Genomic DNA, 144,179 nt, shown 5'->3' on the forward strand with positions numbered 1-144,179 from the left:
CACCATTGGATTGAGGAGGTTCGAGAAAGTAAGAATCACCTTTTATTTCGTCCAAATTCAACATCCGAGGACAAATCTAGAGTCGTTTGAAGGTCGAGGGTGGTGACTTGTCCCGACAGCGATCTGCAATTTTGGAGCATTTTTGGTCAAATCCATCATCGCCATTGCGCTCAGAAGGCCCAAAAACCCCAAGATTTATTGTCAATTTGTCGAAATCGGCCTCCGTCACCCCGAGTTGAAAAAATCTCCCCTCCCAGCCTGTCGTACGAACTTGCAGGTACAGGTCTGAAATTTTTTTATTTTATTTTTATTTTCTGTTTTTTAATTTTTCGAAAAATTAAAAAATAAAAAAAAAATTTAGGGGAGGTGTTTTTATTGTTTTAGTTTTTTTTTAAAAACCGAAAAAAAATTTTGGGGGTTTTTTTTTTGGTCCGCAGGTGTACCTGTGGGTACCGCAGGCCACCTGCGGCCCCGTAGGCACTGCGGGTAACCGCAGGATACCTGCAGCCCCGCAGTGTACCTGCGGGCCCCTCCCCTTGTGGGGGGGGTATGATTTTTTAAACTTTTTTTTTTAATTTTTTTTAATAAATAAAAAAAATCACTTTTCTTTTTTTTTTTTTTAAATAAGTTTTTTAATAAAAAAATAAACTTTTTTCAATAAAGTTTTTTTTCTTTAACAAATTTTTATTAAAGTTTTTTTTAATATCATTTTTTTGAAAAAAAATGACTATCGCTTTTTCTTGCATTTTTTTTCTTTATTTTTTAATAGAGTTTTTTCATGGGCATAATAAGTTGTTTTTATTTAGATTTTTAAAATCTCTTAAAAACACAAACATCATTTAATAAGTCAAATTGGGAACACTTTTTTTCTTGTCACTTCACACATGTCTTGCAGTGCTTCCAACCGACAGTCAAGGGGGGGGAGGGGGGGGGGGGGGTGATTTGCTCCTTTATATCTCTTGGCCACATCCCAATCGGAGGCGTCCTTTTCTGCAATATTCTACAGGGCTTTTTGGTGGCATCATCTTCATGTTTCCAGATTTGCACTATCATGTTGTATGCTCTTGCATGAGCAATGTTGTACTCGCACTATCATAAAGTGCCACACCTCTTTGTATCTTGTCATTGTTGACATATTTGATGTAATCCTCTTGTACACGTAGATTAGGAATATCTTGTGAGACTTGGTGCATGGCTCGAGTTAAGACTTAGATTGTACACATCTGTGCATGGCTCCCGTGAGACTTGGATTGTACCGGTATTTCTGCTATTTCTGAGTATCCAGATGATGCTCACATTAGGTTGTCTCCATGCCTGATCTTCCTTTTGTTACAGCAAGTGATTCATCATCATCAACTTGGTACCGGGTTTTGTCACACTTTGACATTATTGGTGCAGCATTGGCTCTCTTTCTTCCTTATGGGGAGGTATTTTGGTCATCATCATTGGACCATCTTTGCAAGACATTTGACATTGAGGGGGGGCTTCATGGTCTCTTCTTCTCTCTTATGGGGGGGACATAGTTTGTTCTTCTCATTCATCATTGAAAGCATTATGTGTTTTCGTCATCTCTCTTTTGGGGGAAGGTTTTTTCCCATTGGGTTTTTCTCTCTTTCCCCACTTTGTGAGAGATTTCATTGCATTGGTTTTCATGCATTTGCATTTGTACATGGGTACCTAACATGGCCTAGTAGCCGGGACCCATCTTGCATTGCTTAGTTGCATTGTAGACTTAAGTGCATTCCCCTAAGTTGCACTTAAGGGGGGGTGTTGGTGTAAATAATTATTCATCATGGATATTATTACACTTTACTTAAGTTTACTTAGGTACATGCATTTCATAGTAGTTTGGGTATGAGACACTTGGGTGTTTGTGCCACATTGGAATAGTGTGTGTAGGAGAATTTCCACCTTTTATGGTGTTGATCTTGTTGTTACACTCCACATTCAGTGGGTGATCCACCTCATGTGGAATATTATATTGTTTCTCCTACCTACCCACACCTATTTCCTACCTGCCCTTGTTTCTTATTGAGCCACATGTCATGTTTGTGTGCTCACATATCCATATAGCCTTGCCTATATAAGCAGGCTCATATTCATTGTATGTAACAAATGCTTAATGATCCAGTTGATCATATTTTTCATCTTGATAGAATACAGTTTATTTCTATCATCTATTTTGTTCTCTCTTATTTGTGCTTTTCATTGCCTCTTGATCTTGGCAAAATCTCACAAGAAGAATTATCTGCATTCCTTCACATTTGATGATATGGTCTTGTAGAATTGGATATAATGTTTATTCTCTATGTACACTACACTCCTATCTTTTCACATCCTTAGTGTTGTAGTTGGTATGGTTGGTTATTGCAATTGGTTGATAGTCTGGTTGTCTATCAGAATTGGTCCAAAAAATGCTCCACATTTTTCCTCATTTATGTTTCAAGTGTTGTGGCTTGGAGGAAATTTTTATAATGTATATGTTGTGTTAGTCCAATTTTTAGGAGCTAATATTGTCATCAAGCAGTGATAATGGTTTTTTGTGTTTGACTGAATCTCTAGAATGAAGTGTTTAGTATCAAGTTTTGTTGTGCCTATATGATCTTGATATGGAAAGATAAAGGAAGAATTTGAGAATGTTTTTGGTTGTTCAAGGAACATCCTAGTATGGTCCACATGATGCTAGATCTTTTTTTTTATGGTGCATTGTGATTGGAATGTGTGTTTCAAGGTAACAGCTATGGTCTGACCAACAAGAATTTCTCTTCAACATACGACAAATCATTGGGTGTCTTTGCTTGCATTGAAGAATGCAACCTTGGCATGTGAGGATTCACATCGGGGTTGTTCATCTGGAAGATATGTTTTGGGCCAAATAGTGATGTGTTGTTTGGTGTATATACACATTACCTTATTGCCAACCTTAGAGGATGTGTGATAAGATGTGAATTGTTCAATAAAATACATAGAAAGAAGTGATATGATATTTTTAGGTCCTCTCGATCTACTGAATTGGACTTCTTTCACCACAATTAGGTTTTGGTGGCCATCTTGATAGGACCTATGCTTCTCCTTTATTCTATCCAACCTAATTGATGTTTTCAATGAAGAAGATGGTATACATAAAATATCAAATTGATGTTAATGGTGTGGATGAGTGTGTTTGCTACACTTCACGAGGGCTTCACTTAATGAAATTGGGTTATAACACGTGCATTCATGGCATACTAAAGAATCCCCCTGTGTTAAAAAAATATTGCCCTAAAATCCTTTTTTGTCATCCCCTCCCAATACACAAGCTCATAGCCCGAATTAAAAACCCCCCTATTTTCACCAATAGGCAATGTATTGTACCCTCATTTTTTAGATTTTAAACCCCCCAATATGAATGCATGTGATATAATAGTACCTAGCCAGTGAAGTCGTGCTACACTTACATGATTATATTATTTGCAAAAGTCAATGATGTGAGGTTGTGATAGAGAAAATGTCTGGTGATTGTTGTGAATTTGGTTGCTTGAGATGGATATTCAAGGATAGCTTCATACTTGGAGATTTCCAAAGGTAGTGTTTTTGAGGGCCTATTCATTCCTGACTCATATATTCATGTACCTTGTCTGGGGACAATGAGTCTTCTTTGCATTTTTTGTATTTTTCCTTGGGGTAATGCATCTCATCCTACAAGTCCTTCGTATCTTGCCCTTGGATAGTGCATCTCAGCCTGCAAGTCCTTTAGGGAGCCGTGTGCTTCCTTGGCAATGAGCCTCAAACAATATTGCAGTCATTTCATATATTGTGAGTTGACCCTCACTATGGTTTTTCCTTTCTTATGCATGGTGATTAATTATTTTATCCTCCATTGGTGTTGATAAGAATAAGGTTATATTGGCTATGGATTATGAAATAAAGTTTAAACATTTGGTCTAGGCCGATTCACCCCCCACCCCTCCCTCTCTCAGTCCCAGAGTAATTTCAACACCACTCTATTAATTTTGGGTCGTTTTATTAAAATGATCGAAATTTTGTAATTCTTGTTTGGTATAAAACTTGTTTCCTAGTATGGATAGTAATTCATTTATTATAGTTAGCTATAATTTGTCAGGAGTATTTGAATCAAATTTGGTTTACACAAGATTGTTCTCATTGATTGAATTAATAGGCAACACAGTACTACAAACCTAGCAAGTGTCAATTGCATTGATTATATTATTGATTGTTTAGAAATCTTAATTTATTATTCTAGTTTAATGTTTTAATTTTGTAGGATGTGTTGATTGCCTATTTTGTCTATATTGTATGCAAAAGTAAATGTTTTTGTTATTTAGTTTATTTTAGATGCTTTGGAAATTTTTTAATCCAATAAAATGAATTTGAATAAATTTATTTATGGCCTTTTGTACTACTAATGAACCAAACAAAGTAATTAAATCAATCAAAATAAGAATCAAATAGTTAACTAAGTTCAAAAGATTACTCTTTTAACTTAATAAATCAACAAAGTAATTAAAATTGATCAATGAATGTGAGTTTTAATTAATCTAAATAAAAGAAATCTTATTTTTGTGTTTTTCATATTTTTAAAAGAAATGCAATCAATTACCTATGAACTGGAAACTAACTTGTATATCAAATTCCTTTGAAAACTTACATCCAATTAACAATTAAAAAACCCAAGTTATTTTTCCTTTCAAATAAAAAAACCAAAATACTAACAATTTTTTTATAAGTTTAAACATAATTGAAATATAATAGTAAAGATATTGTCTTTTATTCTTTTTCACACAACTTTCAACAATCAACCAGCAAAACACAAAAATAAGAGAAGATGTTTTGGGATCAATTGCTAACCTCAAATCAAAGACGCAAGCAATAAAAGATTTTTATTTTTTATTCTATTTTATTTTAGTTCTTCCTTTGAATTTTTCTATTTGATTGCATTTTTTTTTTTTGGCATAAATCTTAACACTTCTTTTTTATAATAAAGTTGAAGCTTTTAATTCAATGTTTTCTAAGTGCTTTAGAAACTAGAGAAGCTATTAACTGTATTTGTATATCTTTAGAAGAAAAATTAATGGAATTCTTTTTCTAATCTAAACAATAATAAAATATTTTTAAAATTCTATATTTAAGTTTCCTAAAATATAAATCTAATCTAATCTAACATTTCATACCTTTCACAAACAAGCAATCTAATTGATCAAAGAAACTTATTTTTAAATAAAACAAATCTAAGCTGGTATTGACATGGTATGATAGTTAAGTTGGGGTTTTGTTGTTCTTATCATTAAGGTTCAAACCCCACCAACATGGTGTTACTTTTTAATGTTTAAATGGGGTGAGTTCCCTCATTTGTGACCTCGCCAATTCATAACTCTAGATCAAAAGCATTTACCCCAATAAAAAAACAAATCCAAACTAAAACATCCATACTTAGTATTAGATTTATCTAATATATGAAGCAAATTTAATTATTGATGATAGTTCCTCAAGAAAGATTTCCTTCACCTTCCTTCAAGTTGTAGAATTCTCCAATAATGAAAGGATTGGAATAAAATTGAAAAAAAAATTAAAATTAAAAATCAAAACTTGAGAAGCATGCTTAGGATTTGAATTTAATTGTCTTACTTTTAAAATTAATTAATTGGTATGTGAATCTAGATTGAATAGGATATATTCATATGGTTGTTTCTCATTGAATCTACTTTTTCTTATCTTGTTAAAAAGGAATTTAATGTAACTAATAAGCATAATATATGCTAATTTGTTTGCATTATGTTTTGTTGTATTGTTTGATTGTGTACACCATTTTTAGTGAGTTAAGGTATTGATGTGTGTTTTAATCTTGAATTCATCTTTGTGTTAATCTAAAGAATTAATAAATGAATATTAGTGAAAAGATAATCAATGAATCATATGGTTTGTAACATGAATAAAAAGATTTATATATTTCTTATTCTTCAATCTAATTCACTTTAATGAGAATGATTGAAAATAATAAACCATATTGCACCTTATCTCTTGTGATAGTCTTATGTTGTTATATGTGTTCAATTGCTACATTGTGGTGTATCCCACAATAATAGATAAAATTGTTACATCTCTCTACTTATGCATGTGCCTCTGCATTGTGCTTCAACTTTAGACAGTGTGCTAGATTGGATTATTATCTCTCTTGTCATATTGAAATGATGTAGTGTTTCTCTTTTGTGTACTATTTGTGTCTCTTTCACATGTATATTGGTGTTTTTGCTAATTTTGTTGTGGTGATGACAACACTTGTTGTGGGTGTATGTATGTGTTCAAATACTATCAATGTTTTAATTTATTTAATGCAAAAAAATTGTTTGTTGTATTTTATTTGTTAATGTTTGATATTGAAATTGGACATTGTAATCAGATATATTAGAGAGTGAAGCCAATAGGATAGGTAGGAGCAATACTAGGGTTAACAATGATAGTGGTCATATAATTAGCCAGGTGGAAATTAAGAGAGGAGGGGTGAGAGTATACACAATTTAATGCAGACAAGATTGAAGGGTCTTATCAAACTACCTGCCTTAATATCCTATCCACAATACTATATGGGAACCAAATTTGAAACTTATCTTTATTTCAACCTTCATATATATATTCATATTATAAAATTTCTCAAGAACAATAATGTCTATAAAGGATTTCAACAAGAGACAAAATTCATAAAATTTACAATGTTTTAAGGCACTTCATACCTACAAGCCTTTGAATCTTCAAGTGATTGCACCTTCTTGGCTTCACTCTTTTGAAATTTGATAGTTTTCTTAGGAACCCAAATGAAGCACACAAATATGCTCTTTCATTTCCTTCAACTTGACCTTTGAAATTACTTTAAAAATAGTAAATAAAGTAAAGTTTTTGCTTTCTATAAAATTGTTGCACCATATAGAATGATTTGTTGATGTATTTTTCTTTGGTAAATGAATAAAATACTAAACCAAGCTGTGCTCCTTTGGTAATTGTAGAGTCAATAATTGTATTTCCAAAGTTCACTAGTTTTTTCCTCTGTTTTGGCACCCAAATTGAAAGAATAAGATAAGAATGAAATGCCAAAGCTTACTTTTTTTATGAAAGCTTGTAATAAACCACAAGATTCTTTTAAAGCCCAACCTACATGAAAAATGCAAAACATGAACATGAAAAGAAAATTATTTTACTTGGTGATGTAGCTTGCTTGTGAGCTCAAATGCTCCTGCATTAGACACACCAAGTAAGAAGTTTGTGAGCATAGCTCATAAATTAAGTTGAGTAGTAGGATTACCCTTTCAAATTAAAACAACTTGCAACATTATTCTATGTTGTGATATGTACTTGTTAATTTTCTTTCTTTTTCCTCTTTGATCAACATTTACTTAGAACTCTTCCTATCTTTCTTTGCCAACTCTATTCTTCTCTTTTTTCTTCATTTGTAGACCTTTTTCTACCATATCCTGACCACGTCCTCCAAAATACTTCCATCTTTTATCTTTCCCTCATAGATTTGAACCCACCGTTAACCATCCACCTCCACCAAGTTTCACTCTCATCTTCTCCTTTTGTGAGAATTAACTCGCCATCCTTGTCCTCCTCCAAACATCTTCTTCCCAATTTTTACTCACCATTACATATGCATACATATTTGTATCAACATTATGGAAGATTAAATCTTTCCATTACCTCATCTTTCTCACACTCTTCTACACTTGCAAACACTTTATATTGAACAGCTGCAACAACACTACTCTTTGCCTCAATATTAGTATCATTGTTACCCACCATTTGTTCATCTTTTATATATGTAACTTAATATCAACTTCACAAATTTATGAAAAATAACAAATTACCTCTATGATCTCTTCCTTCTCTTATATTGATGATGCTACAACTATTGTATATGCAACCCCCTTATCCTGCACCATTATGCCTTCAAAAAGACATATTTTAACTACATCTTCAAGTTTACCTGACACTTCTCCTTCAAAGAATTTGTCTATTTTTCTTATCTCCTCTTTTAGCAGGAGATTATTCTCATTTTCACCAATTTCTTTGTCAAATACAGGACATTTTTTTTGGATTCTTTCATCTTCAAATTCTTCCTCATTTCCTAAAAAAATCGTCAACATTACCATTCTCCATCTTCCATCTTTCCTTTTGTAGACATCTCAAGTACAATCTCTATAGCATCCTCCTCATCTTCTTTTCTTTGTGCGACCAATTTATTCTTCTCCATTAACCTTTCAACTTCAACCTAAGTTGCCAATCCCAATTCAAGCTCAAGTTCGGGTTCGTAGGTTCAACCAATTTTTTTTTCAGTATTTTGGGTTCATTTTGTGTTTGTTAGTATAGAAACATATAAAAATAAAAAATATATACATATGTAGCAGCAGTTAAGTTCAAAATACTGCATTGTGCTAATAGTCAAATAACATAGCAAAATACACCATCATATATTAAAGTTTTAGTTCAAATAATATAGCAAAATAGTAAAACCACCATATTAATGTTTTAGTTCAAAAATAATAATGTCAAACTACAACAATCAGCCATTGCTGATCAAATATCATATGGGTCATCAAAAATATCATCATCATCCTCCATAAGAAACAATCAAATCTTCAACTCTCCTTGAGCAATGGCAAACAAAAAAAGATGTTCAATAATGGAGCAAAGAATTTATGTTTTTAATTCTATTGTGCAAAAATGAAGTAGGCTTTATCTTTGTAGTGCTTTAAGAGATCAAATGAAGGTTGGGGGGGTCCGATTTTCCGTTTTGGCATTAAAAAAAAATTAAAAAAAGTTAACAAAATCAACTTTTCCACCAAATTCTTGACTAGTTTTGCAAAAATACTCCAAAATTCCTCTCGGGTTCTTCTGGGTTTGCCAGGGATGAACCCATAGTGTTTGGGAAGGACCATGTCCAAACCCAACGAGAACCAAACCCGAACTAGGACCTGGAGGGAACCGGACTGGGACTCGGGGGTTCCTAAGGAAGAACCCTATAACTTAGTGTTAGTGTAGGTTTTTAGTTTTCTAGTTGGGTTTTTTATTTTCCCTTTTCCTAGGTTTTTCCTACACTTTAATTAAGTTTGCTTAGGTTAATAAAGCATGTTTACTTAAGACAAATGGGTATTGAGGTGTCACCATACTATGAGGAGGTGCATTTACTATGTTTAGACCATCATGGTGGTCTCTCCTCATTAACTAGTATTGCCATCTTCACCCCTTGCTTGAGTCTATATAAACATGCTACCTTGCTTGTATTTTCATATGGTTGGAGATAGTAATTTGATGCTATTTTTCCTTGGAGCACTTCATATCAGTTTTCTCTCGGTATCACTGTTATATGGTTCATTTTATTTTTCATTTACAGTTTATTTGATCTATCTCTTTCAATTCAACTCTAGGTTGTAATGTGTTTCTCAGATTTTAACATGGTATCAGAATCTGTTTTGGAAGATTAGATAGTTTTAGTGATCTTGTAAAATTTTGGTTTTTTTTCTCTTGTGTTGTGTACGATCTGGAGAACAGTATGGGTTTATGAAGATCCGATAATCCTTGTCATTACATGTTTGTATTTCTCTTGATCTAGGTGATTGCAACATTCTGGAGGATTCTAGGAGCATTTCTTTTTTTTCCATTGTGTCTAGGAGTCTTGAGAAAGTCAAGATTGATTTTTCGTTTCACTAAAATCGGAGATCATTTGTTGCAGCCTTGAAACGAGGGTTTGTAGCTCAAATCTAGAAGACGGCTTTCAAATGAGGCATTTTGAGGCCAAATAAGCATTTCCATTGTGTCTGGAAGGTTCCAAAACCCCCATTTCATATAAAAATTGTCCATATTTGGACACCAGAGGCTTTGGCAAAAATTTATTTTCTGGAGGGGCATTTTTCTTTTCACAACATTATTTTTCATTAATTTTATGGTGTATTCTTGTTGCTTGCAACCTTAAATGGTTGTCCCATGGCCCTACTATGGCCCAAGGATCATTTTGTCAAGATTATTGACCGTTTTTTGTTGATATAAGGCACCAAAATATGTTGTTTTTGTTTAGGCATGAATACTGAAGCTTTTATTTCTCCTCTTTTCACATGTCAAAGACAAAGAGTGAGACTCGAGTTGGAAGGAGGTCAATTCCCCCTTACAAATCACATCATTGGATTCCATATTTCACCCCGATTCCAACGAGTGGCTGAAGGCCATCTTTGTTATTGACAAAGTGCATTTTTTTATTATTTAAAGTGTTGATATATCAAAATAGGCCATTTAATGGAAATTTGTTTTAGCTGTAACTTTTGATCGGTAGCTCAGATTTGAGTGTCGTTTTTTGCAAAAGTGCATATTTTTTCATTTCCCATCTAATGGTCCTATTATTTTTATTATTATAAAGGCACTAAATTATAAAGTGACAATTTTTTTATTTTTTTTTGGGGGGAAGGGGGGTCTTTTTGATTGAGTGGAAAGGGGGAGGTGTCTAATGTGTTGAATTGATCTTTTCTCTCTCTTTTCGCACAACAAACAATATCAATTTCTGCATTAAAATGGATCAAACTACAGTACCAATACTCACACCCTATAACTACTATGAGTGGAAGTCAAAAATGACAATCTATCTTAAGAAGTTGGGGTTGTTTAGAGTAACTATGGGTCTTGAAACTGAACCATCACTACTTGCAGAAAAGCCAAAATGGTTTAACAAATGTGATGAAGCTTATGGTACTCTATGCATGTTTGTATCTCCTGATCTTTTTTTTCATGTTGAATCTACTACAACTCCAAATGATGTATGGACAACTTTAGAAGGGTTGTTTGGTAAACAAGATGAATTAAGGGGACACCAATTGGACAATGAGCTAATAGGGTTAAATTTATGTAATTTTTATATAACTCAAGACTTTTTCATAAGCTAATAGGGTTAAATCCATGTAATTTTCATACAATTCAAGACTTCTTCATAAAACTAAAGGCTATAAGATTGCAATTGAAGGCATGTGGGATAGACAAGAAAGATTCACAATTGATTCTATGCATTCTTTCCAAACTTGGTCCAAACTATTCAATTTTTGTTTCTACATTATATGCCACAAAAAGTGCCTTAGGAACCAACTATAAAAATGTCTTCTCTTGATGATTTTGCAAATGAACTCACAAAAGAACAAGATAAGTTGATTCAAATGGGCACAATTAAGCCCTCTAAATCTCATGCCTTGGCTGCAAATTAAGGTACAAAAGATCAAAAAGGGTCTTCTAAGCAAGAAAATAAACAAAAGAACCAAGGAGAAAAGAAACAAGAACTGAAGTCGGCTACACTAAAAGCTGCCAATGATGCAGCTTCTTCAAAAGGTGATAAGCCCAAGAAACAGAAAACTAAGTGTTCTTATTGTAAGAAGAATGGTCATAATGAACATCAATGTTTGAAGAAGCAAATTGATCACTTGTCTCATCTTCTTGAAAAGAACAACATCAAGGTGTCTGATTATGTCATATCAAGTTCATCTCAGGAATCTTCAAAGGACACAAGTAAGGGGAAAGCAGAGGGCAAGACCCTAGTTGTTGTTGTTTCACAACCTAATTCCTAGATTATTGACTCAGGTGCTTCGCACCACATGGCTTCATCGAAAGATAGTTTTTCCTCCTTGGAATCATGTTTTATGCCATCTATTCTATTGGGTGATGACACTCTTGCTGAAGTGCATTTGAGAGGGTCTGTTGACGTGGGCGAAGGAACATTTTAAGATGTCCTTTGTGTTTCATCTTTGTCAACTAATCTCCTATCTATCTATCAGATCACTCACACTGGCTCTGGAAAGCGGATTGAGTTCACTCCACAGTCGTAATCAGTGAGATGCACAATGGGTCTACAATTATATTGGGAAAAGAAGATCATCAGTCCAAACTGTATCACTTTTCTCACTTCATTCCTAATTATCCTTCACTTGCATTGCTCACTCACTCTAATGAGGTGAGTCATTTGTGGCATCAGCGGTTTGGCCACTTGAACTACCACTACTTGCAGCAGCTCAGACAAAATGACATGGTTATAGGGTTGCCTTCTATTAGATTTTCTGATGGAGTTTGTCAAGGATGCATTCTTGGCAAGCATCCTGAAGAAAAATTTGATAAAGGCAAAGCATGGAGAGCCACACAACTTTTGGAGCTAGTACACAGTGATTTGGTGGAACCATTTCCACATCCTTCTTTCAGCAAGGCCAAATATGTCTTGACATTCATTGATGATCTTTCCCGATAAACCTTTGTATATTTTCTCAAACAAAAGTCGGAGTTCATTGAGTCTTTTCAAGAATTCAAGGCCTTTGCCAAGAAACAATTAGGGAAAACCATCAATGTTGTACACACCGATAATGAGGGGGAATAGGTCAACCAAAGATTTGAGCAGTTCTGTATCTCAGAAGGCTTTGATCTTCAACACACAGTTCCCTACACTCCACAACAAAATGGAGTTGCGGAACGTAAGAATCAGTTCTTGAAAGAAATGGCTAATTGTATGATTCACTCCAAATCATTGGCACCTCAATATTGGGTAGAGGCCATCAATTGTGCATGTTATATCCAGAATCGGGTTCCTCATTGAGCTGCAAAGGGGGTAACTCCTTTTCAAGATTGGACCGGTCGAAAACTCATAGTCAAACACTTCCGAGTGTTTGGGTCTCCTACATGGGCCCACATTCCAGCAGAGAAACGTAAGGCTATGGATCCGTAGAGAAAGCCTTGCATAATTGTTGGGTATCTAGATAGTGTCAAAGGCTACAAGCTTCTCCATCCTACCACACATGAGCTTTTCATTGAGAGGAGTGTTCGTTTTGAGGAGGATACTTCCAGTTCTTCTTCTACCACTTCTTCATCCTTCATTCCTATGGAGACATTGCAACTTCATGATGATAGTTCTTTCGAGGATTTTAATCCTACCAATCCCTTTGAGGAGTCTTCTTCCTCCACCTCAAATGATAATGATGAGAATTCATCCTCCTCCTCTCTTAGTCATAATTCAGAGGGTGATGATTCTCCTCCAGATTATCCTCATTCTCCAGCTACTGGGCCTCTTTGGACTCATCAGACATTAGAGTCAACAGGTGATTGGGTCGGTGATCCTTTAAATGAAAGAAGAACACGGTCACAATTTGAGCATGCTCCACATCTCTTCTTTGCTATAGCTTCAAATCCACAGTCCTTTCGAGAAGCTTTAGGTGTCCCTAAGTGAGATGCCGCTATGCAAGAGGAGTTCAATTCCTTGGAAAGGAACCATACTTGGGATTTAGTCCCTCTTCTTAAGGGAAGGAAACTTGTTCATTGCAAGTGGATCTACTGAGCAAAATTTGCTACAAATGGGTCAGTTGATAAGTATGAGGCTCGCTTGGTCACCAAAGGATTCTCCCAAGTTCTTGGGATTGAATACTCTGAGACTTTTGCGCCAATTGCCAAGATGAATTCCATTTGACTTGTTCTTGCTATTGCTACAACTCATCGCTAGGAAGTTCATCAAATGGATGTGAAGAGTGTTTCTCTTCACGATGACCTTCAAGAGGAGATATATATGTAGCAGTCACAGGGATTCATCCAGGATCCTTCACTTGTTTTCTGCCTTCGAAAGTCTCTCTATGGCCTTAAACAAGCCCCTCGAGCCTGGTGTGCCAAGATAGACTCCTTCTTTCTATCAGTTGGGTTCACTCGATGCCATTATGATCCGAACGTCTACATTTTGCAGCAGGATGATACTCTCACCTTCCTTGTTCTCTATGTTGATGACTTGTTGATCACAGGAAGTCACTCATCCTGCATCAAGGCAGTCAAAACTGCCCTTCATGATCATTTCTTGATGTCTGACTTAGGCCTACTCCACTACTTCTTAGGGATTAAGATCACTCAGTCGCCTTCTGGGATCTTCATTGGACAACCTAAGTACGCTCTTGATATGCTCTCGAGATTTCGCATGGTTGAGTGTAAGCCTACACCGACTCCATTTATGTCAAGGGTCAAACTTGAGGCTTCTTGTTCTTCACCCTTGGTGGATGCTACCTTGTATCACCAATTGGTGGGAAGCCTCATATATTTGACTCACATGAGGCCTGATATTTCATATGTTGTGGGCCTAGTCTCCAGGTTCATGCAGGAGCCACATGAGCTGCATTGGAAGGCAACTAAGAGGATTCTTCACTATGTACAGGGCACTCATAGTTATAGGATTCACTATGCAATGGGTGTGGATATTGACTTGGTGGTATACATAGATTCAGATTGGGCAAGCAATTCTCAGGAGCGCAAGTCTACTTCAGGGTATTGCTTCTCTCTTGGTTCTGGTCTAGTTTCTTGGTTGAGCAAGAAGCAGTCTGCTATTGCTCTTTCCTCCACTAAGGTTGAGTATCAAGGGGCAGTTAATGCTTCTACTGAGGCCATTTAGCTTTAGAACACTCACTGAGTTTGGCATTTCCTTTCGAAAGCCTACAATCATCTTTTGTGACAACCAGAGTGCCATTCAGATTTCTTGCAACCCGGTCCATCATCAGCGGACCAAGCACATTGAGATTCACATGCACTACATTTGGGAGTTGATTCATGAGTAGGTTCTTGATCTTCAGTACTGTCAGACATCAGATCACACTACAGACATCTTCACCAAGCCCTTCACCGAGAGCAAGTTCATTCATTTGAGAGTTTTGCTTCGGGTGCGGCAGGTGTCCTCTTTTGGGGGGACTTCTTAATTCCTTCTTTCTTTCTCTCTCTTTTTTTTTGTGTGTGTGTTTATGGGGGACAGGGATGAGAGGGGAAGTGAGGGGGCAGGAGGGAGGGGAGGCATACTCTCTTTTGTTCAGGGGGAAATACCATGTACATGGGTACCTCATCAAGGTTCATTTGTTGAGACCCATATTTTCACCCACCTAAGCTACACTTAAGGGGGGGTGTTAGTGTAGGTTTTTACTTTCCTAGTTGGGTTTATTATTTTCCCTTTTCCTAGGTTTTCCTACACTTTAATTAAGCTTGCTTGGGTTAAGAAAGCATGTTTACTTAAGACAAGTGGGTATTGAAGTGTCACCATGCTATGAGGAGGTGCATTTACTATGTTTCGACCATCATGGTGGTCTCTCTTCATTGGCTGGTATTGCCACCTCCACCCCTCACTTGAGTCTATATAAACATGCTACCTTGCTTGTATTTTCATATGGTTGGAGATAGTAATTTGATGCTATTTTGCCTCGAAGCACTTCACATCAATTTTCTCTTGGTATCACTGTTATGTTGTTCATTTTATTTTGCATTTACAGTTTATTTGATCTATCTCTTTCAATTCGATTATGGGTTGTAATCTGTTTCTCATATTTTAACACTTAGACTTCAAATTTCATTGTCATCTTTCTCAACTTCATCATCAAAATTGGGAACATTACTATCCATGATTTGGTCTGCGAACACTCTTCATCCGCTTCACGTTATCCACTTCATTCGCCTGTTATCGCTGCAACCTATGCCTCATTATCTTCTCCACTTGTGTGGGCTACCTCCACATGCTTATCCTTCCATTTAATGAAATTTTAATCCCTACCAAAGGGATGCAACACATATTTTTTTATCTTCTTTTGTCTGTCCTCTTTCAAGAGAATTCTCTTCTTCTCTATTCTCTCTACCTCACAAGAGAGATTCACTTATTCACACTCATTCCAATCTCCATCTCCCTCCTCAATATAACAATCTATCCTCTTTGTGTGCCATTCAACTTCATACTTCTCATCTACTATCCAACCACCCACACATGATTCCTTCACATACTATTTCTCATCAATTTCAGCTCCTTTGTTTTGCCCACCCTCAAAGGCATCTATCCTTGCTTCAATTTTCTTCAATTCTTCAATTCTTCATCAAGCCTCTCCAATTCTTCATGAAGCCTTCTATTTTCCACTTCTTTCAAATACCCTTCCTAAAACAAAATTCTTACATGTCTTCTAATGACCCATCTTGTCCTCTTCTTCGAAGACATCTCACTTCTTGTTGCAATCTTCACAAACACTTTTTAGATGCCTTGCAATCTACAAGGTCTATTTACTCCAAGGCTTCCTCACACTGACTTATCCTCTACCCAATAAAGACTCTGGAAGATGCACCTCTTTAGGACCTCTTCCACCCACTTCTTCTTGGTGGAAAAAGTCTATACACCTTCTACCCAACTTTATCTCTACTGGAGGATAACAACAAACTCACACTACACCCACAATTCTTGGTGGTAGACTACCTTTGTTCAATGCTCTGTCTACATGCTCAGGATCTGCTCTGATACCACTTAATGCAGTCAAGACTAGGGGTTCTTATCAAACTACCCAATCTTGTAGCCTTAATATCCACCCAAAATACTATATAGAAACAAAATCTGAAACTTATCTTTATTTCAACCTTCATATATACATTCATACAGTGAAATTCCTCAAGAATAATAGCATCTATGACGAATTTCAACAAGAGACAAAATTCAAAAAATTTAAAATGATTTTAGGCACTTTATCCCTACAAGTCTTCGAATCTTCAAGCCTTCACACCTTCTTGGCCTCATTCCTCTTTTGAAATATGATGGTTTTCTTCATCATACAACTCTCATGGCTGTTTTTGACACCTCCAACACACCTGCAAACATCTTCTTTCTCTTCTTCTATCTTTCTCCTCTAAGCAAGCTAATTGCATACACTCTTAAGTAATTCTTTGGAGCAACCTACAAGTTTTTTCTCCAACCTTGCTGTTGTTGATTCCTACCTCTTAGCATGATTAAATGCTACATTTTATAGAGGTTTTAACCCTTGTGAGGAACCCAAAAGAAGCACTCGAATATGCTCTTTCATTTCCTTCAACTTGACCTTTGAAATTCCTTCAAAAACATTAAATAACGTTTTTGCTTCCAAAATGTTGCTATACCATATACAATGCCTTGCTGATGTATTTTGCTTTGGAAAATGAATAAAATACTAAACCAAGTTGTGCCCCTGTGGTAATTAAATAGTCATTAATTGTTTTTCCAAAATTCACTATTTTTTCCCTCCATTTTGGCACCAAAATTGAAAGAATGAAACAAGAATGAAATACTGAAGGTTACTTTCTTTATGAAAACTTGTAACACTCCACAAGATTCTCTTGAAGCCCAACCTACACCAAAAATGCAAAACATGAACAATTACTTTTTTTTGGTGATGTAGGATAGCTTGTGAGCCCAAATGCTCCTACATCACAATTAGAAGGATTCATCAAAGATCCAAGCTTTTGTAAACTAATTGTACCATTAGAATACAAAAAATGTCATCAATTAATTAAAACATACAAATTAAACATTCCTTAATTTTTTCTCAAATTCATAGGCATTCCCATTGAACCTTTGGGTACAATGCTAATTATATCAAACTTCTTATCATCTATTGGAAGAATACAAAAATAACAGCAATTAGAAATCTCCAATTTTTAAAGCAGAACTTGGATGGAAGAAAAAGTCAATGGGACTTTCTCTCTATATCTTGGGAGTTAACGCCTTTTCCAAACTTGCATTGGGTTACAAGAAACTGACATCTTGGGTACTCACCATAGAGCATGACAATGTCTTTGTATCTATTACACTGGAGTCGCATGTACAATGATATCTCCTCGATCACTTTCCAGAACTTAAAAAGTGTGATCTATAATCCGGGATTCCAAGCTTATGGGGACATAACACGTCTAAAGTCAATTATATTATTGTGAGCTCCAGAACTCTATTTTGTCTTTTGGTCACTGACATGTAAAGCCCCTGCAAACGAACACATTTATCAATAGCTATTTGCAGTGATCATGAAACCGGAACACCTCAATTTTGATTTGCTAATTAATGGGAAGAGACGCACTGTGGTAGTATGAATAGTTGCACCAGTGGTCATGCCTATGGTTTGATTTGGAACGAGCTCAAAATTGAAGTTCTGCAGTAGGATTGATAATGCAACCAGTGATTCCAGCAATGCAAACTGATCGCCTACACACTTACGTGGTCCACCACTGAAGGGTATGAACCTAACAAACAAACAAAGAAAGCAAACTCTTACATGCTGTATAATGACATCAATAAAACAGTAGATACAAAACTGGAGATTTAAGTGATATTCCTAAATGCACACTTGTACAAAATGCCAAAACATAAACAGGCAGACGTTATTCTTTATAATAATGATGTCTAACCCACCTATTCACAGCAGAAATGTTTACCTGAAGTCTGTGTTTGTCTCATTTGGCACGGGACCATTCAAATCAAACCTCTCAGGTATGAACTCATCAGCCATATCCCATACCTGTGAATCCAAATCGAACAGTATCTAAACTTTAGTGCCCAGAATATATCTGAAAAAAATATATAGAAGAGATGAGATATATACATGTCAGGTGAGAGACCTCTAATGGCATTCATGCATATTGGACTCATATCATTTTCCACCACACATCCCTAGCTATCACACTATTGGAAAATTATGTACATCACATGGTGATACTGAAAAATAGGTGTAATTTGCAAGATCATTGAACTATCGGCAACAACCTCTTTCATATGATCCACAGATTATATAAAGAAATTGTACTGTCAAAACAAAGTTATTACACCAGAGGCATTTTATAGTGGCAGCATTGCACAGAGGATCATGTTGTGACATGTTTTTGATTAATTAAGCAAGGAAGAGCCCTGAACTCATTACATAAAGTTCACCAAATACATAGCAGATCATGTTGTGATCATGTAAATAAAAATAAAAACACGGTCCACATATATTTTTTAAAAGCTAAAACTATAAAATAAGTTAAATAACTTAATTCTTAGTAAATAAACTAACTCTTGACTGCATAAAATTAGCTTATAACAATGTATATAAAATAAAATAATTCTTAAATAGTTCTCAAGTAAAATAAAATAACTTTAAGCTCAATATATTAACTCAAGCTTATCTCTCTAGACATTTTTAAGACAGATGCATTTGAATTATCTATACTAGTTTGTATTCCAATTGTAACTCTGGTTGTTTCATGCCTTATAATACTACATTATACTCAAGTAATAGATTAAGTAGTGGTGCCATTGTTAGGTCAGAATACAGATGAGCATTTAGTATTTGTCATTTGCCCAAAATTTTAGACTGGAAAACATGTCAACACAAAATACATTATTCAGGGATGTGTTAAAATCTTTCAGTTTTGGGGTTGATTGGAGAGTTTGAAGAAAATATGATGGCGAATATGCAATGCATTATGCATCAATAAATGGAGCAATTAGTAAAATTACAAGGCAACACACAAAAATTGCATAAAATAAGGTATGGAACAATACCATTGGTGAATGATGGATGTTGTAAACAGAAATCATTATATCCTGACCAACATCCACCTTATAACCTCCAGGCAAAATATCAGCCTCCTGAGCCCGTCTAATTAAAACCTGTATTTTCACATTGAAGTATGTGGTTTGGCCAAGCTATGGATTATTACTGATAAACATAATTTCAAAACACAAATAGTATTATATTCATCAAATGCATGAAAAGGCCTTACTCAGCAGAGTCTTCACATACAGGTGGGTGTGGATAAAGTCGCATTGACTCATTTATGCAACGGGTCAGATACTTCAGCTCCTTCATATCTGAAACTTGTGGATTCCTTCCTTGCAGTACTCTATCAACCTCCTCTTGTGCTTTCTTCAGTGAAGTAGGGTTCTGGATGTATGAAATAGCAATATGTCATATTTAAAAATACTACTTGAAACTAGTTGTTCAGAACTTCAATATAAACGAAGTCAGACACAAATTCCTGATAAAATATACAATGTTCTTTATTGCTTTCAAAATTGAAGAATAGTCCTACCTAACCAAAATATCTTATTATTACATAACATCCTTCTATAACATGTCAAATATTTCATCCTTGCTCTTTATTTGTTCTGGTACTTATTATCTTCTTGAATCGTACAGAGCATCTGCACTACAATTCTGTTGTAAAGGGAACGGTACCTTAATGAGCATTAACCCCACTTCTATTTTATAAGTCATAGGATCTCCTCTTGAGCTCCTTCATCTATGAGATTAGCTTTCTTGATTTATTGCAAACTAGTCTCTTTGCTCTGGGAAAATTACAAAAGTGCCTGCAACTTGCTTTCTATGTCATCTTATGACTCCAAATGCTGCTTCTCATTATAACTGTTTAATTTGGATGGGACTTGGTGGTTTTTGAAGCATTCTACAGAAGGAGCAAGCCAGGTAAGAGATCAGAAAAAAAAAATGTTCCAGCTTCATCTTATTAAATACTTGTGTATTCAGCTGATCTGGTCTTCATTTCTAGGAAACTGAACATCTCATTAAAAATTCAAGATTCATGAGCAGATCTAGCCTATTCAATTGCTTAAAAGTACAGTTATTAAAGGACTGTTAATGTATGATTTTTTCTGAGAAAAGACTATTGTTTATTGCATTATATTGTTTGACAATTTGACTAGAAAATACAATTCAAAAATGTCACTTGTCTTTTGGTGAGAACTTGTCAACCAAAACCAGTTTTACATGTATGTGTTGTGAGGTATTCACACATTGCCCCATCGCAAATAGGGACCCCCACTTTTTTCCTGCTTTCTAGGTAGTGTTTGAGTCTTTTTCTATTAGCCTTTTCATTTGAAGGGGAATATAAGGTCAGGAGGCCAGGAGTCAGGTGAATAGCCTTGTGTGAAATGTGAAGTGAGTAAGTTTATAAGGTTTAGATGGCATGTCAGTCAATCAGGAGCTCAGCTGAAGAGTCTGAGAGGTTGCTAGTAGCGACAATCCAAGAGTTCAAGGTTGTAGGTAAGCTCTAATTGTTTTAGTTTTCTTTAGTCGAAGTTGTTTCCAAGAGTCTTCATCTCACAAGCTTGAAGGGAGAGAATGAATCAAGATGATATGCAAATGAGCAATTTTAAGATGTCAAATCACCTTAGTCTCCAAGCCTCAAAAGCACACTTCATGTTGAGTGATAGATGAGCGAATTTTTCCCTTGAGTGCATTGTTTGAGAATAGGTGTAAGTATGAGTTTGAGCGTTTGAATGAATTATTCCAAGGATTGAATTCTTGTGCAATGTAATGATTGATAAGCTCATTTGTAATCTGCCTCATCTCTAAGTCTTCTCTAGTTTTTTTTTTAACTTCATGACTAGACAACTTGAAGTGAATTTCATGAATGAGGAGATTGGAGCGAATTTCACTATTCAAGCATTCATGAACGAGATTGGCAATAAAGGAATGAAGTGAAGGAAATTTGGAATCACTCACTTCATGTTCAAGCATTCACAAGCGAACTTCAGGAGTTAGCATCTTAGAGCAAACTTCATGAGTTGCCATCTTGGAGCGAACTTCATGAGTTAGACTTTTGGAGCGAACTTCATGTTTGAGAAATTTGGAGCGAACTTCTTCATGTTGAAAGTGGAAGAGCGAGGGAAATTCAAAAAGCACCTACTTCATGATCAAACACTCAAGAGAAAACTTCATGAGTTCAACATTTGAAGCAAATTTCATACTTCATGAGTTGCAAGTTTGGAGCGAACTTCATGACTTCACCTTTTGGAGTGAATTTTATCAATGAACATGTTTTCCACATACGGGTAAACGATTAAATGCAGAAAGTAAATGCACAAAACATAATGGAAATATATTAAATAACCAGTCTCTATATTAATTCAACAGTCCATGTACATCAAGTGCTTATGTACATCAAGTGCTTATAACAGTAAAGTGCACATCTATGATTGAAGTCCTCAAGAGCATATTTTCAGAAGAGTTAATCAAAATTAGAAGATCATCATCATCGCTGAAGCTGGATAATGTTGAGCATCAAGAAATATTCCTCCATGATGATCTATCAAGCCTACAAGTGCAAAGGTGGAATCCTAGTTACCACTCACCAATCAAAGGAGTTCCACATCAGCTCGTCCTAATTCAATGAACCTGACTCACCAATGATGGCACAAACTTCAAGGCAACTACCCTTATCATTTATTGGTCATGCCAAAGAGTTGTAATCATTTCATTGGCTGAATTGAGTTTGTTGTAACAAACCCTAATTAGGGTTTTCATTGTAAAATCTTGGCCATCGATCTCAAATTTGATCTGAGCCATCAAATTGTATTGAGAGCACTATAAAAGGCTCAAGTCTCTCATTTGTGAAGGTTAATAGTTAATAGTACTAGAATAGTTAGCTAATAGTTAATAGCAATAGAAGAATAGATAGTTTTGAAGAATAGAATAGTAATTAAAGTAGAGTAGGAGGAGAAGGCAGAAATTGTTGCCTAAGTTGTAAATGAACTCCATTTTCATTGAAGTTATGGTGAAGTGTGTTGTTTCTTTACAATGTGCATGGTTTCTTGTTGGATCTTCATGTTAGATGATAAATAAAATAGATTGAATGGAGGAATTTGTTGAATGTATTCATGTGGAATCCGCCTAGTCCATACCACCAGCCTCTTACTGATTGTAAGCGTGCCTTGTGTGCTCAATTGGAATGATATGAGCTTAACTTCAAATCATTCTACATTCATTGCTTATGCATTAACTTGAATGGTGATCGATGTTTGATGGTATTGATTCGAATATCTTTGAAATATCCTTAGAAGATTGCACTGAGCTTGTGCCAAATTGTTCAAGTTGATGGTGAGACCTCGCTCAGTAGGATTCCATCTAATCATTCGCTCATCTTCCTACATTCTTCGGATTAGAATAGACTCTCTCAACCCCTCATCTTTTGCCATTTTTTTCAAACTCCAGCTAGTTTAGGATCAAAAGCATCACCATATTGTAACATCAGATGATCTAAGTTCCAGCAAATCAAGCATTCAGGCATTCAAATGTAAGCCCCCCTGTGATTCCAGCGTAATCACATCAAACCAATGAGCTTATCCACACGTAGTGCCCCTACATTCATGAACCTTGGAGTCTTCTCAAGTGATCCTTAAGCTAATCTTCAGCATTTGAGAGATTTTGTTCAAGAGAGGATAAGATACTCTTGGGTATTTTATTCTGTGTTCGCATGTGCATAAAAAACACATCAACGGTATGGATTACTAGATTTTCGTTTAGTCTCATAACATTGAAAAGTATTGTAATGCTATAAATTGGACTTCAGCATATTATTTCATCTTAATTGGTACTTGTAAAATGTTCATTGCAATAAATAGCTTGTTTTAATGATTGCATGCTAATGGCAGCTGTCGGTAGAAGTTGTTTTGAAAGATTGAAAACTAAGACTACCCAATTGAGTTCCTTCCAGTGGAGAAAACAAAATCCATTTCATTTGTACTTGGATTGTGATCATACCCTTGTATTGAATTTTGTTTATTTATTTATTCAAAAAAGAAAAGAATTACTAGTTGTTTTGGAACTCCTCGCATCTTCTTTCAAAGATGATAATTTTTAATTTGATTTTATGGCATTCAGCATAAAGGAATGAAGAAAACAACACAACGGACTTGATTACATTGATACAATATTTTACACTAACAACCATTTACCTCTAACTTGCCACAAATAGGTCATGGATTCAACTTTTCTAAGGTCATGGATACAAGTTCAAGTGGGCTACAAAGTGTCAAGCACAAGACATCATAAAATAATGTTTAGTCAATACTAAGGGTATTGGCTACTAGCTAGTAATCGGTAGCTTTCTTCCTAAGGATTGTGATTCTAAACAACATTATTTGAATACTTCCATATATCTGAGCTAATATGACCATTGACAGGTTCTTTTAGACAACCTGCAAGACATTTAAAACAGATTTTGGAACTCAATAAAAGGTTCATATACCTTTTGGTCCTAATTGATTCAAATATCCCCATAGAGAACAAACAAATACTAAGGTTGAGTATCTAAAACTCTTCTATAAAAAAAGATGATAATATTATATGGATTTTATCATTCTTGCGTGAATATAAAAATGCAGATATAAAATTGGACATTTCAAAATGAAAATCTTTTGAATTTAACGTTCTCAAGGAGACTTAATAAAACAATTAGAGCTTGTCTGCTGCCAATTCTTTATATTTCATTTATTTTATGAATGTCAAATATTGTTTTACTTCTCTTTGCACAATCTAGTTGATTATGTTAACTGTAAAACAAACTTAACATGCATATCATGCACCACCTTGAGAACTACAAATCTAATTTTTGAGACAATTCAGCCAAACGTTAAAATTATTCACTGTGCATGTAACACTAAATACAAGTGAACTTTCCTTGGTGCTGTGGCATTATGCAAAAGCATTCTTCATACTCAGGAAATCCAAAATTTCTAAATTACTTTTTGATTTGGAATTTTGAGTTTCAGATCCTAGGGTTTACAACAGTAATTTTGACACTTCTGCAAACTTGTGTGCTTTTTATTTCTAGATTTCAATTTTATTATTCCAGTCAAGGGTTTAGATACTAAATGTGCAAGTTGCAAAAATTAAAGAAAGTATTACTGGGGTCATAACAATGATATCAAGGACATTTTATTGGCCTTGTAGGTAGCCATCAATGATGGCTTCATATTCAGTTACACATAGAAGAGATGGCTTGATGTTGGAAATTGCGTTGTTAGAGGAAGAAGTTCTAAGAGATCCCTTGGGATATTTAGATTGAACTATAAAGTCAATGAAATAAATCGTGCAGACATTGATGTTGAACAGATGGAACAAGAATATGACAGTAGTGAAGAACAAGACAGTTGGCAAAGACCCTAAATTTGTGGAAGGGGGATCGTACATCATAATCATGAGCAAATCCATCTTGCAAAAAACTGTAACAAAAGAGGGGTCCATCTATTTGATTCAGTGAACCATTTTTTTTATAATAAAATTCAACGGCTAACGGAGAGCAATCCAATTCCTAATCCAACAGATATAGAGAGGGTTATTGAGATGAAGGTTTGTATAATAAGTTTTTTTCCCATAGTTTCCAATTAACCTTGTGGAGAATAACCAGACATTGTACCTTGGGAGGCCAGAATTTGATTGGGTAGCTGTTGTCACCTTTTCACACATCGCCCCATTGCAGATGGGGACCTGTTGTGGCCATTGACACATCGCCCCATCAAGATAGGGACCCCTTCTTGTTTAGGTCCTAGCCTCTTAGTCTAGTCTCTCCCTCTCGCAGGCAAAATGAGAGAGTTTTTAGGGTCTAGATTTCATGTGAGTCAGTCATGAGTTCAACAGAAAAAGTCTAAAGAATTGCTATATAGCAACACTCTAAGTGCTCGAGGCTAAAGGCGAAAGCTTCAATTGCTTCTTGTGAGGAACGAAATTGTTCCAAGAACCTCATCTTACAAGTTTGAATGGAGAGAATGAAACAAGGTGATGAACAAACACTTAGTACTCAATTTCAATCTACTTCATCTCCAAGCCCCTAGGAGCGAACTTCATGTTCAACCTTACGAGAGAGAACTTCAAGAATTGAGCTAGGGGAGCGAAATTCACGTTTGGAAATATGATAGCGAATGTTCCCCTAAAAGCCTTGTTTGAGTGTGAGTTTGAGCAAAACCTAAGGAATGAATCAATATGCAACAAAATGATTGAAGGTGAGCTCGTTTGAAATCTACTTTATTTCCAAGCCCTCAAGAGGTTTTACTTCATGTTTGAGCATGAGTGAGCGAACTTCATGAATTCAAGGGGTAGAGTGAACTTCATGTTTAGGCCTAGGAGAGCGAATTTGTTTCATTTGCTTACATCAAGAGCAAATAATAGATCATTTCCTTGAAGCTAATTTGATGCCTCAACATGTTTAGGAGAGAATGATTTCCAATTTGGGATAATCAAAAGCAAGTTTACTTCATGTTTGAGGGGAGACAAGCGAACTTCACAAATTAGAGGAGATGAGCGAACTTCACAATTTGAGGAGGATGAGCGAATTTCACCTTTAGCAACATAGGAGCGAACTTCACAAACCAAGGAGTGGTTTTAAGAGCAAGATCGAAGGCGAAGTTCAAGAGTTGCTTCATGTGATGGATGATAGGATCTAACTTCATGTGCTTGGTGAGATGAGCGAACTTCAAGAATCAAACCACATGAGCGAACTTCAAGAATCAAACCACATGAGCGAACTTCACAAAATGGACTACATGATCGAACTTCACAAAATGGACTACATGAGCGAACTTCATGTTTGGAGCTACATGAGCGAATTTCATATTTTGAGGATTAGTGAACTTCAAGAACGAAGGTATATGAGCAGACTTCAAGATTCAAGGGAGATGAGCGAATTTTCTTAATGTTTTAATGCACTAATCAAAAGATTAATTAAACATTGTTTTGGCGCCCCCTAAGCTAAATTCAAAATTCAAATTTAAAGGGATAAGTCAGACAGCTTGAAGGGATTTATTAATTTAATTTTATTGCACCAAGTCGACCTATATGGGAAAAGACACAACCTTTCTTTAATCACCTATAAGAAGAAGTTCAAACATCCATTTCAAACATCAATCAAATCAAACTCTTCTCTCTAATCAAGGAGCAGATCAGCGAATTTTAGCAGCAAGATAGCAAATTCAATCATCCTCATTAGTGAATTTACCCCAAAGGAGCAGCGATTTCATCCTCACAAGGGCAAATTTAAGCTGATATTTCATCCTTCAATAGTAAAGAATAAAAGCGAATTTAGGAAGACAGCGAATCCTAGGACATCAACAGTCATATCATTGATCAAATTTTGAGTTCAAATATCAGAAATCAGAAGTAAGTGCATTATTTGGACTGATACGAAATCAGGTACAGGTCTGATTAAGGTCTGAAAGTGATTTTGTTGAGGCAAAAATAGATCTGAAAGTATGGAACCAGTGTTTCTTTTCCTATTACAATTGGAGACTCTATTAAAGTATGCCCTTCCATTCATGTGGCTAAGGATGCTGAGAAAGAATTAGCACTCCATTCACTCAAGTCATTCACTCCTAGAGATCGCTTCGATCCATACGATAATGTAAAAGGAATTTTGGGGAAGAAGTATGGACACCAATGGCAGCTGGAGGACTATTGGATGAACGTTCAAGATGATGTGGAAGTGAAGAAGAAGATGTATTCCAAGCTACCTCTCAATTTCATCAGGAAATGTAAGTTGTTTCAAGTTTCTGATCAAGTTCAAGATAGTGGCAAATATCTCCAATCAGCCTACACCAAAGAAAATAAAGAGATCAACTTCAAGTGGGTTGATATGGAGGTTGTTGATTTGAAGGAATTGATGAAACCAGTTTTGGAATACACCTGCATATGGATAGACATACAGCACCAAAAGTTAAAAGAGTAGAACATAGCAATGACATTCCACTAAGAAGAACTGAGCAGATGGTGAAGAAGAAGCAAGCACAAGTGGGAGTGCTCCTCAACCATCTCACTGAAAAGGTTCAAAGAGAAAGGAAGATCGTGGAGAAAAGGAGCCATCAAGGAAGAAGCATAAATCAAGTTCAAGTCATCCTTCCTCCAGGCGTGAAAAAGAGTTAAATCAAGAGGAAAGACATGAAGAACAAAGAGTGGAGAAGGAATTAAGTCAAGGAGCGAACGAATCAATGGAATCCACAGTTCACAATGACAAAGGCAAAGAAAAATCATCACAAGGGCAAGAAGATCTCACTCATCACACCCAAGAGATCAAAGGAGATGAAGAAGAAGAAAATGATGAAACTACTTCACCACCTAGAGATGAGCAAATGCGTAAGGAAACACAAATTCAAGAAGGAAGATCCTCCATTCATGAATGGCTTAAGGAAAGACTAGCCCAAGAAGTGATGGTAGTTGATGAAGAACCAACATACAACATAGCGAGCCTTCTAAGCCAAACTCAAGAAGTCATCGAGAAGAGGAAAGCTACAAAGATGTCCAAGGTGATTAGAGATGAATCAGGATCAAGGAAGTTGCAAATAGCTACTCCAAGGGTTAACTAGTATGAAGGTGAAATCACACTAGATGAGTATGATATGGAGACCATTGATTTGGGTCCACTCACCTCCGAGCAAGCTATAGGGGATGCTACAAATTCATTGAAGGCAGTTAATGATATGTTGAGAGCTGAAATAGAAAAGAATATAAAATTAGAAAAGGAGATAAGTGCATGGAGGAACTATGTACAGCAATTTAAAGAACCATTGAGACATCAAAGTCCAGCAGCTACACAGCCTCCTTTGCTTCCTCCGGAATCAGTTGATCATATAGAAAAGATGAGGAATTCGGCACAATTGATGGATACATGGATAGAAAATTCATATACAAGAGTTAGTGAGTTCATGAAGGGCATAATGAAGACGCTTGACACAGTCATAAGAGTCCTTGGAAGAACTCATGTTCTCATCAGTGTTCCACGGGCGTTGGGGACGGGGGGACGGGGGGACGAGGGGGACGCGTTTCCAGGACGGGGGGACCAAGGGCCTAAATTTGGGGACGGTGGGGGGACGGCGGCGGGGGGGGTGGCGGGGTGGTGGTGCTCATATATATACATATAGTACTTGAAAAACTAGTTTTGAAAAGATGTATAACAGTATAACAGTATAAGAATTAGATTTCAAATGAAACTATAGGAAATACCAAGATTACTTAGATTAGTGATACGTAACTAATTGCTAAAAGTAAATAAAATTTGACAAATGAAATTGTCAAATTGGAGATTTCTCATTTCTATCATATGAATATCGAAAAAGGAAAACGAAAAATATGAATATCTGATGCCATTGCAAAGTCTATAATAATAAAGATGATTACATGATTCATCATTACAATGAGTAGCCAAATACAAATACGTGTAGCAATAGCATTACAAAAGAGACGAGTCAAATACAAAATGACAAAACTGAAAAGTGAAACTGAAAACTCAAACTATAGCTAATGGAGGCCTCTAATCATCTGCGAACTCCTCCTCACTGGAACTGCTGGACTCCTGAGGATCAAGGTCCCTCAAGCTCACACCAACTAGCCCTGCATCTGAAGTGGTAGGATCATCCTCATCAATCTGTGAAGGCTCCTCTGGCTCTACATCCCATCTTGCCGCTGGACTCTCCTTGTACATAAGTGTCTTGCGGTCAATGAGACGCAAAGCACTGTGTACAGCCACAAGCTTCTCTGCTCTCTTAAAGGTAAGTTTGTTCCTCTTAAGAGAGTGGATGAAGCTATATATAGACCAGTTCCTCTCAGCAGCTGAAGAACTGGAAACCTGGGATAGCAGACGGATGGCTAGAGTGGTGGTCAAAGATTTCGGGCCATGACAAGTCCACCACAAAAGTGGGTCCTCCTGTGCCATAGTGTCTATATCCATCTTTGCCGCATCTGAATAACCTCTAAGAGTGGCAAATCTTCCCCACTCAGTGCGCATTGTGCCGGCATCTCTGGAATCAAACATCTTCTCTATGCACCTAAAGAAACCCACCTTCACCTCATCATCCTCAATCGGTGTCATTCTACCCGGTCTAGCCTTGTACCACTTAGGATTCAAGGCAAAGGCAGCCATATGCAAAGGAGTGTTCAACTTGTCCCATCTACTCTGAATGATAGGCCGGATTTGCTCATTGTAGAATGCTAGAGAGGGGTCCTTCACTCGCACAGCAGCCCTCATCTGGTCAAGCATAGAGTCAATGCACTCATACACCTCTCCAAGGTTAGGTGCATCCCCATCCCCATATCTGATCACCTGGAATACTGGAGAAATGATGGAGACAATGTATTTCGCATCAGTCCAAAACACATCACTCTTCACTATCTCCTTCACCCTTCTCCCCTGCTCTGTCTTGGCCTCAGCCCACCTATTCCACTCATTAGTCATAACCATGAGTTGCAATGCCTCTTGCAACTCAATCATTCTCTCCAAGAGAATGAAATAGGATGCATATCTAGTCTCAACTGGTTTCAAGAACTCCTTCTTCACGAAGGTCCTAAAGAGTGCATGTGAAGTGTGGTGGTTGCAGATAAACATCTGCACATCTCTCGCATCGGTGACCACTCCTCTAATCCAGTCAATCTTCCCCATGTCCTTGAGTGCATTGTTCATGGCATGCACACAACATGGGGTCCACCAAATGTGTCTATAGGCTGCCTCAACGAGTCTCCCTGCTGCTCTACACACATAGGCTGCATCTGTCACTACTTGGACCACATTTTGTGGCCCAACCTCCTCAATAGCCTCCCTGAGGACCTGAAACTGGAAATCAGCATCTTTACGATGCCCTGTACAATCAACTACTCTAAGGAAGTATGGGCCCTCTGCACATGTGACCATGACGTTGATGAGTGGACGATGGCTAATGTTCGTCCACCCATCCATAACTATGCTGCACCCCGATGCCGCCCAACATGCCTTCATCTTCTCCATCAAAATATTGATCTTGGAATAGCTTTTATCCAAGATCGAGGTCCTCATTTTCATCTCCCCTGGTGGCACATAAGATGCTCCTCCCTTGGCCACCATATCCATCATCTTCCTATAATAAGGAGACCGTGTAACATGAAATGGAATGCCATTGGCAAAGAAGAAATTGCCAATGGATTCATCTATCTCATCTCTCAGCTGCACATTAAACATATCAGCAATGGGGTTGCTCTGTGGTGTATGCAACCTACGTTTCCCAGCCCTGGCAGCAGTAGAAGTGGAAGTAGATGGAGATCCAAACATCATTCCTCTCGCCTGCGAAGCATGAGAAGTATGTGGCACTGGCACATTCTGGCTGTCGTGAAGTGATGCCCTAGCAGACAAAGTAGTAGGCATTGAAATATTTGTGTCATCTGGAACCCCCCAAAGCCTGTTAAACTCAATTCTGTACTGTATATTTTTGGGTTCCTCCAAAAACTTACAATGTTTCATGCCTTTTCCTCTCCAAAACAGAAAGTTTGCATTCACCCTGCTAATGCTACCGAACCATTCTCTGTCACAAATATTGCGCTTCCACTTCCTTGTTCCCCCACTTGAATGTGATGCAGTGCCTTGTACTGATATTTGTGAAGCAAACTGTTTTAGAGGAGACTTAGGATCAAAATGACCCCTAGCATATGCTGCCAACAACTCTGAAGGGCAACCTGTACTAGCTGCTGCACTTGCCATAGAACTAGATTGGGCTCCAAGATCAGCCCCATGGTCACCCCCCTCATTTTCAGGTTCATATTCTGAATCATTCTCACTATGAGAATGGATTTCCATGTTATCTTCACTCGTGCCTTGGGAGCTCATTGTGAAATTTTCAAATTGACACTGCATTTCACAAAATAAAAATAAAAATAAAAATAAAATCAGCCTTGTTTAACAATATATTTTTAAATTTTTTTCCTATTCATCTCAAAATGAGATTTGATGTTGAATCTTGAGGGCACCCTCAAGATTCAACATCAAATCTCATTTTGAGTCTTGAGATGAATAGGGAAAAAAAAACCAAAAATGACATAGAACAATGAAAATCAGAAAGTAAAACAAAAATAAAACAAGAAGAAGTTGTAAAACCCTACCTTGTGCTTGAAAAATCTCTCCAAAATGTAGAAGAATCTTCTTCTTCCTCTTCTTCTTGCTTCTTCTAGCTCCTATCACGCTTGTAGTCACTTTTCTCACCCCTTCAATCAATCTTCTTCAAGTATTTCCTCCTCTTCAAGCTGCTGGAAAAAAAATCAGTTTTGCAAAATGAGAGTGAAATCCAAAATAAACATGCTTTTGTGTTGTTTTGGGGGGTAGGGTGGGGCCCACGTCCAATTAGGGTTACCCCTTAACCCCCCCCAAAAAGCACATGTTATAAAAAAACTTAAAAAAATAAACAAAACTGTCTTTTTCGCGTGGGAACGCAGGAGACGCCTAGGCGTCTCCCCGTCCCTCGAGAGACGCCTGGACGTCTCTTGAGGGACGGGGAGACGCCCAGGCGTCTCCCACGGAGACACCCAGACGTCCCCCAGGAGACGCCCAGACGTCTCCACGTCTCCCTGGGAGACGCGGAGACGCAGAGACGTCTCCACGTCCCAGCGGCGTTTGGGTGGCAGTGGCGGGACGGCGGGGTACGTCGCGTCCCCGTCCCCGCATCCCCGAGACGTCTCTGACGGGGGGACGCACCCAAAAAGGGGGGGGACGCGTCCCCGTGGTTCACTGGTTCTCATAGAGGCCTTTAAAGCATTTGCTCATGCTAGAGATGTCATCATTCCCATATTGCAAGTAATAAGGAAAACACCCATTTTTCTACAATGGAGTAGTCTACTTCGCACAAAGAAGATCATATTTGAGGAGATTGGAAACAGATGCAGTCTAGTTCAAGATGATATGCATCGTACTCATGATAAAATAGTAGAAGTAGCACAAATCGTCTTGGAGAGAAAGATTGATCCTGGAACAATTATAGAGGCTAGAGAGTTGGCAGAAAGGATAAGAGTTATCTTCCACGAGATTGATGGAATGATCACCAAAGGACAGTTGGATGATATGCTTGAGCTCATGGTATTAACCAGCAAGACTCAAGAACTCGAACCTGAATGGGAGAATGCCATTGTCAAAGCCTTCGATGAAGTCATGCACATGGAGGAACAGTTGAAGTCTCTACCTGAGATCCCGATGACTGAGATAGAGAGCATAGTGACCAGATTCATTGAATATGCCAAAAGGGAAGGGGAGGAAGGAAACAAGATTCTAGAAGACAGTTTGTTATGATCCTACTTGGCAATTCATTTTCTCATTGGAGGATGCTTCCTCAATTTCTATGTCAGCACATGCTATTTTCTCATCGGTTGATTCCATGATAATGTTTATCTAGATAGGGTTTCATTTGTATCAGACCCTAATTAGGGTTTAGGTGGCAAAATCTTGGCCCTTGATCTTCATTTGATCTCGGCCCTTCATTGTATTTGGGAGTAGTATATAAGCTCCACTCATTTTATTTGTAAGAGGTTAATAGTAAGTTGATTAGAAAATTGGTAAGCTAGAGAGAGATTAGATATTAGAGGTAGAATTCAAGAGTGATAAGAGGAGAACTTGAAGAATTGTTGTTGTCTGGCTTTTGGATTAATAAAACATTGAAGTCATGGTGTTTCTATTCGATCTTTGAAGCTTATTGCATGGTTTTTTCATCTTCTCAAGTCAATCTTTGATTATTACTTTGAGTACTTAGATTGAATGATGGAATCTTGTACTTGATGAATTGTGAAACTTGTAATCCATACCACTAGCCTCTTATTGATTGTAAGTGCGCCTTGTGTGGTCAACTGGAATCATTGAAAGTGCTTAAGCTCAATTGTTGCTCAATCATGGTTATGCATCCAAGTGATGGTGTCTATGCTTAGTAACAATTTGAAGATCTCTAAACTTCCTTAGAAGATTGCACTAGTTTTGGTGGAGTTGTTCTTGTATGGTGATGCTAAGACTAGTAGAGTTTCACTTCTGTCATTCTTCATCCATTCATTCCTAAGATAGCTTAGAACCTCTCAACCCTCATCTTTTGCTATTTTTTTTTGGTAAACATCTTGTAGTAGTAGAAAAGAACTTCACCGCATAATATCCGCAAAGTACTTCAAGAGTCTCCTCTCAAGTTAAAAAGGCCCCTTGATGGAACAGCAATCACAACGACCACTCGTGCTTATCCACACGTCAAGACCTGACACTTATAAACCTTGGAGTTGTCTCAAGTGATCCTCAAGCCAATCTTTAGCATTTGAGAAGCTTTATTCAAGAGAGGATAAGATACATTTGAGTATTTTATTCTGTGTTCGCATGTGCATAAAAAACACATCAACAGAATTGGCACTAGGAGGGCCCGCTTCACCAAAGTAAGAAGATTTCTTTCAAATCATGATATGGAATGGTACTGCCTGAAGAATAACTCATCTTAGGTGAACAACAAGATATTATCTCACAGTTGAATACTCTCGCTTGGAGAAACCAAAGAAGTCATGCTGAATTCCGACAAGTGAGAGCCGTAATTGATAAAGAGGAGCAGTTAGGAAATTTGCCTCCAGTTATCATTGTTCCTAGAGCAAGCAATACCGAGAATCTACCTGCTACCAATCAACAAAGGAGAAATTGAATCAGATCAAGAGTTTGTGCACTAGATATGAAACATTATGGTGCTACGTACTCCTGTTAGAAGAGGCAAAACTGCTAGAGAAGGCAAATTTAAGCAACCAGGCTTAAGAGATGAAAGAGATATCATAGCCAGTTTGAACATCCTTGCTTGGGAAGTGAAAACAAGTGCACCACAATACATTGGAATTACTTTTGTATTGGACGAAGAAAAGGAGATAGCAGATAGAATTGAAGCTCAAGTTGAAAGAGATTTGCTCACCCAAAGACTACAAGACAGAGTTGCTCCCAGATAAGTCATTCAGAGCAAGTTTACTTGAAGGAGTCGTCATTTTCAATGGCATTGCCACATTGAGGTTTGGAGGAAGTTATACAACCAAACTTGGAATTAGGCAACGTGCAAGAAGACATCCTCTTGGGATTGAACGACCTAGCTAGAAATGTCAGAAGTGAAGAAGAATACACAAGAATCCGAATCTTGCTAGACCGAGAAGAAGAAAAGGCTGAAAGAATCCGAAGAGTTGCTACAAGAGCACTTTTTAATCAAGAAAATCCACAATAAGTTTGAAAGGACAATCACTTCACGCTGGAGCGCATAGGGTCTTTCTGCCCGAGAAGCATCAAAGGATATTAAGATCAACCCCAGGAGAGAAGGAGCTAACTGAATTGCAGTTCACTTCAAGATCAAAACTCGCAAAGAAAGGAGAGACATCAAGAGAACCTGTATTGAGAATACAAGACCAAACTAGTTCATCCAATCAAGTTAATTCATCTCAAACTCCATCACTCCAGGACCAAGTCCAGGCCGCAATTCAAATAAGCATTCAAACAATTACACAGTCAACAGGACAAGCAAGTTCGACTTTGGCAAGCTCTCATTCAACTTCATCAAGCTCTCAATCCACATCGCAAACAAGTTCCAAGTCAGCTTCCCAGTCAAGTTCACAAAGCACAAGAAGTAAAATGGCTCATTTGAGACCACCTCCTCCTCCTCTTGCTCATGTGCTTAATGGCCCTACATGGATGATCAATAATGCATCCCCGCTGGAATTTGCAGTATATCATGAAATGCCCAAAAATCCAATGAATTTATGCCCTAAGTTCAATGCGAATGACTTCAATTGGACAGCAAAAGATCACATCAAGATGTTTGAAGACCTCCTACGCAACAAGCAAATTGAATATGGAGATGTAGCTTGTAGATTATTCCCATACTCACTAGGAGAGGAGGCATACTTCTGGTTCATTCATCTACCTACAGGATCAATAAGAACATGGGATGCGATGAAAGACACATTCATTGCAAAGTTTGGCATTCCAACCACTCCTGTTGAGCTACACAGATAATTCATGGATATCAAAAGAAGAGAACATGAGCCTATTGCTGCCTTCAATAACCGGTTCCATGGAGCTTACACGATGTTGCGAGCTCCTTACCTCATCGCGGATGCAAGAGAAATATATTATGGTGCCTTAGATCATTTGACTTCCATGTTCGTGAGAGCTTACCCCACTCCAAACAATTTGAATGCAGCATATACAAAGGCTATTGAAGTAAGCAAGAATATGGGTCAAAACATCACGGGACCATTGCTTCACATGGGACCTCCTACGACACCTAATCAAATTCAAGGTATAAGTCAGGCTTTGATTCATCAAACTCCAATCTTGAATGCAATCCCGCAAGCAGCATATCCCAACATGCAGCCATCCAACCAATTGGTACTTCATCCAAGAGTCGCGCTTTCTCAAGCTCCAACGTCGCATCCAATCTACCTACAGAATGCAACAACATCTACAAGAACGCAAGAAGAAAAGGAAGAAATGAAGGAACTAATTGAGCAAGTCAAGAGGTTGTCGACAGAAGTAACATACCTAAGAAATCAAAATAATCAATTGCAGAGCATGCAAAGGAGTAATCACAGCTATCAAGGAAATAATCAGAACTATCAAGGAAGTAACAATCAAGGATTCAGGAGTAATAAACAAGTTCAAAGAAGAACATGGAAGACAAAGCCTAATAATGGAAATGTAGTTTCACCACTAGATAATCCACCTAGCTCACAAAATCAAGAAAGTCCTCCGGCTGACAAGGTGTTCCTAGCAGAAGCAGCATTGTCCAGTTGGTGTAGATTACACAATACAAACCAACACTCCGAGCTCCAATGCCCTGAATTCAAAATAGTTGCTAACATATTTCAACAAGAGATGCGCAACACGGAAGCACCTGAAAATCCTCCTACAACGGGCTATGAAATGGTTCTTGCAACGCGATATGATCAAGCATTAATTGTTGAAAGCTACAAGCCTACCTCTGCATGCTCAGATGATCAATACGCCAAAGTTCCAATGGTGCCACCAGGTTCTCAATTTCCACCTTCTTCTACAAATGGACCTGTTGAAGAATCAGACTACATTTTTCCCCCCCTCAACAACAACGTTCTAGTTGAAGGCATAAAGGAAGTGCAAACACTACAACAATCATCAAGGAGCCAAAGACCGAAAGTATACCAAAGGAATCATAGAAACCAAGAGCCGTTAACAACATCGATTCCTCCGAACAATTTATCTACCCCACCAGATCCGAATGCTAGCAATATCCCAAGTTATCTGCAAGATGCGTTAGAATATACACAAAGGAACATCCCTTCTCCTCCAAAGGACGAATTGAAGAAACTCAGCTTGTATGTGCTTGAAGAATTCAAGAAGGTCAAAGTCAGCTTGTTGTTATTTGAGTTGATGAAGGTACCTGAGATCAAGGAAACATTGGTCAACAGTTTAAGTGATGCCATGACAGTAAGGCCGAGCAACCAAAATACTTCCAATGCCTCAAGAGGAACAACCAACACTCCTCAAGCTAATATAAATGTGATCCAAGAAGTAGTCGAAGAAGAACAGCAAGCTAGCAATGAATGCATGGTCCAGATTTCATCCTTCTTGCCGAAGAAAGAAGATATAACAAGAAGACCCCGGAAAACCCTAAAGGTAGAAGAAAACCTTACTTCGAGTTAGATTGTTCCAAGGAAAGAGACTGCCATCAAAAAGGATTCAACTAAAGGAAAAACATCAAAACAAGAAAACATTGTTGAAGGCGAGAGTTCAAAAGGAAACAACGATGCTGACAAGAATGAAGCGAGTCCACAAGAGCAGAAAGATAAATCTACAATTCTATGTCAAGGAAAGGATGAGCCAGCCCTGTTTCCGCTTTCAATAAGAATTTTTGGGAAACTCTTACACAATTGTTTGTATGACTCAAGAGCTTCCAGCAATGTGATGCCCTTAGCTATTTGTCAGAAGCTAGGTATAACTCCTATACCTACTAGAAAAAAGTGACTCAACTAGACAAAACAGAAGTTCCAGTAGTAGGAGAGCTCAACAATATTCATATGCAATTAGCAGCCGACCCAAGAGTTCAGCACTTCATTGATATATCAGTAGTAGAGATACCTGATACCTACAGCATGTTGTTAAGTAGGGATTGGTCACGCAAGTTGAATGGTTGTGTTTCAACAGATTTTTCTCACATTTGGCTACCATGGAGAGGAGTTCCCAACCAGATCAAAATTGACAGTACTCCAAGATTGAGGCTGATGATAACGAAATATGGTGGGGATAATGAAATCCTATTCCTCGAGTCAGATCTAGGAACCTATAAACCCAAGGTTGAAGAAGTCCTAATGCTACAAGGTCTTGAAGGAGAAGGCAATTCACAAGAGATCATAGAGTCAACTGAGGCTATTGTTGAAAGTGATCGTGACTCAGATAATGAAGGAATGTGTTGTCCTCATTTTTGTTTTCAAAAATATGGACTATTACATAGAATTTTTTGTCAAAAAATGAAAATTTTACTTTATGGTCAATATAATGAGGCAATCCCAGTTGAGAAACATAGCAACATGAAGGAGTTCAAAGTCAGATAGTAAGGAGGTTACATGCTACTTGAGGGGTGTGTTTCACAACCAAAGGTTGTCAGGAAGAAGTCAAGATGTTCGAGATCAAAGCAAGCATCACACAAGGATTGTGCAACAAGGTCAAGGGATGGAACTCAACAAGGTGCACATGACATTACAACATCAAAGTATTCAAATGAAGATCAAGGGATCTCTATAAAAGGAATAGACCTTTCATTTGTAAAGGTTAATAGTTAATAGTTAGAGAATAGACAATAGTTAGTGAATAATTGTTAGATAGCAGTTAGCAGTAGAGTAGGAGGTGTTGTGAGGTATTCACACATCGCCCTATTGCAAATGGGGACCCCCACTTTTTCACTTTCTAGGTTAATTGTCTTAGCTTAAGTTGGTTGTTGTCGAGTCTTTACTATTAACCTTTTGTTTGTAGTTACTCAAGAGCTGATCAAGTATCTGTTGACGTGTTTTTTATGACAGCGTCTAACATAGAATAAAGTTGCCTAACGGTCACTTCACTCTCTCTTGGTCAAAGTACGATTGCATGCTAAGATTGCAAGAAGTTCAAACAATCGACTCCAAGGTTCCTTCAATGCGTGGACGTGACTCAGTTGGCTGATGTGATTGCTGGTAATCCAAGGGGCCTTACGTGTGCATCGTTCTTTCACTTCTTTGTTGTGGCTGGAACTCCATCATCAGATATGGTAATTCTGCGATGCTATTGCTTCGAATGGACTAAAATGAACTGAAAGTAAAAGGGAAAGGGTTTAGAAGGATCTAAATCTACTCCTAAAGGCAGTGATAACAATGGATAGTGCTTTGGTGGACAAATTCCAAATAAACCAAGCTCCGCTTCGCCAAGATAAACTACAACTTCGCAGGAACCGGTGCAATCTTATGAGGATGTTGGAGGATTTTCATATCGAGAAAAGTGCATCTGAATACCCAACACGGCGCAATCCAAACGACTATTCACAATTGAACTTAGCACAAATTTGGGGGTTCAGGCTAACTTTACACTGCAACTTACAATCAGCAAGATGCAAAAAGTATGAACCATGGAAATTCATCAAACACCATTACATTCTCCATTGGAATCAAAGCGCTAAACTAATTCTAATCTAAGTGAGGAAGGTGAAAACATGCAAGCTTTAAAAAAATAACTTAAGTGGACACCATCAAAGAACAATGTTTCACTGTTATTATCTTAAATCTTATCGCAACAATTTCATACAAAGCTCCCTCCTCCCTTACAAATGGGGGGGGGTCACCCCTTTATATAGGCCTCAAGCCATGATTACATGCAAAACCCTAATTAGGGTTTGCCCAAAATATTCTCCACACATGATGCAACAAGGCGGGAATCTCCAATTAATAAACCATCATGCCCATATACAATTAATTCAAAAGTACCCAAAATAGCATCCATTGCGCATTAAGTGCACCACCTCCTTCAAATTCGTCCAACATGCATTGAATATTCATCCATGCAAAAATCACCCCACTATGTCATAAATGATCCATCATTTCCACATGCGGCGGCTGCATGCAAAAGGAATCTGCCATAAATTCAACATGCAATGACCAGGTCGCCATTTGGTCAAATATTCCGATAATGAATGCGCCACTCTATTGCCATGTGTTCAATAGATCCTCGCCATGCAAGTGGACCCCACCGTTGTATATCCGCTCCTGCACATCTGGAATTGTTGGGGAGGGAAAATTCGACCCAAGAAGAGTTTTCTTGAAGTCTCTTCAACTTTCCTTGCTCAGAGAAGGTTTTTCATCAATTCTGCACATTTCCTATTTTTTAGGAAAATTTCCAAATTAGGGTTCCACAGTCCAGGAGAGAGAAAATTCTCCTACGAATCCAAATCTATTAAAAGTTTTGAAATTTGGATGTGATTTGACGCCCGGGAATGGATTTTTAAAAACTTTTCTTGGGGGAAATTTCTTGTTTAGTTCATCCCTGATTCCTTCCTTGCCTTAGAAATTTTATCTTCAATTCATCCTTAGATATGATTTCTTCTTGTGGAGGAATTCTCCTTTGGAAATAAATTTGTTCCTTACCTTGAGGAAGGAAATTCTTCATGCCTTAGCCAATTTTCATGATTTCCAAGAGCTATGTCTTGAAGGAAGAAATTTCAAACACTTAGTCAATTTTTCACCTTTCCTGGAATTCTGTCATGAAGGAATTTCTGACACTTAGCCAAATTTTCACCTTTCTTGGAATTTCTTCTTCTTGGGCGCAATTCTTCCCCGATGAAGGAATTCATCTCTTTGTGCATTGTTCATTCTAGCGCCCTCCACAAGGCTGGGGCGAAAATTCCTCCTGAGGAAGGAATTCATTGTTTTGTGAATTGTCCATGTCTTCTTTTCAACATCCCTATTTTTTAGGGATCCTCCTAAAATTTAGGAGCTAGGTTCATTGGATGGAGAACTCTGCCACGATTCCAAATCTATAACAATTTCCTCATTCCGGCGAGATTCGATGTCTGAAAATAGCAAATTCAAAAATTTGCCCGAGGGGAATTTTATTTTCTATTCCTCGACTCCTTGGATTCCGTGCCTTAGGCAAAATTTCAACTTTTAGCTTGGGCGGAATTTTCACCATGCCAAGGATTCATGGTTTTCATCTATCCTTGCCTAACTCATTTTGGCGCCCAACTGCATCCTTGGGCGCAATTTTCACTATGCCATGGATTCATGGAATTTTCCACCTCTCCTTGGCTTCTCCATTTCAGCGACTAACTCCAAACTTGGGCGCCTTTTTGCTTTGTCCATGGACTCGCGGATTTTTCCACCTCTCCTTGGCTTCTCCAATTTGGCGCCTGACTGCACATTTGGGCAGATTTTTGCTTATGCCATGGATTCATGGATTTTCCTTCTCTCCATGGAAATCCCATTTTGGCACCCAATTCCACATTTGGGCAGATTTTCGCTCTGTCCATGGACTCGCGGATTTTTCCACCTGTGAATGCCTTTTCCATTTTGGCACCCCAGTCCAGTCTTGGGCGCATTTTCACTTTGTCCATGGACTCGCGGATTTTTCCACCTGTGAATGCCTTTTCCATTTTGGCGCCCCAGTCTAGTCTTAGGCGCATTTTCACTTTGTCCATGGACTCGCGGATTTTTCCACCTGTGAATGCCTTTTCCATTTTGGCGCCCCAGTCCAGTCTTGGGCACATTTTCACCATGTCTTTTTCCTTTCTTATACTTTAAGTTATATTTCATATATATTGTCAGGATGTTTGAAAGTGGTTTCGAATCATAATGCAAATTCTGGATTTTGGAAGATCTTCCAAATTTCCAGACTTGGTCAAATTTCAGGCCATTTTCGGATCAGGATGACATTGGTGGATTGATGTGAATTTCTGGACTTGTATGATTTTGCATGCTTTCCTCTTCTGGAATAGGAGTTCCAAACAACCATTTTTTGATCCAACTTGTCTGCCTTCTGACTCTTCCGGATTTAGAAATGGTCTTCAGGAACGTTCAGTCTTCAGAGATATTCAGCTTTCAACGTTTTCCTGTGAAGAACCTGCCAAAAATAGATTTTTCGAAATAGAAAGTGTTTCAAAATGTCAAGGTTTGGGCAAAATAGGTCAAAAAAGCACTTACTAAAAATAGAAATTACTAAAAATAGTAAGTTTGATTTTTGGCAAAATGGCGACATTCCGGGACTCGGAAAAATCCCTAAAAAATAGGGACTTTCTAAAAATAGAAAGTTGCTCCGTTTGGGCTCAAATTTTACTGGGAGGTCCCTTGAAGGGTCTTGATTCCAGTCGTATGTTCAGCTTTCTCGAAACCCTAACAGGAACCCCTAAAATCTAGGATAAAAAGGCAAAAACCCTAAAAAAAGGACAAAACAAGCCCTCAACTTCACCAAACTCGCTCAAACGAAAAGCAGATTAAACCCAAATGACCCTTGGACACCTGCAAAGCAAAGAGACTGACAAGACTGATGCGAAAAGACCACAAAAACGCAAGCCAAAAAACCGGGAGGGCCTAAAAAAAAAGGGGGTCCCCATTTGCAATGGGGCGATGTGTGAAAACGTCACAACAGTATCTTTCCTGGAGATGAAGTAAGGTTCGACACTCCCTTTGCCTAGCAAGACATAAGCACTTCCAATTCTCCCAGCACTACCAGTGGGTGCCCAAACTTGACCACACCCATTTCCATTCCACCTCTCCATCATTCATCCCTCCCATTTTCCTTTACCTTAACCTCCACTACCACTTCCATCTCCTTCCACATCCCTTATCCCTTCATCTTCTTTCATCACCTACCCTTTTACCTCACCCTCACCCTCACCTACCTAGCCCTCCTCCCATCCCAACATACTCATCCACTACCCTTCCATCCTACATTCTAACTTACTCCTAACTCACCTACCTATCCTCATCTACTACCTTTATTCCCCTAAACTCACCTATGCATATGAGCGATTCGCCAACTTCGTGTATGAAAGAATGTGAGCGACTTCATGTTAAAGCATATGAAAGCAATCTACCAACTTCGGTTATTAAAGGAGAAGAGCAATAAGATTAATTTCAAGTTTCAAGGTATGAGAGCGATGCAATACTCACTTCGTGGACTAAGGATTAGGAGCGATTGAACAACTTCATGTATCAAGACAAGTGAGCGATGCTCTTGCTTCAAAGTTCCAAGGGAAATGGGCGATGCACTTAATTCATCAACTTCATCACAGGCTGTGATCAATGAGATTTACTTCATGTATCGAAGGATGTGAGCGATATAATTTGCTTTGTGAGTTAAGAGAGAGGAGCGATAATATTAACTTCATGTTTGAAAGGATATAAGCGATAAACTTGCTTCATGAATTAAGAGATGTAAGCGGTTTTCAACTTCGAGAATTGAGACATAAGAGCGATGTATCAACTTCATGCTCTAAAACAAATGAGCGATATAATTTGCTTCACGTATTGAATGATGTGAGCAATAATTTAAACTCGTGAATTAAGGAGTTTGAGCAATGAGATAGCTTCATGAGTTGAGCAAGGAGAGCGAAATTGTTATTTCATGAGCTTAGGTTTTCAAGCGAACTTCACAAGTTGATGGATAAGAGTGAGATTCAACATCTTCATGACTTGAGCCTTTGGAGCGAAGTTATACTTCATGCATTGAGAGATAAAAGTGAAGTTTGAACCTCATGAATTACCTCTTTGAAGCGAAGTTTGCAACTTCATGTTTAAAGGATTAAGAGCAAACTTCATGTCTAGAGGGAATGGAGTGGATTTCACACAAAAATAATGAACGTCATGAGTTCAAGAAGGAGAACGAATTGCATCTTCATGCTCAAATAAGCAAATATCAACTTCATCAATTAAGCTTCATAAGTGAATTTTAACTTCATGTTTGAGATAAGCGAACTTCATGTAGAGGCCTTTAAGGGCGAATTCTCTTTGTATGATCTTATTAAGCTTACATATTAAGTGTATTTGATGCTTGCTTGTTTGTTTTGCAGGAAATGAAGAAGGAAATAAAGGGATCAAACAAGAAGCATTCACTTGCGTGAAGACATGATCTACAACATCAACAACACGAAAGAAAGTCACAAGAGAAGGAATTCCGAAGGAGAGATGCAAAGATGACATCAAAAGTTCATTCTAAGAACTTCAAGGGCAAATAGTTTCAGAAGAGTTAATCAAAGTTAAAAGATTGTCGTCATCATCGCTAAAGCTAGATAATGTTGAGTATCAAGAGATATTCTTTCATGATAAATCAACTCAAGTATACAAAGTGCAAGAGTGAAGTGGCATCCCAGATGGCATTCCAATCATCATTCCTCCAATCAATGAAGTCCACATCAACACATCCAAGTTCAATATACCAGACTCACCTAGTGATGGCACAAACTCCGAGACACCTACCCCTAATTCCTATTGGTCCACATTTTATGAATGTAATTTTCTCATTGGCTGAACTGAGTTTGTTGTAACAAACCCTAATTAGGGTTTTCATTGTAAAATCTCAGCCATTGATCTCAAAATTGATCTGAGCCGTTGAATTGTATTGAGAGCACTATATAAGGCTCAGGCTCTTCATTTGTAAAGACTAATGGTTAATAGCTAATAGCTAATAGTTGGTTAATAGTGAATAATTAGTTAATAGCTAATAGTAAGTAGAATAGAATAATAGAAGAATAGCAATTAGATTAGAGTAGATTAAGAGGCAATAATTGTTGGTATGACTTGTAAATGAGATACTCTTTTCATTGAAGTTATGGTGAAATTTGTTATTTCAACAAGCCTCATGGTTCTACTTCTCAATTTATTTCCAAGTTGATTAGATTGAATGCAGGAAGTTGTTGAATGTATTCATGTAGAATCCGTCTAATCCATACCACTAGCCTCTTACTGATTGTGAGCATGCCTTGTGTGGTCAAATGGATTGATATGAGCTTAACTTCGAATCGTTCTACATTCATTGCTTATGCATTAACTTGAATGGTAATCGATGTTTGATGGTATTGATTCGAATATCTTTGAGATATCCTTAGAAGATTGCACTGAGCTTGTGTCAAATTGTTCAAGTTGATGGTGAGACCTAGCTCAGTAGGATTCCACTCATTTATTCATCTATCTTCCTACATTCATAAGATTAGAATAGACTCTCTCAAACCCTACCTCTTTTGCTCTTTTTTATCTTCCCAATTAAGTAGATAGGACTTAAGTTCCAGCAAATCAAGCATTCAGGCATTCAAATGTAAGTCCCCTTGTGATTGCAGCATAATCACATCAAACCAACTAAGCTTATCCACACATAGTGACCCTACATACGGAAACTTGGAGTCTTTCTTGGATGAACCTTAAGCAAATCTTCAGCATCCAAAAGATTATGATCAAGAGAGGATAAGATACTTATGGTATTTTATTCTGTGTTCGCATGTGCGTAAAAAAATAGATCAACAGGAGGAGGAAGCTAGAGATTGTTGCCAAAACTTGCAGAAAAAAATATTTGATTGCAACCAAACAACAAGCTCCAAATTGAAAAACTGATCTATTATTTGCCAAGGAATAACCCCAAGAGTGGTCATACTAACAATGCTCCAATATTTTCTTAAAATCTCTCTCCAATCCATTTGTAAATGAACCAATGGAATCACAAGATGGCTGGTAAGGAATAGATTAGCACTACCAATTCTAAAATTTAGATCCTTATCTCTACAAAATTCGCTCCAACAATCTCCAATAAACAAAATCATTTCTTGTTGAGAATCCTAAGCATGGATACCCAACCAAGCTTGGTTTCCAACGTTCCTAGAAAGGTGCACAATGTAGCTCTAAGTTCCATCCAAATAAAAGTGCATATCATAGAATTTTGTAACTTCTGTGTTAATCCCTTCAGTCTATCCCTGAAAGCATCTACAACTGAAGTGCAAGGAGTAAATGTAATCTTCAAAATCAATCCCAAAGAAAGATTAGTATGATATACAACATCGATCAATCCAAAGGATGGATTGTCAAGCATGTAGATGTCATATTTATGTCTTCTTTTCTCCTAAGCTATGTAAACTAAAAGCTTAGAGCCGCCTTTCCTTGCTGCTGTTCTGAAACTTCCAGCATGCTCAAGAATAATGTTTGGAAACCTTTCAAAATATGAAATGTAGAGTTCTCCAAAAATCAATATATCCCATGAAGAAACTATGTCTCCAACTATATAAGGCATGCATTACTACTCATCAACTCAAACAAAGTCTGAAATGCCCGACTTGTTGGCCAGCTCCAAAACTCAAGATCAAACCTCATGCAAGAATGAAGCAACTCAAAGTGAATACCAATATGGAAATAACTCTCAACTGAAATCATTTATTTGCATATGAAAGATAACACCTCTTATTATCAACTCACTCCAAATGCAATCTCCATTTGTCTCCTTGTTTGCATATCTCATATCTGGTGGTCTCCCAAGAGAGTAACCAATCATCTCATAATGTGAACCTAGATCAACAGTAGGCTGAAAACCAAACTCCAACTCAGATATTGAATCTTCTCCCAGATCCCACACCTTGCTAATTTCACCAAGTGTAATTCTAGAACCAAGTGATGTTCCATCTTCCCACTCAAAAAGTGGATTGTCATATGTATTCTCTACACCCATCTCAACCATGGGTTATCATTGAACACCACAAATTGATCCTTCCAATCATGTTTATGCAAATCAAGAGAACTACTACTATGATGAATACAAAAATCAGAATTGTTATACCTATCATCGATGACTCCAAGGCTGTCCCAAATCTCTTGTGCATCCTCATTATCATTTTCACCAGTATATTGTGGATCCAAATCATCAAAGTTCCTAGACTTTTGCTCAAAGTCAGCCCCATGCAAACATAAATCAGAACTTGTTTCAAGATCTTCATCACAATCATTAATGTTGTCCTCCATAAAAGCATAATGCTCAAAAATCAGAACATCATCACAATCAAAATACAATTCTTGTGTCGAATCCTTATCATACTTAGGTATCAACACACCCAAATCCCATGTGTTGATAGGCTCATTGCTTTGTTCCGAGAAAAAGTATTTACTATATTAATGGTTGACTTCCTGATTAAGTCACTCTCCACATCATTGGTGATGTAGTCTTCAAAAACATAACACTTCATAGGTTTGGTTTGAGAATCAAACCGAAAGTCATTTGAATTCTCTTCGCTAGAGTGTGAAAAGAATCCATCATCCAAAGCTGATTTGAAGCCACCAAGTCCTTCATCAAAAAAATTGTTTTCACCATACTCTTCCTCCACAAGGATATAAGTGGTCTCATCACAAGAAACATTATGGAAGTCATTAGCCTTAGTGGCATCGCCAGATAAATTTGAAATTGGATTCAATGCTGCTAGTATGTCCTTTTCTTTTTGCACGACCTCAACCACAGTAGTTGCATGCATGTCCAAAGAGTCACCATGAGCCTCTGTCACAAAGTCTTGTGTCAAAACACCATCTCCATCATTTGCCTTTGGCTCTAACCCCTTATTTTCAGACTCTTCCTTTTGTTTGGATTTTATCACTGTTTTTTGTTAACTTTAGTGATCAGATTGCAGAGAACAATGTGAATGCAAGAATACAAAAGAGACAAGACACAACACATACCTTGGGAAAACCTCCCTCTTGGGGGAAAAACCCAGCAACAAATCAGATCTAGATCCTTTTATTAATTGTAGAATACAATGGCAATAAAGATCAGATTACTTATCTGATATAACTGTCAACCTAGGGCAGAATTAGAGTTACAGTCCTAACCCAGCTAGAGCACAATGTAACAGCAGAAGATAGCAGACTTATCTCTTTCTTATATAAGAATATCATCAGCATACAGCTTCCAGCTCTTCGTAGTTCTTCACTGAAGATTGCAGACCTAATGGTGTTTGTAGACCTTCAAGAGGAACTCGCCATCCTCTTCAATGTATTCACTGTCCAAGATCGCATGTATGGCAAATGCTGATGGCAGAAGTAATTCGCTGATTCCTTGTCAGAATTCGCATTGACCTTTTATTGCAGAGCACAGGGTCTTCACATTGATTGTCTAATATTCGGATTGCTTGATTGCGTTTACGACTAGTGATATGCTTGTGCATATATACAAGAGGTGAGCCCTATCTTGGGTCGGCCCAATCCATCCTTGGGGCCAACACTATATTATTAGTTCCACACGCCACCATAAGCATGGGACCTAAACAATATAGTTTCCACGTTACAAGAGCCCACACTACATAGAGATGTGCTAAAATAAGATATAGGACCACACGTTTGGAGAAGGGATGCGTCCTTTTAATAATACAATCATTTGGGCCCAGCCCATCATAAATGATCAATACATAAGACTATACGCCACAAAATGTGTGTGCTGGAGATAGGTCCACACGTTGGACCTAGAGATGCGCCCCTTTACATGTTAGGCCCAGCCCTTAATGGTTTTACACATTACATATAAATACAATAGATAGGGCCCTGCCCTATAAGGATTCGGATGATGCCTTAAGGCAATCCGAATCCTATTTATTTTCCTATCCTAGTTACACAAAAAACCAACATTTTTAAGTACTCTTTAATGTCAGGGTCCTTCATTAGATAAAAGATCTCTTGCATTAACTCAAAAATAGACTTCTCAGTTGTAGACATGAATCTGAAACGAAGCCACTAAAAACTAATAACAAGTAATCACTACCTAATTGGCTGGCAGAAATAAGTTGTGCTATGATACCACTATAATGACCACCCCCGATTTTTTTAAAGTGTCTATTGCAAATTGTTTAAATTAAGTAGTTTGTTGTTGTTTACATTTCCAGTTTGCATACAAGTTAAGATGATCAATGAATAGCATGATCAAAACAAATAAATAGCGAAGCTGTCCATGTTAGGACATCAATTAAATTTCAAAGGATGAATTCATACATTACAAATCATTTTCTAATCAATTGACAGACCTAGTACAATCTTCAAAACACAAATAGAAAGCTCGGAATCAGTCCCAACGTACAACCAGCAACACAAGTGTCAAGGGCGATTGGTTTGAACTTTGAACAAACTTCTGGTCTTCAAATACCTTAGAATCTACACCATCTCTTACTTTCACCAACAATAATCAACACCCAAGAGAAAAGGAATTTAACCAACCATATGCAAAAAAATTCAGATCTGTCATAACCAAAAAGCCCTGGGTGAATAGTATGGCCTCTCGTAGAGGGGCAATCAGCTTAGAAAATCAGACCTTCACTGAATATGATGACTGATAGCTCAAAATGAAGCGCCCAGCTGATAGGAATGCATTTAATACATACCCAGAATGATTGGAGCCTTCGATAGGGAATTATGAGCAGAAAATTAGTTTCCAATACCTCTGAAAAAAGCTAGTTCAAATTCATTGAAAAAGTCACCAGCTTTCATAGAAATCCTTTAAACTACTCCAAATTTATTTCACACACCCCAACCAGAATTGGAAACCCAAATTAGAAAACCTTGAAAATTTTCATTATTCCAAAACCCAAAATCTCTACACAGGCCAAGAATCACTGAAACTTCAATCTCTGATGCAATGAACAGCTAGGGTGGGTCTTTCACCACCAAAACTAGTGTTCCAGTTGAGGATTTTCATCCTCTAACCAGCAGATTCAACTTTCTGGAAACAATCCAACAGCATAATGTTATGTTGTCCAAGCAAGAATACCAAAATGAGAGCTCAAAACATGTATATATAGGCCATCCTTCAATTTGGAACCTTTTCCCTCCAACACCAAAACTTCAAATCCCTAGAAAAGTTCCAGCTTTTTATGAGCTCACAAAATAAAGCATTTTAATTTACTTTTGTCTCCATAAATCCCTTAGATGTCCCCTTAGGCATAAAATCTAAATACATTTCCTTCAAATAGATGGCCCCTCTTTAAAAACAACATTGTGTTACTAGGCCAAGGGGGGGATATTTTAAAAAGCACTTTATAAGACAGTGAATGAAATAAAAATACAACACTTCTGAAAACAATAAAAAATTCACCAAGTCCAACTAAAGCCCATTGCACTGAACTAAGGAAGGAATTGAGACCATGGCCAAGTGTTAAAAATAGCACTTACTAAAAATAGCCTTTTCCTAAAAATAGAAAAAGCTGCCCAAACCCTGAAACTGAAGATGTTGCATATTGCAGTTGAGAGGAGACTGAAGTTATGACCAGCTGCCAAAAATAGTGGTTACTATAAATAGTAACTGCTAAAAATAGTAAGTCTGCCAAAACTCCCCACTGACCAATCAAAGTCCAAACTAACACTTACTAAAAATAGTAAGTCTCAGACAAGATGTCCAAAATCACTCCGGAAAGTATCATTCATCTTTATTAATCCATCTGCACACACTGGCAACATCAAAATACCCTTCTGATCCTGCTGACACCACCCTAGAAAGACAACATCAAATGCACTACAAGATAATCGGAAAATGGGGACATGACAAACATATACCATCTTTACATAGACTCTTCCAACTTAATAAGGATTTACATATTGAGTTTCCTATAAGCCAACTTACGCTAACTGAGGGCTTTTCAACCCTGTAAGGAATTTCTTGCGCTTCCATCAATTATTACCACATCCTTGTTATTTTAATGAATGTCTAGAAGTTTTTGATTTGTTGGCACTAGAAATTCAGCCGATTGAACTCTCACCAAGGAGAAAGATGAATATCAACACATAATTGCAAGATGGACAAAAGAAGCAACTCATTGCCATGTTACAAGAGCACAACAATACTTTAGTTTGGGATTATCAATACATAATGGGAGTCGGTGCAATTCAGGATTTACTAATTCCTCAAAAGAAAAAAAATGTTTGTAGTTTTCTTGGTCATGAAAGTATTATTGGAGACTTATCTAAGATTTTAGCAAAAATTGCAGCCCCGTTATTTATGCCACTCTCAAAGGAAGCTGAGTTTAAGAGGATGCTTGCATTCAAATCAACATTCAAAAAATTCTTAAAGAAAAGTTGATTAGAACACCGATTATCCCATGGACTTGATTGGAAGTTGTCATTCCACATGTATATTGATGCTTCAAACAGTAAATTGGGTGCAGTAGTTGGCCAAAAAGTAAGTTTATCTATGCCATTTATATCATTACAAAAAATCTTTCCAGTGCTGAACTTAAATACATAGCTAGAAAAATGTTATAATGCATGCAATTAATAGGTTTTGTCACTGAATCAGAAGTTGTCTTGCCTTTATATGTACTGAATCTACTGATTTTTTTGCTATTAAATATCTCATAAGCTTATTTTAAATGGTAGTATAGCTTATTGATTGCTTTTGTTGCAAAAAATTGATATAACCATACTTATTTTAAATGGTATTATAATTCATTGGTTGCTTTTATTGCAAAAGTTTGATATAACCATACTTGATTAGTTTGGCTGAGAGAATGTCGTAGCAAATTTTCCATTCAAGATATAGTTAGAAGAATAAGAAGCACCTAGGGAAAACATCCTAACAAAGATAGTACCATTGTATCGGAAATATTGGGGACATTAGTTACTAGAAACTATGTGGGCATATAGAATAACATGGAAGAGAAGTACAGGCTTCAACTATATGAACTTGTGTATGGAATGAATGTTGAACTTTCAATTGAATTTGAAGTCTAAAAACTATGAACTCTGTTAGAGAAAGGCATGGATTTGTCTTGAGGCTTGGAAACAACACACTGAGCAAACAAATGCCTCAGATGAGATCTACAAGTTAATTTTTCTTCTTACAGAGGTTATTCAAATGCTCCTGACCATGGCATGATGCTTTTATCAAGGATAAGCAATTTCAACCAGGTGATTAGGCCCTATTATATGATTCATGATATAAATATTTCAATGGTAAGCTCCTAATCAGGTAGCTAGACCCAAGAGATTGGAACTGTGTTTGATAAAGGGGTAGTCATGTTGTGTACTGTCAATGATGTCAGATGTTCAATAATGTTAAGTGGCCATCACCTAAAATTTCATCACAAACCATTGTCAATGGAGTTCACTCACTAAAAACCCAAAAGGACATCATGTTAATTGATGGTATCACTTTGTCTTCATCAAATTCATAGTTGTTGAGCAAATATTTATTAAAAGAAAGAACTTTAAAAAATAATAATAAACTTGGTCTGATAACAATTCTCACAGATGAAGGAAAATAAAAACTTGGTCTGATAACCAGTCTTTGGCAGATCAAGACACAAAATTTTAGAACTTTATCCCTTTCCAGATCTCAATTTCCTGTTTTTGACCTAGTGTTTCTACTATAGGATTGGCATCAATCATAGAAGCTACAGTTGGGCTCACAACATCCTATCATGCAAATTCAGTACTGAAATTAAGCTTAACAACTTGATTTAGCTTGATCAAAAACAATCGTTTATTAAGCTTTGAAAAACCAACTTTGTTAAGCATGATTTGGCTCAGTAGCGTGTGTTCTTTCCATGTGAGTTCCAATTTATGATTCCTTCATTTTGAAATTATCGTTGTTCTATATTCTTCCGAACAATTTTCAAATCACTAAACATAATTGAGGTTTTTATTTCTAGTAAAATATGTGACAACATACCTGACTCAGAAGATATATTGTCCATGTTAAAACAGAACCCGTGGTCTCATGGCCAGCAACTAGCATTGATAAGAGATCATCCCGGAGCTGTACACTTGAGACCTGCAACATAATAATTCTTAATTTCCCATCATAATCAGCGAAGATGAGGAAGGAAGAGAAAGGAGATACCAAGACCAAATTCAAGACAAGAGAACACAATAGTGTTATTCATAGAACAACATGCACGAACAATCTAGTGATTCAACACCTCAAAAGATGTGAGCAACAGTGATAGTGTAGATTAACATTTGCTCTCGTTAAGATTCAAGCTATAATATTCATTTTAAACTCAGAAACAGATGTACAACTCGCCCTGCTCATCATCAAGTTCGTTGTTTCTATTTCAATTTTTTTCTCTCAAGTACAAATCCAACAAAATTTGTTTGCATTATACTAGCAAAAGAACTCAAATTGAAAAGAAAATAATTTTTCTCCCTATTGTTTTCTTGTACATATAAAATGCTCATTTTTGGGGAGATCTTAAATAAATAATATATATCTATGAGAGGTTATTTGTGGGATGTTTACTTGAAAATAATTCATCATGATTTTTGTTCTTTTTATTCCCAATCTTTTTCACCCAAACTGAACTCAGAACTAACCTCTTCTCGACTTGCCAGCAAGAACCGTAGAATACTTGGGTCTGACTGATTCACATATTCTTCTCCATCTAGTTTCTCCCCCTCAGCTTCTACAATTGCTTTGCATTTCACTATTAGTTCTTCAACACATTCTCTGATTATACTAACTGCTTTTGCTGCTTTTATTTGTCTAGGAATTATTTTACATAAGAGATCAATCTGCAAAGATGAGAAAACAAAAAAAAAATGAATTAAAGATCAGAAGAACATGCTAACAAAAAATCAATCATCTTACAATAAAATGTGAGATTAATGATCATTTATACAAAATAACAGACTCTATCTAGAAAAACTTCACATAAATGAAGGTAAGTAATTTATGCAGAATGAGAAAATAATTTTTATGCAAATACTAGAATTGAAGCATGATAATTTTGGGTGTCCCTTTATGCAATCTTGACTTTACAAGCACATGAAGTGCAACTAAGAAACTCAATCATGCGAACTTGGCTACTCAGATCTCAAGACATGCTTAGATGTTCAAAGCAATGACAATTACTACTGCCCAGATCATAGAGAGCCTCCCACAATGAAATAGATGATACACTTTTTCCATTGCATTCATTCAACAGTACCAATTTACAAATATCTAGCATTGCTTAGTGGCAGTCACAAATCCAATCATTGTTTAATATGTATAATCAATCTTTGCAACCACAATACAAATTCCCACCCATTTTCCATGTATAGAAGTAAATGGTGAATGTCACAGCACTATCCTGTAATGTCACTTGTGTAATGCCCCCTTCTTTCAATGAGCCATTTACCTAGATAATTAACCTATTCAATTCACGTAGGCTAAGTCAAGTATTTTAAGAGAATAATTGATTAAATAAATTTTAAATAATCCTAAGCTTCTCGACTCGACTCGACTTGAGATTATTTATATTTACTTGATTAAATGTTGAACCTTGTTTATTTAATAAAGTGACTTTATTTTATGTTTCGGAAAATTACAAAGTAGGTCACTTTAGAGTGGGAAAATGAAATAAAAGAAAATTAAATTAAATAATTCTTTCAAAGATGGATATAAAAGAGGTTGAGAGACAAAACAATTCATTCTTGACGTATTATTTTCTTGGAGAGATTTGAGTGCTTCTACTTTTAGTTTAGCAACCCTAGGATGACAACACTTGGGCTTCTTGGCTGATTGAATGAAAACCCAGTTCAGCCAGCCTTGGTGGTGTCGTGTCCCTGTCAATAAATGGAATTGCAACCAATTAAGTAGGGTCATGTTGGTGTCTATTTTATCATCTACCAAACATTAGGATAGGATACCCGAAGGCATTCTATCCTCTCCTGAAAAATCACTACTGATTCTAAGGTATATATGTGCGAACAAGCGACTTTAGTGGAATAGCTTCTTGGGTAGTGTATGTTGGAATTTCAAGGGGGACTTACGTTGACAAGTATCTTGAACTTAGATGGATTTAGCAATTTTAGGCTCTTCTTCTTTTTTTGGGATTTTCTGGGATTTAGACTTTCAAAAGAAAGGGAAAAAGAGATAGGGTTTGAGAAAGTTAATCTAAACCTACGAACTCTGGAGACGGTATCAATTCGGTGCTCTCGAGAAACCAAACCTTGCTTCGCCACACTAGGGACAACTACACAAGGCTGGTGCAATCTTCAATGGGTTGTGCTTATGATCGAGATGTTGGGATGCACAGGGGATGGGCTCAAACTAACTTTGCACGGTAGAATGGAAATCATCCATTTACCAATAGTATGAGCGGAGATACACCATCAATTGATACTTATCAAATCCTTCATTCAAATTAACGACGATGAAAGCAAATCTAGATTAATTTTAACTAAGTGTTGAGGCAATTGAAACCATGCAAATCATTCAAATAATAGAGATTACAAAGCAGCGCACATGCAATATATTATCTGGAAATGACCTTAAGCTACAATACATCAAAAACCTCACACTCTCCAAATGAGAGGAGGTAGCCTTATATAGTTCTCAAAAAATAAATGAATGGCCGAGATCAAACAACGATCAAGGGCCAAGATTGAAAGTCCTAAACCCTAATTAGGGTTTCCCGAAATACTATTAGTTCAAACAAATGAAAGAGTGACAAGTGGCAGAGCTGCTAATTTTACTGAGGTGAGTGGCCACTTTCTTCTTTCAGAGATTCAACGTATCTGGACACAATGAGCTTGACCTCCTCCATGGTGACACTTGGCAAACCGCCAATCTGGAAGTCGATGAGGTCCACATCATCGACACATGTGGCAAGGATGCCTTCCCACTCCACTGCTTGGGTGAGGAAGTTGTCATCGATGGAGAGGAAGTTTGCAATCTTTGAAAGATCGCCTTTGTCAATCATCCCTGAATCCCTGAAGAAGCTCGCCTGAAACCTAGCTCTCAGGTTCTCTGTTTGTAAATGCTTCTCCCTTAGGCTTTCCTTCTTCCAAATCTCTGATGCCACATGGAATACCTTGCCTAGGATCTTTCTAACACTTGCCTCTGTCTCAAAACACTTGGTCTCGGATTTCTTGAGAACCTCAATCCGAGTGACCAGAGTATAGTACCACGTGCCGAAGTCGTACCTGTCTCTTGTCTGTATGATGCCTGCATCCACTAAGCTCCTCTTTGACATGCCTCGGATAACCTTCAGATGAGGGAGTATTTCATTCTGAATTTCATCCACTTCTTCCCAATTGGATGCTAGATCCTGGATACGATCAATCAACAAAGCAGTTGCCTCGTGTGTCGATACCAAGTTTTCCACCAGGGTGTCAGCATGCACCGAAACATCTGAAATCCATTCCTTTTCGTGAGTGTACGAGCCCTTCATATCATCATAGTCCTTCATTGATCCCTGTTGAAGAGGCTGTGGTGGAGTAGCTAGGACTTCACGGTTGAGCAGGTTGGTAAGATGGAGAACATACTTCTTCCACTGTTGGTTCTCTTCTTCCACTTTCTTCCTCTTTTCCTTTTCATGAGCCAGCCTCGTCTTTAGAACGTTGCAGGAGTCATCAAAATATTGGATCTCTTGGTCTTGGGTAGGCTTACCCATCTCTATGGTGGTAACCTTGTAATCATCTACGATGACATTGTCCCTAGTCTTCCCTTCTTTGGGCATCGCTATCTGGACTGTCCTGAATCCGGTACTGTCTCTCTGAATCAAGGAAAACTTCATGGCGGGTTTGAGCAATTTAGCTATAGCGGGTTCATTCACCTTCTCCAGGAATGCTGCGGTGACCTCCTCGGTTGAGTGGGCCTCCTTGGGAACCTTGGCCTTTATCCTTGCTCTCAGCCAATCTGGAATGGTCGATTGTTCTACAGTGTTCCGATCAAACCCATCATCTACCTCTCCTGGGTTCATTGGTATGCCATCCAAGAAGATTGTAGGTGCTTCAATTTGCTCCCTGTTTGGACTTCGGAAGACCTTTTCCACTACTTCCTCAACTGGCTGGGAAAGCACTCTTACTTCATCATCAATCACACAGATGTTCATCTCTTGCTCCCCAGTTGCACTCTAATTAGGCGCAATGGAAGCAGCACTAAGGATGGAGTGACTTTCGCTAGATTCTCTTCTCTCACCTACAACCCTTTTCCCTGTGACCTTTGTGGAGCTTCCAACCAACTCCTTCCTCTTTCGAGACCCAACACTTTCTGGATTTCGAACATTGCCGGCGGAGGTACAAGGATTGACGGACAAAGTATCATCTACTCCCATTAATTCATAAGTCAAAGTCACACCTTTGGCCTTCAACTATTTTGTCTTTTCAGACGCCCACCACCTTGAGTACTCAACCACCGACCTCATGAGGTCTGCTAGATCTGATTTCTCTCCCTCTGTCCAATCTATTAAGACTAAGGGTTCATTATTCATCTTTTCAAAACCCAGTTGCTGAAGTTCTAGGCTTTCTTCTACCTGATCGGCAACTCTGAATACTTTTGTTGCTCTCACCATACTCAAAGGAATTCTTGACCAAAATCTCTTCCTGATCTCGAAGCTATTGGCTGCATTAGCCTTGTAGTCTTCTAGATCCAGTCTATGCTCAAACGTTGTCCCTTCGATCTTCTTTATCCTATGGAATGGATCGAAATCCTTTCTTGCCTTGTATTGATAGAAGGGATACCAAGCTAGCTCCTTCTCAGCGGTGGCTGCAGCCTGTGATGATGCACATGTTTCCAGCCCATTACCAATTGTAAGTGAGGACATCCCTGCCTTCTTCTGTTTATCGCTTTGAATCACTATATACGCCTCCAATTGTCTCACAGCCTCGAGCAACACCACTCGGTTGGTAGGGTAAGCTGGAAGCTTGTATGGAGGCCCGGAGAATCCCTGAATTCAGAGGTAAGTGAATTTTGGATATTGTATGTACCTGTTGGTGTCTGTTTTATCATCTACCAAACATTAGGATAGGATACCCGAAGGTATTCTATCCTCTCCTGAAAAATCACTACTGATTCCAAGGTCTATATGTGCGAACAAGCGACTTTAGTGGAATAGCTTCTTGGGTAGTGTATGCTGAAATTTCAAGGGGGACTTACGTTTGACAAGTATCTTGAACTGCTGGACTTAGATGGATTTAGCAATTTTAGGCTCTTCTTTTTTTGGGGGGAATTTTCTGGGATTTAGACTTTCAAAAGAAAGGGAAAAGGGGATAGAGTTCAGGAAGGCTAATTTAATCCTACGAATTCTGGAGACGGTATCAACTGAGTGCTCTCGAAAAACCAAACCTTGCTTTGCCACACTAGGGACAACTACACAAGGCCGGTGCAATCTTCAATGGGTTGTGCTTATGATCAAGATGTTGGGATGCACAGGGGATGGGCTCAGACTAACTTTGCACGGTAAGATGGAAATCATCCATTTACCAAAAGTATGAGCGGAGACACACCATCAATCGACACTTATCAAATCCTTCATTCAAATTAACAACAATGAAAGCAAATCTAGATAAATTTTAACTAAGTGTTGAGGCAATTGAAACCTGCAAATCATTCAAATAATAGAGATTAAAAGCAGCGCACATGCAATATATTATCTAGAAATGACCTTAAGCAACAATACATCAAAAAAACCTCACCCATTTCAAATGAGGAGGCAACCTTATATAGTTTCTCAAAAATAAATGAATGGCCGAGATCAAACAGTGATCAAGGGCCAAGATTGAAAGTCCTAAACCCTAATTAGGGTTTCCTGAAATACTATCAGTTCAAGCAAATGAAAGTGACAAGTGGCGCAGCTGCTAATTTTACTGAGGTGAGTGGCCACTTTCCTCTTTTAGAGATTCAACGTATCTGGACACAATTAGCTTGACCTCCTCCATGGTGACACTTGGCAAACCTCCAATCTGGAAATCGATGAGGTCTACATCGTCGGTGCATGTGGCAAGGATGCCTTCCCACTCCACTGCTTGGGTGAGGAAGTTGTCATCGATGGAGAGGAAGTTTGCAATCTTTGAAAGATCACCTTTGTCAATCATCCCTGAATCTCGGAAGAAGCTCGCCTGAATCTTGGCTCTCAGGTTCTCTGCTTGTAAATGCTTCTCCCTTAGGCTTTCCTTCTTCCAGATCTCTAACGCCACACGGAAAACCTTGCCCAGGATCTCTCTAACACTTGCCTCTGTCTCAAAACACTTGGTCTCGGATTTCTTCAGAACCTCAATCTGAGTGACCAGAGCATAGTACCACGTGCCGAAGTCGTACCTGTCTTCTGTCTGTATGATGCCTGCATCCACTAAGCTCCTCTTTGACATGCCTTGGATAACCTTCAGGTGAGGGAGTATTTCATTCTGAATTTCATCCACTTCTTCCCAATTGGATGCTAGATCCTGGATACAATCAATCAACAAAAAAGTTGCCTCATGTGCCGATACTAAGTTTTCTACCAGGGTGTCAGCACGTACCGAAGCGTCTGAAATCCACTCCTTTTCTTGAGTGTACGATCCCATCATATCATCATAGTCCTTCATTGATCCTTGCTGAAGAGGCTGTGGTGGAGTAGCTGGGACTTCATGGTTGAGCGGGCTGGTAAGATGGAGAACATACTTCTTCCACTGTTGGTTCTCTTCTTCCACTTTCTTCCTCTTTTCCTTTTCATGAGCCAACCTCGTCTTTAGAACGTTGCAGGAGTCATCAAAATATTGGATCTCTTGGTCCTGGGTAGGCTTACCCATCTCTATAATGGTAACCTTGTAATCATTTGCAGTGACATTGTCCCTAGTCTTCCCTTCTTTGGGCACCGCTATCTGGACTGTCCTGAATCCGGCACTGTCTCTCTGAATCAGGGAAAACTTCCTGGCTGGTTTGGGCGGTTTAGCTATAGCGGGTTCATTCACCTTCTCCAAGAATGCTGCGGTGACCTCCTCGGTTGAGTGGGCCTCCTTGGGAACCTTGGCCTTTATCCTTGCTCTCAGCCAATCCGGAATGGTTGATTGTTCTACAGTGTTCTAATCAAACTCATCATCTGCCTCTCCTGGGTTCGCTGGTATGCCATCCAAGAAGATTGTAGGGGCTTCAATCTGCCCCCTGTCTGGAGTTCGGAAGATCTTCTCCACCACTTCCTCAACTGGTTGGGAAAGCACTCTTACTTCATCATCAATCACACAGATGTTCATCTCTTGCTCCCCAATTGTACTCTGATCAGGCGCAATGGAAGCAGCACTTAGGATGGAGTGAATTTCGTTGGATTCTCTTCTCTCACCTACAGCCCTTTTCCTTGTGACCTTTGTGGAGCTTCCACCCAACTCCTTCCTCTTTCGAGACCCAACACTTTCTGGATTCCGAGCATCACCGATGGAGATACAAGGATTGACGAACAGAGTATCATCTACTCCCATTAATTCATAAGTTAAAGTCACACCTTTGGCCTTCAACTGTTTTGTCTTTTCAGACACCCACCACCTTGAGTACTCAACCACCAACCTCATGAGGTCGGCTAGATCTGATTTCTCTCCCTCTGTCCAATCTATCAAGACTAAGGGTTCATTCTTCATCTTTTCAAAACCTGGCTGCTGAAGTTCTAGGCTTTCTTCTACCTGATCGGCAACTCTAAATACTTCCATTGCTCTCACCATACTCAAAGGAATTCTTGACCAGAACCTCTTCCGGATCTCGAAACTATCAGCTGCATTAGCCCAGTAGTCTTCTAGATCCAGTCTGTGCTCAAACGTTGTCCCTTCGATCTTTTTTATCCTATGGAATGGATCGAAATCCTTTCTTGCCTTGTATTGATAGAAGGGATACCAGGCCAGTTCTTTCTCAGCGGTGGCTGCAGCCTGGGATGATGGACATGTTTCCAGCCCATTACCAATTGTAAGTGAGGACGTCCCTGCCTTCTTCTGCTTATCCCTTTGAATCACTATATACTCCTCCAATTGTCTCACAACCTCGAGAAACACCACTCGGTTGGTAGGGTAAGCTGGAAGCTTGTATGGAGGCCCAGAGAATCCCTGAATTCGGAGGTAAGTGAACTTTGGATATTGGAGGTAACAACACCCGAACCGACCGATGAAGTCCATAGACTCTTGAGAGAGCCTCTGGTGCAAGCCACCTTGAAGGGTCCGGGTAATGTGCATCAGGAAGGTATCATTCACCCTTTTGAAATGGAACTTCTCCTCCATGTGCAGCTGCGGATAGCAATCATATACTGGAAATTGGTTCTCCTTGTTCCCAACTTCTCCTCTACAAGTGAGACCTCTATACCTGTAGGTCCTGGCCAAAGAATAAAACAAGTAAGAACTCATGAAGAAAGTCCTATTCGCCTCCAGATTCCTTAGCTGGCTATCTAGGTTGTCGCTAATCATCCGGGCCCAGTCTATCATTTTTACTCCATTGATTATTTCATTAATGAAATAATACATCCAGGGTTCGAATGGAGCTCCCTGAGGATTTCCTATTATTCTATTGAGCAGGACAATCATGTCCCCAATGTCCTCCTTGAAGTATGCTCGCACTAGGTTCTTTCTCTGGAGTTTGGAGGCGCCCTTCCTCAGCTTGTCTAGCCAGGAATGGTTAACTATGGCATCATATTCCTCCAGGTGGTCGTGGTATAGACTGTCAGCTTCGTCCTTTGTCATATATACTGCGTTGTGGTACTCGGGGATCCTGAAGGCCTCTCTAATGGCCTCATCGCTGACATTCGCCAACACTCTTCCATCAGGTGCAACAATATCCTTACTAATGGGGTTGTAGTGTTTGGCACATTCAACTACTAGTTCATTGCACTGCATGGTGGGGAGGAAGCCAGCAGCGTGCACGATACCACTCTTCATCATTTTTCGCACAATGGTGGTAGGCACAAGGTTGTCCAGACCAAACATTCGCTTCTTAAACTCCCTCAGATTGATGTGTCCGAGGTTGGTGTCCTGATGTTCTTCCACTTTAAAGTCATCCTCGACTCTGGAGGAGCATCTTTGTCTACCTGGAATTTCATAATGTATAAGGCTTGCAGGCAAACAATGGAAATTTTAAAGTTAGAAAGGATTTGCAAAGTTTTGAAAATAACAGGGCTGCGAAATGGCCAAGTGTTGGAAAATTTTCCATTTTTTATTCTCATACTTCGCCATAAAAATCGAATTTTCACCTTAAAACCCTCAGTCTTAAGGTTGGTTGTGGTTACCACCAAGTGTCAAAACTTTCAAAAAAAATTCATACTCAGCCAAAAAAAAAATGATTTTCTTCCTCCAAAATTTTTCGAAAAAAAATCACTTATTAAATTCTGGAAAATATTCAGAAAATTCACAATTTTAATTTCACCTCTGACTTGGATAGGAGTAAGGCTAGAATTTTCTCCAAAATATTCAGAAAATTCAGAAAAGCTTGGATGATTCTTCTTCGTACTAGTTGCCTTTCTCCAGAAATCTGTAAACCTTCTGCCAAAAAATATTATCCCACTTCCAGCAATATCTAGAATTTTCTCCAGATGATCTTCAAACTGACATACTTTACTAAGCTCTCCTTAGTAATTTTGAACTTCTTGGTGTAATAATGAAGTTGATAATGAAGTATTTGTAGACAAGGTTAAATCTTCAAGCAAAACCCCTAAAATCATCCAATTCATACTTCTAATTCTTAAAAAAAACTTTCCATTTTGATTTAAGTTTGAAGATATTCATCAATCCTCCAATATTCCCTTTCAAAAAAAACTTTCCATTTTGAATTAAGTTTGAAGATATTCATCAATTCTCCAATATTCCCTTTCAAAAACTTTCCATTTTGAATTAATATCTCAATAATTTTCCAATATTCCTTCAATATTCTTTTCCTCAAAAAAACTTTCCACTTTGGATTTATTTTGAAGATATTCAATAATCCCTAGATATTTTCTTCATTTTGCTTTTAATTTTGAAATCTCTGTGGATTTTGTGACATCATGTTGACTTTGTTTGACCTTCCATGTGTAGGTGGACTTTTTCGAATTTTATCTCCATCTTGAAATTTTGGCGAACTTTGGATACCTCTCCAAGGTATGGCGGACTTCAGACTTGGCTCTTCTATGGCTTTCTTACTCTGGACGGACTTTGGTGGCCTCTCCCCTTGTGAAGATCTTGGGCAGACTTTGAACACATCTCCAGTATGGCCTAGGGCAGAGTTTAGACATTTATCCCACATGACTTCTCTAGCCTATGGCGGACTTTAGACTTCTCTCCCACCTTGGGCGGACTTTGGTGACCTCTCTCCAGGACCCTCCTAGCCTATGGTGGACTTTGGAGGTTGCTCCCAACACTTGGCAAGCTTGGGCGGACTTTGTTGTTAGCTCCCACATGACCTCCAAATGCATGGCGGACTTTGGCTAAGGCACCTTCATGGCCCTTATTATTGATGTTATTTGGCTAAGGCACTGGGGCGGACTTTGAAGTTAGCTCCCACATGTCCCCTTTAGCCTTGGCGGACTTTAGACTTGGCACCTACATGACCCCTTTAGGCTTGGCGGACTTTAGACTTGGCACCCACATGACCCCTTTAGCCTTGGCGGACTTTGAGGTGTGCTCCTTCATGGCCTCCATCAAGGTGAAAATTTGGCTAAGGCATTGGGGGGGACTTTGAAGGTCCCTCTTCATGACTCTCCTAAGGCATGGCGGACTTTGGCCTTAGCTCCCACATGACCTCTCTAGCCCTTGGGCGGACTTTAGGCATCCCTCCTCTTGCTTGGGTGGACTTTGGTGGTGCTGGCCATCATGGCCTCTTCAACACATGGCGGACTTCTGGCTTGGCACCCATGTGATCCCCAAAGGCATGGTGGGCTTTGAGGTGAGCACCCATGTGACCTCCCAAAACATGGCGGACTTCAGGGTGAGCACCCACACAACCTTCTAAGGCATGGCAGACTTCAGGCAAGGCTCCTTCATGGCCTCTCTTGCATCGTGGAGGGGTTTGAACCTGCAAAAATACTTCAAAACCCTTGTTAGCCAGACTTAGAATAATTTTCAGAGAAATTTCAAAATTTCACAGTTTAGTCTAATTTAATTGGATTAACTTGAAATTTGAAATCCATGCCTAGGTGGATCATTTGAAGCAGCAAAAAGCCTAAAATCTAGGGATTTAGCTTTTTAGGTCGAAACTTGGAATTTTCGAGTTCCGGTCGAAGCTGGTCAGTGGTGCAAGTGTAAACCCTAGGTTTGCATCCCGAAAAAGCAAAAAAAGCCTAAAATCTAGGGATTTAGCTTTTTTAGGTCAAAACTTGGAATTTTCGAGTACCAGTTGAAGCTGGTCAGTGGTGCAAGTGTAAACCCTAGGTTTGCATCTCGAAAAAGCAAAAAAAAACCTAAAATCTAGGGATTTAGCTTTTTTAGGTCAAAACTTGGTTTTTTTGAGTTCCGGTTGAAGCTGATCAATGGTGCAAGTGTAAACCCTAGGTTTGCATCCCGAAAAAGCAAAAAGCAGACATCCCTAAAAAATAGGGAAAACTTTCTAAAAATAGCCATACCGGGGATTGGGCTGAAAATGCCGAAAACAAAACTTCCTAAAAAATAGGAAAAAGCAAAAAAGCAAACTTTCTAAAAATAGAAAGTTGTCCAAATTCGTCCAAATCGATTGCGATCTTCGTCCTTTGGCCTTTCTAAGCACTCTGGTGGTGTTCACATTTCGGAATCACATAACTTGCAAAAACTAACTTTCAATCGTCGGGGCCTGAAATGCTCTGAACTGGACAAGGCTTGGTGAAACTGCAGCAAAAGGTCACAGGACGCTAACAAAACCCTAGAAAGCAGGAAAATCAGAGGGTCCCCAGTAGCAATGGGGCGATGTGTGGAAAAAGGTCACAATAGTACCAACACCCGAACCGACCAATGAAGTCCATAGACCCCTGAGAGAGCCTCTGGTGCAAGCCACCTTGAAGTGTCCGGGTGATGTGCATCAAGAAGGTATCATTCACTCTTTTAAAATGGAATTTCTCCTCCATGTGTAGCTGGGGATAGCAATCGTACACTGGAAACTAGTTCTCCTTGTTCCCAACTTCTCCTCTGCAAGTGAGACCTCTGTATCTGTAGGTCCTGGCCAATGAATAAAACAAATAAGAACTCGTGAAGAAAGTCCTATTCATCTCCAGGTTCCTCAGTTGGCTGTCTAGGTTGTCACTGATCATCCAGGCCTAGTCTATCATCCTTACTCCATTGATTATTTCATTAATGAAATAATACATCCAGGGTTCGAATGGAGCTCCCTGAGGATTTCCTATTATTCTATTGAGTAGGACAATCATATCCCCAGTGTCCTCCTTGAAGTATGCTCGCACTAGGCTCTTTCTCTGGAGTTTGGAGGCGCCCTTCCTCGGCTTGTCTAGCCAGGAATGGTTAACTATGGCATCATATTCCTCTAGGTGTTCCTAGTACAGACTGTCAGCTTCGTCCTTTGTCATATACACTGTGTTGTGGTACTCTGGAATCCTTAAGGCCTCTCTGATGGCCTCATCGCTAACATTAGCCAACACTCTTCCATCAGGTGCAACAATGTCCATACTGATGGCGTTGTAGTGTTTGGCACATTCGACTACTAGTTCATTGCATTGCATGGTGGGGAGGAAGCCAGCAGCATGCACGATACCACTCTTCATCATCTTTCGCAATGGTGGTAGGCACAAGGTTGTCCAGACCAAACATTCGCTTCTTAAATTCCCTCAAATTGATGTGTCCAAGGTTGGTGTCGCTAAAGTTCTTCCACTTTGAAGTCATCCTCGACTCTGGAGGAGCATCTTTGTCTACCTGGAATTTCATAATGTCTAGGACCTACAGGCAAACAATGGAAATTTTAAAGTTAGAAAATGATTTGCAAAGTTTTGAAAATAACGAGGCTGCGAAATGGCTAAGTGTTGGAAAATTTTCCATTTTTTTTTATTCTCATACTTAGTCATAAAAATCGAATTTTCACCTTAAAACCTTTAGTCTTAAGGCTGGTTGTGGTTACCACCAAGTGTCAAAACTTTCAAAAAATTCATACTTAGCCCAAAAAAATGATTCCTCCAAAATTTTCGAAAAAAATCATTTATTAAATTCTGGAAAATATTCAGAAAATTCACAATTTTAATTTCACCTCTGACTTGGATAGAAGTAAGGCTAGAATTTTCTCCAAAATATTCACAAAATTCAAAAAAGTTTGGATGATTCTTCCTCGTACTAGTTGCCTTTCTCTAGAAATCTGTAAACCTTCTGCCAAAAAATATTATCCCACTTCTAGCAATATCTAGAATTTTCTCCAGATGATCTTCAAACTAACATACTTTACTAAGCTCTCCTTAGTAACTTTGAACTTCTTGGTGTAATAATGAAGTTGATAATGAAGTATTTGTAGACAAGGTTAAATCTTCAAGCAAAACCCCTAAAATCATCCAACTCATACTTCTAATTAAAAAAAACTTTCCATTTTGATTTAAGTTTGAAGATATTCATCAATTCTCCAATATTCCCTTTCAAAAAAAAAAAACCTTTCCATTTTGAATTAATATCTCAAGAATCTTCCAATATTCTTCCAATATTCCCTTTTTCCAAAAAAAAACTTTCCATTTTGGATTTATTTTGAGGATTTTTTAAATAATCCTTAGATATTTTCTTCATTTTGGATTTAATTTTGAAATCTCAGTGGATTTTGTGACATCACTGGCATCTTTGTTTGACTTTTCAATGCGTAGGTGGACTTTTAATGAGTTGTTTTCATCTTGGTGGACGGATTTTGAGCATAGCACCTTCATGGCCTCTCTAGGTGTGGCGGACTTTAGGCTAGGCTCCCACCTTGGCGGACTTTAAACCCATCCCCTGGACTTCAAGCAACATCCCTCTTGGGCAGATTTTGGAGAGCTCTCCACCTTGGGCGGACTTTGGTGTTAGCTCCCCGTGACCCCTCTAGCCTTGGCGGACTTTGGCCTTTGCTCCTTCATGGCCTCCTAAGGTGTGGCGGACTTTAAGGATAGCTCCTCCATCACTTGGGTAGACTTTAGGCATCCCTCCTCCTGCTTGGGCGGACTATGGTGGTGTCCCCTACATGGCTCCCTAACCTATGGCGGACTTTGGTGGAGGCTCCTTCATGGTCTCATAGCCTTTGGCAGACTTCTAGCACCTCTCCTCATGGTTCTCTAACCTTGGGCGGACTTTGGAGAGTGCTCCCACATGGCTTCCCAACCTTGGCGGACTTTGGTGGTGCCTCCTACATGACCTCCAAGACAGTGGCAGACTTTAGTGAGTGCTCCCACATGGCTCTCTTACCTTGGGCGGACTTTGGAGAGTGCTCCCACATAGCTCCCAATGCATACATGGCGGACTTTGACACATCCCCTCATGGGCGGAATTTAGAGTGTTGGCCATCATGGCCTCTTCAACACATGGCAGACTTCTGGATAGCCTCATTCGTACCTACAAAAACCCTTCGTTAGCCAGACTTAGAAGATTTTTTTAGAAAAATTTCAAAATTTCACAGCTTAATCAAATTTAACTGGATTAACTTGAAATTTGAAATCCATGCTTAGGTGGATTGTCTGAAGCAGCAAAAAGCCTAAAATCTAGGGATTTAGCTTTTTTAGGTCAAACTTGGAATTTTCGAGTTCCTGTCGAAGCTGGTCAGTGGTGCAAGTGTAAACCCTAGGTTTGCATCCCGAAAAAGCAAAAAGCCTAAAATCTAGGGATTTAGCTTTTTTAGGTCAAAACTTGGAATTTTCGAGTTCTGGTTGAAGCTAGTCAGTGGTGCAAGTGTAAACCCTAGGTTTGCATCCCGAAAAAGCAAAAAGCCTAAAATCTAGGGATTTAGCTTTTTTAGGTCAAAACTTGGAATTTTCGAGTTCTGGTCGAAGCTGGTTAGTGGTGCAAGTGTAAACCCTAGGTTTGCATCCCGAAAAAGCAAAAAGCAGACATCCCTAAAAAATAGGAAAAATTTTCTAAAAATAGCCATACCGGGGATTGGGCTGAAAATGCCAAAAATGAAACTTCCTAAAAAATAGGAAAAAACAAAAAAGCAAACTTTCTAAAAAGTCCAAATTCGTCCAAATCAATTGCGATCTTCATCCTTTGGCCTCTCTAAGCACTCTGGTGGTGTTCACACTTCGGAATCACATAACTTGCAAAAACTAACTTTCAATTGTCAGGGCCTGAAATGCTCTGAACTGGACAAGGCTTGGTGAAACTGCAGCAAAAGGTCACAAGGCACTAACGAAACCCTAGAAAGCAGGAAAAAACAGAGGGTCCCCATTTGCAATGGGGCGATGTGTGAAAAAGGTCACAACAGGTCACAACCACAAAACTCAGAGGTGAGCAGGGCCAACTAGCAAAGAAAAAAAGGGTAACAAAATAAATATAAAATATAATTGCAAAGGACATGTGCCGACCTGAAGTAAAGGGAACTATATTTGGCCGACCAAAGATAAGAAAAAATAAAATAATAATTGTTATTTGAACAAGGGCTGACTAGATTAAGATATCAATGGTACATAGAGCCCATTAATTTAAAGAAGGCCGACTAGAATTATTAATTGGCCCACCCAAAACTCCTAAATAAACAGTGGTTTATATTGAAAAGGCAAAGAACATGTTGTGTTGTAAACACACACACCCCATTGCAAATGGGGACCCCGTTTTTTGCTTGATAGTTTAGTGTTTTGCTTTGTTTAGTTTAGGTTTGGCAATGATTTCATAGTCTCTAGCTTTAGAATAAGAAGGGTTTCATTTTGTGAAGTCTAGGAGTGAGTCAAGGAATGAACTTGTAGAAGAAAAGTCTTGTGTAAGCATGGGAAACAAGGATGAAAGTTATGAAATTGTGATTTTGAAAAATGATAACTTGAAACTTGGAAGAAATGAAAGATGAGAATGAAAGAGAAATTCCAAAACTTGAGGAGAAAATTACAAGGAAAACTCGTTGTCAAGGTCGAATTTCTGACCTTGACAGGAAAGGGAAATAAGAAAAAATTCTAAGAATGACTTCAAAATCCTTGGACAAAATGCAAATCTGCTCAAAATCCATCTCAAGGGTGAAATTCCATGGAAAATCCATGTTTTAAAATTGAATTTTCTCAAAATTCCTTTACTAAGTCAAGTTTCCCTTTCAAAATCTGGAATTGAGATGGAGATTATTTGAAAATTCCAAAGTTGAAATAGGGATTTATTCATGGGATAAGAGCAAAACCAAGGAAAAATAATGGAAAAATGAAAGAAAAACAATGGAAAAATCGTGGAAAAATGAAGGAGAAATCCAATACAAAATTAAGAAAAATGAAGGAAAAATGATAAGCGTGGATGAGCAGAAGGAAAATTCAAGAAATTCCATGTCAACTCCCAAGTTTGCATGGAAAAAATGGAAAAGACAGTGTTAAGTCTCAAATTCTTTTTGAATTCCTTGCAAAAATCCATAACAAGGCAAAATCCACGAAATTTTTTATGGATTTGGATTTTTCCATGCATTCACAAAATCCACGAAATTTTCTAGGCATTTGGATAAGAGAAAACAATTAGAGTTTTGGAGGGAAATAAGAGAAAATTCACAAGCCTATCCAACCCACCCTCCTTGACAAGTGTGAAGGAATTACAAGAAAGCGTATGAAGGAGAAATCATTTTCATTTTGTAATCCAATACAAAATCAATTTAAGTCAGGGCAGAAATAAAGTGAACTCACAGCAAAAGAGAAAACTAATTCCAAAGAAAGAGGCAAGTATGAACCAAAAAAAAAATTCAGATTCAAGTCAAGTGCTCAGAAGTAGCAGAAGACAAGCGAATTCAAGGAAGAGGAGCAAGTGAACTGTTGTGACCATTTCACACATCACCCCATCAGGATGGGGATCCCCTCTTCTTTTCTTGGTTTTGCTTTCTCTTAGCTAGGTTTTTTCTTTGCTTGCTAGGTGTTTTGAGTGAGTTAGTGGTTGCCTGGGCTGGGTAAGTTAGGGTTTCCTTCCCAGAGCTCACCTAGGGTTTCTTTCAAAGCTAAATTTGACCTAGGCTTGGGAAAGTCATGTGTTGTCTACCTTGAACCCTAATGTTATCTTAGAAGGATCTTGCCTCTTAGGAGATAGAAAATGGATAAATTGTGCAAAAAGGGTTGAAGGTTGTAAGTCAGGATAGGTCAGGGTTGTTGGTTTGTGAGTCAAAGTCTTGTCTTTTGTCGAGTCGGGGTTGATTGAATAGAGCCAATGACAGAGAAGATTCAGGAGGCGATTTAAGGCATGATAGGTCAAAAAGGAAAGAATTTGAACCAAAGAACAGGATTTCGCTCCTGACCCTTCCAAAGGGTCCAGAGCAAAATTTCACCAAGGACCCAAGATTTCACCTGAGTTAAAGAATTGTTGAGTGAATTGGCAAGGATATGGAAGGATATGCATCAAGGGATGAGTCTGGGGTAAAGTCAAGTCAATTTAGCGGAAATTATGCCAAGAATATGAATTTCACTCTTGACCCTTCCAAAGGGTCGAGAGCGAATTCCTCTACAAGACAATCCACCTTGACCCAAAGTATGAGCTAACCCATTCCTAGGCTTGAATGAAGGTAAAAACACTTGTTTGAATAAGGAAATGTGAAAAATGAAGTCAAGACCATGGCCTAAGGGTGGATTTCGCTCCTGACCCTTCCAAAGGGTCCAAAGCGAAATTCATGTAAAACCCTATTTTTCATAAAACCTTGAGCTATATGAGCAAATTTGCATGATCATGATGGAAGAAAGCCTAACAAAGTGTGTCCAAGACATGAAAAGGAGAAAAGAGGTGAAAGATTAGCTCAAAACTAGGATTTCGCTCCTGACCCTTCCAAAGGGTCTAGAGCGAAGTCCTCATTTGACCCTCAATTTTGGCCTAAGGCATTGAAAATGAAGATTTTGGAGCCAAGTGGATGGCAAATGGACTTGGATGTGGAAAAAGGAGAGCAAATTTGATCAAATTTTGAAGATGGATTGGATGAAAGAGGTAGGAAATCAAGCAAAACTAGAATTTCACTCTTGACCCTTCCAAAGGGTCCAGAGCGAAATTCTTAGAAGAGACCTTTTTCCTCCTTGTTTGCACTAAAAGTCTTGTTCCTTGGACATGGTGAGGGTAAATGATGTGTCGTTGCCTTTTGAAGTGATAGAATGTGAAAGAGTGAAGGATTTTTGACCAAGACAAGAATTTCACTCCTGGCCCTTCCAAAGGGTCCAAAGCGAAATTCATATTTGCTCTATTTTGCTCTTTAACTTGACCAAGTTTGGAACTTCTAAGGCATGGTTTGGAGGACTTGGATGCATATTTGCCTTGGAGAGGAGGTTTGAGGCGATGAAATGATGGAATCAACCTGGAAGGAGAATTTCGCTCCTGACCCTTCCAAAGGGTCCAGAGCGAAATCCTCAATTTGACCTTCTTTTTTGCCTTAAGCCCTAGGTTGACCTTGTCTTGAGCTAGTTTGATGGTGGATTGCCTTGATTATGGTGAAAGGAGCTTGAAATTGATCAAGTTTGAGGGAGAATTGGATGAATGAAGTGGAAAATCAACAAAGAATGAGGATTTCGCTCCTGACCCTTCCAAAGGGTCTAGAGCGAAAATCCCCATAACTCTCATTTTCTTCCTTGTTTTGGCCAAGTTTTTGGTTTCTAAGGCATGTTGGAAGGTGGATTGATATGTTCTTGCCTTGGGAAGTGATTGAAAGCATTAAAAGGTGAAGATTTTGCCTAGAATATGAATTTCGCTCCTGACCCTTCCAAAGGGTCCAGAGCGAAATTCTTCATAAACCTCATTTACTTCCTTGCTTAGGCTACAAACCTTGTTCCTTGGGCGAAGAGTGATGTATTTTTGCCTTGCAAAGAAGATTGGAGTTGAAAAGATGAAGAGTCAAGCCTAGAATGTGGATTTCGCTCCTGACCCTTCCAAAGGTCCAGAGCGAAATTCCCCAAAACCTCTCTTTTCTCTCATTTTATGCCAAGACAAGTGTGGGTTAGGGTGAATTAGGATTGGAGATGTCCTTAGGCATGACTTTGAGTTGCTAGTAATCAACAAATGTGAAGGAATTGAGCAAAAACTAGGATTTCGCTCCTGACCCTTCCAAAGGGTCCAGAGCGAAATTCCTAACACCTATTTCCCCTTCAAAACAAGTCAAACTTTTGGTTTTTATGGCCTAGATAGGAATGGAGTAACGTTTCCTTGACCTTTGAGGTGAATTGAAGTGGAAGAATGAAGAAATGAGCTCAAGAGCGAGGATTTCACTCCTGACCCTTCCAAAGGGTCCAGAGCGAAAAAACCTAAAACCTATTCTTTCTTCTAAATTTGTGTCAAGACAAACCTTGATCAAGGTGAGATAAGTTTGGAGAGGCCCCTAGGATTGCCCTTGAATGGATTATGGTCACCAAAAATAAAGATTTTAAGATAGGACAAGGATTTCGCTCCTGACCCTTCCAAAGGGTCCAAAGCGAAATCCTAAATAGGTCCTGTCCCTGGCCATGATTTTGAGCGAATTTCCCCTTTCAGGCCTTTTGGGGGTCAAGCAGATGTTGTCAGGTGGAGAGATGGATCCAAATGAGAGAGTCAAGGAAGAACAAAGTGAGAAGAATGGAGCTAAGTAAGAGAAAACAAGCGAGGAAAGAATTTCACTCCTGAACCTTCCAAAGGGTCTAGAGCAAAATTCACAAAATATCATTTTTCCTTCAAGTTTGTGTTAAGCCAAAACATTGATCAGGGTGAATTGCTCTTAAAGATTGCCATAAGCATGCATTTGAATAGGTTATGAGTTCAAGAAGTAAGGATTTTGAGCTAAGGGATGAATTTCACTCCTGACCCTTCCAAAGGGTCCAGAGCGAAATTCTCAAGATCACCTAATTCACTCATGATGGTTGATAAAAAATGAATCCCTAGGCTTTGGAAGAGCTAAGACTAGCATACGCTTACCTTGAGGAGCGATTCAGAGTGAAGAAGTGATACAACTTGGGCCTAATCATAGAAATCGCTCCTGACCCTTCCAAAGAGTCCAGGGCGAAGTCCTTAGTGATCCTCATTTTTCACCTTGGTTGAAGGAAACGCTCATAATGGCAAAAAAAAAACATTAGAAGAAGGATCAAGATGATGGAATAATGATAAAAAATGGAGAAAAGTGGCAAACACTGAAGAAACATCAATATCTCCTAGGCTTGTCTATGCCTCTTCAAGAAATTCACAAATTAAGCCACTCAAGACACATTTTTCCTCTCATGAGTTGCTAATCAAACCTCATTTGGGTAAATAATGCAAATCTCTCTTAATTCCATATAAAGGGAAGAAGGTTTGTGAAGCTTTAATCATTTATTCATTTGTGTTTTTCCTAAAGAGAATTTTAGGAGCAGAAGTAGAAGAGCAGATTGCAATAAGAAGGTGAATTTCTGATTCATAAAGGCTGATTAAGGGCTGGATCAACAAAGACGAACCTGAAGTGCAGATCAAAGACTTTTCAAACCCTTGGAATACCACTTGGAAGGAGGGCGAATCCAGCAGAAATCTCTATTTATTATCCCTCTTTTCATATTGATAAGTAGAATTCGAAGGTACCAAATGGCGACCCCCAAGGCGAGTGGATCTGCTACCCGGCAGGCTCTCATCAAAGAAGATCAAAAGAATGACGATTTGGAGACAAGGATCGTGTACAAATGGAGCAATATTGGAGACACCAACTTAGGGAACTTCAATGTGAAGCTTTAATCATTTATTCATTTGTGTTTTTCCTAAAGCGAATTTTAGGAGCAGATTGCAATAAGAAGGTAAATTTCTGATTCATAAAGGCTGATTAAGGGCTGGATCAACAAAGACAAACCTGAAGTGCAGATCAAAGACTTTTCAAACCCTTGGAATACCACTTGGAAGGAGGGTGAATCCAGCAGAAATCTCTATTTTTTATCCCTCTTTTCAAATTGATAAGTAGAATTCGAAGGTAGCAAATGGCGACCCCCAAGGCGAGTGGATCCGCTACCCGGCAGGCTCTCATCAAAGAAGATCAAAAGAATGACGATTTGGAGACAAGGATCGTGTCCAAATGGAGCAATATTGGAGACACCAACTTAGGGAACTTCAATGTGAAGAAGTTTCGAGAAGCACCCTACATTGGCAAGCCATCACCCATAGCCAAGAAGATAATTGAGAGTGGCATCATCAAGGCCGCAGGCTTCCCTCCCGTAGTCAAATGTCATGAGCTGATGATCGAATGTGCCAGGCACTATGATTCACATTCAAGGACAATCGTAGCCGAGGATGGAACTATCCTAGCCTATCTTTCAGAAGAAGCTATAAGTGAAACTTTTCATCTCCCGGAGCCGAGAGATATGATCTACAAGAGCTTGGAAGGAGCTAAGTCTATCTATGAAGATGATCCTGATACCTGTCTGAACTTCATCAATAAGAATTGCTTACTCAAGAGTAGGCCTCGCTTGAACAAGATACCTAATACGCCACACAAAATTGATTTCCAAGAGGAATTCAGAGACTTGATAACCATGCTCAATCGGGTTATAGGTGCCTCTCAGGCCTTCTTCTTCGACAAGTGGATGTTCTTCTTTATTCAAGTGATCGTCCAAGGAAAAGGAATGTTCAATTGGGCCAAAATTATTAGCAATAACCTAGATGTGCAGTTGAGGAGGTTAGACCCTACTAAGTCATTCCACATGAGTTCATATGTTATATATTCTTTAGTCAGAAGTTTTGAGTATGCAGGGCTACCACATAGAGGAGTTTTTGGGAGAGGGACAGGAGAGATAAGAGCATGTGATTCTTATGCTCAACTGCATCATCCACCTAAGAATGACTACAAGCTAGTCAATGACACCTTCACAATGTATATCACTAGGACATTGCAAGGAGGGATTCACCAACAACTGTCTCTGGAAGCACGAAAGCTCGTGAAGAAACATGGTGCATGGTTCATTCAATTTCCAAAATTCACCTACATCAGGGTCCATGGATGTCCTTCACCTCCCTATATGTTGCCAAGGTATCCTACAGACAGAATAATATTATTTGAAGTGACTAGACAGTCAGTAGCTTATGCTAAAGCATCAAGACATAAGCATGGAAATGGTATCCCCGTACCTATTTTATTGGGAAATTCAATTGAAGTGTGTCCTAATTCTCAAGCAGCCGAAGATGCAGAAAAGGAATTATCTCTGTATTCATTCACATCCTTTGCCTCAAGAGAGAATTTTGATCCTCATGGTCATATGGAAGAGACAGTTGGGAAGAAGTACAGACATGAGTTTCAAGTAGAGGACTTTTGGATGAATGTTCAAGATGATGTGGAGGTGAAAAGAAAGATGCATTCTAGATTACCCTTGGATCTTATCAGGAAATGTAAAGTTTATAGAGTAGCCGATCAAGCACAAGACAATGGTAGATATCTCCAATCATCCTATGAGAAAGAAGATAAAGAAGTGAAGATAGATTGGAATGAGCAAGAAGTTGCAGACCTGAGAGCATTGATGGACCCAGTTTTAAATTGCACTCGCAGATGGGTGGACTTACAACATAAAAAATTGAAGGAGCAGAATATAGCCATGGCATTCACCCTAGAAGCAAAAACAGAAGAAGGAGAAGCAAGTGTGAGTGAAAATACTTCTCATTCCAAGGGGTCGAAGAGAAAAGGCCTTGAGAAGAGAAAACCCTCCAAGAAGAAACAAAAGGTGAATCTTGATCGTCCACCGAGTACTTCTTCTAGACATGAAAAGGAGATAAGTCAAGGAGAGGATCAAAGAGAGATAGTGTATGAAGTTGATGAGTCTATGGAATCCATGGTGCAGAATGATAAACAAGGCAAAGGACGAACACCTCAGCACTCATCAAGTCAATCTCTTCCTCTCCAGGTTGGTGCTAATGAACAACAAGAAGAAAAGAATGATGATGAAGCAACATCTCCTTTCAGAGACGAGAGACCTCTGCCTAAGGAAATACAGGTAAGGGAAAGAAAGTCTTCCATTCGAGATTGGCTAAAAGAAAGACTGACAAGGGTAGTTGTAGTTGAAGAGGAAGAACAAGTATTTGATTTGGAAAGTCTCATAGGAAACTCCCAAGAAGAAATCGAAAAGAGAAAGGCTACAAAGATGTCAAAGGTAATTAGAGATGATGCAGGATCCAAGAAGATACAGGTAGCCACACCAGTAGTGGACAAGTATGAGGATGAGATTATGGCAGAGGAATATGATTTAGAAACATTTGATCTTGGTCCACTTACCTCTGAGCAGGCTATGGAAGAAGCAACTGATTCAGTGAGAGCACTTAATGATAAACTCAAGGAAGAAATGGAAAAGAATAAGAGGCTGGAAAAGGAGGTTAGCACTTGGAGGAATTATTTTAGCCACCTCAACCAACCATTAAGGCGACAGGATCCAGCAGTATCACCCTTGCATTCACTTCCTCTTGAGTCGATAAATGAGGTAGAAAAGATGAAGAACTTAGCCCAACTCATGAGTTCATGGATTGATGAATCCTACAAGGTAGCCATTGAATTTGTAACAAGAATGATGAAGATAGTCCATAGAGCTATCCAAGTCCTTGAGATCATTCATAATCTATTGATAACTGTAGATGCCTTCACTCACACTAGAGATATTGTCATCCCTATATTACAGGTAATAAGGACATCTAGACAAGTTTTAGCACAAGAAAAGATAATAAATGGAGGAACCCATAATCTTCTACAATGGTCAACTTTACTCCAAATGAAGGAAGTTATATTCAAAGACATCAATAGTAGATGCAGTCGAGTTGAGGGCACTATCCATCCTATTCAGGATAAGGTGTTCGATGTATTATGTACAATCCTTGATAGAAGGATAGAGATCGAAACAGATGTGGATGTCCAAGAATTGGAAGACAGGATCAAGATTTTTTTTGCAAAGAGAAGAACATGATCACAGAAAAGCAGAGAGATCAGATGTATGCTACTATGTTCCTAATCGAGAAAACAAAAGAACTAGAGCATGGATGGGAGATGACCCTTCTTGTAGCCTTTGATCAGGTCCTTCACTTGGAAGAGCGGATAAAGAACCTGCATGAGATTCCCATTGCTGAGATCAAGAGGATTACGTCTAGATTCATTGAATATGCCAGAAAAGAACATAGAAAAGGGAACAAAATTCTAGATGAAAAGTTGTTAAGAAATGATGTGGCAATTCAATTCCTATTGGGCTATGTTTCCTCGTTATTTGTGTCAATTTCTATTGGCTATGGAATGATGATGCTTATCTGATTAGGGTGATTTTTGTGGCAAACCCTAATTAGGGGTTAGGTGTCAAGATCTCAGCCTTTGATCTTCTTTAGATCCAGGTCGTTCATTGTATTTAAGAGTGCTATATAAGCCCTCACTCAATTCATTCTAAAGAGTTAAGAGTTAGAGAAAAAAGAGAGAAAAAGATTAAGATTGTTAGCAACAGAGAAAGTAGTGAAGAGAGAAAGTTGAACAATTGTTATTTTATTTTGCTATGAGATCAATGAAATATTGAAGTTATGGTGTTTTATTGCAATCCTTGTGGCTATCTTCATGGTTGTTTATCTTCTTGAATCACTCTTAGTAGAGATAGTACTTAAATTTTAGAATTAGATTGAAGGACGAATGTTGTATTTGATCTTTGGTAAAACTCATAGTCCAAGCCACTAGCTCCTTACTGATTGTAAGCACGCCTTGTGTGGTCAACTGGAGGTATTAAGATTGTTTAAGAGTTCAATCATTGTTGGAGATATTGATATGTATTTTATTGATAGTATCTATTCCATTGATGATTCGAAAATCATTGAATCCCCTCAGAAGATCGCACCAATTCCAATAGAGTTGTAATCTTTTGGCAATACTGAAATTGGTAGAGTTTTACCAAGGCCACTCCTCATTTAGTCATTCTTAGGCTTAGTTTAGCATCGCCTCCTTATCCCCCTTATCTTTTGCCTTTTTTGAAATATCAGTTAAAGTTAGGAGAATTCACTTTCCTCATTGAAAAGTAGTTGCAAGAACAAGCTTTCTTAGAAAGTACGTAAGGCCCCTTGTAAAACAGCAAACACAACGACCACTGGTGCTTATCCACGAGTAGAGAACCTACATAACAGAACCTTGGAGTTGCTCCGATTGAACCTTCTGCGAAATCTTCAGCATTCGAGGAGCTTTATTCAAGAGAGGATAAGATACCTCTGGGTATTTTATTCTGTGTTTGGTCGTGTACAAAAAACGCATCAACACGAACCCACAGCAGAAGGGAAGGCGAATTCCAGAGAATGAGGCGAGTTTGAACAAGGGAAATCAGATTTCCAAATCAAGTAAAATGAAGAAGGAAATGTGTGGTTGACAACTAAGATTCTTATGACTTGACATTGAAAGTGGAGGAAGCAATTTTGAAGAAAATGCAAGTAATTGACCCACAGATCTGAATAGTTTCCTTCTCCATCTGATCATTTCCAGATTTAAAACCTCATTTCCAGAAAATCCTCAAGATTTGAAAGTCTTGTTTCCAGATTTTAGAAGGGTTTAAAAGGGGTTTATGAAGCAATTTGTGAAGGAAAACAAGTTATTTGTATACAAATCTGAACAATTTCCCTTGCAATTTGAACATTTGTCCACAATTAAAATTTCATTTCCAGAATTTCTATGATATTGCAAACCTGAAGCTTCATTTTCCAAGTGAAAAATGCCATTTCCAGATTGAGGAAGGGTTTTGTCGAGCAATTTTTATGAATTGGTGATGATATTGTTGATGTTGTTTCACAAGTTAATATTAAAGATTGATTATCATGAATTTTCTTTTAAACTTCTTCAGCATGAATTAAGAATCCAAGATATTGAACCCTCAATCTTCTTGCATTTTATTTACATGGAATTTCATTCATTAATTATAATCTAAGATATTTTCTCCCTTTTGTAGGAATGATTGCATGGAAGATGATAGTGAACGATGGAATAGGATGAAAGACAACAACATAAAGGAGCTCAAAGACAAGGAAATCAAGAAGAAGGATTGCCTTGAATGATGGACTCAACAATGCGACGGAAGACAAGATCAACACTTCAAGAAGATGACAAAGAAGCTGATTACAAAATGGAGTATACAACAACGACAAGAAGATCAAGGCCAAGGATTTCCAAGTAAGATAGCGAAAGGTAAAAATCAAGATATTCAAGGAGATGAAATGCAAAACATCACAAAGGATTTCAAAGATGAAGATGAAATGCAAAAGGAATAATCAAGATAGTTTTAGAAGAGTAAATCAAAGTTAGAAATGCAAAGACTTCTTTATGATGATATAGAAGTGGGGTTGAAACATGTAAAAGCTAAGGTGGTGCTTGTTGTCCTTTTATGACACCCTTAGTCCATCAGTGAGAACCGATCAGAGATATGTTCCATGGACCAGCGCGGCCCCAATTGATCAAGGAGAGAAGAATCATGAAGTGTGAAGTATTGCCTTGTCCGAAGGAAGTTCCTCCCTTGGCCTTTTCTTCTTCCCCGGAACTCTGGAACCCCGAGGTTCCAAAGTTCTTTTCTTTTTGCCCCCTCTTTTCCCTTCTCCAGAACTCCGGAACCCCCAGGTTCCGAAGTTCTTTGCCCTTGTCTCTTTCTTTCTTCCTTTTCCGGAACCTCAAGGTTCCGAAGTTATTTGCCTTAGCCACTTTCTTTCCTGCTCCGGAACCCCGAGGTTCCGAAGTTCTTCTCCCTTTCCCTTCCCTTCTTCGTAACTCTGGAACCTCGAGGTTCCGAAGTTCCCTTCTCTAGCTTAGCCCTTCCTTCAAAACTCCGAGGTTCCGAAGTTCCTTTGAGCAGTTCTTTGGAACTCCGGAACCCCGAGGTTCCGAAGTTCCCTTCCCTTGCCTTTCTTCAGGACTCCGGAACCCCGAGGTTCCGAAGTTCCCTCCTAGCCCTTCTTCCTTCTTCTCTCCGAAACTCCGGAACCCCGAGGTTCCTTGCTGCCCTCCTTTCTCCTATCCCAGAACTCCAAAACCCCGAGGTTCCGAAGTTCTTCCCTTGTCTTCCCACTTCGGGAGTCCGAACTTCCGAAGTTTCCAGACTTCCTTCCGACTGGCGACACTTCCAGATGGCGTGATCAGCACTCAAGGCTTTTAATGCTCCGACAGTTTTGGTGACTTGTGCACTTTCTTTTGCGGAGCCACGAGGGTGCATTAAATGTTTTTGGTAGGATTTCCATCAAGGAGGTACGGGGCCATGCTTGGTGACTTATGTCATATCTGACTTTGGAAGGTTAGTCAATCCACCTTCTCAGGATTGCTCTTTGTGGGTATGGCTAGGTTGCTTGCATGCACTTCCCTGCACTTCCAGACTAACATGCAGGGGTCATGATCACCTTTGTAACCTTTTTCTATATAGGGCTGTTAAGCCTCATTGTAAGGGGTTCTCTCCCTGCTGGCTTGAGCTTTCTTATGCTTTTCTCTTCTCTTAAAGACTTGTAATATTTTTGCATTTTTGCAACTATAAGTTTGGCCTTTGGCCTTTGAATGAATTGAAACTACCATTCTTGCCTTACTTTAACTTATGCATGTTGTGTATGTGCTCTTACCTCCATTATAAGTGTATGTTTGTGGTTTTCTTTCACATGTATGATGTGTTAACTTGTTTTCTAAGTGTGACTTGTGGGAATCCTTCTCCTCTCTTGACACTTAGAAAATCCTAACCTCCACATGCGTTTGGGTCACTCGTGCAATTGAAGTTTGTGCGTCTCTTAGGCATTTCAATTGATTCCTTGTGCCATTTCGAGTGGGGAGAGGAACAATCTCTTCTTGGTGCATCACATCCTTCTACTTCCAGCATTCTCTCTTCCCTTTACCTCTGCAAGTTGTTTAGGTAGGCTTAGGAATTAGTTTTAGAGAGTTGAGTTGGTTCAACACCTGCACCTATTTGAAGAAGGAAGTCGGCCTTCTCCGGAGATTCAACCCCTTGTGCAGGGTCCCACACTTCGGGGTTGTTTCCATGTTTCACAAGGTTGCTGAGTTGATTGCTTAGCAAGGGTGCAAGATTTTGTGATAACAGTGTCTATTCATCTCCACCAATGACAAGTTAAGGATCAACATGTTCAGATTCATCAAACAAAAGTCCTACAAAGAAGGAAATAGACATGTGGAATTACATTTAATATGATTTTACAACTCATTTTTCATCGGTCCTTTCCCTGAAAGGACATTCAAAGAATTGTAATTTTCTCATTGGTTGTGTCAACGCATGTTTTATGACACACCGAACACAGAATAAAGATGTCCAAAAGACACTCTATCCTCTCTTGAATAAAATCATCGCATATGCTAAGATTGCAAAGAAAATCATATGGTGATTCCAAGGCTTACATTGCAAAATAGCGACTTTAATGTTGAATATAGCTCCTTGGGTGATGTATGCTAGTAATCCAAGGGGGACTTGTGAATTTCAATTGTAATGAAAACTTTCTGCTTTGTTTTTGGGATTTCCTCAATTTAGACTTTAAAAAAAAAAGGGTTTAGAAATTCTATAATACTACTACGAATTTAAGAGATGGTAAAGATTAGGTGAAACCAATAACCACACTCTGCTTCGCCACACTAAGGATAACTACGCAAAGTAGGTGCAATCTTCAAGGGTTGTGCTAAATATTTTCATATTGTGAATAATACCATCAAATGAACAATATTTATCCAAAGTAGAAGTTAAATCATCCACAAAATAAGCTCAAGTTAACTTTACACAATGAACAAAAATCATTTGTTCAAAATAAGTATGAGCCACAATTTCACCAATCTATGCTATCTAATCTTTCATTCATCTAGCAACTTTGTAAAGCAAATCTATTCTAAGTTGAAGAAAACATGAAACCATGCAACCATGTGATAACAATAAGGATTCAAAGCAAATGCAAATGAACTTTTATTGTCAAGATAGCTCTTAGCAACAATCTCATAAATCTCTCCACACAATAAAATGAGAGAAGAGGAGCTTATATAGAGTTTCGAAAACAAATGAAAAGCCGAGATCAATCAAAGATCAACAGTCAAGATTAAGACACAACTACCCTAATTAGGGTTTCCCATAATAACAACAAGAACAAATGCATGGACAAGTGGCGCGAGGAGCTATCTTCTAGGAAGGTGCATCCTTATCCTCTTGAGAGGCAGCATGTTCGATGAACCTGGACACAATTAGGATGACCTTTTCCATCGTGACATGTGACAGCATGTTCACCCTAAATTCCATTCCGTCCAAGTCATCTGCATGTGGCAAAAGCATTCTCCCATTCCAACTCCTATTTCCGGAAGGCATCCCAGATGGACAAGAAATTCAATGCCTTAGTCAAATTTTGTTTTAGGATTGGTCCGTTGATGGCAAAGAAATTCTCCTAAGTTTTGAGCTTTAGATTTTCCACCTGCATATCATTTTCTTGAACAGTCTCTTTCCCAAGTATATCAACTACAAGGAAAATCTTATTCTGAATTTCGCTAATTCTCTCCTCGACTTTGATACCATCAGCCTTCGCCTTTTCTAGGAATTTGTTTCATGCAACCAATGCCCAATACCATGTGTTGAAATCATATGCAGCCCCTGCTGCAATTATCTTTCCATCAATCAATTCCTGCTTAGCAATTCCTTTCAACACCCTTAGGCACGAGATTATTCTATCCTGAATATCATGAAGGTCCTCCCATGTTTCTACCATGTTTGCAATTTTGGAGAGCAAAGAAGAAGTCTGTCCATACATCAACATTAACTTTTCCACAAATGTTGCAACTTCTTCACTGTTGCTTGCCATCCATTCTTTGGCCTCTTTGGTTGTCACCTTCCCATCTTCGGAATCTCCAATTGCTTCCTGCGAGAGATTCAAAAGTGGAGGAACCACTGTATCACTTTGATCAAGAGGCTTGGTCAAGTGTTGAACATACTTCTTCAAGCGCTCAATTTCCTTCTTGTATTCTCTTTTCTTCCCTATTTCCTTTTCCAGTCTTGCCTTGATGGAATTGACTGAATTGTCTAGGTCCTCAACTTCTTGACCCTTGGTGGTTGGACCTAAGTTGATATTGGTGATTTCATACTCGTAAGGAGTAATGTCTTCCTTTGCCTTATCAACTTTCGGCACAGCAATCAGAACTGAATGGCAGCCCGTTTCATCCCTTTGAATTGTGGAAAACCTTTTGGCTGTCTTCTTTACTCTCACCTCCTCTAATCTGACCAAGAAATCGGTTGTGTCATCTTCTTCCTAAACTTCTATAGGCGCTTTTATTTTCAATCTTTCTTTTAACCAATTAGGAATTGTAGATTGTTTAATACCTTTTTCTTCCTGATTACTTTCTTCACACGGATTATCCTCGACCCCACAAAGAACAGAAATCATTCCCTCTTGGGAATCCCTCGTCTAGGATTTCCATCTCATCACTATCTGACTCAAGTATTTATGTGTTTGAAGGAGAAGGGGGCTCTTGATCCCCCTGCTAGATTGATTCTATATTTCCTTCATGGATTGGAGAAGGAATCTTCTTCTCAGCCATTGGTTCATCCTCAAGAATTAATACATCGTTCAAACTTCTTGATGTGGCGGAATGGGATGGCTCTGATCTCTGTTTCTTTTTAGCAATCCCCTCATTTACAACTTTCTTCCCTTTGGATCTCGCAAAACCTTCAACTATTTCTTTTCTTTTTCTTGAATCAATACTTTCAAGTGGCCCAGCACTTTGAGATGCTCCTTAATTAGAAGAATATGACTCCATTACACCCATCGAATTGAAAGTGATAGTCATACTTCTTCGTTTCAGCTCTTGCACTTGCTGATCAACCCACCATTGTGAATATTTGACAACTAGCCGCATCAAGGTGGCTAAATCTACAAGTTCTGATTCCGACCATCTCACATGAGGAAGAGGCTTATTCTCATTAAAGCGTGGCTGAGTGTACTCTCCATCATCCTCTAGCTGATCAGGCACATGGAAAAGCTCGATTGTTCTGATCAAACTTACAAGTAATATGGACCATAGTCTTTTCCTGACATCAAATTTGTCCAAAGAATTTGCCCAAAAGTCCTCAAGATCCACTCTATACCTGTACTTCTCTCCATTTACCAATCCAATGTGATTGTGAGGGTCAAAATTAGCCCTAGATCAGTAGAAAACGAATGGATACCACTGCATCTCCAGCCTTGCACTTTCAGCTGCCTATGTTGATGGGCAGGATTCAACCATTTTTCCAATAAAGAATGGAAAGGAAATGGCAGTCTTGTGTTTTGCTCTTTGGAAGCCCTCATATGTTTCCAATTGCCTAATAATTTCAAGCAATATCATTCAGTTGGTGGGATAAATCGGAATCGGTAAGGACATCCGGTAAATCCCTGGACTCTCACATATGTGAATCTCGGATACTGGATAATCCAGGATCCAACTTGCTTATCAAGTCCTTGGCTTCCTGAGTGAGCCTTTGATGAGTTCCCCCCTGCATTATCCTAGTGATGTACATCAAAAATGCATCATTCACTTGCTTGAAGTGGGATTTTTCATGAAGCTGCAGTTGTGGGTAACAGTCATAAGGTTTGAATTAATTCTCGCTATTACCTACTACACCTTTGCAAATCAGTCTTGTGTATCTGTAGTTTCTTGCTAGTAGGTAAATAATGTAGGAGCTCATGTAAAAGGACCTTGTCCTTTCCAAATTTCTCAGTTGTTCATGTAGATTGTCGCTAATTATCCAAGACCAATTGAACATTTTGACCCCCGAAGTGATCTCGTCAATAAAGTAATACATCCAGGCCTCAAAAGGCGCACCCTGAGGGCTGCCCATTACTCTATTTAGTAGCAAAATAATATCCCCGTAATCTTCCTTGAAATCAGCGCGAAGCAACCTCTTTGGCACTTTTTTGAGGGTGGTTCTTGGCTTCTCCAGCCACATCTTATTGACAGTTGTTGTGCAAGGCTCAAGCTGGTCCTCATAAATTCTTGTGGTTTCTTCCTTAGCTTTGAATGAGGTTCGGTTGTAATTTGGAATCCCGAATGCCTCCTGGATGGCCAACTCTCCAAGATAAGCCAACACTCTCCCGTCCGGCGCAATGATCTAGTTAATAATAAATGGTGGATAACTAGGGCAGGGACAATAAAGGGGAATGAACTCAAGAAAAATTTGACACTACAAGAATAAATCCTAACAAGAGTAATTACAGATTTCAAATAGTCTTTGGTCTTGTCTTCAAATGGTTCTTTGCATCCTCTACAACTACGTTAGCAAGGACCAACAAGCCGACATCCACATTTTCATTTCATTTGTATACCCAAGACTTTGTTACTCACAACTTTGGTCTATCACTACTTCAAAACTTTCTACAACATCCCCTCAACATCATGAGTTTTCTTAAGTTCCTCTATTATAGGATCTAATTTAGCATCCCATACCTTGTTCACTACTAAGTAACTTCTGGTTCATATACCTTATAATATGACCAGCTAAATAAGGGTATTCTAACTTACACAGCAATTTACTCAATTGCCTTCAATTATTCCTACATGACCTCAAAACTTTTTAGCAATGTAATCTCTCTCTATCACAAAGGTTCTTTCTTCAACTTTTCATAGGCCTCAACAAGTTTAGAATCTAATGTAGATGCACAATCTACATCAAACATAATTTATGTCATTGGATTGTGCAAATACCTATAGGCATTTCCTTTGAACCTTCCCCTAGACATTTGTCATTTTATTTTCAATTGCCATCTTTTGCTTGGTAAGCTCTCAATATTCTCGAAATGCCATGGTAGACCAAATTTCTACTCCTACAATACTTTCCTCATTTTCGAATCTTCGTGGATTGAGACATAAAGTGTCTTCTAATACTCATTACTGTTGTAGGATCCATCTAAACTTGATGACCAAATAATTCAACAATTTTTTGCATTGAAAAAGAATCAATTATAGGAGCTTATTTTGTTTTCCTTGTTGTAATAAACAAACCTAATTGTGAATTGGCATGTCAAAACACTTCATCTAAAGATTCAAGGATCTTCTCAATTTTCACAACTCCATCCTTTTTTTCTTTCTTGGGGTTCACTTGTGATCATTTTGATGTTTCTTCCCCTCATCTATGTGCTTTACTTGCTCCTTATTCTCTAGCTGCATTAAATTTGTCTTTTGTGGATTTCTAATCACCTTGAAAAAAAACATGTTGTGACCACCACTTCCTTTCACAAAAACTGAATGTTAGGTCTCAATCCTTTTCTACGTCATAGAGAAAGAGTGTTGTGTTGACATTTGTGTCACACAAAGAAATGTGTCCAAGACAAAGAAAAACATTGTGTCAAAATCCTAAGTCTGAAAATGTGTCTTGCAATGTCTTTGTTAATCCTTAGTCAAAACCTATTGTGTGGATAAGGAAAAATCATAAAACCAATATGTGAAGATTTGGTCTTCAATTTTAAGGGTCTTGCGTGGTCTTATAATCCAAATTAATCCAAACTCATACATTTTGTGTTTGGTGGAACTCTTCATCCATGTCCAATTGAGTCTTCACATACATGTGTTAGTAAAGTCCAACTCCTTAGTTTGTCCACACATTGACCCATTCTATGCTCTCATTGTTGTTGTCATGGACATCAATCAATTCACCATTTTGACCTAAACCCATATGCTTTTCTTGGCCAACATATACATGCTTCTTCCCATTGCTTCCAAAAGATTGTTTTGCGATCTATGTTATGTGTTGCAGTCCCCTCTTTGTGCCTGTTGTTGGGGATGCTAGTATTGTTGCAAATGATACAGATATGACTCCGACATCAAAGATTGTAACAAATGCAGGGAATTGTGCTCTTGATTGTGACACAAATGATCTTCAAAATTATCTTCTTTCCTTTAAAGCTTGGGCTTGGTCTTATATGCTTTGATCTCCACATGTGTATGCAAGCATCATTTGCTTGATTCACTTCTTGTCTTTAATACTATTTCAATTCAAGATTGTGAAGATGAGGATGCTAGACGCAACACTCAATGCCAATGTGTGATTGTTGTTGTTGTGGAGATGCTCAAAGTTCAGTATTTATCTTGAAGTTAATAAAGTGTGCATTCCCTCATGATGATAAGTTTTGTGATCCTTGGTGTTTTTACACATGTTTTATTAAGTTGAAACCTACAAGGGTGGCTTAACTAAAGCTTCATTAAGTTGAAAACCCAAATGGATGGCCTAGTGGAGACTCATTCTGAAAAGATACAAGGGCATCATTGAGTTTTGTGCACTTTTGATCATTACTGATACAAAGTTGTATACTTTGGTACTTCCCAGTTGAGTGGTCATATGTTGTCTGCTCCTTCCTCCACCAAAGTGGATGTTGTCAGCCTTCTCCTTTCTCATCTGCCAGGGGGGGAATTTGTGTCAAATTCGAGTGAAGATTTCAAAGATAGGGGGTTGCTATAAGGGATGCATCAAACATGACAATTGGCATTGATGCTCATGATTGTGATTACGATGCAAATGATCATCTTCAAGATGATTTTCTTTCCTTCTAAGATTAGGTTTGATGTTGTATACTCAACTCTCCGGATGAGTGTGCAAGACTTTACTGTGCTAAATTCTTGTTTCTTGCTAATCTAGTTCGGCATTGTGTGTTAACAGATGCAAGATGCAGCACTTGGTGTTATTGTTGTCTGCATTTGAAGTTGGTGATTTGTGCATGGCCTTGTTATGATCAGTTTTTTGATACTTTATGCTTTTGCACATGTTTCATTATGTTGAAAACTGCACGGACTGCTTAACTAAAACTTTCCTTTGAGTTGAAAATCCAAAAAGGTATTGTTAGAGGAGACTTGTGATGAAAATCTGACAAGGCATCATTGAGTTTTGTGCACTAGTGATCACTGCTCATTCGGAGTTGTGAGTTTTGGTACTTCCCATTTAGGGGGATATATCTTCTCTACTCTTTCTTCAACTAGAGGGAATGTTGCTGGCCTACTCTCTCATCTGCTAATGGAGAATCATGTGTGTATGCTAGATTCAAGTAGCGACTTCAGAGCAGAGTTGATATGGAGGAGAGTTGATTCTGTGGAGAGGACTTGGAGTGTTCTCTTCAAAGTTGCATCGTGTTGCATATCAATTCTGGATGCTTCTTTGTATACCACCACTTGACCGCATGCGTTTCAGGAAGAAGAACGTAGTAATTGGATTCATCGTGTGCCAAAGAGGCCTCTATGTGGAACAAACGTCTGGATCAACTTTGTTACCTCTATCCCCATTGGAAACCCTTTTCCTGTTTTTTCTCATCCATTTCCATCAATTTGTTAGTGGGGGCCATCATTCACTGAGCTACACTGAACCTCTTTTTTTGATCTACCACCTGGACCAATGGTTGCAGTCAAGATTGTAATAGATGTTAAAGTTATGAAGCAGCTAGTCATTCAATATGAATTTCTGTTTCACTAAAGCCTCCAATGGACTGTATCAAAGTGTAGAAAAAAAAATGAATAAATCGAAAGAGAAAAATGTAAAGTCAATCTCTGAAACGACTAAATTAAAATAGATTATCTAATTGACTTAATTATTTTGATAGAACGGATGCAGAAATCAATTTCTTAAATCTGTGACATGTAACAGATTCCAGATTTATTTATCACACTGTGCATGCTATAAAGTTTTGATAAATTTTAAGACTGCAATATATAGATCAGAGAAGCATGTTTCTTCCACCATTGCCAGGTCTCTGTTTTGCTTGGATAACTAACCAGATCACATTTCAATCATAGCAATCTCCAGTTGTGAACAACATGAGGAAGAAGCTAAGTACAATTGGAGTAGTGTCATCCTTTCATATGAAATTGGATTGATGATAAGCAGATGTAGCAAGTTAGAACATAGAGAATTCACTGCCATTGAAAAGATTAAAGGCTCAGCCTATAGCAAGAAGGTATTTCGATTGCCCAGTTTACTCAGAGCATTGTCCACTTTATTTAGAAATAACTTCTCTTGTTTAAAATTTATTTTTATATGTAACATCCTGATAACATTATATAAGTCATGTGCTGTTTATTCTTCAAAGAATTAATTGCTCATATCCCATATCTTTTGAAATACAGCAAACCAATTATTTGAGAGACAAAAAAGGAAAACCTCATTAACTTGTATATTTCAATGAAAAGGAACCAGAGACCAACCTAAAGCTTGAGCTTAAAGCTAGATGCAGAGCTGAATTTGTCATAAGTAAAAAGAAGATAGACCAAGAATAGAAATAGAGAAGCACACATTGGTTCCATGGAAGCTATAGTGATTTAAATGAAGAATTGAAATAATAATACAAAGACTAGTTTTTGTGACAAATCATATATATAGAACAGGCAGTGGACTATTACTTCATAAAAAGAGGAAATAGCATGCACAAAGCACAGTAATCTTAAATTTACAATCATGGGTTGTCCAAAAGATGAAAAACTCTTAATCGGCAATAAATCTTTTGGCCGGAAATTTTTTAAAAATCGGGAATCGGGAAAAAATCGACAATAAATCGGCAAATTTATCGAACATTTGAAAATATATAATTTCTTAAAATATTCTAAAAAAACACACATATACACTAAATTTATAAATTTAGAGAACATAATAGCATATTACCTCTTAAGAAAAGAATTTACATTGATGAGTTCTATGGATGAGTTATTAAATCTAAAGCACTAAATGCATGGCTTTATAGGCAACATATTATACTAATAAAATAACTATTATAACTATAACTATGTAATCATATTTATATATATTTATATTAATAAAATAATAACTAATAAATATTAATAATATTAATATATTACATAAATCATAATATTAACAAAATATGAAAACATAATATAAATTAATAATATAAAAACATAATAACAAAGAAATGATATTAAGCATGTAATAAAAACAAAACATCGGAGGCGAGAAGGGTTATCAGGATGAAGCCTCAGAAAACGTTTTGTCAGCTACAAATTTTTAATGAATTTTAGCGAACTTTGGTTGGACTTTTAACATCTGCCCCATGGCCAAAATTCGGCGAATGTTGTTTCCGTGAAACGCTTAAATAAAGAAGAGCTTTCGACTCTTGACTGTGCAACCTCCCGTCAAACTCGCTTTCTAGGGTTGCATTGAATAAAAAATGATATTGCTTTTTTAGACACGATTTTTTTACACTAGCTCGCGATTTATCCTCTTCAAACAGTGCGATTTTTTGAAAGATTAAATCGTCCGGAATATTTACTCCCGATAAATCGCAATTCTGACGATTTTTAGCCAATTTTTTCTCCTCATCATCTATTAACTCTACAAACAAATCAAGAATCAAATGGATCCCTCTCCCAGCAGGAACACAGAAAATGAATTTTGATGGTGCATCGCAGGGGAACCTAGGTCCTTCAAGTGCAAGGTATCTTATTCCAGACTCAAATGGTACTTTAATCAAAGCCGCCTCAAAGAAGCCTGCCTCAGGGACGAACAATGGGACACGGGAAGAAGCTCTTCTCCTCAACTTTTAACTGCTCAAAACTTGTCCTCCAAATAAGGTGATTATTGTGGGCAACTCACAGATTATTATTCAATCTCTGAAGAAGAGGCATCCGTTGAATTGGAAAATTCAAATATCTTAAAGGAGACATTATCTCTCCTTGATTCCCTTGAGGAATATCTCATCTCACATTGTTACCGGGAGGTTAACAAGATGACAGATTTTCTTTTAAGTTGCGGCATTGATCAATTGGAAGCAGTAATTTTCACCTATCAAATGACAAGGTGGCAGGGATGGGACCATGCGTGGCAATATGAGAGCAAGGCAAGCCTCGCTCAACTTTAATGATCAGGTGTACAGTATTTCAACAGTGGGGTTGTCCCCATTATTTCGCAACACATTGTCAAGTTTCATTTTATCTGTTAGTTCACATTCTTCTATTCACTCTGCAGCTGGCAAATAGGGTCTTCATTGCTATCTGGCAGAAATGGGGATGATGATGCTGGGCTCAACTGTTCAACAAATGGCCTTTATAGGCAAAATTACTTCAGCCAGGCTTCGAAAGGTTTCCTTCTTCACAAAGGAAGATGTCAATGAGGCTATTGAGGAAATTCTCAGTCAAGATTTTCTAGAAGACGCTACGTATCACAAAGTTAATTTGGAGATTCCTTCCATGTCTGTAATCAATGTTCTCATTTATCACAGAGAATAAAGCTCTAACAAAATCTCTAGGCAGATTCTATATCTGAGAAAAGTTTATTATGGGTTTGTTGGAAGCAGTGGACAAAGCCAATCTAACCAAGCTTACCTGGATTTTTTGTCCTAGTTGTGAATTTTGCAGTTTGGCCTCAATTCAAACTGTTTGTAGAAGCCTTTAAAAAGGAATCGGCCTCATCCAACATTTTCTTCATGATGGTTGTTGGATGGAAGGGTATCATCCATCTGTTGAAATGGCAAATCACACTTGACCAGAGAAATCTTCTCCATTGCAAGAACATTCCAATGTAGCTAAGGCAGAAAAGGCTATACAACTTCTCACTCAGAAAGCCACATTAGTTTAGCTCGAGGATAGTTCATTCAGTCCTGTGGTGGGAAGCTGATATCTCCACAGTCTGGTCTGTCTGGTCTTCCAGTGATGAATCTTATGTTTATATGTTATTATGGCCTCTCTTTTTTGTATATCCCAACAATTGTTCATAGTTAATGATATTTACCCATATGCAGTTGGTTTTGGGTTCTATAATGTCAAACAAAATCGTTAACTATTCCATTGTAATATGGAATAGTCATGTATATAGCTGCTAAACGATAGTGATGGTGTCAATCAAAAAAACTCTAGTTTTGTCAATTTCATTTTGATTTCAGTTCTGGCCTATCTTAAACAGCATATGTATCCATTTCTGAAAGTCAATGTAACTGGAGAGGGCCCTAACCCTCATATTATCTATCAGAAAAAAATCATGGTTATCTTAAACACAACCCAGATATTTAGATTTCTCCTGCTATCATATATCAAAGCATAATTCAAAAAGAAATGTGAATTCTTCTCTTCCAAAGCCAACCACTAACCTTACAACTGCAACATTTCACTAACAAAAGAATTCGAAATCTGTCATAGTTCATGCCGATTCCTTCTTTAATTCAATTTTAAAGTTTCGGGACAAAATAGAGTTCTTGAGCTGGTTAACTTTTCAAACCATTTTGACATTCCACAATTACAAAATTAATTGCTGAGGTCAAAATCTAGAATACCTTTCAAATTCTTATAAGGTGTCTTTTCTGAAGAACAAATGTATGGACTTAAAAGATGTTACTCTAATTCTTCTCCACACATCATTACATGTGATTTAGGCATATAGCAAACCTGTAATGTGCCCACTTTGAAATAAAATTTAATAACAAATGATAATAATAAAATTAAAATATTTAAAATTAAATTAAAATATAAAATAATATAATTAAATATGATTAATTAAGTCCAAGGGGTTGAGCTTAGTTGGTTAAAGCATTGAGTTCTCAATGTGGAGACCCAAGTTCAACTCCCATGAGGGACACCTTTGTGTAGAATTCTAAGTTGTGACTCTTGGTCTTCCATTGGTTGTTTAAAGTGGATTTCTAAGTTGTGACCCTTGGTCTTCCAATTGTTGTTTCTAGTTTGGTGCTCGAAAGGAGCTAGTATTTGTAATAAGTTTGCTCGAAAGGAGCTGGTATTTGTAATAAGTTTGTAACGTGGATGCTCGAATGAGCAAAAATGAGCTTTGTGATTCTATGATAATTAATACAAAAAAAAAAAATTAATTAAGTTAATGAAAAGTCAAAAGACATGAAAAGAAAAGTTGTGACTCCCTCAACAATGAGATATATAAGGGAGAAGAGAACCTCATTTGAGAGGGGGAATAGTTTGGAAATGAGAAGTGCAGATCTGATTTAAATAATAAGTGCAGATCTGATTATGAAAGGTTGTGTCCCTTTCAAAGGGCAGAAATAATGAAGAGTTGCACTCTTTCAAAGGGTGCTAATGGTGAAAGGGTGTGTCTCTTGCTAAAGGGCATACATGATGAAGAGGTGTGACCTCTCCCTCACATTGAGAGATATAAAGGAAAGGAATCAAAAACATCTAGTAAGATCACCATGGATCAGATCAGATCAGAACTGTTATTAAGTTACAGGCAGTAACATCCTTGTTGTTGGTGGTATGCATGGGGATGTGTTTAATAAGTATGCTTAATATATGAAGCCAAATTATGTTCTTATGCAGAATTAATAGTAATATTAATATGGACTACAATATGTATGACAGTCATACTTAATTTCATATATATATTCATAATACATAAGAAATATATATACTTAAAGTCTAAATCATGTTATTACTTTCCGTATTTAAGAAGATGGGATTGAGATGTTCCAAAGAGGGGCAGTCTAAATCCAAGCAATAGGTTAAGTCCCAAGATAGGGTGGGGATCAGCGACCCATAAGCCTTGAGGGTATAGACCCAAGATAGGTAAAGGCTTGGATCTGTAAACTTTGAGGGAACCTATTGTAGTTGGTCTCTAAGCGCTTTGGTAGCATATGTAAACCCTTCTCCCTTAAAACTGAAGTAGTAGCAGGGTTTGATATCTATATTAAGAACTATGAATAATATAATTAATCGGCTAATAAGGAAAATAGACAAGCACTTGTTAATAACTTATTGAAGAAAATCTATCAATTTTAGTATATTTAAATAGATCAGGTAGGGGACATTACAAAACTTGCAAAGCGGAGGAAGCACAGTTACACAAAATCCACTCAAACCATAGAGAAAAAAGCTCAAAACTACCTGCCAGTAGGGCAGAATATCTGTCGATCGAGATTCTGCTTCTTTTAAAGCAGTGTAAACAGCATTAATTAGTGGACTATCTGATGTGAGGGAATCAAAGTTGTAGTTGAACAATGATAGGCCAATAACATCCAGTGTTAGCTGAGAAAACTTTTCCTCCATGTTCACCTCAACAGCCATTTCTGTATCTCTATTCAGTTTCTCTACTAGCCTCTCAGCACACTTGCAAAATACTCTATCAACCATTACAGAAAGATATTTCCTATGAATGGAAGGCAAAACTGCCTTACGTCGGACCTGCAAAAATACATATATAAATATTGCTCATATTTTATGAAAAACATAACTATGTTGAAAAGTCTGAAAACCCTGTAACAAGCTCATTCTTCTATTCATAAGCATGCTTTGACAGACAATTTATCCAATCTATGATTTACTAGCATACCAATAGAGTTTTGTTCCTAGTTTTACTTCACATTATGATAATGATACAGAAAGATTGTGTTTATTGCTTGAAGAAGAATTCAATTCAATAGTAGTGATAAGTGAATTAATGGCATTATTTCTTTGAAAGATCCTAACATATGCACATATTCAGGACTTACTCTTACAAATGATAGATTTTACATGTTCATTTATTTATAAGATGGGTGAAACAATTTACAATGAGGTGGTGACTAGAAGAGTGTCAAAATTGAGATCAATTGAAACTACTTTTTCCTTAAAGGCATGTTTGCTTTACAAAACAAAGCGTTGCAAATTGAAACTAGCTCATTTGAATTCAAGATTGCCTGAACAATGTTGCAAACAACATTATCAAAAGACAGCAATGGATCCAGCATGACATGTCAGGCCATTTGTGTTAAAATTTGTGCATGAGAGGCCACAGGCTGTAATCTTCTACAGTGACCAAGTGAGATTGTCTTAACTTCACATCAAAATTTGCAGAAAAGAGAAGGGGATCGCAAAAGTAAAATTCAACAGAACATTAACTTAGCAACTCTAAGAAATGTAGCTTCTTTGAGGTTACTGCTTTATAGGAGAAAAGTCCAATGTAAAGTGCTATATTTGTCAATTTTTTTAGGCCATGGATGTTCCCATGAAATGTAATTCATTCAGAAAGTGCAAATAATATAGAATCCCAAAAAATCAGAAAGGCTACACTTGAGGAGGTAGATGTTTATCAGCTGCTGGGGAAGGGGTCTGAAGTCTGCAGCACTGGCATAAAGTTCTTTTGCTACATGAAAGTATTAAGAATCATTCCTGTGGGAAAACCTATGTTCCATGGTATTCACAGGATGGGGCAGTATGTGGATAGCAGCACACATTTTGGGGATGACAGTCCAGGAGACTTTCTTTTGAGGAGAGCAGCATATACATGACATCGAAATCCAAGTTTAGACATTCACAAAATGTATCAAATTCAAGATTCGTTGATTTTAGTACAGCGGCAATAAAACTTAAAATGTCCAAATCACAAAATGACAAAAACGTCCATCAATAGGCATAGCAATAAGATTATATATATAGATACAATTGTCACCAAATGCAAATTGATTGTGGTAACTGTGAGTTGCAAATAAGTGAATGGGTTAGTTATAAGGAGGGATTATTGTTTGATAAGGACCATGGGGGTTTTTGTGGACCCCCCACAACCCTTTTTTTGTTTAATTTTTTTTTTCACCCCAAGAAAAACAAGGACATCTAGACATCCTTGAGATGGTCAAGGGACATCACATATCCTATACTATCCCGGGATGTTATATTTCCCCAAGACATAGAGCCTCTTAACAAGACATTTCAAGGACACCTCCCTTAAAACTTCAAGGGCAGGAAACGGCCAGGGGACATCTACTGCCATCCTCGTATCCAGCAGATACCACAAGGGATGGGAACACAGGGTTTAAGGGGAGGGGGAGGATGAGCTGGGGGTGGTGACACATCCCTGTGTAACCCTGGGGATTAGTCAATGGTAGCTAATACTCCAAAATATATGTAGCCGAGGTGAAATATATCCATGAGATCATTTTACTGCAAAAGACTCCAATTGTTTTTCTTTTGATGGTTTACGTAGGGATTCTATTGGGGCCTCTCTCGTGCATAAACTTAAAAAACATGTATGTCAAGATAGAACCACAGAGGGATGAAGGCCAACCAGACCAACAAACCAAAAACATGGCAAGCACACCACCAACAGTAAATAAAAACTTTACAAAAAAGGGGCCTCATCCCAGAAACAAAAACCAGCAGAGGCCATAAAGAACAGCTCAAGAAACAAACAACCCCCAAGCCACACATTACCACAAAAGACTCCTAATATAGTCAGCTATACCATCTGAAAACATTTGGAGAAGCACTGCCCATCTGACCACTGTCTAACAATCCTAGAGATAGGTTTTTACTTTATATTAAAGAGATTCATTTTGTTTTAGCCTACTTCTTTAAGGATTTCTCTAGTTTCTTCAAAATATTCTATCAATCCTAGAGGTGGGTGTTGCTTTTTTACAGAAAGCAAATAGTCTTTTACACTTTACAGTGCCCTAAAATCTGGGTCATAAGTCTTGAAGAAAATATCAGTCTTCCTATATCATTCTGGCATTTCAACTGATGGCTATTTGCTTGAAGGCAGAAAAATCTAAATTTTGTTAAAATTCAGGATTGTATTTTACTAAGGTGGTAACTTGTTACTCTATGGATGAAAGAAGATAGTTTGTTAGTCATATAGCATTCTAGCATTTCAACTGATGGGCATTACTTGAAGGCAGGAAACATCCACGGATTAAAAAATCAACTAAACATTGATTTGCTGACATTACTATATTAAAGGAGATGATTTTTACAGTAAATTAGTACATTTTTTGTACAATATCATAGCATTTGGGTTGATAAGTAACAAAGAAAACATCTGTTTTTTATGTTATTTTACTAAACTGCTGGATATAGCTTGAATACAGAAACCATCAAATTCAACTATATGATATTTCACTGGGGTGTGCGTAAGGACAGGTGGCAATGAAGGCAGCTACCACTATTGTGAATGCATTATTATTAAGTGCTCACATGAAATCATAATTATATTGGGAATTTTTTTCAGAAAATGTGGAGTGAGCTACTGTTTGGGAGATTTCAAGTGAGTGCTCGAGAGGGGGTGAAGCTCTGCGCAACAACATGAGAGTTATTTGCCCAATGACAGCATAGAGGTGGTTTAATTTTTCTAACATTTCATTGCAGATTATAATGGTGATTTTAAAGTTTTCGATGAAGGCTCCCATTTATCTGTAGCAGAGCAGAAAGCATGCACTTTATTGCGAAACACTCCTATATGTACTCAGCAGCTCCTGCTATGAGAATTTTGGAAGCCCCTTGCATGGGAGCATTGCCTTACTAGATTGAATAAAGAAGATTTCAAGGTAGTATTTAACAGCATCCAAACATTTGAGTTAGTAAGTAACAAAGAAAGCATGCCTCAACATCTAATTTTTTATAGCATTCTAAAATTGCCCCTAATGGGTTATTGCTTGAATGCAGAAACCTTCTAATATCAATACATGTTACAAGTAAATCTCCTCATTGATATTAATTTACTTAAGCAAACATATAATTTCTACAGAATCTCACCATTTCCAACTCTGGAAATTGCTCAAATGCAGGAAAATTCTGGTGGGATTAATTATCAGATTTTTCATGTTTCCACAGGTAAGTATTTATTGTTACTCTCGATATTCTAGATACACAGTGTCATTTCTTTTATTGATTCTTCTATAAGTTGTCATCCCAAGCACGCAAATCAATGGAATAAAATGTGCTTACCATCCACAACTCTCCTTCAGCAATGGCAAAGCCCGAACCAAAAAGGAACTGAGAAACTTCAGAAACAAGCCCTTTGCCATACTTGCCATAGTTTCTCAAGACATGCTTGGCTGCTTCAGGGTCACTAATTACAACAAAATTTCTGGGCCCAGCAGCTAATCTATAAACAGGGCCGGATTCCTTCATCCATTTGAAGAGGGGAAGAAAAAGAGCACCACCCAACAAGTCCTTCACATCATCCAGCTTTGCATTTGCCATGGGAATGCCAGACTCATCTGGGCCAGTCCTCATCTTCATGAAAGACGTTAGCCAATCAGGACTCACCCATGAAAGACCTGCCCCTGCCTTATCAGTACTTGTACTCTTTTCGTCCACTCTGCATTGAATTCTCAGCAATCTCGTCTTCTTCTTCCTCGTGGATTGCTTTGGTAGTGACACTGCCACATTGCTGGTTATTGAAGGCAAGGAAGGGGATATTGTTGTCATGCTAGGACAACCAGGAAACTAGTTCAATTGTCGCGAAATGTACCAGCAGACTGTTTTAAATTGGATGTCCCCTCCGTTGTGTTAGTTAAACAAGTTAACATTATCCATTGTTGAATGCTTGGACATTTTCTTTTCTATCACGCAATAATTTGATTAACGTCTGCGAGTCCAAATTAATTAGACGATCCCAAAAGCCCAACTTGTCTTTGCTATAGCCACTAAATGCATCTGGGTCAAGGACAAGGTCAAGGACAAGGCCAACTCCTCTCTTCGGGGATTTGAACGTGGCATCTCAGTGTTTATACTAGGTATAGATATCCTAAAAACGAGAAATAATTATTTTATTTATTTTAAATTATTTAAATTTATTTTCTAAATTTAGTTTTTTAAAGATATATGTAATTATATTTTTGTTTTTATATACGATCATCACATGGTATTTTAGGTTTTAAGGTGTCATTTCTTGTATATTTTAAGGTATTAGTCTAATGTTAAAGTAAAATAATATATTATAAAAATGTATAGAATTATAGAACTTTGAATTAATTAAGATTTATTTTCTAAATTTAGTTTTTTAAGATATATGTAATTATATTTTTGTTTTTATATATATGGTTATCATATGGTATTTTAGGTTTTTTTTTTCTTTGTAAAATATTTATATTTTTTTGGTTAGATTGTACTCACGTGTTATGATCAAACTTCAATAAATTTGTTATATTTAAGGTGTTATTTCTTTTATATTTTTAAGGTATTAGTTGAATTTTAAAAGTAAAACAATGTCTTATAAAAATGTATAGAATTATAGCACAAAGTGCATATTCTGTAAACAAATTTAAGTTTTCAATTTATTTATGTTTAGAGATATATTAATTCAATAGTGTGGTAATTGAATGAATTTATATATTTATTTACTCTTCTACTCATTTTAAATTTTATTTAATTGTATATCTCATTTATCATCCTTTTAAATTTCATGGACATGATTGTTAGTAAGACCCTAGTTGCTAAATTCAAATCCACCTCCCACTAATTTTATATTAATTTAATTCAAATTTGTGATTATTACTTTCATGTCCAAAGTGTGGTACAAGTTGTCATATTTGAAGACATGCCCTAAGACTTTTTAAAAAAAGAAAGGCCAATCAAGGAGGAATGGATAAAGGATTCATAATGTTTTAGCATTAGAGAACCAAATGCACACGTAGTATGGGCAAAGAACAATCAAAATAGTTTGCATCAACATTCATAAAGATAGATATCACATGTCTCACATTCAACATTACGAAAAAGAAAAATTTAGGAGCTTAAAAAATGCTAAAGGAAGTCAAGTAATTCAATCATAAATCATCAAGCTTTCATATGTGTTCATTAATGTCATCTTCACCCAACATAGGTATAACAGTAGAGGAGAAAAATCAAAGCATGTAATAAATGCAAATAGGATCACAAATTCGGGATAACCTCACATTTTTTTAGAAGACAAGATCATAATAGTGATTATGTCTGTAGCTAATTTAGAGGGCTCGAAATAACTTTTCTTGGAAAAGATATAAAGTTTGCAAGAAAAATTCAATGTCAAAAGGTAAAAGACAAGGTAATCTTATTCCATCTTTCATTCATATTATATATTATTTATTCATCCCCATCCTCCAATTCCTTTGTTCATGAAATTATCCAAGGACTATTAACAAAGGAGACTAAATCCCCACCTCAAAACAAAGTTGTGCAATATATCATGCATCCACCTACATTCCCTCCAAATCAAGCCAAACCTCAATCTCCTAAGCTTCATGAATCCCCCATCTATTCATCCACCCAAATTGAAGAGTTTGTCTCCTCCTCCATCATTCCATCCTCGAAGCTCCAAACATGCCAAGAGATTGTTCCAAAGCATGCTAGAATAGATTCCTCTCCACCTCAAGATCAAATAAATCCTCCATCTCAAGATCCAAGCATCCCCTCTACTCCATCAAATGATCCTCTTCCACCTCATGATCACATTCTATATCAAGAATAAAGTATACAATCCACTCCATCTCATAAATCCCTTCCTAATCAAGATCAATACATCCACCCTCCTCCCCCTCATGATCACCTCCCAAGTCAAGATCAAAGTATCCCTTCATCTCCATGTCATGATCCTAATACATCTCAAGATCCCAATACTCTTAATCCCCCTCATAATCCTAATCCTCCACAATAATATCTCATCACCCCTATCCAAACTATCCATGAATCCCATACCTACCAACTTGGTTCCTCCATCATTATCCAATACAATTTCCTCTGAGATCTTATAATTCCTTCCACCTCATTTCCCCCTCAAAATGGACTTTCATCTTGTTTCTGAAACAATAAGTATCGCATTGGCAAAATCATGAACTATCAAGGAAAATGGTTAGGCCTCTGTGAACAAGGCATATTAAAACCCCTTCAAATCAAATAAACTCCATGCTCATATGGCCTTAAATACCAAGCTCATGCTCAAGATGTTGGTATACCCTTCATCCCTTCCAAACCCAAAATCCCTCCATCTAAATCTAAATCCCACCATCTCCCATCCTCCAAATCCATTTTGGGTGAGCATCTCCAAAAGTTAATTCCCTCCTCATCCACATCCATCTTGGGTCCTTATATACCGAAATTAAATGATTCATCTCTTCCATCCATCTTGGATCCTTACATGCATCTATCCACCACATCCATCAACTTTATCTCAAAGTCCACATTTCCATCACCTCAAATCCCTAAGAAAGATCAACAAAGGCATACATCCTTGAATTCATTCCAATATTCTCCCTCCATCACCCCATCCATAAGATCTTAGAAATGTTGACTTGGTCAGCACCTCCTTCGAGATTCGCGACATGTTCTTCCTCCCGCCTCCCATGTATCCTTGTCTCTGGCCACTCTCTTGTTCATTGGTAGCTCGATCTTTTGACGTAATGGAAGTGGTGATTCCAACAATTGGTATCAGAGCGCTGGGTTACGAGTTTGAATCCCAAGAGACCTCCTTCATTTTTTTGGTGTGGAACCCTCAATCGGTGTTGAGGGGGAGATTGTTGACTTGGTTAGCACCTCCTTTGGGATTCATGACATGCGCTTCCTCCCGCCTCCTATAGATCCTTGTCTTTGGGCACTCTCCTGTTTGTTGACAGCTCGAGATTTTGGCGTAATGACAACGGTGATTCCAAGAAGAAAGATCCATCCTCATGCACCCATACCATTGTTATTTGAAGCAATTTGGATGCTATATTTAAAATGTATAAAGCCAAAAATCCACAAAAATACAAGGATCAACATATCATTCAAAAATACATGCTAAAGAAAAAAAAATATGATCATGTAGTGTTGTAAATTGTACACCCTTAATTAAGGTTGTATAATTTCACCCTTAGGTTAGCACCCGCTTTAGTGTGTTGCATTTTTGCATTCTAAAAATTCCTTTAAGCATTTAATTATTAATTTAATTAAATCTAAAGTCCTCTCTTATCACTCCACACATTATAAAAGTGGGTCCTTAACCCTAAGTGTGCCCCTTTTTTATTGCATCTTCTTTAATCAATTAATTAAACCCCGATTCCTAATTTTGACATTCAAGGCCTGATTTTGCATATCTAAACACCTTGAATTATCACACTAAGCTAGGATTGATAATCATGATACCTTGCATCCCTAAAAAATGGGAAAAAAGTCGGCCAAACCAGAGCATGGTACTCTAGTCCCAAGTTTTTCTCACTGAATTTCGAGATCATGTTTTGGCGGTATTATGATGTTTAAATCCCAATTCATGTGAAAATATATCAATTCTAAGTTGGCCTTATGGTGATTTTAATTATGAAATCCCTATATAAGGCATCCATCTCAATTCATTTTCATGATAATCTAATCATATCTAAGCATTATCATCAATTCAAGAGAAAATCCGATTCAAGGAACAACAAACTACATAAAGGCATCTTCAACTTATGTTTCAATTATGATTTCATGATGGATTTTGTGTGATTTATTGTGTAGTTTCATCAACACATGAAGGACTTATCCTAAGAGCATTGCATCACCTATTGAAGGTATAATCATCTACATTCAAGCATTTCAATCCCTTGTCCTCAAAAGGCAAGATTTTCCATTACAATTCAATTTCTATTTTTATTTCAATTAGGGTAAATTCCAAACTCGAGGTTTGACCTAAGGAAAATCTAGGTCAAACCCCTATCCACAACACAATTTCCCTTCTTTTTGTGTGTAGGTGGTAAATTTGGGAGCCATGAAAGTGGGAAAGGACATAGGAGACTGAGACAAAGTGAACTGTCTTTTGTAGAAGTTCTGGAAACACCTTAGGACAAGGGCGTTGTAGAGGGACAAGGGCACTAGGGGAGGACCAAGGCGCCCATCACCCTAGTCCAGACAAGTTTTCTCAAACTTTTGGTTACGAGCTCTAATCCTCTTCTCTTGCTCGGATCTTAGCTTACAACTCTGTCTGGATTATGCAACACTCTAATTTCATCATTTCATTTCAATTTCTCATTGTTGTTATAGATTTTACTACTTGCAATTCAAAACCTAATTCCAACACAATTCAACTCAAACAAAAGGGGAAATAGGACCTCAATCAACATTCAACCCTCTTCTTAATAGAATTTAGGTTGGATCTATTGAGGGTTCATCCTCCTTTTAATGTATTGGTTAATTTGGCTAATTGGTGGTCTTATCCTACTTGGTGAAACCCTAATTCCAAATTACACCATTACAGATCCAAAAGAAATAAAAATTCAAATGACAACAAAGGCTTGAAAATAAAAATCCAAAACCATGTGGATTCCCAAACTACACATATAAGCAATGCATCTCAAAGCACAATACAAATTGGCATCCAAACTTGCTAATCCAAAATATTCCTCCACTCATAAGTCCTTTAATCCACCATCAAAAAATATCTCACCTTCCAACTTCATTTTGGGTCCTTATGTCCTACAATCCACTATCCTAAGTCTATCATCTCCTTCTATTTTGGGTCCTTATTTCATGTCCCAAAATCCAAATTTTATCCTGCATCTAATTCAAAATTCACTTCTCCAAAACTCCACCACCCTTCAAGGTGTGTGCTAATGTTGATCTTCCCAACATCTCCATCCACTTATCCACAAAGTACTCCAAGATACTATCCATCATCTAGCATGCATTCATCATCCTTTCATTCCTTTAATCCAATCCTTTGCATAAATTATTATCCTCCTCCATCTCGCCATCCATTTCTACCAATATCTATGACCATGTATCTATATATCCTTGGTCAATTATAGTACATCTTGAAGGGATATTATCCTTGGAACTAGATGCTTGATTCCTTCCTCCATCCCCCTATCACCTATCCACTATCTTCAAAAATCCACTTGTCCACTTTCTTATCATAATCTCTATCCTTCCAAACTATCCCCCCCCCCCACAAAAAAAAAAAGTAAAGAGAAAAAATCCATCCAATGGTGAAAACCACTACTTATGGCTCCTTGGGTAAGTACCATGATGAAAACTTGGTAACAAATGTCATGTGTAATCCCTCATCCTCTTACACTTTACACTTGAGGGAAATTTCCATCCATGCTATTTTACCATCCACATAATCCTCTATCCTTCATCTCCTATCCATCATCATATCTAAGTGCATCATCCTTTCGTATCTTTGATCCTAACTATCCTAGCCTTATCCTCCATCTCATATCCATTGTCCTATATAAGTTAATCTTCCTTTGTTATCTTTGATCCTATCTATCTTATCCATGTCCTCCATTTCTTATCCATAATCCTATCTAATTTTATCCTCCTTTTCTATCTTTCTTCTTGACTATCCTATCCATATCCTCCATCTCCTATCCATCATCCTCTCTACATCCATCCTCCTTTCCTATATTTGAACTTTACTATTCTATCCAAATTCTCCATCATCCTATCTAAGTCAATACTCCTTTTCTATCTTTTATCTTTACTAACCTATCCATTTCCTTCATCTCATATCCCTCATATTATCCAAATCCCACCCAAATCCATCCTCCTTTCTTATCTTTGATCTTGATCAAAAATTGTAAACAAATAATAACAATGTATGCATTCTTTGGACAATACAAGTCTTACTTTCTACAATCCATATTATTTATACATTATCCTTCCATCTCATACTTCTTTTGTTATCATCATCCATTTCCATGCATCCACCATCCCTTCTTCCTAATTGCAATACCTCTAGTGGGGGGGATTTCATTCCTTTATAATATAGTCCTTGGATATCCATCCTCCTATCCTTCATCCTCATTTCATCATCTCCTATCACTAATTATCCACTAAATCCCTCTATATTTTATCCAAACAATTTCTCCATCCTTCCATAATTTTTTTCCCAAGCTATGGCTCTCCCTTATCATTGGTAACAATCTATTTATTCTTTATCCAGCATCCAATGCTATCCTATCCCATTTATTTAACCATTATATATTTAATGCAATCCTATCTTGTCTAGTCCATTTATCCTCCTCACATCTTGTCCAATCCCTTCATCTCTCCAATCCAAAAAATCCCAAATTAGTCCATCCAATTGTAATCAATCATAATCCATATAACCCAATCTTTCAATCAAGCCTATCATCTTGAAGCTTGATCCATCATCTCAATCTAAATCAACTTATAATTCATTGATAATCTTTAGTATAATTATCATAATCATCATAGGGGTGTATCCTTCCCAATCCTTTGGATATACATTGTACTTATCATTAACTTAAATGTGATCCTCTTCATCATCATTCATCAACTGGTCAATTAATTAATTGGTTTTCAGCTTGCCTATGGACAATATGTTGGTTTAATTTTGTTTTGTTGTGCATGCTTTCTCATTGCTTGTGTTTATTATCATTGTTTGTATTTAACATGGTCTTTGCATTATATTGCCACAAAGGCATCATGGTCATCCATATCAAGGTGTCATAAGGCAATGTATGATCACAAGTTTGACCTTTTTGATCGTGTATTTGACACTTCTTCATATTGATTCCTCAAATTTTGGTGCATAATGTCAAGTACAATATCAAATCTAGGTTGCTTATACTATCACAACATGATTCTCCTCCAAAATTCCTCTCCTACATCCCTTCATCATCCCTACCTACTTTCTATATGTATCACCCTTATCATTTTCCTCTTTCATCCTATAGTCCTTCGATCCATTTTGAGAGACACTCATTTTCTTAGAACCTAAATGTCCTATTCAGGAGGCATAACACTACCTCCTTACCATCCTTCCTCAACCCACCAATGAATAGGGCATCATGCCACTAATCCTTATCCTTTTCTATCCACTATGTTTTATTCTTATTCGACATAACATCACTTTACTATGGTATATCAAAGAGGAAAAAAATGTAGACACCTACATTTGACCATGTACTCAACCACGCTTAACTTTAACCTATCATAGCCAACTAAATCAATATTTATTATTTATCTAATTTAGCCATCACCTTTATCCCTTTATCTTTAATTGAATAAATTCATATTATTTAATTAATTCTAACCTTACTCCCTATATCCCTCTAACTGAATCAATTAATTAATTCCTATTAAATTTCTTGATTCAAGATAATTAATCCTCAATGCCATTTTTTATAATATATAATTTCACATCACCTCCAATCCCAGCCCTTAAATCCATCTACATGGATCAAGATCTAAACTTTACATCATGTGATAAGTGTCCCTACCCTCCTCTTTCTCACACATGTGTGAGAATGAAAGGTAACCTCATAGCCACCCTACCTCTTACACATCTCATAAACATGTCACATTCCCAAGCTAGCCTATCTATTACACATTTCATAGACTCTTTCATATTCTTCCCAGTGTGTGCTCATACATGTGTGAGAACACCTATCTTACACATACACTCTCCTTGCGATACTTCTCACTAGGCTAAGTCTTCAATCCATGCCATTTCTCTAAATTAATTCTACCCATCCATTTATCATCACATCTTGTCCATTGATTCTTCTCATCAAAAATCTATAAAGTGAGGCATTTGTTCTCATTTTAATCTATCTTATATTATCCTATTCTTATGCTTTCATTTATTATATCAATCCTCATTGTAGACACCCAAAATTGTCATGTCCTAATTAAATAAATATTTTTATTTAATTAATTATTTATCCTAAGCCTTCTATTAATTAAATAGATTTTTATTTAATTAATTCACTTATCCTTTTCTAGCCCTTTCCCTATTTAAATAAATATTTTTATTTATTTAAATTATCTTTTCCCTAAATCAAATAAATATTGAATTTGTCCTACTTCCTCTATTAATTAAATAGATCTTCATTTATTTAATTAATTAATTAGCTTTTTCCCTCCATGACACTTGTCATTCATCTCTTAATTTGCCTCCAACTACCCTCTAATTATTTTTCATTTTCTATGCCTACCCTTTAATTCTAGCTGACCATTTATCCTTTCACCTCTTAATCCTATCCCTCTATTTCCTAAGGTATCTTCTATATAAGAGGGTTCCTCCATCCATTCATAACCCTAACTAATGACATATGCGATCAATCAACCTTCAAGCAATCAAACGACTTTGCAACCACAATTGTTCTTTGTTGAGCTCTTGTGCACACAAAAATCTGAGAGCAACCATATCAAAAAAGATCAATGGAGATCAAACCCTACTAAGCATGTGAATGGTATAATCTTTCTATGTTTTGATGTTTTACATGTTTTAGTTTTCTTCATTGGTGTATGGTGGATTCTTGATTGTAGAACTAGGGTTTTATGTGGTTGGATCTTTTATAGTTTTACATTAGTTTATCATTTCATTTTCACTGTATACACTTGTCATCTTCATCCTATCATCTACTAGTTTGAACAACCACATTCCGCCCAACTACAACTTCAAAAGGAGAAAATAAAGTTGAGAAGGTGCCTCTACTTTTGCTCAATCCATGAGATGAGAAGGTAAAAGACAAGGCAATCTTATTGTATCTTTCATTTTTTTTAATCTATTCATGTCTTCTATATTTTCCTCATCTTCAATAACATGCATAATAAGTTGGTCAACAAGTGTAGCTCCCACTTACAACTCTCTCATGATTCATCAATGCTCTAACATTTTCAATGTGGGAGGCTCAACTTCTAAAAGCCATAACTTTTGATCCAAGAAGTTGATCAAGCCTATTAAATATATCAAAGGGATTTATGTTGTCATTATATTCTTACCCTAATTATGACCTATTTTAATATTTTTGGGGGACCAAAATCAACCTTTAAAGCCTTAAATTTTGTATTTTTCTATTTTATAACCCAAATTTATATTTTTTGTTCTTAACATTAGGATGCAAGATTGAGACAAATTTTTTAATATTCTCCCATTTGTCAAAAAAATTTAAGCTCCTAAATGGAATACCAATAATATGAAATATCTACAAGGGGCTAAAAGGCCCATAGACTTACTACACCATTTGAGCTTCTCCGTGTTGACTAGCTTCATTAATGCATTATAAAAATAAGGGAAGAAATAAAGAAACTAAAATTTCTAGAGATAAAATGAATAAGAATCAGAACAACATAACAAGAAGATATAATATATTACTAGGAAGTTAGATTGTTTGAGTGAAACCTTAGAGATGTTCAATGAGAATAGTCCCAAGGGAGAAGATGATAGTAACTCGACCAATTTTATAAAAAAACTATTCACTAATTATGAGTTACCGAAGGTTTTATCCTCAAAGATAAATAGAACAAATGAGGAGAACAAACCCATACACCAAACACCACCCCATGCAATCTAATTTGAGAATATTTCTAAGATACAAAGAGTGAATCCTTGTCCAGGATAAAACATAAAAAATAAATGAGTGTCAAAGATACTGTGAGGAGATTCAATAGAAAACTAATTTGAGAAAGAAAAAGTTTCCTTAGACAAGGGCTATAGAAAAAATTACTAAAACAACAAAATAATGTAAATAGATAGATAGAACCTAAGTAAAGACGGAAATGAGAATCAAGAAAAAATCTAGATCCAAAACATAGGAAAATAAAAGGTAGGTTGGACAAGTCTACCAAACCTAACCTACCTTGTCTATTAACATAGATACACATATCCTGGAAAGGGATAGCGAGGATAAGGAATGTGCTGGTAAAGGGCTTATCCTGGATAACCTCAAGAAACTCTCTGAGGCGAGAATGGATTACGTTAGGTGGACCTATGAGATCCTGAAAAACCTGGAAAAAAAGGGAATAAACTCGGATGAGAAGAGGGAGGATGAAAATAGAGAGCAGATTAAATGGAAGCAGGAAATGGAGAATAAGGTAAAATCACTAGAAGAGGGAAAAGAAGCGATGAAAAATCTGATGGGCGTTATCCCAAGTATCCTCTCTGTCGTCACTAAAAACCTGGAGGACATCGCCAAGGTCTTTGATCATTCTTGTACTCTGAATCCGGTCGTGGATCTTGACCTGGATGATGAGACCATCCAGACTAGAAGCGGTCATGCTACTTCGGTGGGCGGTACTGCGAAGAGAACCAGGGCCAGTGTCAAGAAAGTTGTGGCTACTTCCGCAAAGGATCCCCCTAACCTCAAAGACAACATCAAAGAGCTGCATGAAATTAGCAACACCCTAGCAAAAGCGCTGGAAAAAATCTGAATTCTGGAAGGTCTGCTGGCTTAATGGGGCTTTTTTGGGTTTTCTCTAGTTTTCCGATGGTATTTTGTGGTTTTGTTCTTTTCTGTTTCTTATCACTTTTGTTGTTTTAGCTGTTTAAGTTCTGATTGTAAAGGGTTTCGGAGCCCCTTCAAAACCTGCTTTTTCCTTAATAAAAAACATAGATACACATATGTTTAATCTCCTTATCTCTCAAAAAGAAATAAAGATTGACAATAAACATCTATTTATTTTCGAATCCCACTTGAGTAGGATAGAGGTTAATAATATCTAGACTATACTATTTTATTTTGTTAGAATTGTTGCCCTTTGTCTAATTTGACTTATTATAATGCTCATGCTTATTTTGTTATCTTTATGTTGACCTAGATGCAAGTTATGCATCTCATTTTTGTTATGTTGTCCATCACAAGTCTTACAATTGTGTTTTTTAATTTATTTTTAGCTTTCTCTAATGTTTTATAGTCTTTTGTCTCTCCCTCCATTCTTGTGATGCATTTTTATGTTAAAAATGCTTCCTCATATTAAAATATTGTAATCTTTCTTTAATGGTCATCTTAGTTGCTTTAGGAAGTTTCATTTTCTGTCTTCAATTCACAATTGTTTCATTTAAAAACATCATCTTTGTAAATCTATTTAAGGAGACTTCATCTCCTTTGTTTAATACATCGATTTACCATAACATGGTACCAAAGCAGGTCAATGGGGTTTTTAGAATTTGGTGATTTTTTGATTAAAAATTTGTAGCCTCTTCTTATCTGGAATTTTCAAAAAAAAAATTGATTTTTTTATGAAAATAAAAATCATTGGAGGTTTTCTAATATCGTTTCTAGGTTTTATAATTTTTTTCCTAAAAAATTATTTTGGGCTTTTTTATATTTTTTTCCTAAAAAAATTATCAGTATGGGTTTTTTATAATTTTTCCTTAAAAATTATCTGTATAGGTTTTATAATTTTTTCCTCACAAAATTATTGATGGGTTTTTTTCAATTTTTTCCTCAGAAATTGTGTCTGGTTTTAATCGATTTTTCACCTCAGAAATAGTGTCCGTTTTTTTTTCAAATTTCTCCTCAAAAATCGCTTCTAGGTTTTGTGAGATTTTTTTCTTGTAAAGAGGGTTTTGCTTGATTTTTTCCACAAAAATTGTGGTTTCTTGCAGTTGTTTTGGATAGCACCTAGAGTTGTTAGGGCAATAGTTTGCACAAGGGTTTGCCAATTTTTTTCGATTGTTTTTCTGAAGCAGTTCGAGTTTGGTGTTTTTCTCCTCAAAATCATAGTTTCAATTTGAGAAGTTGTTATCAATATCTCTAGCTACAAGGAGGGAGAGTTTTGTTTCTCAACATCTAGTTGGAAGATTTGTGGTTATCTTAGTCATTTCTAGATGTTCTACAGAATCACTATAGAATTAGGGAGGGTCTCATCAATAGGCTTATTTTGCAAAGTGTTCTGAAGAGAAGGGGGCAACCTTCTTTATGCAGCCATGACCAGAAGGGAGCAACCTTCTATGAATTTGTGACCAAAAGCCCTGCAGATTATCTTCTATAGGGTAGTTAGAACAATGACCATTAAGGGAGAGTATTAAAATATTGTAATATTTCTTTAATGGTCATCTTAGTTGCTTTAAGAAGTTTCATTTTCCATTTTTAGTTTACAATTGGTTCATTTAGAAACATTGTCTTTGTAAAACTATTTAAGGAGCCTTCATCTCAATTGTTCAATACATCGATTTACAATAACACCTCATCCCTAATTACTACATTTTTTCTCTTTGTGATGAGTATTCCTTGTGTGATGATTATATTTGGTTTGTGGAGGATGCTCATGTGATGTATTGAATTTATCTTTTTATTTTTTCTATCCTTATCCATCATGTTCCTTTGTAGTTGTTAAGGTTTCCCTAGTTCATTTTGTGGTGGTTTTTCCTCTTCTTGGTAATGTAATGATTATCTATAGTGTTCCATATTTATTCAATTTTGATATTATGAGAGGTTGATATTTATTGTAGCTTATGTTTTTTTAGACTATCTTTATCATAATACTCGTTATAGGTTTTAAAATTTTTTGGTAGAGCTACAACTTTCTTATAGTACTATTGTGATGACGACTTCATGATTCCTTGCCATTCTATTCTTATAATGTTTTTGCCTATCATTTCAATTTTTTTATGTGTCTTGCATGGATTTATTGTATTTTGTGTTTATTTCTTCCACATGGATGGTTGATATGTAAATAGGATTTGAAATTATTTATCCACCTTGTCATCCATTGTTGATCCCTACCTACTATGGTTTGTGCTTCAAGATTTATTGATTATTTTTAAATATTTCACATGTATAGCTAGTTTGGTTTGAATACATAATCATCATTAATGGTGCATCCATAATATTCACCAAGAGTTTAAATACTCTTTTAAGTTTATGGATTGAGTGTTCACCTTGAGTCTTAAGCACATCATAGTGAGCTTGGTTATTTGAAACTCTTCTTCTTTTAATGTAAGGATGTGTTTAATGCTATTCTAATTAAATAGTGGCATTGAGCTAATTTTTTCTATTATTTGGTAGTTTCTATTTCACTATCAGATGTGTTAGTGACTCGCATTCATGATGTTTATGTGCTTCCATGTAATCTCGTAGAAAGGTGTTGATTGTATTTTGTTGGTAATGAAATGACAAAAAATATGTTTTCCCTCCAATAAATTATAATACTATATATTGGTGATTTAAGGATTAGAAATAGTGTTAGATGGTCACTACTTAGTTTATCTGGTATATTTTGTTAGAAAAATATAGAGAAGGAAAAGTGTAGATTTTGTCTTATGTCTTGATGGTATTGAATAAAATTTAATGCATAAAGTTTTGTTTCTAGTGTATCATTGCCACATTTATTTCATAATTAATCAAATGAGTGAGTATACATTGTTGATCATTTAAACATTTCTACATTAATTTTTGTATAATTTTGCTAGTCAAAATAGTTGTCTCTGTCGCATGTATTGATTTGAGTTATGTATTTAATTGGTTTATCTTCATAAAGACTTTAAAAACATCTCTTGTAAATTATTTTAAACTTGGCATCCTTTGAAAATAATGAAGTGCATGGATTTGTTAATAGATGTGTAAAACATTGTAAAGTGGAAAATTGGACCCTAGTGGTTCCCCACCTAGGAGAGAGAAAGGAAACCAATAGGATGATTTTCACTTGATGCAAAAATGCACTTTACATTCAAAACACTAGTACATTCGGGGATAATTTCCGACAGCCTATCATCGGAAGTCCGACTACTTTTTCGTCGGATTGCCGACAAATGTAGCCGTTGAAAACTCGTCGTCAGACTTACTGACGATGCTATTGAACATCAGAATTCCAACAACACCATGAACTCTTCCGATGGCTGCTATGATTGCTCCTCTGGCCAAAAATGTCGTTGGATTATGGTTGGAATTCCGACACTCCCCCACTACCATGCATCGACGATCGTCCGACAAGGAAGTGTCATCGGACATACAACATCCTTGTCAGATGTTTCTTTAGTTTTCGTCAGAATTCCAACATCATCAAATGATGTGGGTCCAACGGTTTGGTCGTCGGTACATGAAAGAATTGAAGGAGTTCTACTTTTAAAAATTACATAAAACGTTTTTAATTTATTTGATTGAGTCTTATTTGAAAAAAAGATTATCAATGATGTTTCCTTTCTTCAAGAATTAGATCTAGGATCTTATCATCAAATAATATGTAATGACTAAATCTTTTCTTTACAGATGCTTATTTTATTTAATCATCTGAGCCTGCATTATAATTTATATTTGTGCAGAAGCAAAAGATACAAGCTGAAGAGTCATGTGCAAGTAAATTTCGTAAAAGAAAGCAAGCATGCATTATCTTGAATGACATGGAAACAAGCTCATGAGCTACCCAGAAGAGAGAAATTGGAGAAAAGCATAGGAAAGTGTTAAAGGGTGATAAATGCATAGAGAGTATGCAATAAAAACAAACAATATCTGGAGTGTGTGATGTGACATCTGTAATTTATGTCTGGAGGGACTAACTAGTTCTGGAGTTCCTGGGAAACCTATTGGGCCATGCTTGGAGGAAATCAATGTGTTCATGCAAGGGCCACCTTTTTTGTATTATGAGAATGATGCTTTTGCATCGAAGGATATTTGGAAGACAATATCCAAAAATTCCTATAGTGTGGAACCAAAGTTGGTGGACTCGAAGTACTTTTCAGCTTCCAAAAGACCAAGAGGTTATGTACACAATCTCCCAATAAAAGGGCAATTTCAAGCATTACCTCTCCCCCCCCATGACTATTCAGGAAGCACTTCCTCAGACAAAGGACTATTGGCCTCCATGGGATCAAAGAAAAAAATTGAATTGCATAGACTCTAGACGATGTGGTAGTGGCATTCGTGAAGAACTATGTACTATAATTGAAAATTCATGAGGGAAACTGCAAGATAGTGAACAAAAATACATTCTTGAAAAGTGAAAAGAATGGAACTTGGTTTGGGTGGGGCCAGGTTAGGTGGCTCCTCTAGAGGTTGACGAGATAGAAATTATATTAGGATTTGAAAAAGATCACACTCGTGGAACTTCTTGTGCGACTGATCGATTGCACTGTTTGGGTAATGCATTCCAAATAGATACAGTTGCATACCATTTATCTATCTTGCAAGCATTTTATCCTGATGGCATTAAAGTTATTTCTCTATTTTCTGGTATTGGTGGAGCAGAGGTTGCTTTGCATCGACTTGGGATACATTTAAGTTGTGTTGTATCTGTGGAAATATGTGAAAAGAACAAGCTTGTCCTTAATAGTTGCTGGACAAAAACCCAATAGACAGGTAGGTTGATTCAGAGGGAAGATGTCCAAGATTTGAATACAGAAGTACTGGAGTTTTTTATTAGACTTTTTGAAGTCGTCTTGAACTAGAGTTGCCATTGTTGCATTTGAACTCTTTTAACACTTCAAACTTTGCCTTGTGTGATTTACCTGCTTACTCTGTTATAGAGGATGCCAATCTCAATCCCTTAATGCCATTATCTTCTCTTCAGTGTTGCTGACTGGAAGACTATCACAGACTGAATGAGAGAAGAAGGACAAGTGCAAGTGATATAAATACACAATCATTCATATTATTGAAGACAAAACTGGTCGGCCATAATTTTAGGCAATATTAGGTTGGCCCTAATTGAATTTGACATATTTTTTTCTGAGATTTCAGTAATCGTGTAACAATTTACATCATATTTTTATTGCAAAACTCTTTTTCCGTTACTTTCTACCCTTGTTCAACACTTTTCAAAAGAACTTTAGCTAGCGAATATCAATCCTGGTTGTGGCATACCAGTAGAAGTGATCAAATCATTGAAGGTAGGGTAAAATGCTCCAAAATTGAAGAGAATTTTCTTTACTAGATTTTTAATGCATGTCAAATTACTTCCTAAGGAAAATGGTTTACCAAAGCTCAGGTTGCCAGCAACTCTCCACACTTTTTGCAACTTGCCATTGTTCCTTCTCAAGGAGAGGCAAATGATCTAGGAGGATCTGACACTTTGATGGATTCAAATGAAATGGTAGTACTTCATTACATATATTTGTTCACCACTACCTTTAGCACATTGCCTAAAACATGTGTTCACATTGTAGCACTCTTAACTCCATTTCATTTTAATCTCACAACTTTGACAATGACAATGCTATTTTTGTTTACAATTTTTGAAGAAAACAGAAAGACATGGGACATGAATGGATAGAAAGTGAGTGGTTGCGGGTCTTGTAAATTCCATGACACTCATCTTTACTCTTGTATAATAATGTAATACAGTTGTTCCTAGACAGAAGAATATAAGACTACAAAAGGTAGACACCTGGCAGCTACTTTTGCATAAACAATCTTGCAACCTACAATTTTAGCACAATGTCTTCTCATTCTTGAATCTCTCTTGTTGTGTGACACTGATATGTGCTCTCTAATACATTTGTATTCATTTTCGTGTGTTTTCTCTATCTGAGCCCTAGATCACTAACATAGGGTCAACCATTATGTTCTACAAGAGGTTTCTATTTCAGAACTTCAAATAAACATCACTCAGAGTGAATCCAGCCTATTATAGCCAAGAACCATTTTCAAACCTTGGTTTGTTGAAACAGTAGCTAGCCTGGATACTTATTGTATGCACTTGTATTATCCTCTATTTAAATATGTCATTGGGCTACACCCAAAATGTAATGTGGAAGTCATCTTAAACTGGGTTAGACCCAAATGTAGCATGATAAAGGAATTCAATGTGTCATTGGGTTGGGCCCAAAATGTAACGTGCTAAGGGAAATTAAACAACTATTGGGCTAGACCCAATATCCAATGTGGGAATATAAAATAATAATTTATTATTATTTGCAAGTCGACCTGAGGGTGATTAGCGCCTAAGGTTGGTATATAATGCTCCAAGATGAAGTCATTTGGAGACACAACACAATTCATATTTCTTATATCTGTTCTGCTAGCAATGATTCTCTCTAATGCAAACTTGTGCAAGGCGATTATGCAAGGTTGAAGATAAAAAAGTTGTCAAAGTATCTTGTGCAAATCAGATCAAGACTTCTGTTGCTCCGCTTTATCATCTATTGTTAAAGGGTTGCATTCAACACTGATTCTTGAACTGAAATCTGAGATAAGTCGATGCAAAGCAACCTCTGCTCCACCAATACTAGAAAATAGAGAAATAACTGTAATGCCATTAGGATAAAATGCTTTCAGGACAGATAAATGGTATGCAACTATATCTATTTGGAATGCATTACCTAAACAGTGCAATCGATCAGTCACACAAGAAGTTCCACGAGTGTGATCTTTTTTAAATCCTAATATAATTTCTATCTCGTCAACCTCTAGAGGAGCCACCCAACCTAGCCCCACCCAAACCAAGTTCCATTCTTTGCACTTTTAAAGAATGTATTTATGTTCACTATCTTGCAGTTTCCCTCATGAATTTTCAATTATAGTACAGAGTTCTTCACGAAGGACACTACCACATCGTCTTGAGTCTATGCAATTCAATTTTTTTCTTTGATCCCATGGAGGCCAATAGTCCTTTGTCTGAGGAAGTTCTTCCTGAATAGTCATGGGGGGGAGAAGTAATGCTTGAAATCGCTCTTCTATTGGGAGATTATGTACATAACCTCTTGGTCTTCTGGAAGCTAAAATGTACTTCGAGTCCACCAACTCTGGTTCCACACTATAGAAATTTTTGGATATTGTCTTCCAAATATCCTTCGGTGCAAAAGCATCATTCTTATAATAGAAAAAAGGTGGCCCTTGAATGAACACATTGATTTCCTCCAAGCGTGGCCTAATAGGTTTCCCATGAATTTCAAAACCAGTTAGTCCCTCTGGATATAAATTACAGATGTCACATCACACACTCCAAACATTGTTTGTTTGTATTGCATACTCTCTATGTATTTATCACCCTTTAACACTTTCCTCTGCTTTTCTCCAATTGCTCTCTTCTGGGCAGCTAATGCTCTTGTTCCCATGTCATTCAAGATAATGCTTTCTTGCTTTCTTTTACGAAATTTACTTGCACACAACTCTTCAGCTTGTATCTTCTTCTTTTGCACAGATATAAATTATATTCAGGCTCAAATGATTAAATAAATAAGCATCTGTAAAGAAAAGATTTAGTCATTGGATGTTACATATTATCTGATGGAAAGATCCTAGATCCAATTCTTGGAGAAAGGAAACATCATTGATAATCTTTTTTTCAAATAAGACTCAATCAAATAAATTAAAAATATTTTATGTAATTTTTAAAAGTAGAACTCATGCAATGTTCTCATGCACCGACAGCCAAACCGTTGGACCCACAACATTATCATTGGTGCAATTTTGTGGTTAGATGGAAGAGGTAAGAAAAGGATGCATTTTGTTAAATGGAAATGGTGTTGCTTGAGTAAGGACTTAGGTGGATTGGGGATCAAAGACCTCAGGCAACAAGGTATTGCCTTAGAAATCAAATGGATTGTCAAGGCTTTGGAAGGGAGTGAACCATGGAAGATATTAATCAAGAGAAAATTCATGATTGTTAATCATTATAACATTTTAGGTGGGAATATTGTTGATAATTTCTCATGGTTTGAAATTATTGTCAGGTATGTCTGCAATCTAAGTAAAAAGTCTAACTATTTTTGGATTTTATTGTCTATTGAAATTCTTTGGTTTCTTTGGAAGAGAAGGAATGAGAATGTGTTCCAAGGTAAAGGGAGGGTTCTTATTGAGTGTAATCTTAGAATCAGAATGCTAATTATAATTGAATAGGTATCATTTACATTGAAGATGCCAACAGGAAGATTCATGAAGATATTGGATGGAGGTTCCTCTTCAATAAATAAAGAAGACATTTAGGATGTTGCCTATTGACCCCAATATCTAAGAAAGATAGGGAAGAAATTATAGGAAGATTATATAGACTTTTACAATAAATACCAAAAAGAATACCAATATCAATTAAAGAGGGGTGAAGCTATAAGACACCTACAAATGACTCACCAAAACTTTGATTGCTCTAGTTGAGAGAGTATCTTTGCGCCCCTTGGAAGAGAATTTGATACTTTCCAAATTAGTAGGATTGAACCTAAGAATAATGACAAAGGAAAAGACAAAGAAGTTGTAGTCACACAAATCTGTCCGGCTTAATTAAATAAATATTCGCTATTTATTTGATTAAAAATCCACTAGCCATCAGTTAATTAAATTAATATTTAATTAATTTATTCCCAAACATTCTTCTATTAATTAAATAAATTATTCAATTTATTTTAATTAATTCATTAAATCAAATTCACAATCAATTAAATAAATAAAATCTATTTATTTAATTAGAATCCCCTTTTCCTCTTTTAAATAAATTAAATAAAAACATTTATTTAAATCATTATCCCCCCCCACTTGCATTTTCCTACAAATGCAACTTGCACACATTTATTGAAATAAATGAATTTTTATTTTAATAAAATCCTATTTTTCCCTCACCCACCAAATCCACTTGCAAAATCTAATCCCCTTCTAGATTCTTCTAACCCCTTCCTAATTAGCCTAATCCATCCCCTAATTATTGTCACATTCCTAAGCAAAATGGAGTCATTTCTCAAAGACTTCAAAAGTCTTTGAAAAATATTTAATGCTTTGTGTGTTCAACAAATTAACCCCCAAAGTCTTCAAAAACCACTAATGGCTCTTACATGACCATTTATGGCTCTTACATAACCATTTATGGTTATTTCAAACTTGTCTCCCCAAACATTTATTGTTTTGACCATATTTATCTTTTTTACATTTGCACAAGAGTTTATCCATTGGATAAAAGTTTTATTCTTTGAATAAAGAGTTTATTCATTCAACTAACCTTGACTTTAACTCCCAAGGTCATATCAAGCATTTAATGCTTATTCCCTCCCCTCTCAACCTATCTCACATTGACGCTTGTCATCTTGGGATCGGGTTGAAAGCCCTCACATGGATTTGAAATCATTCAATCCTGACCCTTGTTGAGATTACTCAATCTCAACCATCCATTGCTCCATTTTCCCTATAAATAGAGCCCATTTCTTCATAATCCAGATCCTGAAAACTTGTATGCATTTAACCTATAGGCATTTTAGAGAGCATTTAGCATAGCAAACTAAAATCTTGTTGTTTTGGGTTAAAATCAATCATTTTAATATCATCTAGTATTTTAGCTTTTCATTTTACATTTAGAGCAAAATACTCAAATCTCAATCCTCCATAAGCATCCATAGTGCAAAAGGCTGCTGAGAGCTACACTATTTTGGAACTTGGAGAGGAGAGGAACAAAGGAGAAGAAGCTAAGAGCATGTTAGGAGGTATTTGGAGATGCCTCATCATATTTGCTTCTTTAGTTAAATATGCTTTCATGTTTTTAGTATCTCTTTTGATATGCCTGTTTAGATTAGTTTTTGATTGACTAACACTAATGGTTTCTTGTGTGTGTGTTATTTATCTCAGACTAACCTTCTCCATTTTGTAGAGCATCATTTGGTGAACCCGACGTGAATCCAAACACCAAAAAGATCATTTTTTTAAACCAATAACATGTTTGAATGTTGAAAATGTCACACAGGTTGCGCTTTGGCGCTATTGAACTCGTTCCAGCGCTATTGATACTTGTTGTTCTAGCACTATTGCTTTTACAATAGCGCTATTGTATCAAGACCAGCGCTTTTGGAACTATTTTGGCGCGTTTGACATTGTTTTGGCGGCGTTTGACATTGTTTCAGCGCTTTTGCCTCTCTATCTTTCCCTTTCTTTTAGCGCGTTTGTGTTAAATAGCGCCTCTGTTCAAACACAGACTAGCGCTATTGTAATAGAACATTGTAGAAAGGGCCTTGTAACCGAAAAAAATGAAAGTTTTTAGGCTTGTGGAAGCCCCCCCTAGACATGAATTTTACTAACCAGTCGTTGTTTGTGTAGGGTTAAAACTCACCATTAAAAATCACAAACTTTCTTTTGGTGCTTTAAAACTTGAACAAAGAAAATTTCCTTGCTTTCTAGTTAGGGTCACTTGTCTTTGGTGCATTAAAACTGAACAAAACAAACATTTGTTTTCTTGCAAGTTAGGAAACACACTTCATTTGGGGCTTAAAATCAACAATTCCATTTTCTTGCATCAAACTAAAGAATTTACAATCCACACTTCAAATTTTGGTGCAATTAAAACTTACAATCCACTTGTTTCAATTTTTGCAAACGATTTTACTTCATGCAAATGTGTTTTTTATTAAGTTGACCAGGATTTCATTTTCCTAGTTACTTAAACATATTGCCTTTGAAGTTAAAAAGAACACCATGACTGTTGGAGCAACATCTCCAAATAGCTAGATCACATTGCAATGGTAGATTAAAAAGAACAAGTGTTTTTCGTGCTTGGCACACTTGTGCAAAAAGTCGATCGAGTGGTCCTACTTCTAACACACACTATCCTCTCCCTTGGCTTTCATGGTCCTAGGTGCAAGAAAAAAGTGTTAGTAACACTCAAAATTTTTATCTTTTTAAGAGAGGCCTGCCAAGAGACACATCACTCTTGGGAACGACCTCGCGCAGTAAATCCTTTGAGCCGCTATAGAAATCAGGTGAGAGCGAAAGCTGTAGCCTTGGGTATAGCTATTCCTACAGTGTAACTGGCCGAAAGGACAAATGGGCCCCACCACTAGTTACAAGGCTCTTAAGTGAGTCACTACAGAATGAACTTATGTCCAAAAACATCGAACATGACTAAACACCTTTAAGTAGTAGCCCACCCGTTCTATTGATTGAGGATATTTGTGATATAATTTAGTGCAAGAGCATAGATGGTTTTGCTCCCAAGATACTCACCATACATATTTCCTTGAGTAGAAACATAGCTTTTTGAAAAGTCACTTGTGACTTGATAAAAGTGGTGACTCCCCCATCATAGGGATCATCTATTTGTTATGCTCGTGCAAGACTTAGTATATCACATCCTTACCTGCCACGGCGGGATTCATAAGGTATGTAGTACCAAAGTCGAAGAAATATCAAGATGTAGGCTAAATTCATCACAACTGGCCATTTGACCTTACGGATAAAAAGTGTTTGAAGTGTGTTCGTTTTAAAGACCAAGTGCAAATTGAGCGGACTTCAAGCTTTGGAAATACACCTTAAAAATACATCTAAAGGAAGGGTCATATACAAGTCCAAGGATTGGGTTGATCTAGACCCATACTCATTTGTGCCTTTTAGGCAACATTCTTGTGTTTGTGTGCTTGCTTTGTTTTCTTGTCAAAGAAAAATCAGAAAATCACTTCCAAAAACAAAGTATTCATCCAACCAAACACATCAACAACAAAGTGCAAACAACAAAAGAGTCAAATTTTATGACCATTCTTCACATCTTGTGAAAGAAGAAGCGTCATCAGAATATCAACTTGAAAAGAAGACCATTAAGCTCAAAGGCTTTGATCAAAAGGAGGAGATTCTTCTATATAAATAGACAAATCTTTGTCTCACATAGAGTCTTTCTGCGTTACATGCGCCTCTACCTTCAAGGCAAAACAAACGAATTTGATTCAAAATCATTGAACCGCAGAGCTTTTATGCAATATAGAGCTCTGAGTTATCACAAAAACCAAGGAGGTAAGATTAATCCCAACTTTTTCCCAAACGTCTGTATCACCTACAACACAGCTCGAGAAATACCACCAACACCCGAAAGGGAAGAGGTAGAGTTTGTCCCATTTGTAACACAAAGTTTTTATTGAAGTTGAAAACATTTTTCATCCATTTCATCCATCATCACTTCATCATCAATCCATTCCAACTCTCAAAACATTAAAAGGTTCTTGTCCCAAGTTCTCTTTTAGACATTGCTTGAAATCAAAAAAACATCACATCAATTTTTAGATTGTTTCTACATCTAGGATAAGCTCATCCTAAGAGACACATCTACGCAGGTTAAAACTAGTTCATGAGTGAATCCTCTCATTACTAGGTAGTTCAATCTGTAACACATCTCAGATTTCTCTACACCTTATCACATCAAATCTTATCAAACAAGCAAGCAATTCAAAGAAGGAATTTCGGTTACATCTACCTTAAAAGTGCTAGAGATCTACATGCAACACAATTCACCAACCATCAATCTCTCATTAAGAACTCATCATCATTTTCACACAACTTCAATAAAAGCTTGTAAACAAAATGGCGCAAACCCGATCACAATCAAGGCAACGAGAAATAGAAATAGAAGAAGAAGAAAAGTAAAATCTCAATGAATTTCAAGAAGCACTTGGAGGGAATGCGAATGACGAAAACCCAAGTACTCCTACTCCTGCAACAATAGAAAGGGCTCAGCATAACCCTCTCTTTAACAGACTGTTTGACAAGATACTCAGGAGCAATGCGGATGCTCACTTTTTAAAGCTCGCTCAAGAAGGAGCCAAACTCCCCTCTGACTTTGATCTTGCCCAATTAAGACAAGCATCAGAAAGACAAAGTCGCCATGAAGAGGAAAGAGGTAGAGATCCCATTAGATATAACATTCCTTGAGGTAACCTACAACCTCCTCCTCCAACTGAAATGGAGATGTTGTGGCAACAAGTCGAAAATCTCGCCCAACAACTTCATAGTAGTGTCAAAACTAACCAATTCTCACTCAATGACATCTGTCCCTATCCTTTTGATAGGAATCTTTATATGCCACCCTTTCCACGAGGATTCAAAACACCCGAATTTGAAAAATATAGAGGAAAGGGGGATCCCTGCGATCATGTCAGAGAATTTCATTCCGCTTATCTCGAAGTAGCATATGAAGACACATACCTAATGCGCCTTTTTCCCCAAAGCTTGGGAGGAACAACCACATCATGGTTTTCCCGACTATCAGGTGGCATTAGAACATTTGAGGAACTTATCCAGAAATTCCTCGCTCATTACTCTCATAACATTGAACGCGACATCACCATGGCTGATCTGTGCAACACCAAACAAAAACCAGGTGAACTATTCTCAGTATTCCTGCAACGATGGTGCCAAATGTCTAGCAGACGTTCTCTTCAGTTACCTAAACGAGAACTAGTGGAAATATTCATTTCCAACTTAAACGAAGAAATGGAATTTCACCTGGATGTCAAAGACACAGACTCTTTTAATGATATGATCACCAAGGGTTTGAAATGTGAGTGGTCCCTCATCAAGAAAGGACTCATCAAAATCTATAATGAACCAAAGGATGGTCCTCTCCCACACTTCAATAGCGATAAACCAAGCTTCTGGAATAAAAACAAGAATATCGTCAAAGATGGGGTTGTGGATGCCCGGACTATCCAAAATGCACAACCGGTGGTTTGGTTTGCAGGACAAAATCCTCCACCTCAGAACAACACAAATGTTCCTTCCAATCAAGGTCGCATCACATCTCATGATGAACCAAGACCTCGTTAGCAAAAACAGAAACACACATACACTCCCTTAGGGGAACCCATTGAAATAGTATTGCGACAACTCATTTCTCAAAATTTGGTCACTCTCCCTAAAACATCAAACTATGAACCTCAGGTCAAACCTGCATGGTGGAGAGATACTGAACACTTTGATTTCCACCAAGGGAGAGGACACAAGACAAGTAATTGTCACCGATTGAAAGATCTTATTCAGGATCTTATTGACCGAGGAGAAATTGAAATTGAAGGACATGACCCAAAAACAACAAATAATGATCATCTGATGTTCAAAAATCCACTTCCATCACAAGATCAAAGGGGTCCTTCCACTTCCAGGCGAGGCACTGATACCACTGATTATACATAGGCTACGTATAATTACACTGTAAATCATCTGTATGATTCCAGTGAACAAGTTGCAACTATAACCCTCAAAAATCCCAACTCAAATTGCAATGTTGTTACATGATGTGGCAAGGTCACCATAAAAGTAGCTCCACAAGGCACCACCTCCATCCCAAAGCAATACAATCTTGTGGAACAATTAGACAAAACCCCTACGCTTATATCCATTTTAGAGCTCTTGCGCTTGTCGCCATCTCATAAAACAATCTTGGATCAAGCACTCCAAGAGGCGTCAGTCCCTGCAAACTTGAATACAGACCAATTTCAAGCCATGGTTGGAAGTCTAAAGTCATCACCTTGTCTCACTTTTTCCGAAAGTGACAACTCTTCCTTCCAGCAACCTCATAACATTTCGCTACACATTGAAGGCTTCATCAACCAACACAGGATCAAGCGAGTCTTGGTCAATAATGGAGCAGGCTTAAATATTTGTACACTACAGTTGGTTACAGCTTTGAGATACGCAATAGAATCAGTGGATCCTCATAAGAAGATCACAATCAAAGCCTATGACGATGCGGAGCGTTCCTCCAAAGGAGTTGTGGTACTACCAATCCGAGTAGGCCCTGTGGTAAAGCACATCATTTGTCAAGTTCTGGACCTTCCTCTGCCATACAATCTATTGTTAGGAAGACCTTGGATACATGCCATGCAAGCCATTCCATCTACCTACCATCAATGTATCAAGCTCCCACATAACGGTGCAGAGATCACAATCCTGGGCGATGCAAATCCCTTTGTGTATTGCCATAATATCAGCCATCAACAAGAGATTACCGTTCCTAATAATAGAGAAGCCATTTCCTCCACATCATATATAAGTCCCGCCTCTCTTGCCAGTTCGAACACCACTATACCAAAGCAAGAAAAGCTTAAAATGAAAATAGCAGAGGAAGGTCCTGGGGAATACAACTTGAGTCAACTCTTTTGTGTGGGACAAATGCCCACTTCTCCTAGAACACATGGTAAACCACAGCAGTTACTCCAGCAACCACTAATCACGCCAACGTGTGCTTTGACGCCTTTCATCCTTGGAAAAAGTCAAGAAGAAGAAACCCAAGATGAGGACTTAGCGGGATGGATCTATAAAGATCCCATCACCACTGATATACGACAAGTTAAACTTCCTACAGATCAGTATGGCAAAGGTCTCCTCATTATGAAAAGAATGGGGTATGATGGTCAGAGTGCTTTGGGATATTGCAAACAAGGATGACATGAACCTCTGCTGCGAGAATTAAAACCCAAAGGTAATACAGGCCTAGGCTTTGAAAAAGAGATCTTTCCTAAACTCAAATTCAAAGGAAAACCCAACAAACCATTATGTTAGCCTACTGCCAAAAGGACACCTTTCATTATCAAAGCAGCATCAAACACCATCACAACTGCCCCACCGAGGCTCAGAATCCCAACACAACCATCACCAATGCCACTCATCCCACCAAACGAACCAGTAATCCCATCAACAACACCATTAGCAACAGCAACTGTATTAGAACCCGCAGCAGCATCTATGGCACCAGCAGTTCCAGCAGAAGCCACTGAGTCAATATTACCGATACTCCCTGTACCAGATTCTTTAATCCCCATCGACCTTCCTGCAGCACCAACCACTACAAAGGTACATCAACCAATCACACTTGCAATATTTAACTCCAAAGACATCCCAGTATGGTATAGTAATCGGATGTTGGAAAGTGACTCAGAGATCGACTCACATGAGTGGGAATTTGTTTCTGTACAGCTTAACACTTCAGACGAGGAAGACACATCACTACCTCCACCACGCAAAGACATCCCTGTTTATGGAGAAGCACATATAAAGACCACTTAGGTTCCTGAACTGGAAACATCTTCCACAGACCCTACGTCTCATCCTACACCTGATTCTGATAGGGAGAGTACCATCAACGACCTTCACCATAACGTCTTAACCCTCATTGATACATCTAACGCACTTAACCTAATCGATGAAGTAATGCCCATTATCCACCCTGAACTCATCGAATGGAACCAACCAAATCCCCCATGTCTTGACTTCTTCCAAAATGATGAGGCCATCATTGACTTTTTGGAATTAAGGGATAACCTACCAAGCGGGGATCACAAAGCTGGATTCACCATTGAACTTAATAGCACAGCATACTTCGGCGCAGATGCCAAACCTTTCAGCTGCAAAAATATAACAATAAAACATGGATCTTCCAGTGAAAACCACACTGTGGCACTGTTCGATCCAACAAAAGTAAAAAGAAAGAGCGTATCCAACGGTGAAAACCTCTCTGAGGCGCTTGAGGATGAAGGGTTTGACATCCTCCTTGCTAGTACGCAACAGGAACGATCAATGATTCTCATTGAGGAAACCAAAGAATACAATGTAGGGACTCCTGAAAATCCTCATCTCATACATCTGGCATCTCTTCTAACTCTAGAGGAACAACCTAAATTTATAGAATTCTTTCAACAGCGTCAGATCAACTTTGCATGGTCATATGCAGACATGCCTGGGCTTGATCCTGATTTAGTCATGCATCACCTCACCATAGCAGAAGGAGCCAAACCTGTCAAGCAGAAGCTTCGTAAGATGCATCCTCAAATTTTAGTCCTAGTCAAAATAGAACTCAAGAAACTCCTAGATGTTGGTTTCATTAGGCCAATTGATTATGCAGAATGGATCTCCAACATTGTGCCTATTGGAAAACCAAAAGGGGGCATCCGCATTTGTACTGACTTCAGAGATCTAAATAAGGCCTATCCTAAGGATGACTTCCCCCTACAAAATATCGACGTTATAGTGGATCTGACAGCAGGACATGCCATGCTTTCACTCATGGATGGTTTTTCAGGATACAATCAGATAAAGATTGCACCAAAAGATCAACATAAGATAGCCTTCACCTGTCCATGGGGCACATATTGCTGGAATGTAATGCCTTTCGGTCTCAAAAATGAAGGAGCAACCTATCAAAGAGCAATGACCACCATCTTCCATGACATGATGCATACTATGATGGAAGATTATGTGGATGACTTACTAGCAAAATCACTCACCAGAGAAGGGCATCTCCACGTCTTAGATAAAATATTTGGTAGACTGGAACAATACCATGTTCGACTCAACCCAAAGAAATGTGTCTTTGGAGTAACCTCCGAGAAGCTTCTAGGATACATTGTCTCAAGCAAAGGTATTGAGGTCGACCCAGCAAAGGTAAAAGCAATCATGGACATGCCACCTCCAAAGAATATCAGTCAGCTAAGTACATTACAAGGACGACTTCAATCCATCCGAAGATTCATTGCACAATTGGCTGATAAGTGTCACCCATTCACACACCTGCTACACAAGAACATCCGCTTTCAGTGGGATGCCAGATGCCAGCAAGCATTCCAAATGCTTAAAGACTATCTTATGAATACACCATTGCTGATCCCACCAGATCCAAGTAGACCGTTATTACTATATATCTTAGCAACAAGTACAACATTGGGTGTACTACTGGCACAACATAATACAGAAGGAAAAGAGTGTGTTGTTTACTACATCTCTCTGACACTAGTGGGCTATGAACTCAATTACACACCTATTGAGCGAGCTTGCCTAGCAGTAATCTTAGCAGCCACTAAACTAAGGCATTATCTATTAACACACAAAGTACAACTCATTGCAAAGATTGATCCACTCAAGTATTTACTCAGCAAAGCAGCATTGATAGGTCGCTTGGCCAAATGGGTGATGATTCTAAGTGAATTTGACATCAAGTATGTCGATCGTAAAGCTATCAAAGGAAAAGTTATTGCAGATCAGTTGGCCGACACACCTCTCATAGGCGATCATCCTCTCATTTCCAATTTTCCTGATGAAGAGATATTCATGATTACAACAACACAATCATGGAAACTATACTTTGATGGTTCGTACACTAGGCACGTCTCGGGGGCAGGCATTCTGTTTATCACACCTCAGGGTGATAGTATCCCGAAGTCTTACAGGCTCACATTTCCATGCACAAACAACATAGCAAAATATGAGGCCTTGATGACAAGACTCGGGCTAGCCGTACAATGGAAATTACAAGAACTACAAGTATATGGCGACTCCCAACTGGTCATTCGACAAGCAACAGACGAATATCAGACCAAGGATGATAAACTCATGCCATATAAGCAAATGGTGGACAATCTAAAGACATCATTTACTACTATCACTTTTGAGCAGATACCAAGAGATCAGAATCGAGCTGCTGACGCTATGGCTACCATCGCATCTCTCCTAGATCTTCCACAGAATTCAACACGCTACGAGTTCTTGGTAGAACAGCTTTGGATTCCCGCTTATGATATCCCCGAATCTGAAATGATATGTCACCTTGTCGGTTCTGAATCCCCATGGTACGGTGAATTCTACACCTATCTCCGCGATCACACCCTTCCTCCCAACCAATCGAATAACCAACGTAAAACCTTCATTCGCCAAATTGCTCGATATACCATTATTGCCGAAACCCTATACCGACGCGGTCTTGATGGTACTCTCCTTTGATGTCTGGAACAAGGTGAGATAACAAAGGCTTTGGAAGAAGTCCATGAAGGAATTTGCGGGACTCACTCGAGTGGTCCATCACTAGCCAAGAAACTCCTGCACAATGGATACTATTGGCCATCTATGGAAAAAGATTCCTACTACTTTGTCAGAAAATGCAAGAAATCTCAAGTTCATGGTGACCTGATACATGCACCAGCCCAGGAACTACAACCAATCACAACACCATGGCCTCTCTGTCAATGGGGCCTTGACCATGTAGGTAAGATCCATCCATCTTCATCCAATGGCCATAAATTCATTATTACCGCCACTGAATATTTCACAAAGTGGATCGAAGCCGTTCCACTTACCCAAGTCACCAGCAAGCAGATCGCCTCATTCATCCTCAACTACATCATCTGTCGGTATGGTGTACCCATGTCCATCATCACAGATAACGGTCTTCCTTTCAAAAATCAGGATGTCCGTGAACTTTGTGAGAAATTTCATATCCAACACCGCTTTTCCACCCCCTATTACCCACAAGGAAATGGTCAGGCTGAAACATCGAATAAAAACATATTGAGAATCCTCAAGAAGACAGTCAATGATGCCGGTCATGATTGGCATGTTCAATTGAATCCAGCACTATGGGCATATCGAACTAGCATTCGAACCCCTACAGGCGCAACTCCCTACTCATTGGTCTATGGTGCCGAAGCTATCTTACCTATTGAGGTTGAGATACCATCACTATGGGTTTCCTTGCATAATCAAATAGATGACGAAGCATACAGAGTCTCACGCCTCCAGGACTTAGAGCTACTTGATGAGAAGCGACAAGCTGCATACAATCACCTCAAATCCTATCAGCAGCGCATGAGCAGAAGCTACAATCACCGAGTTAGACCTCATACATTTGAGGTAGGTGATCTTATTCTTCGAGAGAATCCTCGCAACCAACCAAACAGAGAACATCAGGGCAAGTTTGAATCAAACTGGTTGGGCCCATATGTTGTCACTGCTGTCTTCGGGTCCGGGGCATATCAGTTGGCTACATCAGAAGGAGAACCGCTCACAGATCCAATCAACAACATGCACCTCAAACGGTTTTATACCTAAGCTGTACAGAGCATCAAGCTCCCCTGCATATCAGAAAATACCAAAAACATTCAGAAAAATGTCCTGAAGAAATACAAAAACATTCAAAAAGTAAAGAAAAATCATGCATCCAAATGGTGAACAACCACTCCGGTGGCACCTTGGGTAAGTGCGATGGTGAAAACTTGGCAAACAGGCGCCACTCGTAAAAAAAAACTATGGCTCCAGTATCTTTTAGGCTCGTTGCGATCACATTCATGCATCCACACATCCATCCATCTAAACCATGGCTTGTTATTTAATCTATAATCAAAGAAAGTACTTCATGCGTCTTGCATCCCACTTTGTCATAGTCATGTCTACACTTGGGGGCAATGCCCTTAAAATCTAGTTGGTGGAAGTGGATTCTACATTACTGGTGATTCATTTGGGTAAAACATTCAAAACTGTTTCACAAAATCCAAAAACATTCAAAACTATTTCACAAAATCCAAAAACATTCAAAAACATCTCACAAAATACCAAAAACATTCAAAAATGTCTCACAAAATCCAAAAACATCAAAAAACATCGAAAATCACACAAAAACATGGCAACACTTTGTACATACTCATCCGCACAGATACAAAACAAACATTGACATAATACTCACACAATGACCATTTACCAATCAAACCACACAATCAACATCAACAAATCGGAAATTGTCTTTCAAACAAGGATGCATCCTTCCTTACCAAAACAAAGACAAAAGTGACGTTTTCTTTGACAAGAAAATTATGTTAAGCTATCAAATACTTGGTTGATTTGTGAGTACAATCATTCGTTTATTTGTATCGGGATCTTTCAGCATTGTTTTGTATCGTTTGTGCATTATTTCCAATGAAGTTCTGGGGCATGTACTAATGGTGTCTACATGGGAAGTTCACCAAGCTACGTGATCTTATGCCAAATGCAGTCATAGATCATTACGACTTGCTGACTACAGCGTATACCTCGACCATATGAGCATGAACCATTACCAAGGATCCTTATTCTTTATTCTTTATGTATATACTGTTTGTTTGCAGGTACATTGCTCTTCCTTTGGTTCCTCCTACCTCATCCAAACTGGATAAAGGTTTTTATCTCTTAGTACGGTGTGCACTTGTCTCAGGATATGATCAGCATAAGATCAAGGAGGACAATCCAAGTCATGCATAAACGGAGAAAATCCTTGTCTGTTCCACAAGCAATACTCTGGTCGACTTGACCCTTATATCAAGTCGTTTGTATTAACTTGCTATATAAAATCCATGTAAGGAATACTCAGGTCATCTTGAATCATTATGTCAAGATACTTTTATTCTCTTCCAACATTTTAAAGCTCAATGATGAAAATAGAGCACTATGGATCGTCATTCATCTCATCTATTTACATCTTGCATTCCGTTGCATATCACCCATCCATTCATTTATTCATATGTAGGCTTTATATGCAAAACTGACCATTAAAGTTGGTCTTGGATACAATCACGACTGAGTACTCTGATACATCATCAATGCATCATGCAAAGTCTTAAAAACCTTGCATTCCTCATGGTCATATCATCATCACATTTAGTTGCATCTTGCATTAAGTACATTCATGTCATTTTTAACTTCACATTGCATATAGTTCATTTTTGACATTAGTTTTCATTAATCATTTGCATCATTGCATCAATCATAAATAATTAGATTCATTCATGGGATCAAATTGTCTTTTGATTGTTTTAAAATAATTTACTAGACATTCATTTAGTATCAATTATCCATCCTCATTTCATTATCCTTTTCTCATTTATTATTGCATACATTCATTTATAGTTAAAAGGTGCATTCATTCATTATTAAGTATCTTATTATGCTCATTTTAGGATTCGTTCACATTGCATTCATTATCCTCTTTTTTAATTGCATTAAGGTGCAGTTATTAAAACCATAAGTTATAATATCCTCACATTATCATTTTTACTTAAAATCATATTTAAAGCATTTAGAATCATAAATCCATTTGTTTCCAAACATTGGTTCATACCATTTTATATATATCCATTATACATATGCATTCATTTAAACATTATCATATAACCATTTGTAATTCACATTTTGTTTATCCATATTACATTCATATAAAAACATCTAGATGCATATCCATACATAAATATCATTCATTCAACCATTGCATTAACATCATCGCATAAATCATCTCATCATTATATTGCAATAGGAAACACCAAAATTCTGTTCATAAATAATCACAAGCATACATCATCATCATCATGTCATCACATACATAAAGCATTTCATCAAAAATCAAACAAATCATACATATATAAACCTGCATTCATATGTTAGTATCCCAGCATCATACATCATCATAAAAACACATGCATATAAGAAACATCTCATCAAATGCATACATGTACACATATCCATCTAAGCAATAACTCATCATCCTGCATAAAACATCCATACATATCAACTGCATATCATCAAAATATGGGATCTCCTCATATATATCATCTCATATATCAGAGTACAATGAAGTCTACAAAATCGGCTACCAAGAGCCATCCAATATACAGTCCAAAAAATAAACAATGATACAATACATATATGCAAAAATGCTCTCTCAAATGCCACTCTGGCCAGATGTTGTCCCACCACTTCCTCCACCTGCTCCACCACTAGTGCTCGCACCACCTGATCCATCTCTCCATGGAGGCCTCATCAAACCACCACTCACTCCTGCATCCCTTGATCTCTCCCTCCGCAGAGGAGCCATCACACCCCCACTACTCTGCACCCTCTGTGATCGCTCTAATCTGGCCTGCCGCATCTGAGAATAGCTAAGAGCTCACTGACTAACTGGCACCACCTGCTCATATAAACCCCGCCAGTAGTCTATCTCTACCTGTGCTCGTCACATCTCCCTCATCACCTCCCTCGTAGGCCCCTGTGCTCCTACTCCCATCCAGACTCTCTCCTGCAGCTCTGATAATCTCTCCACTGCACTATCCCTCTCCTGCAACACCACCGCCAGCTCTGACTCCCGTGCAAATAGCTGCACATCCCTAGCCGCCACCTCCGCCTCCAAATCCTCTACTCGGGTCTGCAAATGTGCTATCATGTGATCCCGAAGATCTCTAGTGGCTCCCTCCCCGGTATCCATTGCAGCCTCACCTGTACCACCCTCTCTGGTAGCTCCCTTCCCTCTGTCCATCGAGATCTCCCTCTCCATCCCCCTCCCACCTAGCCAAACTCCTCCCTGTATCAATGGTCCCTATGCTATCCGTAGAGGTAGTCCACCTCTCCCTCTCCGCTGAACCCGCATCCCCAACCCACCACCTCCTCCTCCTCCTCCTCCTCCTCCACCCTCTCCTCCTCCCCCTACCCTCGGTCCTCAACCTCCTGCCCTCCTCCATCTTCGTCCCCTCTCATCCTCCAAATCCGAGATTGGCTCTGTTGGATCAGATATCCGTAAGATCGAGTGCGCTGCCCGGTACTGCGTGTACTCATCTGACACTCCTGCATCCACGACCCTCGGTCCTATATCCCACGGTCTCGCCTGCAGCGTCTGAAACTCTGCCAGTGCCTGATCATATGGTAGCACTGGCCCCCATGCATACGTCTCCCGAATCACCCAAGCATACTCCCCTGATCCACTAGGCAGTCCCTGCTACCGTCCAAACTGTCTCAGCACTCTCCCAAGCACTTGTCTCTCGACATGATATGAGGTCCTCCCAATGAGGAATCGGGTCATAAAAACATAAGGCAGTGCCTCTGCATCATCATCCCATGGCTCACACTCCAGGTATGGTCGCCATATCACTGCATCCAGATCGTCCAATGCCCACCGCCACTACTCTAACTTCCCCAGGTGGGGCTGACTCATCATGCCGCTATACATGAACATATATGGTTGATCTACTGCACGGAATCTCAAACTCACTGGTTGAGTCACTGGTAGGTGCTCTCAGGCCCAAATATGCAGCAGCGTCACTCCCACTGCTAAAGAACCCCTCCCCCGGTAAACCACCTCATGGAGCTCTTGGTATAGGTGCGTCAGCACACATGACCCCCACGCAAATCGGGTCCCCTCGGTAATCATCATCTCGATCACCTGCCCCCATCCCACGGCCAAACCATGTGATCGCCTGTCCGGACAAAGAAGTCCTCCCACGATACCTGATAAGACTGCTGGAAGAGGCTCATATAACGTCGCTATCTCCTCCCAGGCAATCGAGTCATCATCAATAAACACGTCCTCATAAAAAATGCTCTGAACTGTAAGGGTCCCCCAGGATCTGTCATATGTGACCAACTCCCCCCGAATTGGAATCTGCAGGATGCGCCACACATCCTCTAGGGTCACTGTCATCTCCCCCAGTGCCAAATGGAAGGTGCACATCTCATTGTGCCACCGCTCTGCTAATGCTGTGATCAATCCGTGATTCATACGAATCACGGGCATGTGCATCACCTCATACAATCCGGTCGCGGCAATGCAATCAATCTCCGCCTCTGTCAATCGATCCCGCAACCCCTATGTCGCAGGATGTCACTCGCGTAACTGCAACACGCCTAGCTCTTCCGACACATGGACATTCATCAATCATCATCAGTTGTTTTGTTTTCAAACTTTCTTAAGTTTAAACCTAGACTATCAACAGATACTTTGATCAAGTATCTTCGGGTCTCAACAGGTAAGCAATCATGGCAACCTAGACTTCAACAGGCATTTATCCTAATGACCTAAGTCTCATCAGGCTGCTATGGTTCAAAACAACTCCCACTTCACATCGCCATCCATCCATCATTGGCATCGGGAGATTTTCTTCATCCAAACTGGGGCATCTCTTTATCACTAAAACAACAACGCTATTTTACCAACAAAAGCGCTAGTTTCTCCACAATAGCGCTACAACCCTAACAAAAGCGCTCAATCAGCTATCCCACAATGCTCAAACTACAAATGCACTAAAAAAACTACACAGTAGCGCTAATCAAGATCAATCGCGCTCAATCAAGCCCTCAATAGCGCTTATTAATCAATAGTGCCTAAACTTGCATACAATAGCGCTAAAACATTTCAAAAGCGCTCGAACAATGGGGCAATAGCGCCATTGCGACACAATAGCGCTAGTTCATGGAGCAAAAGCACCAAAACCATAGTTCTAGCGCTCTTGCTTCGACTCGACTTGGACTCAGTAAAACACCTATCAAAAATGCATAAAAATTCAAAATTTCAATTTGCGTACCGCTGGTTCGTAGTTGTTTGGCTGCTGGAACCGTCGGACTTGCTCAAATCTGTGCTCGGTAATCGGTATCAGCATCCTAACTGCTGCTCTCTTCTCCAAAAGGTCACTATTAGAGCTCTGGTTTCACATTGGTTGCGGTCACAAATGATCCTGTTTTCATCCCTTTCACCCCATTTATACCCTTCGCCGTCATCGTAACTTCCCTCCGCTCACCGCCGTGGTCCTCGTGAACTTCTCGAGCCCCCCATTTCTCCATTTTACCCCCATTTTCTTCTATTTTTCACTCGTCTTGCTCACTTCTTCTCTTCTAACACCCTGCCAATTCTCATTCTTTTTCGAGAGATCGCCCGATTTTTTGAAATTTTTCGGCCCATCTCTTGAGGGGGCATACCACCCATTAAATTTACATTTTATGGGGCATTTCTTCACACCAGTTTTTCTTTCTTTGAAACGACGCGATAAACCACACCGTCTCAAAGAGGGGCAAATGTAGTCACACAAATCTGTCCGGCTTAATTAAATAAATATTCGCTATTTATTTGATTAAAAATCCACTAGCCATCATTTAATTAAATTAATATTTAATTAATTTATTCCCAAACATTCTTCTATTAATTAAATAAATTATTCAATTTATTTTAATTAATTCATTAAATCAAATTCACAATCAATTAAATAAATAAAATCTATTTATTTAATTAGAATCCCCTTTTCCTCTTTTAAATAAATTAAATAAAAAACATTTATTTAAATCATTATCCCCCCCCACTTGCATTTTTCTACAAATGCAACTTGCATACATTTATTGAAATAAATGAATTTTTATTTTAATAAAATCCTATTTTTCCCTCACCCACCAAATCCACTTGCAAAATCTAATCCCCTTCTAGATTCTTCTAACCCCTTCCTAATTAGCCTAATCCATCCCCTAATTATTGTCACATTCCTAAGCAAAATGGAGTCACTTCTCAAAGACTTCAAAAGTCTTTGAAAAATATTTAATGCTTTGTGTGTTCAACAAATTAACCCCCAAAGTCTTCAGAAACCACTAATGGCTCTTACATGACCATTTATGGCTCTTACATAACCATTTATGGTTATTTCAAACTTGTCTCTCCAAACATTTATTGTTTTGACCATATTTATCCTTTTTACATTTGCACAAGAGTTTATCCATTGGATAAAAGCTTTATTTTTTGAATAACGAGTTTATTCATTCAACTAACCTTGACTTTAACTCCCAAGGTCATATCAAGCATTTAATGCTTATTCCCTCCCCTCTCAACCTATCTCACATTGACGCTTGTCATCCTGGGATTGGGTTGAAAGCCCTCACATGGATTTGAAATCATTCAATCCTGACCCTTGTTGAGATTACTCAATCTCAACCATCCATTGCTCCATTTTTCCTATAAATAGAGCTCATTTCTTCATAATCCAGATCCTAAAAACTTGTATGCATTTAACCTATAGGCATTTTAGAGAGCATTCAGCATAGCAAACTAAAATCTTGTTGTTTTGGGTTAAAATCAATCATTTTAATATCATCTAGTATTTTAGCTTTTCATTTTACATTTAGAGCAAAATACTCAAATCTCAATCCTCCATAAGCATCCATAGTGCAAAAGGCTGCTGAGAGCTACACTATTTTGGAACTTGGAAAGGAGAGGAACAAAGGAGAAGAAGCTAAGAGCATGTTAGGAGGTATTTGGAGATGCCTCATCATATTTGCTTCTTTAGTTAAATATGCTTTCATGTTTTTAGTATCTCTTTTGATATGCCTGTTTAGATTAGTTTTTTATTGACTAACACTAACGGTTTCTTATGTGTGTGTTATTTATCTCAGACTAACCTTGTCCATTTTGCAGAGCATCAGAAGTTAATAATGAAGATGGGGAGAATGAAGAGAAAGAGGAGAATCCATATAATGCTAGTGATAATGAATCTTAATAAGTTATTACAATCTATCTTTTTGAATATGTTGTCAATAGATGATATAATATTGATGTAATTTGATGTTGACTCGAAGCTCTACATCGTATAATCCGATTCTTTTTTATTCTTCTAATTTTAAGGCGGTTTAGCCTGGTTGGAGATTTGATGGAGTAATCAACTTGGTCACTATTATTGTAACTTGACTTTGTACTCTGATTTTATTTTGGTAATCGATCTTAAAAAAAAAGAACATTCTAAATAGAAAACACACTACACTCACATACACTCCTATAAGAACCTTGACATGTGTCTTGCTTTAGGATAGCCTAGTGTACCGCAAGCCAAATAGACATAGAGACAAGATGAGGGAGATAGTATTTGTTTCTATCCTCATTTCATCACTTATCATCAACCAACTCAACACTATCAATGATTAATTTGAGGTGTAAAGATTCAACAAATTGCTACAAATTCATTGAGTAAAAGCAACATAGGTGAAAACCACCCTAACTTCCACAACAAAAGTCTTACACATAACATTCCTACCTTTTGACCTTTTGCAGTTTGATCTTACAAGATTTAAAAATTTATATGTGCTAGTTTTTTTATCGTATAAGAATCACATATATGATTTTATCCTTAGGCTAGATAATGGACATGGTCCAAATTTTAGTTGTTTAAATTTATATTTTTTTTAAGGTTGATGAATCCTAGATCTAATTGTTATCCATTGGTATGATGTCACAAGTTTTGAATTGTGTATTTAAGGTTGTGTACTTAAAGGCATCATGATAAGATTCTTTCACATAAGATAAGAAAGATTCAAACATGGTTTAGAAATCACAAAGTACCAAAAGAACATGAATGTTTCTTCTCTCATTTTTTATAGTGGATATGTGGGTCTTTACACTATCATCATAATTAATGTTAAAGAGTGTTGTGAAGAAGAATGGCATGAAAGGAGTGACTGTCCTAAGTGCTTGAGACTGTCACAAAAAGTGAGTGTTGTAGTAGTGAATCTTCCTTTGACCTTTGGGTGGTTGGGAGGGTAAAGACCCACATATCAACTATCTACTTTGACATTCTAGGATGGTGTCCACCTACTCTAAAACCTTGTGGGCACTCTTTGTCTGATACTAACATATACATAACATGTGCCTCTCATATAACCCTATGTTGGTTAGGCCCCGCCATAATTAGAAGATCCTAACTACTAAAAACACTAGATTCTCCCCTAAAAGGTTGTTGAGTCATAGAAGGCCTATCTTGATAGCCCTATAGTCTCTCATACCTAAAATATCCTCGTGTTGATGATGGTCACATGTGACTACCCTATGGCCCCTACTATGCTCTAGACCTTTGTCCCTAATATTGATACTATTGGGCTTTTCTTTGAAATCCTATAGTAAGTCTAAATTATCGTTTGAAGGATGGGGAGGCCTATGGACACTTTAGTCCCTTGATCAAGGTTACAAACTTCTCTCATGCCTCTTGTGTCCTCCCATGTACAAATTTTGGGCTTTCCACCCCTAATGAAATAATTGACAAGTAACTTGTCTTGAATGTAATCTACAAACTACAAGAACTCCAAAAACTAACTCTCATGTTGAGCCACTATGAAACCTCATTATGTAAATTGTGAATCTCATCTATGCATCTCTGTCAAAAATATTTTGAAATAGAACACACTTTGAAGCACTCCAAAATGGTATCCCATGAGAGGGTTTCCACTGTGAGTTAGTTCATTTTATCCTCCCAGTACCACAAGGTGGAAGCAAGTCCTCTAAAAAATTGCATTGCAAATTATGCCTTTAGTTTGCTCACATATAGATGCAACCCAAAGCATAAGTCCAAGCTAAGTAACCAAGACTTAGCCTCAACCCCATTTGTGGATCTTAAAAATGTAGAGGATTGGAGATGAAGGAACTCTCGAATATGATCCTTTGGCTCATGATATGTGCTTGCTATAGTCTTTACCTCTTGTATTTATGCATGATGAGGCTAGGTAATGTGTATTGATCAATCTTCTATCTCCTCTATGTGTATTTCCCAAATTCAAGGTGAACTCCTAATAAGCTTCCAAGCTACAAGTATATGCTCCTCTACTACAAGTGGATCCTCATGAGGTGTCTCTGTTGTGGGTGAAAACCTATCCTGTATCACACCTATCAAATTCTATAAGGCTTGTAAGATTTAAGGTCCATATGCAGGGTACTCATCTTGGTGAAAAATCTCAAAGTGATATGACTCTTCTTGTCCCTCATGTGAATGTGCTCCTCTTGAAGCACTACAACATAGATGACCCTTCCTTCCATTTCCTACACCCCATTTTCTAACCCACGCCTCATAACCTTTACCTCACTTCCTATCATTATTACCTTCCATCTACCATTCATATCCCCTATCTTAACCTCCTTCAGTTTCCTACATCCTATCCTAAGCCTTAACCTCATACACATTTACTTTTACAGAGATATCAAGGACAATAAGCAGACTGGATGATGCAGATGGGTTTTATCGATTTCATACGTTACTCAGGGCTTCATGAGTTGATCATTGTATAAGGGTTATCACGATGAAGGGAGAAAGCATTTGAGTCTTGAGGTGCAGAGATGGTTCATCATTTTGGATTGAGTGTCCTCGATGTAGTTTGGAGATTGGTGGCAACCATCCTTGGTGGAGGTAGACACTGGTGTGACGGTTTCATTTATGAGGTAGTGATTTGCCCAATGATAGATATCCTGGGGTCGAAGGAAGTATGCATCCAGAGGATAGATGGTTTTATCCGCGCGATGGATGGGAGGCCATTGCCAATGAGATTTTGAATCTGGATGCAGACAGGTGGGTTAGCCGGTTGGGTAGTTACTTCAACTCAGATAACTATGTTTCCTCAGATTCGGAAGATGACCAGGACCTTGAAGATGAGGAAAGAGATCATGCCAATGCAGAAAGGTTGAAATCCCTGATAGAATATGCCTGGAAAGTCTACCGGATTGGAGTCATCAACATGAATTTTGCCCCCTTCCAAAGGCTGCTAGACAGAGATGTCTGCTGGCTCATGGGGGTCGTTGCAGGCAAAGTAATGGAAATTGGAGCACACCTGGCCATCATCATCCAGGCTCTGTAGATTCCTTTATAGGTATAGCCTCAAGATTGGATGTATGGACCTGTGTCTGGTTGGGTTTATTTCAGTCATAAGGGAGTTGACCCCCTTTGGTTAGTACTTATCTATGTGAAAAAAATGCAGTGATTTAATTAATACATGATTGTAGGATTGTTCAAGGGTTTAGGTCTTGTAAGAAATTATTCTTTTAAATCGATCATATCATATTACAGAAACCTCTCACCATCTCTGCTATTGGCAATTAATCTGATAAATCTACAATAAACTTTGAATCTAGATATTTGAAAAGAAAATAATATTTTTCAACACAATATGTATAACAATGAATTGGTTGATTCTGCCCTACCTTTTTTCGTCAACTGGATCTTGGCGGCACCCCAATCCAGAACTGTTTCCCTCCTTGCAGTAATGCACCCCAATTTTTTTGTAATGGCAAAGGTCAACGAGACGAAGAGGCGGGAATAATGTTTATCAAATGACTTGATACTTTTTATTTTTTTAAGTAATGCTCGTGGTCATTGGAATTTCGACGAACGTGGATACTTATTCTAAAAACACAAATTTCATTGCCAATTCCTTCTTCGTCAAAACCAAATGTTAAATTATCGTCGGAATTCTGATGAATGCGGGCATTTTTTCAAAAAAAATCAAATTTGGTCACAATATACCTTCTCCGTCGGAAACCTTCGTCAAACTTTTAGGCCAAATTTATTAGTGAAAGAGGGATTGAATCCACTAGATCCAAATCCAAGGGAAATGAGGATGTGAATGCTAAGTGGATTGTAAGTTGTTGGAATGTATTTTGCCCTCTTTTGTAAATAGATATGTTGACTATGTAGAAAAGGAAGACAAAATAGACAAAACAAGGAGCTACCAATTCGAGATCATTCTGTAACTTCGGATATGAGATGTTTAGACTAATACAGATCTTCCTGTAAATTTGGAGAAAAGTCATCAGGACCATGTGTAAGTTATGCACAGTCCTCCAAACAATCCACGAGTCGAAAAGGGTTTTTCCATCTCTACAAATGAAGCCTAAATCTGCAATTATAACCACGCACCTGCAACCTACACATAGAAAAGAAGGGAAGAAGGGTTTTGGATAGGGGTTTGCCTTAGTCAAACCCCAATTGAGAAATCAACCTTGAAAGAATGTAATTGCAAATACTTAAATGTGAATAATGAAAATGTATACCTTGTAGATCTACAATTTGTTGATGATGGTTGCTTTGCTTCTTGAATGTAATCGCAAGTGTTGCATGAAATGACATGTAACATGACAAAACCCTAACACATGCACATGATTGAAAATGAATGTTGTAATGTTGCTCCAATGGATGAGTGAAGAAGACACATGAAGGAGAAGAGGACTTGATGAATGCTTGAGCGCTTGATGATGATAATAGAGACCTTCCACTTGTTTTCCCAATTTTTACTTATGCAAATGAGAGGACTAGATCTCCTTTTATACTTGCCTTGGAGGATTTAATTTTCCTCTCAGCAAAGGCCAACATAGGGGAAATTAAATCCCAAATAGAAAATTAGGTCCAAGGGTCGGATGGACCCATTTTAGGGTCACCCAAAGAGGGAGGACAGGGGCACCATGCCCTCATCCTTCCCTATTTTGGGGCTTGGACAGGGTCATGAGGTGACACAAGGGCTGAAATAGGAGGAGATTTGGAAGAATAATGTAGAGAGGGGTCCCAATTGAGTAGGGAGATGCAGTCGCTAGGGTGAGGACCTAAAACACAGTCAAAATTGCAAGGGTCGCAATTTTATGACGCTACCTTTAGCTCCCACTTTAGCGGGAGTATGGCTTATGACAATACTATCGGTAAAGTAGAAGAAAGAGAGAGATGAAGATGAGAGATGCAGAACAATACCACAAGGAGTATAAGACATCACTAATATTGAGGAACAAAAGCCCCCAATCTTAGGATCTTTAACTCACTCAAACATATGCAAGAGCACACAAGACCAAAAGAATAAGACAAACAAGACAAGACAAAGCACAAAAGACACATGAAAAAAATAAAACACAAGACCACAAATCATCTACCCAAAGAGACCTTGATACTCAAATGTCTCAACAACTAATTGAAACACAAAGACAAATACCATCACATAAACACCAATAATTACATAAAAGAGAAAAGATGGCATCATCCATGAAACATCAATAGTAAAACTATGATTTCATGAGAGGAAGAAGAGATAGAACATGAATACGCACTTGGTTGATCCATGAGAAGAAAGGTGAACAAAAGGAACCATGGACATCTCACCCCTAAAACTAGGTGATCCATGGAGAAAAAAGGACATGGAAAACTAGCCCCTAGATTTTGTCTAGGTGATCCATGTAAGGGAGGAAAGTGATAACACTGTTAGTTCCGCTCAACCTCATGCACGTGTGTTCAAGTGAGGTTCGAAGCACCTCATAGGAGTCTATGCAGGAGTATGCTACAACCTGTATAAGATGAATAGTACAGATGTCAAGAAAGGTGTGACATCTCGCTCTAAGAGACTATGCTTTGGTTCCAAGAATAATCACCCTACATAAGAGAAAGGTGGCGACATCTCTCTCTAAGAGGTTGTCCTTTGGTTCTGAGAATATCCCACTTTCTAAGAGAAAAGTAGCAACATCTCGCTCTAAGAGGTTGCCCTCTAGTTCTGAGAATGACCCATTGTATAAGAGAAAAGTGGCAACATCTAGCTCTAAGAGCCTGCCCTCTGGTTCCAAGAATGACCCACTGTATAAGAAAAAAGTGGCGACATCTCGTTCCAAGAGATTGCCCTCTGGTTCTGAGAATGACTCACTGTATAAGAGATACAATGCATGAGAGAAATACAATACAAAAGGAGTAGTGTGGGTGCCCCCTCCCCCTTAAGATGTCGATGTAGTTTAGCATTGATATCTTAAGGAAAGTAGAACAAGGATACCTACCTTCGACACCAAGAAGATATCCATCATGCAACAAAGTCATAAATCCAAGCAAGAGAGGGAATACTCTTCAGGCAGGGATACGATAGTTGAAAAGAGATATCTTGTTATAAGTGTAAAGGAGATCCTTGAAGGAGAAGAGACCTTTTCTCAAAACACATCTACCTCAAAGAGGAGTTGTCTTATACAAATATAACATCTTCTAGAATCAAGCGCAGAAAAGAAAAAATATTCAATCCTTCCTCCTAGTGCTAGGTGAAAGGGATTCTTGATGAAGGATGACTCACTTTTATCCCAATGGCGATGGGTGAATTTATTATAGATGTACATTACCAAGTGTGAAAGAGGTTATAGTCAAGGAATTACACCTCTTGTATAAGAGAGAACCCTTGAGAAAACAACAACAATTTCACACAAGGAATGACATCAAGTAATAAAAACTCACACCATCCACAAATAGGAAATAGTGGATCCTTAGATATAGAGAGAGAGATCATTGCCCCCCAAGTGTAGGGACAACAAGAAGAGCTTACACAATATTCTAGAGAGAGATTAAACATAGGAAAATGCACAATGTACTTACATGAACGCATTCAAGAAAAGACATTAGTGTATGTAAAATACACGTCTCAAGAAGTGGTAATCTTCTAAGAGGAGAGAAAGAGCATCACATATTCCCCAAGGTGGATTAGTCATAAGAACATACCATTGTAAGAAATGATAATCATATATGAAAAATACAACCCCTAAAGGAAATAATGATAAATGAGATAGAAAGAAAGAGAAAGGAGCAAAATCCTTGCCCCCCAAGTGAGAAGAACACGGAGAAGTGTTACACATCTTCTAATGGTGATTATTTTCAAGTGATATTCCTTCCTAATGAAATAAATCCTCTCAAGGAAGGGACATGTACTTCACGAGAGATCATTCCATGCTAGGGGGCATATCATACTTGTGAATAACTAGAACCATAGAAGAGGTAATATTTCTAAGAGAATGAATGCAAGAGAAGAAGTGGATTACTCATTAAAGATTCTCCTCTCCAAGCAAAGAGGAAAACCAAAGAACAATTATATGCTCACATAATAATAACTCTATGCAATAAAGGAGATCTAATAATGAATAATTCACAAAGATAGAGATAAATCCACAGAATAAGAAGGAAAGTGAACTTCATGTTGCTACCCCAAGGTATTTAAAATTGAAATAACACCACCACAAATGATAAAGAGCCCCCAATTAAGTTGGCTACTTATGTCATAGGGTGAAGAGCAACATGAAGAGAAAAGAAGTGTTAAGGTACTATGTTTTTGCCAAGAAATACAACTAGATCTATTGTAAGACAAATTCGTGCACGATCATATTGCTTTTGAACAAATTTGTTAAATGAGTGAAATTTTCTAAGAGAATGTGAATATGAATCATGAAAAATGCAATATTCGTCACCTTTCACTTGCTCAAGATTGTTGTTCTTATTTTTAGGAGGAAAGGAAATGTTCTTATCATATTTCAATATCCAATAGATTATTGTAGCTAGTCTTTTGGGATGATAAATATTTTTTAATTCATCTTCTTGACATGGAGGAGAAAAATTGTTAGAAGAAGAAGAATCATTATCCACGATTCTAATTGTTCCATTGTCTATTCCTTCTTGAATAGATTTCTGAAAATCTGGGCAATCATCGGCATTGTGATCGTCGATTTGATGAAATGAGAAAAAAGGGCATTTTGAAGAAGAAACATTCTTGTGGGCTCTTATGATTTGTTGTCTTTGAAGGTGATTTTGAAAGTTTTGGAGCCTAAGGAGTTCATCCATAGGGAGAGGAGTCTCGTTTCCTAGGCCTTCTATAGTAGCTTGTGTGAGAGGGTTTATAGGGACACAAATTCCTTGTTCAAACTTCCCAAGTCATTGTCCTCTAAAACCTTCTTTTGTTATTATATGAAAGCCACGACTATAAGAATGTTTCAAATGACCAGGTAGGGGAATATGATCATGAATTTCTTTGAAATCTGATGTGAAAGGGGGAATGAAAGGATTTGTAGATGAAGAAGGAATATTGCCTGAAGGGACATTCTCCTTTCTCTCATCATACTTATCCTTTTTGGGAGATTATCGATGAGCATCTTCATCATATAAAGGCTCATTTTTACTTATTTTTATATGAGGAGAAAGATCACTAAGAAAATGCATAACATCGTCCTCTCTAGATATATTTTGATGTTGAAGATAGGTCCTAGGAGAATAAGGAGGGTATAAAGATGTAAGAATGTTAATATTTTGATTTTCCCCCCCTTGCTCAAGGGTATGTGTATGAGAAGAATATGGGACCACGTTGTTTTCCAATGCTTGCTCTCTTTTAAAAAGATCATTGGTTGAAGCATTAATTCTCATCTCATTCACACAAGATACCCTAGGAGAGGTACAAGGATTAGGATCTCTAAGATTGGGATCTACAAAATCCTTAAGGTGATTAACATATAAAATTCATTTTGTTAATAACATCACCATAATACAACATAAATGATACATCAAGGCTTTGAGATCAAATTGAAAAGGAAATGACTTTGAAATCCTAACAACACAATATGACCAAGAGCTATGAATGAAAATAAGCAACATGAAATGAAAGAAGTCATTATTTGACACATGATTGTAATAAATATATGGTAAAAACAATGTAATCATATGTGAAATAGAAAATAAGTCTAATCCATTGATTGCCATTGAAAGTCTCTTAATTAAAATCTTAATTTGTTGAAAAAGAAGATCTAAAATTAGGACCTTTTTATGAAAATTAATTTAAAAGTTGAGAGTGTTGAAATTTGAATTTGTTTTCGAACTTAAGAGGTGTTAAAATTGATAAAGTACGCAAATTTATTGGATTTAAGCAGGAAAATATAGTCAATTCCGACTCTTGAAATTTTGGGAAAAAAGATAGGGACCATGCATAAGTTATGCACAGTCCGACCAACTTTTTTCAAAATTTTCAGGGATGATAGAAATTATTTTTATGGCAGAATCCAAAAAAATGGCTGATTTGGAAATGTCTAGATAGGTCAAGTTAGCAGTCAAAGGTCGAAATAGGAGATTCTTAAAAATT

The 144,179-nt window shown here is 37.8% G+C and overlaps 1 protein-coding gene across 3 annotated transcripts; it reads right to left on the reverse strand.

The window, feature by feature from the left end:
- Positions 1-17,309: 17,309 nt before the first annotated feature.
- LOC131043582 (carotene epsilon-monooxygenase, chloroplastic) lies at positions 17,310-97,319 on the reverse strand. 3 transcript variants are annotated; one of them, XM_057976812.2, is made up of 9 exons: positions 96,589-97,317; positions 92,779-93,075; positions 52,641-52,838; positions 51,997-52,098; positions 19,578-19,718; positions 19,337-19,444; positions 18,229-18,311; positions 17,874-18,036; positions 17,310-17,779 (listed from the first exon to the last, which is right to left on the reverse strand). In XM_057976812.2, the coding sequence occupies exons 1-9, from the start codon at positions 97,072-97,074 to the stop codon at positions 17,720-17,722; spliced, it is 1,638 nt and encodes a 545-aa protein (XP_057832795.2). In that variant the 5' UTR covers positions 97,075-97,317; the 3' UTR covers positions 17,310-17,719. The 3 variants fall into 3 exon arrangements, with proteins under 3 accessions (XP_057832795.2, XP_059073924.1, XP_057832796.2); XM_059217941.1 differs by lacking the exon at positions 52,641-52,838 and having other exon boundaries at positions 96,589-97,319; XM_057976813.2 differs by lacking the exon at positions 92,779-93,075 and having other exon boundaries at positions 96,589-97,318.
- Between the last annotated feature and the right edge of the window lie 46,860 nt (positions 97,320-144,179).

This window comes from Cryptomeria japonica, chromosome 1 (genome assembly GCF_030272615.1).
Source record: "Cryptomeria japonica chromosome 1, Sugi_1.0, whole genome shotgun sequence".
Lineage (NCBI taxonomy): Eukaryota > Viridiplantae > Streptophyta > Pinopsida > Cupressales > Cupressaceae > Cryptomeria > Cryptomeria japonica.

Coding starts and splice junctions, on each gene's coding strand:
- LOC131043582 (XM_057976812.2), bottom strand. CDS start 97,074: ATGACAACAATATCCCCTTCCTTGCCTTCAATAACCAGCAATGTGGCA. Junction 93,076..96,588: donor CTGAAGGAGAGTTGTGGATG/GTAAGCACATTT, acceptor GTATTTTTGCAG/GTCCGACGTAAGGCAGTTTT. Junction 52,099..52,640: donor TGCTGGCAAGTCGAGAAGAG/GTTAGTTCTGAG, acceptor ATTATGTTGCAG/GTCTCAAGTGTACAGCTCCG.